Source organism: Bubalus kerabau, chromosome 1 (assembly GCF_029407905.1).
Source record: "Bubalus kerabau isolate K-KA32 ecotype Philippines breed swamp buffalo chromosome 1, PCC_UOA_SB_1v2, whole genome shotgun sequence".
NCBI lineage: Eukaryota > Metazoa > Chordata > Mammalia > Artiodactyla > Bovidae > Bubalus > Bubalus kerabau.
Window position 1 is genome coordinate 238098933 of NC_073624.1, and position 108157 is coordinate 238207089.

The following is a 108157-nucleotide window of genomic DNA, read 5'->3' on the forward strand; positions in this document are numbered from 1 at the left end:
TTCATGGAAGCTTGGAAGAAATGACAACCATTCGAAGTTGAGAAGTGAATATGAAAGTAAGTTATTTGAAGATGTTGTCTTCAAACGAGAAATAGAAAGGGAGATGATGATGATCAAGAGAATGGGTCATTTCAGGGATGGGAAAAAAGTCAGTTTTGTAACACTGGGAATGAAATTAATCAAAAGGGGAAATGTGTTTTGCAGAAAAGTTTAATTTTTGTTAGCCAAAGATACAAAAGTAGGAGAAGGAGGAAGAGAAAACAGTACAGGTGTACACAAAGCCAAAAATAGCTACTTCTGTGTAGAAGGTTTGGGTGATATTTTTTTGTCTTCAAGCAAGTGCTCAATAAGTATTTGTTGGATGAACAAATTATCTCTGTGTGAATAAATGAGTGTATTTTTTCACATGTCCATAGTTAAGTTCATCGTCAAGTTGTAAACTTCTGGCGTCTGACTCTTAGCAACCCCATGGACAGCAACCCACGAGGCTCCTCCATCCATGGGATTTTCCAGGCAAGAGTACTGGAGTGGGATGCCATTGCCTTCTCCACAATCCAGCTAAAGCTACACCAATTCTCCACATCCCCATGCCCTCCAGGCATCCTCTATCACAGCAGTTTTTAACCAAGGGTGACATTTCCTCTAAGGGAGACTTTGGTAATGTCTACAGACTTTTGCAGCTGTCACTACCTAGGGCTGGGGGTGGGGTAGGGGGAAACAAGTGCGTTCTATCGAATAGAGGCCAGGTATGCTGATAAACAATCCTATGATGCATAGTACAGTCCCCTCCTACAATGCATTATCTGGACCCAAATGCCATGTTTGAGAAGTTTAGCTCTATCAGTGTGTTATGTTTTTTGCTTCTCATCATCAGCACCAGAACTGATGGTCTCGGGGTTTCTTTCCTACTGAATAGAGTTCCTCGGGAACTGGAGTTCACGGTTGTTCTCCGCTTCACCTCAGCACCTAGAGGAGTGCCAGGCACCTTGACTCTCAAATCTGGTCCCATTTATCCTTGTCCTGAGATCCCACAGCAAGTTGAGGATGACTGACCTCAAGTAAATGATGAGGATAAGGAAATATGTCACTTTGGAAAATGAAAACAAAAATGTGTTCAATTAATGAGTGTGCATACAAATGAAACTCATGATTGGGAGTTCTTCATGCTTTCATGTACTCACAAAATTATCTTTATAGCCATCAGTGAAAGATTGGTTCCTCTACTTTTAAAAATGTGCAAAATTTCTAAGTCCAAATATATGGTTTTAATTATGTTGTTGTTGTTACTTACTCACTAGGTTGTGTCCGACTCTTTTGTGACCCCAGGAACTGTAACCCCTTAGGCTCCTGTCCATGGGATTTCTCAGGCAAGAATACTAAAGTGGGTGCCATTTCCTTCTCCAGAGGATCTTCCCAACTCAGGGATCGAACACACATTTCTTCCACTGGCAGATGGATTCTTTTACTACTGAGCCACCAGGATAGCCCTGGTTTTAATTATACCAGGATCCTAATGTCATAAGCAGATTGTAGAAATGTAATCTCGATGATCTCAAAAGACAAAAACGAAGGTCAATACATTCTATATTATTGGCATATCCACAGAAAATAATTTAATATTAACTAAACACCTTGCCTTCCTTCCTTCTAACCCATTCTTCCCCTTGCGTGTGTGTGCTCAGTCAGTGACCTGTGTTCAACTCTTTGCAACCCCATGGACTGTAGCCCGCCAGGCTCCTCTGTCCATGGGATTTCCCAGGCAAGAATACTGGAGCAGGTTGCCATTTCCTACTACAGGGGATCTTCACAACCCAGGGACGGAACCTGTGTCTCTTGAGTCTCATGCATTGGCAGGCAGATTCTTTACCACTAACACCACCTGAAAAGCCCATTCTTCCCCTCAGTTATCAAAAAAAATTTTCTACACTATGATAGCCAAATTACCCATTATCAACTTTTCTAAAACAGATACATTTTTTCAGAAAAATAATAAGGGACCATAGAGCAAGAGGCCTCTGAATGCAATACCACAGAAATTATATACTGACCCCTGATGATAGATCTCCTATCACTACAAACTACACACACACAGACACAATCTGAATTTCTGTAGTGTTTTTCTTTTTTCTTTTTTTTTACTTCTATTTTTCTCCCAAATAACATGTCACTGGAATTACTACTACACCAATGTATGTGTGGAAATATTTCTAATAGGTGTAAAAAAAAATCAGGACAACATTGTAAATCAACTATACTTCATTTAAAAATATATTCAAAAATTAGGCATAAAGAATGACCTACTCTAATGTCCATGGGGTCGCAAAGAGTCGGACACAACTGAGCGACCTCACTTTCACTTGTCACTTTCATGTATTGGAGAAGGAAATGGCAACCCACTCCAGTGTTCTTGCTTGGAGAATCCCAGGGATAGGGGAGCCTGGTGGGCTGCCATCTCTGGGGTCGCACAGAGTCAGACACAATTGAAGCGACTTAGCAGCAGCAGCAGAACTCTAATGTCATCCAACGTTCCTGGTAAGACTTAGAATTAGAGCTCAGGGACAGTCTCTAATTCTGTGTACCACCTGCTTTCTACTAAGCTGCATGTCTTGTTTCACAGAATGCTACTGGGTATGCCAGTAGTCATTGTGCTCAGGGGTTTCCAAACATTTTGAAAATGCTCAATTAAACAAAGTTAAGCAGGTTCCCAGAACCTGTAATGTTCCATCACAAAACTTCTGGAAAGAAAGGGAAAATAGAGCATAAATCATAAATTCAAAGGCCCACAAGACACAAAGCAGGGAACAACATGAGGTTGCAGGCAAGGCAAGGGCTGAGGGATGTGGTGCCATTTAGTGGAGCCCTGACTGCAGAGGGATGCCGCCCAACATTGTCGGGGCTTTCCTGACAAGTTACAAATCTGGGCTTTAATTTGAAATCTGCATGTTTATACATGTTGTCTTGGATTTAAAAAAAAAAAATGCATTGTAGTTGGAACATAATTTTTTTAAGTCCGATTAATCTGGCCCCATCGGTGAAAACTAGTAAACAATGTTTAGCAATCTTCTTTGACCATATAACCTTTATTCAGAGGTCCTATTTTAATTGCCAAGAATTTAACAAAAGTGTCAAAAAACATTGCCTTCGAAAACAAGCATCCAGCCCTCATGGACCACTTTGGTGTGAATAGCTCTGAATGTCCCCCAAATTACTCAAGCATGAGTTATTTCAGGGTTTACTCAAAGTGAAATTAATCTCCAGTCTTTTAACTGTTCATGTAGAAATGCTTCTAGACGGACGCCGTCCCTCCTTGGCGTGGCCTGAGCGCCCGGCCCGACCCCCGCCATGGGGTGCTGCTATAGCAGCGAGAACGAGGACTCGGACCAGGATCGAGAGGAGCGGAAGCTGCTGCTGGAACCTAGCAGCCCACCCACCAAAGCCCTCAATGGAGCCGAGCCCAACTATCACAGCCTGCCCTCTGCTCGCACTGATGAGCAGGCGCTGCTCTCCTCCATCCTCGCCAAGACAGCCAGCAACATCATTGATGTGTCTGCTGCAGACTCCCAGGGCATGGAGCAGCACGAGTACATGGACCGGGCTCGGCAGTAAAGCACCCGTTTGGCTGTGCTGAGCAGCAGCCTGACCCATTGGAAGAAGCTGCCACCGCTGCCGTCTCTCACCAGCCAGCCCCATCAAGTGCTGGCCAGCGAGCCCGTCCCCTTCTGCGACTTGCAGCAGGTCTCCAGGATAGCTGCTTACGCCTATAGTGCACTTTCTTAGATCCATGTGGACGCAAAAAAAGGAGCTGGTTGTACAGTTCGGGATCCCGTGAAGAGAGGGGGGTCCCTGGACAGCTCTTCTTCTCCTCTCTTCGCTCCGTCTCCACCCTGCCTCCCCTGGCCCCCAGCCACACTGCGGCTTATACAGTATCCTAACCTGCTACTAATCACAGAAGAAAGTGGAGGAGGAGGAGAAGAGTGAGGCAAGAAGCCTGAGCAAGTGAGGATGCAGCAAGGGAGGGTAGAACCATTTGGGACTGGCCTTCGAAGCTCTGGCCAGGGGTGGGGTAGGGGTCACAGGAGCAAGGCCCGGTAGATCTCCCCCGTCATTGGGAAGGTGGAGGTGCCAGTGTGGGGGTGGTCACTAGGGGGCCTGTTAGGGCCCCCTGCCCACCCTTCCTTGGCTCACTCCTGTCCCCCGTCCCTGATTTGGTGCTCACGTGCACCTCAGGAGGGCTTGTGACCAGGCTCTGGATGAGCTTGAATTTGAACGAGTTGAGTTTGTATTTCTAGCACCCTGGGTTTTTACATGTTTGGGGTTTTTTGGTTTTGTTTTGGTTTGTCATCCTCGATAAAGGACATGTATCAAAAAAAAAAAAAAAGAAATGCTTCTAAATGATTAAAATTATCCTTACATTTAGCCTTTGTCTAATTCTTCTGGGAAAACCAAAATTTAATTGATTTGTGAAAAACAAATATAACACAGGTATTGATTCAATATGAAAAAGATCTTTTATCCTTCCAAAACAATTCTAAAAATCAAAGTGGTTTGAGGACAATTTAGCATTTTGTAGAAACTGGTAACACTCTCAAACAATACTATTATATTTGCAAACTCTATTTTCTAAAACAGAAAGCCTCTTTTGCTACTCCCGTCTTCTCTTTTTTCCTTGTATTTATTTCTGCCCTGACTCACCCTAAAAATCAGAGCCTCCCAGTTGTCAATATAAGTACCTAGAACTGTGGCACTGAGGTAGCAAAAATATCATAAATTATATGGCTATTGATTTTCTTCTGGTGCCTTCATAGTCTACTCAATACCATTGCTTCTTCTAACTGCTAAAATACCATCCTCCTCCCAAAGAAAGCATTTAATGCCTTGTATTTCCAGAACCCTGAGAAACCAAATTTGTCTATAATGGAAAAATCACACTCACCTCCATTTTTCTATTGGATAAATAAAAGCCAGTACACACCATGATTTGAAACCTTGAGGACCCTATGCAATATCACATTTGGAGTCACTTTATTTAAAAAAAAATGGGGGGGACAATCATGAAATGCTTCCATGTTAAGTCCAAGTCCCAGACTAGATGTCCTAATTCTAAGTTGTTTTCAGGTATTCTCGACAACCTTGGTAACTAGGTAGAAGTGTTTTTTTCTATCTCGTCAATGAGAATTCTTGATGGAAAACAGGATTCATGAGGTCTAAAGAGAATGTACAATTCTAAGAAGTATGTTTCATGTTTTGAAGAGACCTCTGCAATGTTCCAGCAATGGCACCCCACTCCACTACTCTTGCCTGGAAAATCCCATAGACAGAGGAGCCTGGTGGGCTGCAGTCCATGGGGTCGCTAAGACTCGGACATACTGAGCAACTTCAGTTTCACTTTTCACTTTCATGCATTGAGAAGGAAATGGAAACCCACTCCAGTGTTCTTGCCTGGTGAATCCGAGGGACGGGGGAGCCTGGTGGGCTGTCGTCTATGGGGTCGCACAGAGTCGGACACGACTGAAGGGACTTAGCAGCAGCAGCTGCAATGATCAGAAAGTTTGAGCCAATTTAGTATAAAAAATTAGGACTCTGTGACAGAGGTTGACTTTACACAGTTGAGCTATAGGAATGCCATGGGAAACTGACTGAAAAATTGTGCAGCTGATTGAAAGCACTCTGACACAGTATCTGGTCACGTCTTCTACAGTCAAGGGCATAACACTTTAGAATCTGGATCCAGGACTTAGTCTTCAGTAATGTAGACATTGTCTTCTTCTTGGATAGGCTTCGGAGCTGCATTTTTCAAAGCTCCAATGCGAGACTCTTTCAATGGAATCACACTGTAGAATAACATGAGTAAGAGAAAAGGAGATCACTTCTCAAATATGAGCAGCATATTTGTTTATGTTCATTCAAGCCTGGGTATTTGCATTTCTCAGAGTCCCATTCAAACATCCTATGAAATGAATAGAAGCTTCTAGAATTGTGAATATGAAGTTACAGGAAATTATTTTTAATAAGGAGGTAAAAAGTCACACATTTTAGTTTCAAAAAACTCACACCGGTCTCTTTCAAGACACTCATGCAATAGAACACAAAAATTTATAATCTGAGAAGACAAATACCACACACCAAATTGAAGTACTAAACCAGGAGGCACGGTCTCAAAGATGGCCAGGAAATGGTTTGGCTGGTGTTTGGTAGCTGAGGACTGTGACCCTTTCAGTTTTCATTCCAATCCCAAAGAAAGGCAATGCCAAACAATCCTCAAACTACCACACAATTGCACTCATCTCACACGCTAGTAAAGTATGTTCAAAATTCTCCAAGCCAGGCTTCAGCAATATGTGAACCGTGAACTTCCTGATGTTCAAGCTGGTTTTATAAAAGGCAGAGGAATCAGAGATCAAATTGCCAACATCCACTGGATCATGGAAAAAGCAAGAGAGTTGCAGAAAAACATCTATTTCTGCTTTATTGACTATGCCAAAGCCTTTGACTGTGTGGATCACAATAACTGTGGAAAATTCTGAAAGAGATGGGAATACCAGACCACCTGATCTGCCTCTTGAGAAATCTGTATGCAGGTCAGGAAGCAATAGTTAGAACTGGACATGGAACAACAGACTGGTTCCAAATAGGAAAAGGAGTCTGTCAACGCTGTATATTGTCACCCTGCTTATTTAACTTATATGCAGAGTATATCATGAGAAACACTGGACTGGAAGAAACACAAGCTGGAATCAAGATTGCTTGGAGAAATATCAATAATCTCAGATATGCAGATGACACCACCCTTATGGCAGAAAGTGAAGAGGAACTAAAAAGCCTCTTGATGAAAGTGGAGAGTGAAAAAGTTGGCTTAAAGCTCAACATTCAGAAAACGAAGATCTGGGATCCAGTCCCATCACTTCATAGGAAATAGATGGGAAAACAGTGGAAACAGTGTCAGATTTTATTTTTGGGGGCTCCAAAATCACTCCAGATGGTTATTGTAGCCATGATATTAAAAGACACTTACTCCTTGGAAGGAAAGTTATGACAAACCTAGATAGCATATTCAAAAGCAGAGACATTACTTTGCCAACAAAGGTCCGTCTACTCAAGGCTATGGTTTTTCCGGTGCTCATGTATGAATGTAAGAGTTGGACTGTGAAGAAGGCTGAGCACTGAAGAATTGATGCATTTGAACTGTGGTGTAGGAGAAGACTCTTGAGAGTCCCTTGAACTGCAAGGAGATCCAAACAGTCCATCCTAAAGGAGATCAGTCCTGGGATTTCTTTGGAAGGAATGATGCTAAAGCTGAAACTCCAGTACTCTGGCCACCTCATGTGAAGAGTTGACTCATTGGAAAAGACTCTGATGCTGGGAGGGATTGGGGGCAGGAGGAGAAGGGGACGACAGAGGATGAGATGCCTGGATGGCATCACTGACTCGATGGCCATGAGTCTGGGTGAACTCCAGGAGTTGGTGATGGACAGGGAGGCCTGGCATGCTGCGATACATGGGGTCATGAAGAGTCAGACATGACTGAGCAACTGAACTGAACTGATCCTATATTTTGAAAGAGGAGAGTGAAAAAGCTGGCTTAAAGCTCAACATAGAGAAAACGAAGATCTGGGATCCAGTCCCATCACTTCATAGGAAATAGATGGGAAAACAGTGGAAACAGTGTCAGACTTTATTTTTGGGGCTCCAAAGTCACTGCAGAAAGTGATTGCAGCCATGAAATTAAAAGACGCTTACTCCTTGGAAGGAAAGTTATGACAAACCTAGATAGCATATTCAAAAGCAGAGACACTACTTTGCCAACAAAGGTCCGTCTAGTCAAGGCTATGGTTTTTCCAGTGGTCATGTATGGATGTGAGAGTTGGACTGTGAAGAAAACCGAGCACCGAAGAATTGATGCATTTGAACTGTGGTGTAGGAGAAGACTCTTGAGAGTCCCTTGGACTGCAAGGAGATCCAACCAGTCCATCCTAAAGAAGATCAGTCCTGGGTGTTCTTTGGAAGGAATGATGCTAAAGCTGAAACCCCAGTACTTTGGCCACCTCATGTGAAGAGTTGACTCCTTGAAAAAGACTGACACTGGGAGGGATTGGGGGCAGGAGGAGAAGGGGACGACAGAGGATGAGATGGCTGGATGGCATCACCAACTCAAGGGACATGAATTTGGGTGAACTCCGGGGTTGGTGATAGACAGGGAGGCCTGGCGAGCTGCAATTCATGGAGTCACAAAGAGTCGGACACAACTGAGCAACTGGACTGAACTGAACTGATCCTGTATTTAAGATAAATATATATATAAGTATTCCAAAAAAAAAATGGCTGTCTGAGGAGGCCTTATAAATAGCTGTGAAAAGACGGGAAGTGAAAAGCAAAGGAGAAAAGGAAAGATACACCCAGTTGAATGCAGAGTTCCAAAGAATAGCAAGGAGAGATAAGAACGCGTCCCTCAGTGATCAATGCAAAGAAATAGGGGGAAACAATAGAATGAGAAAGACTAGAGATCTCTTCAAGAAAATCAGAGATACCAAGAGAACACTTCAGGCAAAGATGGGCTCTATAAAGGACAGAAATGGTAGGGACCTAACAGAAGCAAAAGATATTAAGAAGAGGTGGCAAGAATACACAGAAGAACTGTACAAAAAAGATCTTCATGACCCAGATAATCACAATGGTGTGATCACTCACCTACAGCCAGACAGCCTGGAAAGTGAAGTCAAGTGGGCCTTAGGAAGCATCACTATGAACAAAGCTAGTGGAGGTGATGGAATTACAAAGCTAGTGGAGGTGAGCTATTTCAAATCCTGAAAGATGATGCTGTCAAAGTGCTGTACTCAATATGCCAGCAAATATGGAAAACTCAGCAGCGGACACAGGACTGGAAAAGGTCAGTTTTCATGCCAATCCCAAAGAAAGGCAATGCCAAAGAATGCTCAAACTACCACACAATTGCACTCATTTCACACACCAGTAAAGTAATGCTTAAAATTCTCTAAGCCAGGCTTCAGCAACACATGAACCGTGGACTTCCAGATGTTCAAGCTGGTTTTAGAAAAGGCAAAGGAACAAGAGATCATATGCCAACATCCAATGGATCATAGAAAAAATGAGAGTTCCAGAAAAACATCTATTTCTGCTGTATTGACTGTGCCAAAGCCTTTGACTGTGTAGATCACAATAAACTGTGGGAAATTCGGAAAGAGATGGGCATACCAGACCACCTGACCTGCCTCTTGAGAAACCTGTATTCAGGTCAGGAGGCAACAGTAGAACTGGACATGAAACAACAAACTGGTTCCAAATAGGAAAAGGAGTACATCAAGGCTGTATATTGTCACCCTGCTTATTTAACTTATATGCAGAGTACATCATGAGAAATGCTGGGCTGGAGGAAGCACAGCTGAAATCAAGATTGTTGGGAGAAATATCAATAACCTCAGATATGCAGATGACTCCACCTTTCTGGCAGAAAGTGAAGAAGAACCAAAGAGCCTCTTGATGAAAGTGAAAGAAGAGAGTGAAAAAGTAGGCTGCTCAACATTCAGAAAACTAAGATCATGGCGTCTGGTCCCATCACTTCATGGCAAATAGATGGGGAAACAGTGGAAACAGTGTCAGACTTTATTTTTGGAGCCTCCAAAATCACTGCAGATGGTAATTGCAGCCATGAAATTAAAAGACACTTACTCCTTGGAAGGAAAGTTATGACCAACCTAGATAGCATATTCAAAAGCAGAGACTTCACTTTGTCAAGAAAGGTCCGTCTAGTCAAGGCTATGCTTTTTCCAGTGGTTATGTATGGATGTGAGAGCTGGACTGTGAAGAAAGCTGAGTGCTGAAGAATTGATGCTTTTGAACTATGGTGTTGGAGAAGACTCTTGAGAGTCTCTTGGACTGCAAGGAGATCCAAACAGTCCATCCTAACGGAGATCAGTCCTGGGTGTTCATTGGAAGGACTGACGCTGAAGCTAAAACTCCAATACTTTGGCCACCTCATGGGAAGAGCTGATTCATTGGAAAAGACCGTGATGCTGGGAAAGATTGAGGGCAGGAGGAGAAGAGGACAACAGAGGATGTTATGGTTGGATGGCATCATCGACTCAATGGACATGGGTTTGGGTGGACTCCGGGAGTTGGTGTTGGGCTGGGAGGCCTGGCGTGCTGTGGTTCACGGGTTGCAAATAGTTGCACAGGACTCAGCAACTGAACTGAACTGATAAAAAATATCAGAGCATATCAGAGGCAGTAAAATAGTATTGCTTCACCTAAGCATGTTCTAGATCACAGAGTCAAAAATCACACCCTGCCTTAACAATCAAAATTAGAAAGCCATGGGTTAGATAAGTTTTATAACATGAATGCTCACAAATCAAGTTTACACAAAGGTCATTTGTGGAGTTTTGATATCAATGCTTTTTTAGAAGTTGTCTGTAGGCACTATTTTTATTACCTAAGCCTGCCCAGAAATGATATGAAATGCACTGAGTCTTCATCAGCTCTGATCTTTAAACAGATTAGTCATATTGCATGGAAACAGGTTAGTTGTCAGCAGCTCAAAATGAGTCAATGTGATATAGCTGCCCCCAAAATAACATCATGAGAAAATACACCTTTTTGTTTTTGTTTTGTTTGCTTTTCTATATTATACAACATCTTCTACAATAAATATTTTCTTTCTAATTAGGTGATTGAAAACAAACTTTAAAGAAGTGAACATTGGAAGAACAAAAGTGAACTAAAAGGATGTTATCATTCATGTTTTTCTGTCTGTAGGGAGCACATTTTTTTTTTCCACTCTTGGAAGCTGACAGTCAAAAACTCCTAAAGGCCTGAGTTTTGGACTCTAAGAGACCTGCTGTGTGGTGTGACCATGGATTGGCACTTAACATCTCTAAACCTGTTTTATAATTTGTAAACTGAGAATACTACTACTGCCTGTCTCACAGGTTTACTGCATGTCTGCAATAATAAAATCCAGCATCTATGGAACACTTGCAATATGCTGGAGATTACTCAAGGTGTATTTTGTGGACTGGCTCATGTGATTAACTCAGATGTAGGAAAGACTGGGTACAAACATCCAATGAAAGAGAACTAAGAATAATGGATGGCAGTTAAAGAGGGACGAATTCAGAACAAAGAAAGACTTTGCTTAAAACCCAAGCTGGACCAGATAAAGAAGTTTATTTTGTTGGAAGTAGGCACTGGTTTCCTACCTTTACAGATGCTTGAGAAAATGACTGCAGGGATGCATACAAAGAAGATTTAATTTTTTATTGGGTGAAGGGGAAAATTTGCAAAAACTGTAAATTGAAATGCCTGTGAGGCCAGACAACTAATGCAAATGAACAGAGCAGGCTGGGTATGGAATAATAGGGGCGGGTGGGAACCATGGGGAGCTGGAGGCATGTCCCTACCCCCTGCCTTTGCGGGTCTTCAGCCTGGAGGTGTCTTCCTGCAGATTTTTGCAGAGCTGCCTTCTGCTTCTTTGGGGCTCACTCACATAGCCTACTGCCCTGCTCCAGTATTCCCCATGGTATTTCTCTGGAAGTTCTATAAGGCCCTGCTTATTCATTTATATGTTTCCTGTCTGTTCTGCTCATCTTTTCAGAATATAATAGCAATTCAATAGACATGCAATAAACAAAGCACTGAATGAAATCAAATAAACTAAACAACCCATTCAAATGACCCCTGAAACAATATCTGCAATTTAGTTCTCTTGCTCTAAGAGATAAGGTTTGAGGTGTTGTTTCTGTAGCAGTTATGACACAATTCCTGAGAAATATAGAGATGTTTGGAGAAGGAAATGGCAACCCACTCCAGTATTCTTGCCTGGAGAATCCCAGGGAAGGAGGAGCCTGGTGGGCTGCCTTCTATGGGGTCCAACAGGGTCGGACACGATTGAAGCAACTTAGCAGCAGCAGCAGCAGCATAGAAATGCTAATATCATCACTGGAAGGTTGAACAGCAATGGAGGTGCCATATATACTAGATTTTTCATGATCCAGAGTATAAAATGGAGAACTCGGAAGGAAAAGAGGAGAGGGACAGAGAAATTTTCCTTATGTTTACTAGAGTAAGAACATCAAAAGGCATTAATTACACAAACCATTTCAAACATACTGTAGTAGCTCCGCCTTGCTACCCTGGCAAAAATATCCTAAATTGAGGGAAAAATGAAGAAAAAATAAAACATATAAGCCAAAGAGTTTTTGAGATTTTTTTCCAAAGTATATTATTACGATTATTACTTTAATATAAGCAAAATCAGTACAGCTCTCAGAGTCTTAAAAAAAATCAATTTAGAAGAAAGAATATTTTTTTAAAAGGAGAAAAAAATCAATCTGGACCCTAATCTGATAACTCCAGGTAACTTCTCTTGAATCTCTAGGAGCCAAGTGAGCCCCTTGGTATAGAGTATCTTCTGATTCATAGGTTTAGTGTATTGACCTACATGCCCTAGCTTACTTTAATGCCATTATATTTCACTGAAAAAATACCCTGAATATTGGACTTCTCCCATAGAAGACAGGTTTTACACACACATAAACACACAACTGGTGGAAGGAGACCACAAGGTGCTGGATGACTGTCGTGTGAATCCCTTTGTTCTTCTCCTAGCTCTGAAATCATGTACCCTCCTAATGTCTCTTGTGCTTCTTCTATTAAGTGGGTGTTATAAAACCATCAACAGTTTTACTCCCAATAGGGATAAAATATTGTTATTGAGGGAATGCGAAAAGAACAAAATGGGAGGGAACAAATCTTGTATATAACCTTGGCTTTTGACTTCCAAATCTCAACTTTACACAACCAGTGCTTATTTCTCCATATTTAATTTCTCCTATGGAGAATTTAAATATCATGTTTGTGGAACAATAAATTTAAGATAAATTAAAAAAAAAAAAAAGAACAAGGTAAGAAGCAAGAAAGTTATATGAAACTGAAAACATGTGGCTCAAGAATACTCCTGTGGGCTCAAGAATATTTCTGAATATTTCAGTCCTGAGGTGACTTACTTCTCCTAATCCAGAATACCACAAACATGACCAACAATGCCAAAACAGTAACTGAGATTCCAATGTAGACTCCCTTGTTGGTGCTCATCCATGTTTCTTGTGCCAGCACCGCAATCTACAGAAACATCAGCAGATCAAACACAAAACAGAAAAATAAAACAATCTTGTTAGAGTTACAGGCAGAAAACATTTCAGAAAATAATATACCCAGTCACATTATTGTTTATTGGCCCCTGGCTAGTTCTGGATCATGAAAGGTAAGACCAAATGATGTAAAGTTATAGCCTTATGATGAAATTCTAAGACAACTCAAAATTCAAAATGTGTTTGGGAGTGGTGGAAATGTTTACATCTTACTTGCAGTGATATTTAGAGAAGGGTACAGACTTGTTAAAACTCAAACTGTATGCTTCAAATGACTGTGCTTTATTAATTTATACATTTTATAAAAAATAATCTATTTTCATAAATAATCCTCTTATGATACTAATAAAAAACAATTCTGGTTCCTATGTAAGTTGCCATGGTGGTGCTATTTGAATGTGTTCAGTTACTGAAACTAGCCATTAATTTAAACACTTTTTTGAACTAGAATTCAAGATTCTATGTCTTTATAAGTGGGCATAAAGTAGCTGCTCAGACTCATGGCTCTGCTTAACAATTAAAATGCTGTGCAATTGGGAAAAAAATTCCTAGTGTGAGAGATCATCACTTCCTAGAGTAAACTCAAAATATACCAGGTCATCATGCTTGCCTCCATTACATAGCTTAATTCTAATTCTAAAAATGTCCCACCACCTAGGTATTTTAACAGAAAGGAAGTGGAAAATCAGAGAAAATGATTAAGTCTCAAGTCTCCTCCTGCATAAGAGTTTAATCTCTGGAGTCAGAATCCCAGATTAACTTTTATTTAGTTGCTCTGTGACCCTAGCAAGTTATTTAGCCTCTCCAAACTTCTTTTTCTGTCAAATGCAGATTAAATAGGGTTCTTGGGAAAGGTACTTCAGGTACCCCCTGATAAATACTATGAGGAATACAGAGGAGGGTGACTTAGCCTCTGAGGTGTCCTTGCCTAAATGGAAAACAGTCAGTGCCTTGGGAGGGAAAAGCTGTGTTATCACCTTACTTGTGGGAGGGAAAGCAGTTAGATGGAACACAGGGTTACAGGAACTAGTCTTTGCTGGCTTTTTAAAAAATATTATGTTACATAAAAACTGGAAGTTCATTTTAGAGTGTGCAGCTCAGGATAAAGAAAGGAAAACAAAAATCAACCATAATTTCAACATCCAGAAATAGTTACTATTACCATTTTTCATTACATACTCTTAGAATTTTATCTTTCTAGTACTTTTCTTAACAGACACAGTTACCATATCCAATGTATACTACAGTATATACATCATTTTATTTTGTATCTATAACCTATATATAATAATTTTTTTTTCATTTTTGGCAATGCTACATGGCTTGTGGGATCTTAGTTCCCTAATCAGCCATCGAACCTCTACTTACTTCATTGGAGGCATGAAGTCTTAACCACTGGACTGTCAGGGAAGTCCAAATGCTACCTGAAAAGTTAGTTTTTTCATTTAACAAATGACACTGTCTTCTCATGGCAGTAAGTACACTGAAGTGACAACATTTTCAGTGGCAATAAATGGGCATGCTTAATTGATAAGTTATTAATCTCTTATTATTGAACTTTTAGGTTGTTTATAACATTTTCATGATTATAAACAGCAGCAATGTATATCTTGTTTTATACATCTTTATGTATATGTTCATTCTCCTCTTAAGATGCAGCTCAAGAAGTTGACCTACTGGGTGGAAATACATGCTGCTTGGTTTCAAGATACTTAGGATACACTTGATATCTTCACAGTCAAGACACAAAAAGCCCACGATTGTGCTACCACCTACTGTGAACTTGCTTCTGTATTGCTTACATTATATAGAAGAGATTAATTGCTACTGAATATACCTGTCCTGCAGGTAACTGAGGTCAAAAACAATCTTCTCATTCACAGTGTTTGTTTCTTTTTTTTTAAACTAGCATAAGTCTGATTGACATGACATTTACATGGTGGCAGTTCTGCTATCCAGCAGATCAATCAGTACCCATATCATCAGAGTGACTAAATCTTTCATATCATTCCTACGTGGTAGTGTTCTCACTGTCACTAAGTTATGCAACATAAGGCCATTTGACGTCACATTAACCCCACTTTGCTTAAACTTGAATTTCTCTTATAATGTCCATGCTGCAATTTCTCACCACTTGCAATCAAGATTACTCTCATACCTGAATCTGTTCATGTTTTTTTCTTCTAAGAGTTATTTGCACATAGTGAAAGGAAAGTTGTTTCACCCAAAGGAGCCAAAAGTGAAAAATCTCACTGATAAATTCTTCTAACTTACACACAAAGATGAGGCTTTGATGAACATCATGAGACTATAGTCCCTTGGATTTTTCCCAAGCTAATTGTGGGGAAAATGCAAGAACAAATTACAGAATCAAAGAGTTTGAAGACCTTAGGACCTTAATGTGTCATCATATGGGGAGGATTATATATAGAAAGACTCAGCAGTGGCCTCAAAATTTCTCTATAGGAGGAAAATTGGATTGGAAAAGGATATTAGGGGGCCTATGTTTAAGGAATCACACTTTCACTGACATAATATTTTTGGTGGGGATGGCCCCCATTCCACTACATCAATTCAAGGCATGTTATTTCTCTAACAATGATCTAAGTCTTTCTTGGTACGTAATGTTAAGTCACTATGCCTGAATTAATTCACTCTCTTTTTCTTATTTTCTGGTCAGGAGAAATTCTGTCCTGGGTGTATATGTGTGTCTAAAGTAAAATATGACTTCCCTGTTGGCTCAGACAGTAAAGCGTCCATCTACAATACAAAAGTAAAATATAACTTTTCAGCTATTTCTAACAAGGTAGTGTATTTATATAGACTTTTAAAATTAATTAAACTATCCCTATTTAAGAGTCAAAGTGTTTCTTCCTTTATTTTTTTAAATTAGAAAGAATCAATCTGTGGACTAGTCTGACAATAATAATCTCTAAATGTAACTTGATTCCAGAAGAGACATATAAGTGAATCAGGCTAATAAAATAGGAAGGAATATGCTTCCAGTTTGATTGTTATGCCAATGAGGATCTGGAGACTGGGTCACGGTGCCATTTCCATCTGCTCAACAAGAAAGAAAATTAATGAGAATTACAAAGATATTGAGCTTTCCTGTGAACACCAAATATATTCACACTGCCTTCTGGTAATGAAGGGAAAGTTGAATAATCATATGGCCTAATGCTATAGGCATCCCCAAAATAATACCAAGTTACTGCTGCTGCTGCTGCTGCTGCTAAGTCGCTTCAGTCATGTCCGACTCTGTGCGACCCCATAGACGGCAGCCCGCCAGGCTCCCCCGTCCCTGGGGTTCTCCAGGCAAGAACACTGGAGTGGGTTGCCATTTCCTTCTCCAATGCCTGAAAGTGAAAAGTGAAAGGGAAATCGCTGTCGTCTCCGACTCTTCGCGACCCCATGGACTGCAGCCTACCAGGCTCCTCCGTCCTAACATTTATTAATTTAACTAGTAAGGTTGTGCTTTTTAACCATTTTGTCATGGACCCTTTGAAAATGAACCCTTTTTTTTTTTTTTTTCTCTCTATGCGGGGGAAAAATGCATGCTCACAGAAAATTTACTGACAACTTTAGACAAGTCAGAGTGGCCCATTGTCAGAACTAGGTTAAAAATTACCACTTACAGATAAATAATCAGTATTTTCATGGCAGCTCAGAAACTTCCAGTGAGTGCTCAGAGGTCATTACACATCCAAAGAGCAGAACCACTCTGTTCAAAATGAACATTACATTGGTTTTACATTCAAAATGTGAGTGAAATGCACTAAGATACCTCAAACAGGTGGCATCCAACTCCTACATTATATGCCAGTGTGCCCAGACACTGATCCAAATGTGCTTTAGAAAATATATTACGTCACTCCCAAGACCAGTATACCTTATACTACCTAAACTCCCAATATAAAAGGATACTATGCCTTAAAGTTTTGAATGCCCAAATTTTAATAGTGTTTTGAAATATCTCTTTTGTTCCACAGAACATATACTGTTGGCCCTTCTAAGCAACTATAGGTCAAATACAGGATTTTCTCTTTACTGAGTATCTATTATATACAAGCACTTTACATCCTTATACCCATTTTCTGAATCCGAAATTTTAGATGAGGTGCTGAAATGGTTGAAGTTTCCAACTCTACTAAAGGACAACAGCCTCAGCTTATAACCACCGCACACACTATGTTCCCATCCATTGTAAATTCTGCAGGTCTCAGAGATTCCCATACTACTGACAGAGCTATAAAACCATCATGTTCTAATGGTAGTGAAAATGAACTAACCATATCCCCCTAAATTTTAACAGTTTACATAACTGTATCTACAATTTAAACATTCCAACACTACTTCTTCCAGAGACAGTGTCTACAGTCTAGTCTCTGTGTATGACTTACGTTATAACCTTAAATGCTTATGCTATAGAATGAGTGATGTTTTTAAAAAAATAAAAAGGACTTGAGTCAGATGAAACTTGACTTTAGTGCTGACATGTCACTTACCAATGTGACCTCGATCAATGTCCTTTACATACACATTACATACATATGCATGTAAATGTATGTATTTATATTTCTAGCTGGGGTAACCTTGAACTACAAGCTGTTGATAGTACCCGTCTCATAAAGTTATCACATTAGATGATGCATGTAAGGTGCTTAACACCATATTAAACAAATATCAGGTATCACAATTATGTTGCTATATAACAATAGGAGCAATGGGGAAGGAACACCATGCAATGGATTTTCTAAATATCCTATCCTTCATTCCTTACAAACATGTAGTGAGGAATGAAACAACTTGCCCATGGGCGTGCAGCTGGAAACTGCCATTGGCAGGCAGTTGAATTGGAAGCTATTTGTCTAAAGTAGAACTAAATGTCCTCCTCAGTCTGGCAATGGCAAGAAATAAACCTGCCCTGAAAGAATTAAATCAAATAATGCACAACAATTTGCTGGCACATGCATCTGAAAAGGTAGGTGCAGGCCCTATGAAAACCAAAATTCCTCCTGGACTAACATTCTTGGCTTTGTGAGGCTTTAACCCACTGAAGTGTGACTCGGGCACTGTGAGGATTTGGCTAAAGGGCCTCAGAAATGCTGCCAAGATGGCAGCAGTCACAGAAGTCGTGGGGACACAGCTGCTGCAATGCCTGTTCCATGCTGCCAAGTCTACTTGACCAGGTTTTAGTGACATATTTCAGAGAATAATTTCCCATTTTCTACTTTGTTCTTCCTCTTAGCCTAAAAGTGTGGAGTGCAGTTGCCCCAACTGCTCTTACCTGTATTTTTATCTGCTATCTCCTTGTTTCTGTGCCAAGAAACACTTCACACCAAGGATTCCACTTTCAAAACCAAATGTCACTATTAGCTAATTTCAATTAAACTGGTCCGTCTCTGAGTCCTGCTGCATGTCCATTTTCAATTAAGAGCTTCCTTGAATGATTGGCAAAGTAGGCTACCCTGGGGGTCTCCTATAGCAACTCCTGAGCATGATGAATCATATGCACAAGTCTCACAAAATCTTACAAAATCTGACCCTGTTGGATGCTTCACAGGCACATGGACAAATAAGCCAGTTCTGCATTACAAAGGGGTTCACATGTGGCACTCTCCAAATTTATCACCATGGGTAAGAGAATTAGTTGGGAAAGATGACAATTCAATATCATCTTTCTCCATTATAGGAAAAACAGACTAATCTTACATCTCAAAAGAATATGGACTTTCCAAAACTAGGGAGAACTGGAGTCTTTGGGAGTGGAATAGCACAATCCTAGTGGGCCCTGCCTCTTTGGCTCTGGTGCCCATGTCCTCAACCCAACTCAAAGTGTCTGTGTGAAATGAAAGCTTGACAAGGCAGCAGGGGAGCCTCCTGACTCTGTGTAGTTTCTGGGGCTTAGAGGAAGCATAAACAGACAACCAGTTTGGTCTGGACCAGTTTGGATTTAATTGTTTTAAGGCTCTGTCCAGGGAAGTATGCCTAGAAATAAGTTTAAAAACAAGGCTAATTCATTTTATTCAGAAAAATGTGGATATGTATGTGGATGATCCCAAATCATACAAGCTGCCTGTGTCATTCAAATGTACGTATTTCTGGATATTCTAAGTAACAGTCATAGTTGCCATTCTATCACTTACCTTGTAACTGTGTCCCCAGATCTTTATCTCATATAACACTTGTAAGAATAAGTAATATTTCCTCCATTTTCCAAAGGATAAAAACAGATTCAAAGACGGTAATAAGACATTTGTTCAAGTTGCATAGCTGAGTGGAATAGCCATTGTTGGCATTCAAGTCACGCTTGCCTTATTTCAGAATATGTGCTCTGAACAATGTGCTAATATTTATCAAAATTTGAATGCTATCAGGTGTTCAGGAAAGAAACTGAAGTTTCCTGTTGAACAAGAGTGCCATGGTGAGCTGGTTATGTTTGTTTCATACAGGGTAGTAGGCTGGCTTTCTGCTGTCTGAGTTGGAGAAGATAAAGAAGCTATAGGAATGACAAGAACGGAAAAATAGTGTTCAATTAGTGGAAGAGAATTTACAGAAAGAACAAACAAAACTAAATCAGAAATTACCCTTTGACTCTTTCTTAGAAATGTATTAATAGATGTCCTTGAGGTATTACCCTGCTATGTAAGCATTTCATTATCATGAATAAATCTGATCTAGATAATGATCTGAGAGCCTAACAACAGAATTATTTTACTTTTTATACTTCTTTTGTTGTTCAGCTGCTAAGTCGTGTCCAACTCTTTCCAGCCCCATGACTGCAGCATGCCATGCTTCCCTGTCCTTCTCTGTCTCCTGGAGTTTGCTCAAACTCATGTCCATTGAGTTAGCAATACTGTCTACCCATCTCATTCGCTGCCACCCTCTTCTCCTTTTGCTTTCCATCTTTCTTCCAATGAGTCAGCTGTTTGCATAAGGTGGCCAAAGCATTGGAGCTTCTGCTTTAGCATCAGTCCTGGGGTTGTCATAAGAATTAAGGGGCTTAATACTTATAAAGCAGTTAGCATGTTTCCTGACAGAGGAAACAGAGTAAGCATTAACTTCACCGAAATCGTATCCTCAAGTGTTGGGTTAGGCTTCAAAATGGATTAAATGATCTCTATTCAGAGCTCCTTATAAGACAGAGTCTCATTCACTTGGCCCTGTTCTGGCACTCTTATTTTTTCCTCATAATTCTATGTTAAACAGGGCCGAATGTATCATCCTTCTTAGATGTCCACAAGCAGTGGTCTGGCTATTTTTTTTTTTTTTTGCTATTAATGATTTCTTTGAGAATCTAATAAAAACCCTAGGTCCCTCTCACTCTGAAAATGCTTAAAGATACAAAAGATGAATATAAGAGGGTACAAGTGGTTCACAGATTCTGTGAAGCCAGGTTTGGAAACCTGTTAAGAATCCCTACCCTAGATTGTACATCTGCCTTAACACCGTGTCTGGATGGTGCGTATCCTTACCTTAAAAACTTCTGCACTTAAAAGTACTTTTGCTTACCTGGCTGGAGGTCCTCTGTGGGTACTGGCATTGGAAGAGCAGAAGTAGAGGACCTCACTGTCACTGGAGCAGTGGTGACTGTCATGGTTGAAGTAGTGGTGTTGATTGTTGTTGGCACAGCAGTGGTGGTGGTTGTTGGAGCAGTGGTGACCATTGTGGTTGGAGTAGTGATGGTGGTGGTGGTGGTTGGACTTGTGGTGGGTGTTGTTTTTCGGGTAGTAGCAGTGGTTCTTGAAATAGTGGTAGTCATTGTTGAAGTAGTAATAATGGTTGTCTTTCTTGTAGTTTTGGTTGTTCTTGGAGTAGTGGTGGTGGTGGTTATGGTTGTTGGAGTCGTGGTGGTTGTTTTTGGGGTAGTAGTGGTGGTTGTTGGAATAGTGGTAGTCATTGCTGGAGTAGTGGTAATGGTTGTCCTTATAGTGGTGGTTGTTCTTGGAGTAGTGATGGTGGGGGGTGATGGAGTCATGGTGGTTGTTGTTTTGGGGGTAGTAGTGCTGCTTGTTGGAATAGTGGTAGTCATTCTTGAGGTAGTAGTAATGGTTGTCTTTCTTGTAGTGGTGGTTGTTCTTGGAGTCGTGGAGGTGGTTGCAGTGGTTGTTGGAGTCATGGTGGTTGTCCTTTTGGGGGTAGTAGAGGTGGTTGTTGGAGTAGTGGTAGTCGTTCTTGGAATAGCAGTAATGGTTATCTTTCTTGTAGTGGTGGTTGTTCTTGGAGTAGTGGAGGTGGTGGTGGTGGTTGTTGGAGTCATGGTTGTTGTTTTGAGGGTAGTAGTGGCAGTTGTTGGAGTAGAGGTAGTCGTTCTTGGGGTAGTAGTAATGCTTGTCTTTCTTTTAGTGGTGGTTGTTCTTGGAGTAGTGGAGGTGGTGGTGGTGGTTGTTGGAGTCATGGTTGTTGTTTTGAGGGTAGTAGTGGCGGTTGTTGGAGTAGAGGTAGTCGTTCTTGGGGTAGTAGTAATGCTTGTCTTTCTTTTAGTGGTGGTTGTTCTTGGAGTAGTGGAGGTGGTGGTGGTGGTTGTTGGAGTCATGGTGGTTGTTGGAGTAGTGGTAGTGGTTCTTGGAGTAGTAGTATTGGTTGTCTTTCTCATAGTGGTGGTTGTTCTTGGAGTAGTGGAAATGGTGGTGGTGGTGGTTGGAGTCATGGTGGTTGTTGTTTTGGGGGTAGTAGTGGTGGTTGTTGGAAGAGTGGTAGTCATTCTCGGAGTAGTAGTAATAGTTGTCTTTCTTGTAGTGGTGGTTGTTCTTGGAGTAGTGGTGGTGGTGGTAGTGGTTGTTGGAGTAGTAGTAATGGTTGTCTTTCTCATAGTGGTGGTTGTTCTTGGAGTAGTGGAGGTGGTGGTGGTGGTGGTTGGAGTCGTGGTTGTTGTTGGAGTCATGGTGGTTATTGTTCTGGGAGTAGTAGTGGTGGTTGTTGGAGTGGTGGTAGTCATTCTTGGAGTAGTAGTAACAGTTGTCTTTCTTTTAGAGGTGGTTGTTCTTGGAGTAGTTGAGATGGTGGTGGTGGTTGTTGGAGTCATGGTGGTTATTGTTTTGGGGGTAGTAGTGGTGGTTGTTGGAATAGTGGTAGTGGTTCTTGGAGTAGTAGTAATGGTTGTCTTTCTTATAGTGGTGGTTGTTCTTGGAGTAGTGCTGGTGGCGGTAGTGGTTCTTTGAGTAGTAGTAATGGCTGTCTTTCTTGAGGTGGTGGTTGTTCTTGGAGTAGTGGAGGTGGTGGTTGTGGTTCTTGGAGTAGTAGTAATGGTTGTCTTTCTCATAGTGGTGGTTGTTCTTGGAGTAGTGGAGGTGGTGGTGGTGGTTGCTGGAGTCATGGTGGTTGTTGGAGTCATGGTGGTTATTGTTTTGGGAGTAGTAGTGGTGGTTGTTGGAGTAGTGGTAGTCATTCTTGGAGTAGTAGTAATGGTTGTCTTTCTTGTAGTGGTGGTAGTTCTTGGAGTAGTGCTGGTGGTGGTAGTGGTTCTTGGAGTAGTAGTAATGGTTGTCTTTCTCGTAGTGGTGGTTGTTCTTGGAGTAGTGGTGGTGGTGATAGTGGTTCTTGGAGTAGTAGTAGTTGTTGTCTTGCTTGTAGTGGTTCTTCTTGGGGTAGTGGTGGGAGGTATCTTTCTTGTAATGATTCTTCTTGGAGTAGTGGTAGTAGTTGTCTTTCTAGTAGCGGTGGTTGTTCTTGGAGTAGTGGTGGTGGTGGTAGTGGTTCTTGGAGTAGTGGTGGTAGTTGTCTTTCTTGTAGTGGTTGTCCTTGGAGTAGTGGTGGTACTTGTCTTTCTTGTAGTGGTTGTTCTTGGAGTAGTGGTGGTAGTTGTCTTTCTTGTAGTGGTGGTTCTTCTTGGAGTAGTGGTGTCAAGTGTCTTTCTAGTGGTGGCAGGTGTCTTTCTTGTAGTGTTTCTTCTTGGAGTAGTGGTGGGAGTTGTCTTTCTTGTAGTGGTTCTTCTTGGAGTAGTGGTGGGAGTTGTCTTTCTTGTAGTGGTTGTTCTCTGAGTAGTGGTGGGAGTTGTCATTCTTGTAGTGGTTGTTCTTGGAGTAGTGGTGGTAGTGGTCTTTCTTGTAGTGGTTGTTCTTGGAATAGTGGTGGTAGTTGTCCTTCTTGTAGTGGTGGTGGTTCTTGGAATAGTGTTGGGAGTTGTCCTTGTAGTGGTGGTTGTTCTTGGAGTAGTGGTAGTGGTTGTTGGAGTAGTGGTGGTAGTTGTTGTAGTAGTAGTGGTGGTGGTTGTTGTCGTTGTAGGTGGAGCTATAAATCAACATGAAAGCAGGGATTCATCAAGCAGCAGGAAACAAGAGACTCGTGCTGGGCCTGTGCACCAACACAACCAAGCACACTGTCCCCAGGCAGAACTCAGCACTTATCTCCCATGAACTCCAAGTTCTTGTCATGGGTCAACTAGAATCTGTGACTGAGGAGGGAGTGAAGACATGGTCACAACAAGGCAACAGCAGCATTTAAAGGATGATATTTCGGGAGGTGTTGCCATTAAAAAATGACACATGGGATTTGTGTTGAAGCAGTTTGTAAAGACTAGTCATAAATATCAGATTTACATATCTTCATAAGCATCCATGAAGGAGGGGAAAGTGTCTAGAGCCTGAAGCTGTCTTTGTCCTCTCAGCAGTACATGACTAGAACCCAAATAGTAGTTCCCAAGAACCAGACTATTGACCAAACAAATAGCATTTGCTTCTGTCAGTTCTAAGGGTACCCTCCAAACATATCTGCATCCTAAATGTGGATTAATTCACATCATTAACATATGCTGGATAACACAGATGCCATATGCCACCAGGGAAGCCCTGAAAACAGTCATAGAGAGTATATACATGAATGGATGGGGCTGTGTTCTAATAAACATTTATTCATTAAAAAAAAAAAAAACTGTTGGTGAGCTTATTTTAGAATCTGATCTGGTCCTATGGCTACAGTTTGCTGACCTGGGTCTAACAGTGTAGTTAAAGATTTTGAAGAACAGTGCAGTCTCAATCCCCTCCCTTCAGTTTGAAACAAAACCTAAGAAAAAGAGGAAGCAAGAAAAACATCTTATCAAAGGAGTATAACAAAGAGGAAATTTAATCATCTTGTTTCACTAATGTGTCTTGCTCAGGAGTAAATCAGAGAAGGCAATGGCACCCCACTCCAGGACTCCTGCCTGGAAAATCCTATGGATGGAGGAGCCTGGTAGGCTGCAGTCCATGGCGTCACTGAGGGTCAGACACGACTGAGCGACTTCACTTTCACTTTTCACTTTCATGCATTGGAGAAGGAAATGGCAACCCACTCCAGTGTTCTTGCCTGGAGAATCCCAGGGATGGGGGAGCCTGGTGGGCTGCCCTCTATGAGGTCGCACAGAGTTGGACACGACTGAAGTGACTTAGCAGTAGCAGGAGTAAATATTTCCTAAGGAAGAAGCTAGGACACTAAGGCTAGGAAAAGCTGCCAAGAAAGAGCCCTAAGAGACGTTGAAAGTAAGCTCAATCTCGGAAAAGTGCAAGAAAACTTAAGTAAAGTATTGGGTTGGAGATAGAGAGTCACTTTGGCTCAGTTATGAACTCATTTCCCACTGGACAGAGCAGTGACTTTGCAAATATTCATCTATTAAAGAATTTATAAGCACTATAAATGTCCCCTATTAATTTCTTTCTTCCTCCGGACCAATCATATAATTTCACAACTCCAAAAATAATCTCTTCTCCACACACAGCCTCCTGCCACATGTGTATAGCACCAGCATCTTTTGGCTTTCTTAAATTGCCTCCTAGATGTTTTCCCAGAGTCAGCTATTTTCTGCATCACAATTGACCTGATTTTACTTGCCTTCATCAAATAAACTCAGTGTCTTTGATGAAGTTAGGAAAAGTTATGAAATGGAAATATCAAGTTCATTTAAACTAAAAAAGAGATCTAGCTTATAAAGGCTCTGATTGGGGTTCTGTTTTCATTAGAAACTTTAGTGGGAGAGTATTTACTATGAAAGAGCATTAGAAACCAAAAAATCCTTTAGAACCTGCTCCTTTCACCAAATGGTAAGAAAAATTAAAGTGTCTATATCAAGATAGGAAAACATAAACTTCCCAGAATTTTGGATTTCACAAAATTCTTAAAAGCCAAAAGTGAAAAGTTACGGAGATTAAAATGTTCTCATATTGCAATAGGGCGATTTTAATTTTTAAACAAGCAATTTAGTGATATGATGTGAGTGAAAGTGAAAGCCACTCAGTTGTATGCTACTCTTTGTGACTCCATGGACTATAGAGTTCATGGGATTCTCCAGGCCATAATACTGGACTGGGTAGCCATTCTCTTCTCTAGGGGATCTTCCCAACTCAGGGATCAAAGCCAGGTCTCCCGCATTGCAGGCTGATTCTTTACCAGCTGAGCCATGATATGCTGTGAATTCTGCTTCAAAAAATCCAAGGGTAGAGGGAGGGGATGAAACTATCTAGACTCTTTCAATGTATATGTAACAAAATTGAGTTGACAATTGTCAAAACCAAATAATACATCTATTTGACAGGACCTTCGGAGAAGGCAATGGCACCCCACTCCAGTACTCTTTCCTGGAAAATCCCATGGATGGAGGAGCCTGGTAGGCTGCAGTCCATGGGGTTGCTGAGGGTCGGACACGACTGAGCTACTTCACTTTCACTTTTCACTTTCATGCATTGGAGAAGGAAATGGCAACCCACTCCAGTGTTCTTGCCTGGAAAATCCCAGGGACAGTGGAGCCTGATGGGCTGCCGTCATGGGGTCACACAGAGTCGGACACGACTGAAGTGACTTAGCAGTAGCAGCAGTAGACAGGACCTTATATTACCTGTTTTATACGTGTGAAACTCTCTATGAGTTTAAAATGTTACGAAAGAACATTTGAAAATTCTCCAAAGAACTGACCTCAGAGAAAAGGTCAGATTTTCAAGAAGAAGAAATTCAGCTCCATAAAAATACTCACTATATCTCAGTGTGGAACAGTGAATGCTTTTTCATGAACCAACTAGTGTTCCTGAAGCACTGCTTCAGGAGACAGTTTGCTGACTGGGAAGATCCTCTAGCCTATGGTCTTGAATCAAGGTTAGTCTTAGCACTTAACTCTACACAAAAACATGGAGAAGGCAATGGCACCCCACTCCAGTACTCTTGCCTGGAAAATCCCATGGACAGAGGAACCTGGTGGGCTACAGTGCATGGGGTCGCTAAGAGTCGGACACGACTGAGCGACTTCACTTTCACTTTTCACTTTCATGCATTGGAGAAGGCAATGGCAATCACTCCAGTGTCCTTTGCTGGAGAATCCCAGGGACAGGGGAGCCTGGTGGGCTGCCGTCAGTGGGGTCGCACAGAATCGGACACAACTGAAGCGACTTAGAGCAACAGCAGCAGCAGCTACACAAATACAAGATATTCAGTTGAAGAGTTATTAGAAAACAAGATCATAGGAAACTTTTATTTCCTTACTAAAGGAAAAGAAAGTTAATATCAAAAAGAAAACTCTTATCTCTGGGAACCCACAGGAAGTGATCAAAGAAGTAGGAAGATAAGCTCACCTGGATTGATCCTCAACTCTAGGGTGGTTTTTATGTCATTGAACCACCCTCTCACCTCAATTCGGCAACAATACAAGCCACTGTCAGACACGGCAGCATTGTTTATGGTCAAAGACACATCCCTTCCACGAATGTTGCCATTTAGTTGATAACGTCCATCCCTCCGATAGGTGACTCTGTATCCATCAGTCCAGATGATGTTAGTTCCACAGTTCAACCAAGGACATGCCCCTCGGCCCCAACACATGCTTGTGACTTCTCCATTATAGTAGCAGGGTAGAGTGACACTCTGACCCACCACTCCAGTCACTCGATGGTAAGAGGTTACACCATCTGTAAATAAAGAGAAACCAGAGCATAAGGTCTCAAAATTTTAACTTTAATTTTATTTTCATTTTGTTCTTTATATAGCTTATGCTGTTTGAAATTATCTAACTATATCTTGAGTTTGTAAATTTAATATATGCATTTTTCTGGTAAACATATCCTTTAGCAGTATTATTATTAACCAGATATATTTGAGGATGAAACATCAGATAAACGTCTTTCTGTATTCAGGATTACTTCCTAATAGGACAGATTTATGAGAGAAAGTATCAGGATAAAGGGCAGAAATATGTTCAGTCTTTTGATGAATATGATTCAAATCCCTCTCCAAAAGGTTTGAAACAAACGACACTCCAGTAATGCATCAGTGTGTGTGCATTTTATCCTGTGTTTGACAGGTATCTGCTTACTAAATGTTAATACATACAGGTGGCTTTTCCTCTCCCCTAGATTCAGTCACTGTCTCAGTTGAAATCTGATTTTAAAACTGTTGCATTTAAAATTTTGATTTTCAAAATTTTATTGCAATTTTTTAAATGGCTATGCAAAAAATTTCACCTCACAAATCTTCTCTAGGTTAAAGAAAAAACAGCTAATAGCCTACTTTCAGCATCATTGGCTAGAAGGCAGAAGCCTAGTAAACTCTTTACAAATCAGTTTTCAGAAAAAAGGGTTTATAATACTCTCATGGAGAAGCCTGGTAGGCTGCAGTCCATGGGGTCGCTAAGAGTCGGGCACGACTGAGCAACTTCACTTTCACTTTTCACTTGCATGCATTGGAGAAGAACATGGCAACCGACTCCAATGTTCTGGCCTGGAGAATCCCAGGGATGGGGGAGCCTGGTGGGCTGCCGTCTATGGGGTTGCACAGAGTTGGACATGACTGAAGTGACTTAGCAGCAGCAGCAGAAGGAACTGAGGCTTATAATGGGCTTTGTTGTTTTTGTTTAGTTGCTTAGTTGTATTGGACTCTTTGCCACCCCATGGACTGTAGCCCGCCAGACTCCTCTGTTCATGGAATTTCCCAGGCAAGAATATTGGAGTGGGTTGCCATTTCCTTCTCCAGGGGATCTTCCCAACTCTGGGATCAAACCCATGTCTCCTGCATTGGTAGGTGGATTCTTTACCACTGAGCCACCTGGGAAGCCCATCATGGGATTTAGGATCGATTAAAAAAAATTCAAGCAGGGATCCCTTCTTGTGAGTTGATGACTGTCCTGCAATGGAGCACTGTCCAGTTGGCCAGGTGAAACCAAAAAATTGGACAATGTTCAATCAAATATTAAACTTTACCTCTTAAAAACAAACAGGCAGGAAAACTGTCTCCTGCAGCAGTGGTTTAAGAAACTGTATTGCCAAATGAAGTCTGCTATGCTATGCTAAGTCACTTCAGTCGTGTCTGACTCTGTGCGACCCCATAGACGGCAGCCCACCAGGCTCCCCCATCCCTGGGATTCTCCAGGCAAGAACACTGGAGTGGGTTGCCATTTCCTTCTCCAATGCATGAAAGTGAAAAGTGAAAGTGAAGTCGCTAAGTCGTGTCCAACTCTTCGCAACCCCATGGACTGGAGCCTACCAAGCTCCTCCGTCCATGGGATTTTCCAGGCAAGAGTACTGGAGTAGGGTGCCATTGCCTTCTCCAATGAAATCTGAGTGGTCCTTAAAAAAAAATCTGAGATTCAACAACAAGTCATAGTTAGAACTGGGCTGTAAATCTGGGAAATGCTCTGGGAATATAACACTCATTGTTATATAAAATAAATCTAGTTTTTATTACCGAAATTCTGATTATATTTAATTTTGCTTAATATTAGTTTTGAATTATAAAGGTAATTTATGCTGATTATATAAATTTGTTAGAATATAATTTAAAAAATGTACTTTTCCTCGTATTCCTACTTTTAGAGATTTTTTTTTAAATTTAGGATCATGTTTATTCCTAAAAATTTCCCCTATCTCATAAAATGTTAAAATATGAGAGAAGTTGAATAATTTTGTTTATTAAAAATTAAAATTTTTGTTTATTGATTAAAAAAAAAATTATGGCCACATGGCACCACATGTGGGATCTTATTTCCCCAACCAGGGATAGAATTTGTGCTTCCTGCATTGGAAACACAAAGTTTAACCACTGGAAAACCAGGGAAGTTAAAATATTTTCTTCTTAAAAGAAACAGTTACACATGGTTAAAAAAATCAAACAGTACAAAATGGTACAATAAAGGATTTGTCTCCTTCCCACCCATCCCCATTTCTTCTTCCCACCCTTGTCCATGGTTACTCTCTTACATACACTTGAGTAGTTCATGCATACACATCCATATACCTACTATTTTTTTTTAATTTAAACACAACTGGCAGCTTAAGATGTACTGTACTACAGCATGCCTTATTCACCTACCCATAGATTTTTTAATTCTTAGAACTTGAGCTTGATCCCATTACCTTTGACAAAGCCCCCCTCTACCACGCCCACACACCCCCTACACATCCCCTACATCCTTGGGGTTCCAAAGCACAATCCACCTATTCACTTACCTGGCAGGAGTAGGAGGCCCAGGATGGCTACCCAAGGATGCATGATGCTATTGGCCTGAAGGAAAGAGAAAGCAGACTGCTTGGTGCGGCCCTCAATCAGATGGCATCAGAACAAGTCTTAATTCTCAGATTGCAACTTCTCCTTTCACCCTTACAGGGTGAATCACATAAGCCTGCCTGCAGGAAGCAGGAGCACACTTGCAAATGCTTCCACTGTCTGTCTGCTCCAGGTGACTGAGAGCTCTGCCCCTTACAACAGACAGGCAAAGCTGTCCTCTGAAACAGTGCCTACTTACCCAGCTCCTTTCCTACACCTAGAGTCAAATCGGAGTCTAGGTGCTGACAGAGGAGATAAGGGAGCAAACACGAAGGAAATGAGAGGAAGTCTTAGCAGGGAAAGCCAGAGCAAAGACCAGATTTCCCATGGCAAATATACACTTACCCTTAGCCTTGAAGATGAGTCACCTGGCTTTCTGGTGAGAAGAGGGTACTTCTTCCTTTGTGGTCAGAATGGCTAGTCCCCAGCCTTAGTCAAATTATTAAATGTCCACTGAACTAAGAACTGAGAGTTGTGAGTTTTACTTATGGCTCAGGAGACTGCCTCTCAGATAGCTCTGATGAACCACGCCCAAGAGGGTTGGAGAGATAAGCTTAAATGTGATTTTGGAGAAGTACAATCAAATATCTCAGAAGAAGGTTGCCACTAGGTACAAGAAACAAATAGCTCAATTAATGCCTTTAGCGTTTTTCTAAGTACAAGAAGATGAAACTTGGATTCATAAAATTTTCTCCTGTAAACATCTACCTGAAGGCTTGTTTTATCAGTTTTCCCAGAGCACAGAGTACTTCATTTGGATCACTGCACTGAATTCCTTTCAGGGTATATTGAGTAGAAGTGACTATAGTGGCTAGCGACTGAATTCTTACAGAACAAATAGCAAGGGACACTCCTTAGCTGGCAGTGCCCCCTCATAGTTACAAATTCAATCACGATTAAGGAGGCAGTTTATGGCCACTTTATTCCATAGTGAAAAGAATACCTTTTTCTCAGTCAGGCCAGTATTTTGATGATCTTCAGTGTGCTCTTACTGGACTCAGTTCAGTTCAGTTGCTCAGTCGTGTCCGACTCTTTGCAACCCCATGAATCGCAGCACACCAGGCCTCCCTGTCCATCACTAACTCCCAGAGTTCACTCAAACTCATGTCCATCGACTCGGTGATGCCATCCAGCCATCTCATCCTCTGTCTCCTCTTCTCCTCCTGCCCCCAATCCCTCCCAGCATCAGAGTCTTTTCCAAGGAGTCAACTCTTCACGTAAGGTGGCCAATGTACTGGAGTTTCAGCTTTAGCATCATTCCTTCCAAAGAAATCCCAGGGCTGATCTCCTTTAGGATGGACTGGTTGGATCTCCTTGCAGGCCAAGGGACTCTCAAGAGTCTTCAACACCACAGTTCAAAAGCATCAGTTCTTCGGCGCTCATCTTTCTTCATGGTCCAACTCTCACATCCATACATGACCACTGGAAAAACCATAGCCTTGACTAGATGGACTTTTGTTGGCAAAGTAATATCTCTGCTTTTCAATACATTATCTAGGTTGGTCATAACTTTCCTTCCAAGGAGTAAGCGTCTTTTAATTTCATGCCTGCAGTCACCATCTGCAGTGATTTTGGAGCCAAAAAAAGCCTGACACTGTTTCCACTGTTTCCCCATCTATTTCCCATGAAGTGATGGGACCAGATGCCACAATCTTCGTTTTCTGAATGTTGAGCTTTAAGCCAACTTTTTCACTCTCCTCTTTCACTTTCATCAAGAGGCTTTTTAGTTCCTCTTCACTTTCTGCTATAAGGGTGGTGTCATCTGCATATCTGAGGTTATTGAAATTTCTCCCTGCAATCTTGATTCCAGCTTGTGCTTCTTCCAGTCCAGCGTTTCTCATGATGTACTCTGCATATAAGTTAAATAAGCAGGGTGACAATATACAGCCTTGACGTACTCCTTTTCCTATTTGGAACCAGTCTGTTGTTCCATGTCCTAGGCACTGCTAATAGTAGCCAAAAGTCTTTGGCCCACATGTCTTTCAAATCTGTTTTAGTCCAAGTAAAATACCCTATGTTGCTTCTTCTCATATGTAGAGCTACACTATTACAATCTTGAGTTCATAAATAAATATATACATGTACAGCTCTTAAATAAATATATATGTTCAAGTTGCCTAGTCATCATTTTTATCAGAGGCTTATTCACACATTTAGTAATGCAAGAAATCACAATCTTGTAAAATAGGGCAAGTGCAAGTGACATAGCATGTAGCATTAATAGGGTCATAAGTAAATATTTAGGCCAAGAGTTTCAATTAGGTGTGATCCAGTATATTACCAGCTTATCTAACTCAAACTTACCTGTACAAATCACTATCTTAAAGGTAATGAAATACTTGTATTGTTCACAAGGCATCCAGCCTAATTCCCTAGTTTTATTAGGCTGACAATCCTTAGTTTAACTGTTCCCAATGTAAGGGAGCTTTTAAACTTAAATGATTTAAATAATCTGGTGGGAGTCATATAAATCCACCCTGTGACTGAAGGAGGGTCCCTCCTAATAATCAGCAAGTTATATTTGCTGACTGAAATTTTGTTTGTTATTATTGAGCTTGAGTAACTTTAAAAGAATATTCATACTATAGCCATGGGCAGAGAAAGCACCATTAATTGGTCAAGTGAGGGAGTCCAATCTAATAATATCAATAGTTGCTCAAACAGAACTATAGCTTTCTTCTGGAATAAATTTCCTAAGGGTCATCCAATTAGACCTGTGGAGAGGAGAAATCCACCAGGGTAACCCAGAAGTACTAGATGTAGGTAACTGATCATATGCCTAACAATTGGATTAATTTTTAAACTCTGTGTAAGATTTACCCCATGATAGAAAAACATGGATTTATGAAAAAGTCCAAGAAATTATCAAAATAATTATAATATATAATTATATCCATATTTCTATAATTATAATTATATAATATGACATTATTATCTAATGTAACTATTATGCTGAAAGTACTATAACTAATCATACAGGTCACATGGGGAATCTAGGGATAGCTGTCCACTTCTGATGTTGTCTTCTCTTTGTCTTGGTGGGAGTGTAGTTTCTCCTCTGTTTGAACTTTGTTTTAAGGTGAAGCTAAGGGCTCCAGTGCAAGAACTCTAAGTGGAAAATACAAATCCAAAAGTCAATTTCTTTTGTTTGTTCTGTGCACGAGCTAATCAAGATTATCTGACAAGTGTCCTTTGATGTAGGTTGGAGACAATTCTTTAAATTATGCCTTTCCAAAATGCATAATCTTCTGGTTATAGATCATGGGGCATCAAATATACAGAAATAAGCTTCAGAAATAAACATAGTGTCCTTTTAATAATTCAATTAAACTTTACAATAATATAACTTAACAACAGGGGTCTATCTCAGAAGTGAGTCTTGAGCAGTAAATACAGACCTAAATTAACAATACTAGAATTTAGTATCCATATATGTAATTTTTCTCTCTAAAATTATGCTGACTTCTATCAAATATAGTCAAATTAAGAGTAATTTGTTTGCAAAAATAAGTCTGCTTTCAGTAAACTTGGCCTGATTACTTATATAAGTGTAACTGAACATACAATCCTTTTAAAAATTGGTTTAGGTAGAACTTTTTATAAAGAATCTCAGATTGAATTTTTAAAAGGCTTCTTTCTCAAAGCGAGAAAAGTCATCCCAAGGGCATGCCATCAGATCCCACCTGTGATGCCTAAAGATCTGGATTAATGTCTCTCTTCTCAGTGTTTCGAGGTGTCTTCAGATTCCTGCAACTGTCAGGAAATGGACTTTCTTATTTACTTGATAAGTCTGCTAGCAACCTAAGGGTTTACAATTTTGGAGGGATCAGGTAGAAACAAAAGATACATGTTTCAGTTTTGCTTACAAAGGTATCACTAACCAAATTGCTGTAAGTCATAATTAGTTTAAGGGGAAAGGTTTCCTTATATCTGGAAAACAGATTAAAAAGCAGTAATATTTCAGACCAGAAAAACCATAAAATCTATAACCATGTTTATCAGTTCACTCATTCCTATGTAGCTAATCCTTGATCTTTTGTTAAGAGTTTTATAAAGTTTTTAAAAGCCTGCACTTGTCAAAAATCCTTTCTGTGAAACTTCTTGAAAATGAAGCATTTTTGCAAAGGCATCAATATCAAACAATAACTGTCTATGAACAACAAAGATTTTTAAAGACATGGTTAAAGATCCGATTCTGATGCAATTGACAAAGAAACTTCTTTACTGCTGTGACAGAACATTTTAAGATAATCAGAATTAAGACTGATAACATTTTACTATGACATACCAGATTCTTAGGAATTCCAATAATTTCTAGAGTATCTAAAACGATATAGCCTAAGGATGTTTATCACCATCCCTTTGAAATGCTTCCCATGCAGTTTAACATATGATATAAGCCTAGTTAGTTTAACATTTTTATCTTTGATAAAGAGAGAAAATGATTCCCTTAGGTGTTTCAGGACCTTTTGGAAAATCTCAAAGTAAGCTAAAGGTCAAATAAACTTCAAGTAGAATTTGATCTCTGGCAAGTTTGCCAAAAATATCAAAAGACTTTAAAAAAACACTTGGTCAGGTGGCATCACAGGTCACTGAAACAATACTTATTCATTTAACCAAGAAACAATAAAATATTTCAAAGGCAAATACAGAAAGTTATAAAAAATTACTTAAAATACAAAAAAAATCAACAATCTGTTACAAAAAGTAGATCAATATTCTTAAGAAAACTCTCCCCTCTTAATAGAGAGAAACCAAATTCAGGTTTTGTACCATTTTACCTTTAATATTGAAATTCATTTGCCCAATTAAATTAATTCTAACCTTAGTTCTGCCCAAACATAAAATCCTTTCTAAAGATATTTTTTCCTCTCAAACCTACAGTTTTCTATACTTACATAATCTATCTCTTCTTTCATATTTAGGGTTTCCCTGGTGGCTCAGAGGTTAAAGTGTCTGCCCGCAATGCGGGAGACCCAGGTTCGATCCCTGGGTTGGGAAGCTCCCATGGAGAAGGAAATGGCAACCCACTCCAGTATTCTTGCCTGAAGAATCCCTTGGAGAGAGGAGCCTAGTAGGCTACAGTCCATGGGGTCACAAAGAGTTGGACACGACTGAGCTACTTCACTTTCATACTTTCACTTTTCTTTCATATGTAGAAATAACTTGCATCAGAACAAAATTATTTTCTTTTTCCATTTAGGAAAAATACATTTTTATTTCTTATATCTTATTTTTATTTCTTATATCTTATTTTTATTTCTTATATCTTCTTCTTACTTGCATACAAATATGTTTTCCATAGTAACTTTATAGTCTAACTACTTAGAATTATCAAATTTTTTTAAATTTTATTTTATTTTTAACTTTACAATATTGCATTGGTTTTGCCATATATCAACATGAATCCACCACAGGTATACACGTGTTCCTCATCCTGAACCCTCCTCCCTCTTCCCTCCCCATACCATCCCTCTGGGTCATCCCAGTGCAAAAGCCCCAAGCATCCAGTATCGTGCATCGAACCTGGACTGGTGACTCATTTCATATATGATATTATACATGTTTCAATGCCATTCTCCCAAATCATCCCACCCTCTCCCTCTCCCACAGAGTCCAAAAGACTGTTCTACACATCAGTGTCTCTTTTGCTGTCTCATATACAGGGTTATTGTTACCATCTTTCTAAATTCCATATATATGTGTTAGTATACTGTATTGGAACTATCAAATTTTTAAAAATATTTATTTATTTGACTGCACTGGGTCTTCATTGGGGCATGCAGGATCTTTAGTTCCAGCAGGCAAACTCTTAGTTGGGGCACATGGGGTCTAGTTCCCTGACCAGGGATCAAACCCAGGTCCCTGCATTGAAACCACAGAGTCTTAATCACTGAACCACCAGAGAAGTCCTGAATTATCAACTTTCAAAAACCTTAATCTCTAGTGAAAACTGAGAAGCAAGCAATTACATACTGTCTTTTACATTAGCATCCCATAGATTGGCAAACTTAAAATACTATTTATAAAAACTGAAAGTACATCAAGGCTGTATATTGTCACCCTGCTTATTTAACTTATATGCAGAGTACATCATGTGAAATCCTGGGCCAGATGAAACACAAGCTGGAATCAAGATTGCTGGGAGAAATATCAATAACCTCAGATATGCAGATGACACCACCCTTATGGCAGAAAGCAAAGAGAAACTAAAGAACCTCTTGATGAAAGTGAAAGAGGAGAGTGAAAAAGCTGGCTTAAAACTGAATGTTCAAAAAATGAAGATCATGGCATCCAGTCCAATCACTTCATGGCAAATAGTTGGGGAAACAATGGAAACAGTGACAGACTTTATTTTCTTAGGCTCCAAAATCACTGCAGATGGTGACTGCAGCCATGAAATTATAAGACACTGGTTCCTTGGAAGAAAAGCTATAACCAACCTAGACAACATATTAAAAAACAGAGACATTACTTTGCCAACAAAGGACCATCTAGTCAAAGCTATGGTTTTTCCAGTAGTCATGTATGGATGTGAGACTTGGGCCATAAAGAAAGTTGAGTGATGAAGAATTGATGCTTCTGAACTGTAGTGTTGGAGAAGACACTTGAGAGTCCCTTGAACTTCAAGGAGATCCAACCAGTCCATTCTAAAGGAATGAATATTCAGTCCTGAATATTCAATCAAGGGACTCATGCTGAAGCTGAAGCTCCAATACTTTGGCCACCTGATGTAAAGAACTGACTCAATAGAAAAGACTGATGATGGGAAAGATTGAGGACTGGAGGAGAAGGGGACAAAAGAGGATGAGATGGTTGGATGGAATCACAGACTCGATGGACATGCATTTGAGCAAGCTTTGGGAATTGGTAATGGACAGGGAAGACTGTTGTGATGCAGTCCATGGGGTTGCAAGGATTCAAATACAACTAAGAGACTGAACCGAAGATCATGGCATCCAGTCCCATCATTTTATGGCAAATAGAAGGGGGCAAAGTGGAAGCAGTAATAGATTTTCTTTTCTTGAGTACCAAAATCATTGTGGACAGTGACTGCAGCCATGAAATTAAAAGACACTTGCTCTTTGGAAGAAAAGCTATGAGCAACCTAGACAATGTATTAAAAAGCAGAAACATCCCTTTGCTGCCAAAGGTCCATAGAGTCAAAGCTGTGGTTTTTCCAGTAGTCATGTGAGAGTTGGACCATAAAGAAGGCTGAACACTGAAGAACTGATGCTTTCAAATTGCAGTGCTGGAGAAGACTCTGGAGAGTCCCCTGGACTGCAGGAAGATCAAACCAGTCAAACCTAAAGGAAATTGACCCTGAATATTCACTGAAGGACTGATGCTGAAGCTGAATCTCCAGTACTTTGGCCACCTCATGCAAAGAGTTGACTCATTGGAAAAGACTGATGCTGGGAGGGATTGGGGGCAGGAGGAGAAGGGGACGACAGAGGATGAGATGGCTGGATGGCATCACTGACTCGATGGACATGAGTTTGAGTGAACTCCGGGAGTTGGTGATGGACAGGGAGGCCTGGCGTGCTGCGATTCATGGGGTCACAAAGAGTCGGACACGACTGAGTGACTAAACTGAACTGAACTGACTGATATATAAGTTTAAATAGCCAAACATGGCTACTGTGTTGGATGGCGCTTGACATAGACTATAAATAAACACCTTCAAGGTAGGCCTCCCCCTTTCATTCTCTATCCCTGAAAACTTGTTAGGGATTCGATGGGTATTGACTGAATAAAGTATGAAAGCACAAAGGCACAGAGAGAGACTGTTCATTGACTGAGGGACTGGGATTTTGGATGGGGGGAAGTCTCTTCAAAATGTGCATATGAGCTTCACAACTGGAGAATGGGAAATAGGCAAAGAGTGTTTTAAGTGAAAGAAATGATGAGTAAGAGCCAAGACAGGGACATAGAACCAAGGCTCTGTGATGTGCAGTAAGTGTACAATTCCATAGCACTGAATTTTCGGACAAGCTGTCTCCCACGGGAGCCCTCACTATGTCCTCAAGGCTCCCAAACAGCACAATGGATTTTTTCAATTTGAGCTATTCGACAGTTGCTACTCTAGAATCAACTTTGAGACCCCTTGAAGATACATCCCAGGTGAGGGATAATGCTCAGGCAGCAAACATGACTTTCCAGCTGCTTACTCCACAGGAAATGAAGCCCCAGTGCAGGCACAGAGAATGAGAGGATCAGACTCACCTTTGAGAAGGAATGCAGGGGCCACTATGGTGAGAAGCATGAGGACCTGTCAGGAAGCTACTGCAATATTTCTATCTGGAGGTGCTTCAGTCTGAAGAAGGCCTTGGTTGGAAGAGGCCCAAGTCTTAGAGCTTCCTCGACCTACTTGAACACAAGCTCCCTCTTGTTGCTGGGCCTTCACACATGCTGTGCCCTAAACTATTTGCTAAAAATCAACCCATCCATAAAACCAAGAGGTATGATTATATGTCTTTAACAGAAGAGAGGATGGAGAGCAGCTCAGGCCCTGGTTGTTTCAACACAGGACCAGCAGGACTTCTTGCAGAGTGTGGAGTAACAGCCTAAAGATGACTCCAAGAAATGTGGCCTGAGGAACTGGAAAGACTGGAGGTGCCACCAACTGAGACAGCAGTAGCTGTGTGTAACAATTTGGGAGGAAATATTGTGGACTTCAGACACGTTGAGTTTCAGATTTCTCAGACACCCAAGTAAAAACTGTTCAGGAGAGGGGATTTGGACTGAAAATACTTATCTGAGAGACATCAGCCTAGAAATGGGATTTTAAAGCCACAAAGTTGATGCTCAGGGGATGTCCTTGGCTTAGAGACTAGGTCCTGGGGCCTTGTGCAAGAGTAGGAGGTGGAAGACGCATCATCACACATAGAAACAAGCCAATGAAGCAGGAGGAAAGGTAAAAAGTAAATGGGATCCTACTGCAGCCAAGTGAAACAAATGCATTAACAAAGAGGCAATGATCATGAATCAAATGCCACAAAGGCAAGGAATGAGATTTGCCTATAGGACAGAGCAACCTGGAGATCATTAATGACCTTAATAAAAGCAGTTTCAGTAAAGAATAGTTGAATGACTGTTCACTTTCCTAATCTATGTTACATCTCAAGAAAAGGGTTTACAAGGAAAGGGAAAATCAAAAGAGAATTAAAAATTGAAGTCAGGGAACTCTTTTAAGGAATTTTGTGACAAAAAATAAAAGGAAGGGGGAGTTTGGAGGTAGGGTTAAGAGACAGATGATAAAAATAACAGCATGTTTGTATGATCTGGAGATGCCTCAGTGGAAGAATTGATTTGGGCAAGTCAAAAATGCATGGAGCAATAGAGGGACAGAATTCACTGTCCGATTAGGGGATTCTACTGAGACATGACTGGGGATAGCACATCTTCAAGAGCAAATGGATGAGGGACTCAAACATGATCATTTGGAAATGCTGAGGTGCCACTGGAAACCAAGGGGTCATGAAAGCAAGATCAGCCCAGGAGGTGCCTCTGGAAAGCAAGGGGTCATGAAAGCAAAGCCCAGGAGGCCAATGCTCTCCAGCTATCTGCGATTGCCAACTATGAGGAAGAACCCACATCAGATAGATCAGATCAGATCAGTCGCTCAGTCGTGTCCGACTACTTGCGACCCCATGAATCGCAGCACGCCAGGCCTCCCTGTCCATCACCATCTCCCGGAGTTCACTCAGACTCATGTCCATTGAGTCAGTGATGCCATCCAGCCATCTCATCCTCTGTCGTCCCCTTCTCCTCTTGCCCCCAATCCCTCCCAGCATCAGAGTCTTTTCCAATGAGTCAACTCTTCACATGAGGTGGCCAAAGTACTGGAGTTTCAGCTTTAGCATCATTCCTTCCAAAGAAATCCCAGGGCTGATCTCCTTCAGAATGGACTGGTTGGATCTCCTTGCAGTCCAAGGGACTCTCAGGAGTCTTCTCTAACACCACAGTTCAAAAGCATCAATTCTTCAGCGATCAGCCTTCTTCACAGTCCAAATCTCACATCCATACATGATCACAGGAAAAACCATAGCCTTTACTAGACAAACCGTTGATGGCAAAGTAATGTCTCTACTTTTGAATATGCTATCTAGGTTGGTCATAACTTTCCTTCCAAGGAGTAAGTGTCTTTTAATTCCATGGCTGCAGTCACCATCTGCAGTGATTTTGGAGCCCCCAAAAATAAAGTCTGACACTGTTTCCACAGTTTCCCCATCTATTTCCCATGAAGTAATTGGACCGGATGCCATGATCTTCGTTTTCTGAATGTTGAGCTTTAAGCCAACTTTTTCACTCTCCACTTTCACTTTCATCAAGAAGCTTTTCAGTTCCTCTTCACTTTCTGCCATAAGGGTCGTGTCATCTGCATATCTGAAGTTATTGATATTTCTCCCAGCAATCTTGATTCCAGCTTGTGTTTCTTCCAGTCCAGCGTTTCTCATGATGTACTCTGCATATAAGTTAAATAAACAGGGTGACAATATACAGCCTTGATGTACTCCTTTTCCTATTTGGAACCAGTGTTTTGTTCCATGTTCAGTTCTAATTGTTGCTTCCTGACCTGCATACAAATTTCTCAAGAGGCAGATCAGGTGGTCAGAGGATAGCTATTTCTTAAATTTTCTCCAGTATTTAAATTTTCTCCAGTATTTAAATAATCCCATCAATTATATTCCCCATCTTAAAGCATTCAGGCGTTTCCTAAGACCAAAGCTGAAACTATAAAAGCTGCCCAGAAGAGACTTCCCAAGCTAGCCACACCCTTCCTTCTATCCCAAGCCTAACAAAAGTCCAAGCCAAAAGTTGTACTTGCTAATCTTTGCAAGATCAACTTTCTAACACATACAAGAATACTATCAAACCTGCAAAAGTCAGAAGCAAATATCAGGCTCCTCCTTTACATTTTACAAATATTTTAACTTTACAAACCACAGACATTGATGAACAAAATTGTTCACAGAGATACACATACTCCTATCCCCATTTCCTTGATACTATATAACACCCATCTGACAGATAAGGAGAGACTCAGCAAAGGGATGTATTGACTCTAAGTCACACAGCTTTTGTTTGTTTGTTCCCCTTGCATGCCTTGTGGGATTTTCATTTCCCAATCACAGATTGAATCCATGCCCTCTGCAGTGGAAGCTCTGAGTCCTACCACTGAATTTCCCACACAGCTTTCAAGTGAGCCTCAATGAGTATTCCTTCCTACAAAAGTGAAAGTGAAGTCTCTCAGTCCTGTCTGACTCTTTGCAACCCCATGAACTGTAGCCTACCAGGCTCCTCTGTCCATGGGATTTCCCAGAATAGTACTGGAGTAGATTGCCGTTTCCTTCTCCGGGGGATCTTCCAACCCAGGGATTGAACCCAGGTCTCCCGCAGTATAGACAGATGCTTTACCATCTGAGCCACCAGGGAAGTAGGTACCACACAATTCTGCTCAGGTTTCTTTTCCCCTCTCTTTCCCTCACTGAGGTTACCCAGGAAAAGCTTAAACAATTCCAATGTGTAAGTCCATGATTCTATTTAAATGAGGATTCGTCTCTCAAGAGATACAAATCCATTTTATATGAATGACCCAATTTCTATTGGTTCATTCATCATTGTATTAAGATTCCATATTTTACTGAGAAAGTTCAAGCAGCAAAGTTCCAGTTTTCTCTTCAGCATAAGACAAGATTGTACTTACAGGTGGATGCAAGTACATCCATCAATGTACTTGGATTCAATCAGTGATTGGGAAATCCCACAAGCCATGCAGGGGGACCAAAAAAACAAACAAAAGCTGTGTGACTAGAATCAGTACATCCCTTTGCTGAGCTGAAGAGAAGTACAGTGCTTTCCAGAGGATTGTACTTACAGGTGAGTTAGGAGGTAGTTTTCCAGCTTCTCTGGTGGTCTGTCACTGATTCTGTCTCTTTTCTCTTTATGGATAAAGATGGAATTCTAGTCATTATCTCTTTGCCACACTTTTCCAGAGAATGTTGGGAAGTATTTTTATTTTTTTTTAATTTAAATATATTTATTTTAATTGGAGGCTAATTACTTTACAATATTGGTTTTGCCACACATCAACATGAATCTGCCACAGGTGTAAACATGTTCCCCATCCTGAACCCCTCTCCTACCTCCCTCCCTGTACCATCCCTCTGGGTCATGCCAGTGCACCAGCCCCAAGCATCTTGTATCCTGCATCAAACCTGGACTGGTGATTCATTTCTTATATGATATTATACATGTTTCAATTCCATTCTCCCAAATCATCCCACCCTCTCCCTCTCCCACAGAGTCCAAAAGACTGTTCTATACATCTGTGTCTCTTTAAACTTCTCTAGTCTGCCAGTCTTTTTGCTGGATTTGATCCAGTCACTAAATAGATTACCTGGAGATTTTAGTGAGCTGGAATAGAATTTGCTCTCTGCTAGGCTGCTTTTATTTTTTTAATTGAAGTAGAGTGGATGTACAATATTATATAAGTTACAGGTGTATAATGTAGTGATTCACAATTTTTAAAGGTTATGCTCCATTTACAGCTATTATAAAGTTTGGCTGTTGTACAATATGTGTTGTACAGTATATCCTTGTAGCTTATTTTATACCTAGTGGTTAATATGTTTTAACCCCCTACTGTTGTTTCGTTTCCCCAATTCCCTCTCCCACTGGTAATCACTAGCTTGTTCTCTATATTTGTGAGTCTATTTCTTCATCAATTATATTGACTAGTCTGTTTTATCTTTTAGATTCCACATATAAGTGATTTCAGTAATACAGTATTTGTCTTTCTCTGACTTATTTCACTAAGCATGCTGCTGCTGCTGCTGCTGCTAAGTCACTTCAGTCGTGTCCAACTCTGTGCGACCCCATAGATGGCAGCCCACCAGGCTCCCCGTCCCTGGGATTCTCCAGGCAAGAACACTGGAGTAGGTTGCCATTTCCTTCTCCAATGCATGAAAGTGAAAAGTGAAAGTGAAGTCGCTCAGTCGTGTCTGACTCTTAGCGATCCCATGGACTGCAGCCCACCAGGCTCCTTCATCCATGGGATTTTCCAGGCAAGAGTACTGGAGTGGGGTGCCATTGCCTTCTCCGTTGTGTGTGTGTAGTGTAGTGTAATTAGGAATGGAGACTAATTCTTCAATATGACAGACAAGCAGTTTTCAACTCTGTTTGTACATTACAATTACCTAGAAAGTTTTTAGAACAATAAGGGCTTCCCTGGTGGCTCAGATAGTGAAGAACCTGCCTGCAATGCAAGAGACCCGAGTTTGATCCCTGAGTCAGGAAGATCCCCTAGAGAAGGGAATGGCCACCAACTCCAGTATTCCTTCCTGGAGAATTCCATGGACAGAGGAGCCTGGCGGGCTACAGTTCATGGGGTCACAAAGAGTCAGACACAACTGAGCAACTAACTCTTTCACTTTTTCACTATGATGAGACCTCATCCCCAACGATTCTGATGTATTTTCTCTGGGATAGACAAATATGTTTAAATGCCCTAGGTGATTCTAATAGGCAATCAGAGTTCAGAAGAACCAGGCTGAGTTATGAATAGCTCTGAGAGTAGACGCTGAGCTTATCATTCACTTCTGTAACCAATGGCCACCTAGAACCTGGGTGGAGTAGGTGCTCAATCAGCTGAAGTGTCACCGAAGATTCCCACCTTCTCCTACCCTACACATGATTCTTACCTTGAATTTTTTATCTTCTCTTTTCTATTAGAATACCCTAAGTAGAAATGCAAAGAAAAGTCCATTTAAAGTGCTTTAATAAAATAAATGAGATAAAAAACAAAACGGGCTAACAGGAGGCAAAGATTGTTTAGGGAAATCTGGTCTACTGGTTAAGATTGAATTACATCAAACCACTGATGTGTGTCTTGGTTTATTACATAAACTGTGGTAGAAAGTAATAAAGATGTATTTTCATATTTAGCAAATATAGGGAGTGCCTACTACATATCTGGTAGTATGCTAAGCACCAGGGACACAAAAAATAAATTATGAGCCCTGACATCATTAAGCTTGTCTTCCAATGTAGAGGCATTTAAGAAAGAAAAGTAAATAGAAAAAGTAAAATAATTTCAAACTGTGATGTGACAGAAAGAAAAGTACTGCAGCAAAAGATTATCATACTGAGTGAAATAAGACAGAGAAGGACAAACATCATATCATTTACATGTGAAAGCTAAAAACATTAAATAGCTTTATTTACAAAACAGAAACAGACTCACAGACACAGAAAACAAACTTGTGGTTGCCAAAGGGGAGAGGGGAGCAGAGATTAATTAGGAGTATGGAATAAACAGATACATACCGCTAAGATTATCTTAAGCTCAGTTCTGAAAGAAGAGAATGAGTCAGCCAAATGAAGAATCAGGATGAGCATTCTGGGTTGAGTAAAGCCCTGGTAAAGATGGTGATAAGTGGCTGAAACTGAAAGCACGACTGGAATAAAAGAGTGGCACAAGATAAGGTCTGAAATGGAGGCTGGGCTAGATATTATAGGACCCTTGAAGTCATAATCAGGAGCTTGGGTTTTATCCTAAGACATAAGAAATAATTGAAGGCCAGAAATATGATATAACTGGGTTTCAAGAAAATCACTTTGGTTGCTATGTGGGGGATGAACTAAAAGGAGGTATGAAAAAAAGAGCAGGTAAGGCATGAACTGCCTCAGAGTAAGGTAGTGACAGAGAGGCACAGAATCATGAATGAATTTTAGATATGTTTTGGGGAAAGTGCAGGAAGTGAAGCTGGATTGTGTGTAGTTGGGATTGTGTGTTAGGAGTGAAGAAGGAGAGAATTCAAGGAGGGCTTCTAGCTCAGGCAACCAGTTGGATGGTAGGGAAATACTCTGATGCAGACCCAGCAAGGTGGGGTAGGGTTTTAAAAAGGTGGAATATAGACTCCAGAGCTCCTTTTTGGACATGGTAAGGTGGGAGACAAATAAGTAGAGATAACACCTGAACAGCTGGACAGTCAGTACCAACACCCTTGAGTGCTGAAGACAGAAACTAAGGATGACATTTAAGTTTGTGGAAATATAGGTTATCATCATCCAGAGGGTATGGAGAGAGGAAAAACACCAGCTCTGGAGAATCTCAACACCTAAAGATCATGCTGAAGAAGAGAGAATTATAAAAATGACTGAAAAGGAGTGGCCAAAGTGAGAGTGGTGCTTCAGAAGTCAAGAGAAGGAAGACTTTTTTGGAACATGTGAGGGTCAACTTAGTTGACTATTAGTGAAAGATGGATGTACTGCAATGAAGACAGAGGTATCTCCTGGGTTTATCAAAATGGAGATCATTGAGCTTGAACTAAAACTACTTCCATGACAATTCAGGTGTAGAAGTTAAATGGGGCTGGAGGTGTTTGAAGAGCACAGAGGAATGAAATGTAGGAATAACTCATCTGAAATATGTCTGTGAAGGAGAGGAGAGAAACAGGAATAGCTGGAGAGAAATGTGTAAACTAGATCTTATTTTTATACTAATTAAAAAAGCATCAATAGGAATGGAGAAAGAGATGATTCTGGAGAAAGCAATCAAAGGAAGCAGGAAGTCATGGCTATGCCAAAGTAGTTGAAACAGGCTTTTAATACTTCATCAGTGCAGTGAGAAGGGAGGGAGGTTTGAGCAGCAGTGAAATATGTGATGCTCATCTCAGATACTGCACTAGGAAGATACAAGATTGCTGCACATTTCTGAGTGCCAATTTATGGCTTTGATGTCATGATTAAAAACCTGTCACCCTCGTTGTGTGATTTTCTCTAGCAGCTTCTAGGAAAAAGACCAATTTGTACACAACTTTCCCATCTATTCTTCTAAGTAGTCATGTTTTGAGTTTTGGCAGTAATCATATGTGTGTACAAAACATGACTTCTCCCACTCCTCATCAACCTCTTTCCACACCCTTTTACCCAAATCATAATGGTCCCTAATATCCAGGCCTTGGCAGAACTCAAAAAGTGGGTGTTATCATTGCTCCTTATCAACCTGTAGACTCCATATTCATGTGGTCAATTTCCAAACTCCACTGCTACCTCTCCATAAACTTGGGTAAGTGGGAGTGAGTAGCTTCTTCCTCTGAACAATTCATTTACCATTAATGGCAGAATAACAAAAAGGTAAGCAGGATAGCTCTGGTTTCAAATCCTCTATCAATTAACAGTGTCACGTTGGACTAAAAGTTACTTAACCTTTCAACACAATGGCTCTCCAAATGGTAAATGAGAACAATATTAGTACTTTTCTCAACAGGGTAATTATGAGGATTTAATGCACATAAAGCACTTGGAAGCATAATGCACATAAGCCACACAGGATGAGCAGCTCATCCCAGTTTTCCCTGGACTGTCCCAGTTTTAGCACTGAAAACCCACATATTCAGACTACCACTGCCCCCCTCTTCAGTTCTGGGAAGTTTTGGAATGGTTTGCAATCCTACACACAGTTGATGTTTATGGATGAGTAAGAAAGGCTACTAAAATAATAGAGGTATAAGGCCTTCACCTCTACCCCAAAGAGAAAAGAATATATCACAATTATTAAAGTACGTGAGGCTTTAGTAGTGATGGAAGTGTTTGGTCATTGATTTTGGTGATGGTTTCCTGAGTGAAATCATCTTCAAAAATTCATTAAGTTGGACACATTTTAAATATACTGTTTATTGCATATAAATTATACTTTAAAAAAAAATAAACATAAGTAAATTAGAAGTAAAACATTTGATGAGTGCTACAATGGAGGAAAATAGCAAATGCTGCAACCTTGACCATGACCCAGTGTTAAAGGAACCTGCTACCCCTCTTTAAAGAATCACACTTAAGAAATAAATAAGATAGAAAATGTATAGATGGAAGTGATTGTTGATTTATGAATTTAAAAGACTTATGTTCTTTACAAAATAAGAAAACAGGTACTAGAATCAACTTGCCTGAATCTGAATTCCAGCTTTGCCACTTACTGATTCTGAAACCTTCAGAAAATCTTGAACGTTTACCATCTCTAAATGTTACTCTCCTCTGCTGTAAAAAATGAGGATAACAGTACTACCTATGTTATAATATGGAGACAATGATAAATATAAAAATATGCTTGTTTCATGGTAAGCACTGAATAAAAATGAGCTATTATTAATCCTGTGGTTTGAAAGGACTAAAGAGTATTCATTCTAATCGATATAATCTAATAATCATAATATCTAGTTTGGGGTTGGTTCCTATATTAACAATTCCTTATCATAGGGAGAGAGAAGCACCATCAAATAACTTACATTTGAGAATTAAACCACCAGAGTTAAGAATCAGAGCCAGGAAAAAACATTTGGGGGGTGGTCCTAAGATGGCAGAGGAATAGGATGGGGAGACAACTTTCTCCCCCACAAATTCATCAAAAGAACATTTGAACACTGAGCAAATTCCACAAAACTTCTGAATGCTGGCAGAGGATATCAGACACCCAGAAAGGCAGCCCATTTTCTTCAAAAGGAGATTACACTCCTAAAGGCAACTCCCAGCAGAGAAGCAACCCAGATGCTCGCATCAGCCACTACCAAGCAGGGGCTGGACAGGGAGGCACAGGTGCATTGTTTAGGGTAAGGACTGGGCCTGAATGCCCCAAGGGCAATCTGAGGGAACTAACTTGAGATAGCTTCCCAGACTGTGGGATAGCTATATACGAAAAGCCCTAACCTAAGACATCACTCATGAACAGTATGAAAGGACAAAATGATTGGATACTGAAAGAGGAACTTCCCAGGTCAGTAGATGCCCAATATGCTACTGGAGATCAGTGGAGAAATAACTCCAGAAAGAATGAAGGGATGGAGCCAAAGCAAAAACAATACCCAGCTGTGGATGTGACTGGTGATAGAAGCAAGGTCTGATGCTATAAAGAGCAATATTGCATAGGAACCTGGAATGTCAGGTCCATGAATCAAGGCAAATTGGAAGTGGTCAAACAAGAGATGGCAAGAGTAAATGTCGACATTCTAGGAATTAGCGAACTGAAATGGACTGGAATGGGTGAATTTAACTCAGATGACCATTATATCTACTACTTCGGGCAGGAATCCCTCAGAAGAAATGGAGTGGCCATCATGGTCAACAAAAGAGTCCGAAATGCAGTACTTGACAGAATGATCTCTGTTCGTTTCCAAGGCAAACCATTCAATATCACAGTAATCCAAGTCTATGCCCCAACCAGTAACGCTGAAGAAGCTGAGGTTGAACGGTTCTATAAAGACCTACAAGACCTTTTAGAACTAACACCCAAAAAAAGATGTCCTTTTCATTATAGGGGACTGGAATGCAAAAGTAGGAAGTCAAGAAACACCTGGAGTAACAGACAACTTTGGCCTTGGAATACGGAATGAAGCAGGGCAAAGACTGATAGAGTTTTGCCCAGAAAATGCACTGGTCATAACAAACACCCTCTTCCAACAACACAAGAGAAGACTATACATGGACATCACCATGTGGTCAACACCGAAATCAGATTGATTATATTCTTTGCAGCCAAAGATGGAGAAGCTCTATACAGTCAGCAAAAACAAGACCGGGAGCTGACTGTGGCTCAGATCATGAACTCCTTATTGCCAAGTTCAGACTTAAATTGAAGAAAGTAGGGAAAACCACTAAACCATTCAGGTATGACCTAAATCAAATCCCTTATGATTATACAGTGGAAGTGAGAAATAGATTTAAGAGCCTAGATCTGATAGATAGAGTGCCTGATGAACTATGGAATGAAGTTCGTGACATTGTACAGGAGACAGAGATCAAGACCGTCCCCATGGAAAAGAAATGCAAAAAAAGCAAAATGGCTGTCTAGGGAGACCTTACAAATAGCTGTGAAAAGAAGAGAAGCGATAAGCAAAGGAGAAAAGGAAAGATATAAGCATATGAATGCAGAGTTCCAAAGAATAGCAAGAAGAGATAAGAAAGGCTTCCTCAGCGATCAATGCAAAGAAATACAGGAAAACAACAGAATGGAAAGACTAGAGATCTCTTCAAGAAAATTAGAGATACCAAGGGAACATTTCATGCAAAGATGGGCTCCATAAAGGACAGAAATAGTATGGACCTAACAGAAGCAGAAGATATTAAGAAGAGATGGCAAGAATACACAGAAGAACTGTACAAAAAAGATCTTCACAACCCAGATAATCACGATGGCGTGATCACTGACCTAGAGCCAAACATCCTGGAATGTGAAGTCAAGTGGGCCTTAGAAAGCATCACAACAAACAAAGCTAGTGGATGTGATGGAATTCCAGTTGAGCGATTTAAAATCCTGAAAGATGACGCTGTGAAAGTGCTGCACTCAATATGCCAGCAAATTTGGAAAACTCAGCAGTGGCCACAGGACTGGAAAAGGTCAGTTTTCATTCCAATCCCAAAGAAAGGCAATGCCAAACAATGCTCAAACTACTGCACAATTACACTCATCCCACACGCTAGTAAAGTAATGCTCAAAATTCTCCAAGCCAGGCTTCAGCCATATGTGAACCGTGAACTTCCTGATGTTCAAGCTGGTTTTAGAAAAGGCAGAGGAACCAGAGATCAAATTGCCAACATCCACTGGATCATGGAAAAAGCAAGAGAGTTCCAGAAAAACATCTTTCTGCTTTATTGACTATGCCAAAGCCTTTGACTGTGTGGATCACAATAAACTGTGGAAAATTCTGAAAGAGATGGGAATACCAGACCACCTGACCTGCCTCTTGAGAAACCTGTATGCAGGTCAGGAAGCAACAGTTAGAACTGGACATAGAACAACAGACTGGTTCCAAATAGGAAAAGAAGTATGTCAAGGTTGTGTATTGTCACCCTGTTTATTTAACTTATATTCAGAGTACATCATGAGAAATGCTGGACTGGAAGAAACACAAGCTGGAATCAAACTTACCGGGAGAAATATCAATAACCTCAGATATGCAGATGACACCACCCTTATGGCGGAAAGTGAAGAGGAACTCAAAAGCCTCTTGATGAAAGTGAAAGTGGAGAGTGAAAAAGTTGGCTTAAAGCTCAACATTCAGAAAATGAAGATCATGGCATCCGGTTCCATCACTTCATGGGAAATAGATGGGGAAACTGTGGAAACAGTGTCAGACTTTATTTTTCTGGGCTCCAAAATCACTGCAGATGGTGACTGCAGCCATGAAATTAAAAGACGCTTACTCCTTGGAAGGAAAGTTATGACCAACCTAGACAGCATATTCAAAAGCACAGACATTACTTTGCCAACAAAGGTCCGTTTAGTCAAGGCTATGGTTTTTCCTGTGGTCATGTATGGATGTGAGAGTTGGACTGTGAAGAAGGCTGAGAGCCGAAAAATTGATGCTTTTGAACTGTGGTGTTGGAAAAGACTCTTGAGAGTCCCTTGGACTGCAAGGAGATCCAACCAGTCCATTTTGAAGGAGATCAGCCCTGGGATTTCTTTGGAAGGAATGATGCTAGAGATCCAACCAGTCCATTTTGAAGGACATCAGCCCTGGGATTTCTTTGGAAGGAATGATGCTAAAGCTGAAACTCCAGTACTTTGGCCACCTCATCCAAAGAGTTGACTCATTGGAAAAGACTCTGATGCTGGGAAGGATTGAGGGCAGGAGGAGAAGGGGACGACAGAGGATGAGATGCCTGGATGGCATCACTGACTCGATGGATGTGAGTCTGGGTGTACTCCGGGAGTTGGTGATCGACAGGGAGGCCTGGCGTGCTGTGATTCATGGGGTCGCAAAGAGTCAGACACACTGAGCGACTGAACTGAACTGAACTGAAGACATCACCAGACCCACTCACAGAACAAAGGACTGAGTAGAACTAGCCAGCTGCGGACTGGCCCATCCCCCACCAGAGACAAGCAGGGGAGGGCAGCCAGAGCCAGAAGGGGGCAATCACGACCCCAGAGAGGCATCCTCTACCAAACTGCAAGCAGGCTTCACTGCTAACCAAGACTTCTTGGGATTTTGGATGGTCAATCCACTGGGAGGATCACAACCAGAGATCAGCTTCCCAGAAGAGATATACGGCTCACCTGAGAAGGCGCGGCCGCTGTACACCCAGAGCACCGAGCGACGGATGGGGAGGCGATAAAATGCCACCTCCAAAGGGGGATGGGGGACTGAGCTCACCAAACACCTGGTCACCTGAGCTGCTCGGACCTGGGAAGTGCACAAAATGCAGCCCCAACCAAGTCTGAGCTTTTGTGGACTACCTGAGAACCTGAACCTGAGCGGCTTAGACCTGGGCAGTGCATGCAACCCAGGGCCTGCTACAGACAGTTCCCCACAGAGCAACCTAGAGCCTGAGCAGTGTAGACTGGGAAAGCACACACGCCGTGAGCAGGGGCAAACCTAGTGTGGCTGAGACACTGCGAGCACTCCCCACACATGCCAGTGATATTTGTTTGCAGTGTTCCTCCCTCCCCACAGCACGACTGAACAAGTGAGCCTAAAAAAACTGACCACCACCACCCCCTTGTGTCAGCGTAGAAATTAGACACTGAAGAGACCAGCAAACAGAAGAAGCTAAAATAAACAGAAAGAACCGCTTTGGAAGTGAGAGGTGCAATAGATTAAAACACTGTAGTTAGCACCAACTACATAGGAAGGGGCCTATAGATCTTGAAGAAGTATAAGCCGGAGCAAGGAACTATCTGAAAATGAACTGCCCCAAACTGTCTGCAACAGCTCCAGAGAAAGTCCTAGATATATTTTTTACTATTATCATTTTATAAATTTTCATAAAATTTTTTATATTTTTAAGTCCTATATTACTCCTTTAATTTTTATTTTTATAACCTACTACTACTACTAAGTCGCTTCAGTCATGTCCGATTCTGTGTGACCCCAGAGAGGGCAACCCACCAAGCTCCCCCGTCCCTGGGATTCTCAAGGCAAGAACACTGGAGTGGGTTGTCATTTCCTTCTCCAATGCATGAAAGTGAAAAGGGAAAGTGAAGTCACTCAGTCGTGTCTGACTCTTTGCAACCCCATGGACTGCAGCCTACTAGGCTCCTCCATCCATGGGATTTTCCAGGCAAGAGTACTGGAGTGGGGTGCCATTGCCTTCTCCGTTATAACCTAATATTACCTTGCAAAAAAAAAAAAAAAAAAAACCTTATTTTCAAAGCAAACTTCATATATATCTATATATTTTTTTATAATTTTGTGACTTTGTTTTGTTTTTTTAATATTGTATTTTTGAGAATCTAGCCTCTACTCCAGATTTTTAATCTTTGCTTTTTGGTATTTGTTATCCATTTTGTACATTTAAGAACCCAATCTTCAGTACCCATTTTTACTTGGGAATGAGATTACTGGCCTGATTGCTCTCTCCCCCTTTTGACTCTCCTTTATGTCTACCAGGTCGCCTCTATCTCCTCCTTTCCCCTTCTCTTCTCTACCCAACTCTGTGAATCTCTTTGTGTGTTCCAGGCTGTGGAGAACACTTAGAGAACTGATTACTGGCTGGATCTGTCTCTCTCCTTTTGATTCCGCCTATTATCCTCCTGGCCACCTCTGTCTCCTTCCTTCCTCTTCTCTTCTCTGTGTAACTCCATGAACATCTGTAAGGGATCCAGACTGTGGAGAGCACATAGGAAGTGATTACTGGCTAGCTTGCTCTCTCCCCTTTTGATTCCCACTCTTCTCCAAACCCACTGACATCTCAAAACCCACTACTGGACACTTCATTGCACTCCAGAGAGAAGAAATCCAGCTCCACCCACCAGAACACTGACACAAGTTTCCCTAACCAGGAAACCTTGACAAGCCACCCATCCAACCCCACCCACAGCGAGGAACCTCCAAAATAAAGAGGAACCACAAACTGCCAGAATATGGAAAGGCCACCCCAAACACAGCATTATAAACAAGATGAAATGGCAGAAAAATACTCATCAGGTAAAGGAACAGGATAAATGCCCATCAAACTAAAAAAAGAGGAAGAGATAGGGAATCTACCTGATAAAGATTTCCAAATAATGATAGTGAAAATGATCCAAAATCTTGAAAACAAAACGGAGTCACAGATAAATAGCCTGGAGACAAGGATTGGGAATATGCAAGAAATGTTGAACAAGGACCTGGAAGAAATAAAAGAGACAATATATAATGAATAATGAAATAAATGAGATCAAAAACCCTCTAGAGGGGACCAGCAGTAGAATAATGGAGGCAGAAGATAGGATAAGTGAGGTAGAAGGCGTGTTAGAAATAAATGAAACAGAGAGGAAAAAAGAAAAAAGAATTAAAAGAAATGAGGACAAACTCAGAGACCTCTGGGACAATGTTAAACACCCCAACATTCGAATCATAGGAGTCCCAGAAGAAGAAGACAAACAGAAAGACCATGAGAAAATACTTGAGGAGATAATAGTTGAAAACTTCCCTAAAATGGGGAAGGAAATAGTCACCCAAGTCCAAGAAACCCAGAGAGTCCCAAACAGGATAAACCCAAAGCGAAACACCCCAAGACACATATTAATCAAATTAACAAAGATCAAACACAAAGAAAAAATATTAAAAGCAGCAAGGGAAAAACAACAAATAACACACAAGGGGATTCCCATAAGGATAACAGCTGATCTTTCAATAGAAACTCTTCAGGCCAGAAGGGAATGGCAGGACATACTTAAAGTGATGAAAGAGGAAAAACCTACAGCCCAGATTACTGTACCCAGCAAGGATCTAATTCAAATATGAAGGAGAAATCAAAAGCTTTACAGACAAGCAAAAGCTCAGAGAATTCAGCACCACCAAACCAGCTCTCCAACAAATGCTAAAGGATCTTCTCTAGACAGGAAACACAGAAAGGGTGTATAAACTCGAACCCAAAACAACAAAGTAAATGGCATTGGGATCATACTTATCAATAATTACCTTAAATGAAAATGGGTTGAATGCCCCAACCAAAAGACAAAGAGTGGCTGAATGGATACAAAAACAAGACCCCTATATATTTTGTCTACAAAAAAAACCCACCTCAAAACAAGGGACACATACAGACTGAAAGTGAAGGGATGGAAAAAGATATTCCATGCAAATAGAGACCAAAAGAAAGCAGGAGTAGCAATACTCATATCAGATAAAATAGGCTTTAAAACAAAGGCTGTGAAAGGAAACAAAGAAGGACACTACATAATGATAAAAGGATCAATCCAAGAAGAAGATATAACAATTATAAATATATATGCATCCAACATAGGACCACCACACTATGTAAGACAAATGCTAACAAATATGAAAGGGAAATCAACAGTAACACAATAACAGTGGGAGACTTTAATACCCCACTCTCACCTATGGATAGATCAAATAAACAGAAAATTAACAAGGAAACACAAACTTTAAATGATACAATAGACCAGTTAGATATCTATAGGACATTTCACCCCAAAACAATGAATTTCACCCTTTTCTCAAGTGCACATGGAACCTTCTCCAGGATAGATCACATCCTGGGCCATAAGTCTAGCCTTGGTAAATTCAAAAAAATTTAAACCATTTAAAGCATCTTTTCTGACCACAATGCACTAAGATTAGATGTCAACTACAGGAGAAAAACTATTAAAAATTCCAACATATGGAGGCTGAACAACACGCTGCTGAATAACCAACAAATCACAGGAGAAATCAAAAAAGAAATCAAAATATGCATAGAAACTAATGAAAATGAAAACACGACAACCCAAAACCTGTGGGACACTGTAAAAGCAGTGCTAAGGGGAAGGTTCATAGCAATACAGGCACACCTCAGGAAACAAGAAGATGTCAAATAAATAACCTAACTCTACACCTAAAGTAACTAGAAAAGAAAGAAATGTAGAACCCCAGGGTTAGTAGAAGGAAAGAAACCTTAAATATTAGGGCAGAAATAAATGCAAAAGAAACAAAAGAGACCATAGCAAAAATCAAAAAGCCAAAAGCTGGTTCTTTAAGAGGATAAATAAAGTCGACAAACCATTAGCCAGACTCATCAAGAAACAAAGGGAGAAGAATCAAATCAATAAACTTAGAAATAGAAATGGAGAGATCACAACAGACAACACAGAAATACAAAGGATCATAAGAGACTACTATCAGCAACTATATGCCAATAAAATGAACAGCTTGGAAGAAATGGACAAATTCTTAGAAAAGTACAACTTTCCAAAACTGAACCAGGAAGAAATAGAAAATCTTAACAGACTCATCACAAGCACGGAAATTGAAACTGTAATCAGAAATCTTCCAGCAAACAAAAGCCCAGGGCCAGTCGGCTTCACAGCTGAATTCTACCAAAAATTTAGAGAAGAGCTAACACCTATCCTACTCAAACTCTTCCAGAAAATTGCAGAGGAAGGTAAACTTCCAAACTCATTCTATGAGGCCACCATCACCCTAATACCAAAACCTGACAAAGATCCCACAAAAAAAGAAAACTACAGGCCAATATCACTGATGAACATAGATGCAAAAATCCTTAACAAAATTCTAGCAATCAGAATCCAACAATACATTAAAAAGGTCATACACCATGACCAAGTGGGCTTTATCCCAGGGATGCAAGGATTCTTCAATATCCACAAATCAATCAATGTAATACACCACATTAACAAATTGAAAAATAAAACCATATGATTATCTCAATAGATGCAGAGAAAGCCTTTGACAAAATTCAACATCCATTTATGATAAAAAAAAAAACTCTCCAGAAAGCAGGAATAGAAGGAACATACCAAAACATAATAAAAGGTATATATGACAAACCCACAGCAAACATTATCCTCAATGGTGAAAAATTGAAAGCATTTCCCCTAAAGTCAGGAACAAGACAAGGGTGCCCACTTTCACCATTACTATTCAACATAGTTTTGGAAGTTTTGGCCACAGCAATCAGAGCAGAAAAAGAAATAAAAGGAATCCAAATTGGAAAAGAATGGAGTATTACTCAGCCATTAAAAAGAATGCATTTGAATCAGTTCTAATGGGTTGGATGAAACTGGAGCCTATTATACAGAGTGAAATAAGCCAGAAAGAAAAACACCAATATCTATACTAATGCATATATATGGAATTTAGAAAGATGGTAATAATAACCCTATATGTGAGACAGCAAAAGAGACACAGATGTATAGAACAGTCTTTTGGACTCTGTGGGAGAGGGCGAGGGTGGAATGATTTGGGAGAAGGGCATTGAACCATGTATATTATCATATGTGAAATGAATCACCAGTACAAGTTCAATGCATGAGACAGTGTTCTTGGGGCTGGTGCACTGGGATGACCTAGAGGGATGGGATAGGGAGGAAGGTGGGAGGGGGGTTCAAGATGGGAACACATGTACACCCATGATGGATTCATGTCAATGTATGGCAAAACCACTACAATATTGTGAAGTAATTAGCCTCCAACTAAATATAAATGTATATTAAAAAAAAAAAAAAAAACAAGCATCCAGCCCTCATGGACCACTTTGGTGTGAATAGCTCTGAATGTCCCCCAAATTACTCAAGCATGAGTTATTTCAGGGTTTACTCAAAGTGAAATTAATCTCCAGTCTTATAGCTGTTCATGTAGAAATGATTCTAAATGATTAAAATTATCCTTACATTTAGCCTTTGTCTAATTCTTCTGGGAAAACCAAAATTTAATTGAGTTGTGAAAAAGAAATATAACACAGGTATTGATTCAATATGAAAAATACCTTTTATCCTTCCAAAACAATTTAAAAAATCAAAGTGGTTTGAGGACAATTTAGCGTTTTGTAGAAACTAGTAACACTGTCAAACAATACTATTATATTTGCAAACTCTATTTTCTAAAACAGAAAGCCTCTTTGCTACTCCTTCCCTCTCTTTTTTCCTTGTATTTATTTCTGCCTTGACTCATTCTAAAAGTCAGAGCCTGCCAGTTGTCAACATAAGCACCTAGAACTGTGGCCCTGAGGTAGCAAAAATATCATAAATTACATGGCTATTGATTTTCTTCTCCTGGTGTCTTCATGGCCTACTCAATACCATTGCTTCTGCTAACTGCTAAAATACCATCCTCCTCCCAAAGAAAGCATTTAATGCCTTGTATTTCCAGAACCCTGAGAAACCAAATTTGTCTATAATGGCAAAATTACACTCACTGCCATTTTTCTGTTGGGTAAATAAAAACCTGTACACACAATTTGAAACCTTGGGGACCCTAAGCAATATCACATTTGGAGTCAGTTGATTTAAAAAAAAAAAAAAGGACAATCATGAAGCACTTGCATGTTAAGTCTTTTAAGTCCTGGACTAGATGTCCTGATTCTAAGTTGTATTCAGGTATTCTTGACAGCCTTGGTAACTGAGGTAGAAGTGTTTTTTTCTAAAATCTTCCCAGTGAGAATTCTTCAAGGAAAAGAGGATTCACGAGGTCTAAAGAGAATGTACAATTCTAAGAAGTATGTACAATTCTAAGAAGTATGTCAAGGCTGTCTATTGTCACCCTGCTTATTCAACTTATATGCAGAGTACATCATGAGAAACACTAGGCTTGAAGAAGCACAAGCTGGAATCAAGATTGCTGGGAGAAATATCAATAACCTCAGATATGCAGATGACACCACCCTTATGGCAGAAAGTGAAGAGGAACTAAAAAGCCTCTTGATAAAAGTCAAAGAGGAGAGTGAAAAAGTTGGCTTAAAACTCAACATTCAGAAAATAAAGATCATGACATCTGGTCCCATCACTTCATGGGAGATAGATGGGGAAACAGTGACAGACTTTATTTTTTTGAGCTCAAAAATCACTGCAGATGGTGACTGCAGCCATGAAATTAAAAGACGCTTACTCCTTGGAAGGAAAGTTATGACCAACCTAGATAGCATATTCAAAAGCAGAGACATTACTTTGCCAACAAAGGTCCGTCTAGTCAAGGCTATGGTTTTTCCAGTGGTCATGTATGGATGTGAGAGCTGGACTATGAAGAAAGCTAAGCACCGAAGAATTGATGCTTTTGAACTGTGGTGTTGGAGAAGACTCTTGAGAGTCCCTTGGACTGCAAGGAGATCCAACCAGTCCATTCTGAAGGAGATCAGCCCTGGGATTTCTTTGGAAGGAACGATGTTAAAAGCTGAAACTCCAGTACTTTGGCCACCTCATGCGAAGAGCTGACTCATTGGAAAAGACTCTGATGCTGGGAGGGATTGGGGGCAGGAGGAGAAGGGGACAACAGAGGATGAGATGGCTGGATGGCATCACTGACTCAATGGACGTGAGTCTGAGTGAACTCCAGGAGTTGGTGATGGACAGGGAGGCCTGGCGTGCTGCGATTCATGGGGTTGCAAAGAGTCGGGCCCGACTGAGTAACTGAACTGAACTGGACTGAACTGCAATGATCAGAAAGTTTGAGCCAATTTGGTATAAAAAATTAGGACTCTGTGACAGAGGTTGACTTTACGCAGTCGAGCTAGCATCACTCTATCCAGTGTCCCTGACTCAGAGGAATGCCATGGGAAACTGACTGAAAAATTCTGCAGCTGATTCAGAGGACTCTGACATGGTATCTTGTCACTTTGTTCTACAGTCAAGGGCATAACACTTTAGAATCTGGATCCAGGACTTAGTGACAGTCATCAATAATGTAGACATTGTCTTCTGCTTGAATAGGCTTCAGAGCTGCATTTTTCAAAGCTCCAATGCGAGAATCTTTCAATGGAATCACACTGTAGAAACAATAACATGAGTAAGAGAAAAGAAGATCACTTCTCAAGTATAAGCAGCATATTTGTTTATGTTCATTCAAGCCTGGGTATTTGCATTTCTCAGAGCCCCATTCAAACATCCTATGAAATGAATAGAGGCTTCCAGAATTGTGAATATGAAGTTACAGGAAATTATTTTTAATAAGGAGGTAGAAAGTCACACCTTTTGGTTTCAAAAAACTCACACTGGTCTCTTTCAAGACACTCATGTAATAGAACACAAAAATTTATAATCTAAGAAGACAAATACCACACATCAAATTGAAGTACTAAACCAGGATGCACAGTCTCAAAGATGGCCAGGAAATGGTTTGGCTGGTGTTTTTCTAGCTGAGGACTGTGACCCTTTAGTGATGTTATTTAGTGCTATGTATCCTGTATTTAAGATAAATATATATAAGTATACAAAATATCAGAGCATATCAGATGTAGTAAAATACTATTGCTTCACCTAAGCATGTTCTAGATCCCAGAGTCAAAAATCACACCCTGCCTTAACAGTCACAATTAGAAAGCCATGGGATAGATGAGTTTTATAACATGAATGCTCACACATCAAGTGTACAGAAAGGTCATTTGTGGGGTTTTGATATCAATGCTTTTTTAGAAGTTGTCTGTGGGTACTACTTTTATTACCCAAGCTTGCCCAGAAACGATATGAAACTCAAGGAATCATCACTCAGCTCTGATCTTTAAACAGATTAGTCATACATGTGTGGAAACAGGTTAGGTGTCAGTAGCTCAAAATGAGTCAACGGGATATAGCTGCCTCCAAAAATAACATCATGAGGAAATATACCTTTTTGTTTTTCTTTGTTTGCTTTTCTATATTATACAGCATCTTTTACAATAAATATTTTCTTTTCTATTTAGGTGATTAAAAACTGAAACTTTAAAAAAGTAAACATTGAAAGAACAAAAATGAACTAAAAGAATGTTATTCACGGTTTTCTGTCTGTAGGGAGTACTTATTTTTTTTCCACTCTTGGAAGCTGACAGTCAAAAACTCCTAAAAGTCTGGTTTTGGACTGAAAGAGACCTGCTGTGTGATGTGACCTTGGATATCACTTAATATCTCTAAAGCTATTTTCTAATTAGTAAACTGAGAATACTACTACTGCCTGTCTCACAGGTTTATTGCTGTGAAGGGCATGTCTGCAATAATAAAATCCAGCATCTATGGAACACTTGCAATATGCTGGAGATTATTCAAGGCATATTTTGTGGACTGGCTCATGTGATTAACTCAGATGTAGGAAAGACTGGGTACAAACATCCAATGAAAGAGAACTAAGAATAATGGATGGCAGTTAAAGAGGGACAAATTTGGAATCAAAGAAAGACTTGGCTTAAAGCCCAAGCTGGACCAGATGAAGCAGTTTGTTTTGCTGGAAGTAGGTAGTGGTTTCCAACCTTTACAGATGCTTGAAAAAATGACTGCAGGGATGCATACAAAGAAGATTTAATTTTTTATTGGGTGAAGGGGTACATTTGCAAAAACTGTAAATTGAAATGCCTGTGAGGCCAGACAACTAATGTAAATGAACACAGCAGTCTGGGTATGGAATAATAGGGGATGGTGGGAACCGTGGGGAGCTGGAGGCATGGCCCTACCCCCTGCCTTTGCGGGTCTTCAGCCTGGAGGGGTCTTCCTGCAGTTTTTGCAGAGCTCCCTTCTGCTTCTTTGGGGCTCACTCACATAGCCTACTGCCCTGCTCCAGTATTCCCCATGGTATTTCTCTGGAAGTTCTATAAGGCCCTGCTTATTCATTTATACGTTTTTTGTCTGTTCTGCTCATCTTTTCAGAATATAATAGAGATTCAATACACATGCAATAAACAAAGCACTGAATGAAATCAAATAACAAATTAAACAACCCATTCAAATGATCCCTGAAACAATATCTGCAATTTAGTTCTCTTGCTCTAAGAGATAAAGTTTGAGGTGTTGTTTCTATAGCAGTTATGACACAATTCCAGGGAAATATGGAGGTGCTTGAAGATGGAAATGGCAACCCACTCCAGTATTCTTGCCTGGAGAATCCCAGGGAAGGAGGAGCCTGGTGGGCTGCCTTCTATGGGGTCGCACAGAGTCAGACACGACTGAAGCAACTTAGCAGCAGCAAAAACAGCATAGAAATGCTAAAATCATCACTAGAAGGTTGAACAGCAATGGAGGTGCTCTATATACTAGATTTTTCAGGATCCAGAGTATAAAATGGAGAACTTGGAAGGAAGAGAGGAGAGGGACAGAGAAATTTTCCTTATGTTTACTAGATTAAGAACATCAAAAAGCATTATTAACACAAACCATTTCAAACTTACCGTAGTAGCTCCACCTTGCTCCCCAGGCAAAAATATCCTAAATTGAGGGGGAAATGAAGAGAAAATTAAACATGCAAGCCAAAGAGTTCATGAGATTCTTTTTCCAAACCAGTGTATTATTACGATTATTACTTTAATATGAGCAAAATCAGTACAGCTCTCAGAGTCTAAAAAAAAAAGATTAATTTAGAAGAAAGAATATTTTTAAAAAGGAGAAAAAAAAATCAATCTGAACCCTAACCTGATAACTCCAGGTAACTTCTCTTGAATCTCTAGGAGCCAAGTGAGCCCCTTGGTATAGAGTATCTTGTGATTCATAGGTTTAGTGTATTGACCTACATGCCCTAGCTTACTTTAATGCCATTATATTTCACTGAAATAAACACTGACTATTGCAGTTCTCCCATAGAAGACAGGTTTTACACACACATACACACAAAACTGGTGGAAGGAGACCACGAGGTGCTGGATGACCGTCATGTGAAACCCTCTGTTCTTCTCCTAGCTCTGAAATCATGTACCCTCCTAATGTCTCTTGTGCTTCTTCTATTAAGTGGGTATTATAAAACCATCAACAGTTTTACCCCCGATAGGGATAAAGATTTGTTTTTGAGGGAATGGGAAAAGAACAAATGGGAGGGAAAAAAATCTTGTATATTACAGTGGCTTTTGACTTCCAAATCTCAACTTTACACAACCAGTGCTTATTTCTCCATATTTAATTTCTCCTATGGAGAATTTAAATATCATGTTTATGGAACAATAAATTTAAGATAAATAAAAAATAAAAAAATAACAAGGTAAGAACCAAGGAAGTTACATGAAACTGATACCTAATGGAATGTACAGGTACATGCATTTGGTTCAAGAATACTCCTGTGGGCTCAAGAATATTTCTGAATATTTCAGTCCTGAGGTGACTTACTTCTCCTAATCCAGAAAACCACAAACGTGACCAACAATGCCAAAACAGTAACCGAGATTCCAATGTAGACTCCCTTGTTGGTGCTCATCCATGTTCCTTGTGCCAGTGCCGCAGGCTACAGAAACATCAGCAGATCAAACACAAAACAGAAAAATAAAACAATCTTGTTAGAGTTATAGGCAGAAAACATTTCAGAAAATAATACACCCAAATTATTGTTTATTGTTCCCTGGCTAGTTCTGGATCATGAGGGGTAAGACCAAATGATGTAAAGTTATAGCCTTATGATGAAATTCTAAGACAACTCAAAATTCAAAATTTATTTGGGGGTGGTGGAAATGTTTACATCTTACATGCGGTGGTATTTAGAGAAGGGTACAGATTTGTTAAAACTCAAACTGTATGCTTCAAATGAGTGTGCCTGATTATTATAATTTATACCTATTTTTAAAATAATAAGCTCTTTTCATAAATAATCCTCTTATGATACTAATCAAAAACAATTTTGGTTCCTATATAAGTTGCCATGGTGGTGCTATTTGAATGTGTTCAGTTACTGAAACTGTCCATTAATTAAAACACTTTTTTGAAGTAGAATTCAAGATTCTATATCTTTATAAATGGGCATGAAAGTAGCTGCTCAGGTTCATGGCTCTGCTTAACAATTAAAATGCTGTGCAATTGGGAAAAAAATAAACCCCAAATATACCAGGCCATCATGCTTGCCTCCTTTACATAGCTTAATTCTAATTCTAAAGATGTCCCACCAGGTAGGTATTTTAACAGAAAGGAAGTGAAAATCAGAGAAAAAGATTAAGTCTCAAGTCTCCTCCTGCATAAGAGTTTAATCTCTGGAGTCAGAATCCCAGATTAACTTTTATTTAGTTGCTCTGTGACCCTAGCAAGTTATTTAGCCTCTCCAAACCTCTTTTTCTGCCAAATGCAGATTAAATAGGGTTCTTGGGAAAGGTACTTCAGGTACCTCCTGATAAATACTATGAGGAATACAGAGGAGGGTGACTTAGCCTCTGAGGTGTCCTTGCCTAAATGGAAAACAGTCAGTGCCTTGGGAGGGAAAAGCTGTATTATCACCTTACTTGTGGGAGGGAAAGCAGTTAGATGGAACACAGGGTTACAGGAAGCAGTCTTTGCTTGCTTTTTAAAAAATATTATGTTACATAAAAACTGGAAGTTCATTTTAGAGTGTGCAGCTCAGGATAAAAAAAAAGGAAAACAAAAATCAACCATAATTTCAACATCCAGAAATAGTTACTATTATCATTTTTCATTACGTACTGTTTTAGAATTTTATCTTTCTAAAGATAAAATTGTCTGTTAAGTACTTTTCTTAACAGACACAGTTTCCGTATCCAATGTATACTACAGTATATACATCATTTTATTTTGTATCTATAATCTATATATAATAAATTTTTTTTTTTATTTTGGGCAATGCTACATGGCATGTGGGATCTTAGTTCCCTAATCAGCCATCGATCCTCTACTTACTTCATTGGAGGCTGCTGCTGCATCACTTCAGTCATGTCCGACTCTTAGTGACCCCATGGACTGCAGCCTACCAGGCTCCTCCATCCATGGGATTTTCCAGGCTGGAAAATTTTCCAGTACTGGAGTGGAGTGCCATTGCCTTCTCCCTCATTGGAGGCATGAAGTCTTAATCATTAGACTGTCAGGGAGGTCCCAATGCTATCTGAAGTAAGTACACTGAAGTGACAACATTTTTAATGGCAATATGGGTATGCTTAATTGATAAGTTATTAATCTCTTATTATTGAACATTTAGGTTGTTTATAACATTTTCATGATTATAAACAGCAGCAATGTATATCTTGTTTTATACATCTTTATGTATGTGTTCATTCTCTCCTCAAGATGCAGCTCAAGAAGTTGACCTACTGGGTGGATATATATGCTGCTTGGTTTCAAGATACTTGGGAGACACCTTGATATCTTCACGGTCAAGACACAAAAAGCCCACAATTATGCTACCACCTATTGTGAACTTGCTTCTGTATTGCTTACATTATATAGAAGAGATTAATTGCTACTGAATATACCTGTCCTGCAGGTAACTGAGGTCAAAAACAATCTTCTCATTCACAGTGTTTGTTTCTTTTTTTAAAACTAGCATAAGTCTGACTGACATGACATTTACATGGTGGCAGTTCTGCTATTTAACAAGCACAACAAATTCAGCCCATATCCAGCAGATCAATCAGTACCCATATCATCAGAGTGATTAAAATCTTTCATATCATTCCTACGTGGTAGTGTTCTCATTGTCACTTAAGTTATGCAACATAGGGCCATTTGACGTCACATTAACCCCACTTGGCTTGAACTTGAATTTCTCTTACAATGTCCGTGCTGCAATTTCTCACCACTTGCAATCAAGATTACTCTCATACCTGAATCTGTTCATGTTTTTTGCTTCTAAGAGTTATTTGCACATAGTGAACGGAAAGTTGTTTCACCCAAGGGAGCCAAAAGTAAAAATCTCATTGATAAATTCTTCTAACTTACACACAAAGATGAGGCTTTGATGAACATCATAAGACTATAGTCCCTTGGATTTTTCCCAAGCTAATTGTGGGAAAGTGCAAGAACAAATTACAGAATGACAAAGTTGTTGAAGATCTTAGGACCTTAATATGTCATCATATGGGGAGGAATATATATAGAAAGACTCAGAAGTGGCCTCAAAATTTCTCTATAGGAGGAAAATTGGATTGGAAAAGGATATTAGGGGGCCTATGTTTAAGGAACCACACTTTCACTGACATAATATTTTTGGCGGTGATGGCCCCATTCCACTACATCAATTCAAGGCTTGTTATTTCTCTAACGATGATCTAGTTCTTTTTTGGTATGTAATGTTAAGTCACTATGCCTGAATTAATTCACTCTTTTTTTCTTATTTTCTGGTCAGGAGAAATTCTGTCTTGGAGGTATATGTGTGTCTAGAGAAAAATATCATTTTTCAGGTATTTCTAACAAGTAGTGCATCTATATAGACTTTTAAAATTAATTAAACTATCCATGAAATTAAAAGACGCTTACTCCTTGGAAGAAAAGTTATGACCAACCTAGATAGCATATTGAAAAACAGAGACATTACTTTGCCAACTAAGGTCCGTCTAGTCAAGGTTATGGTTTTTCCAGCGGTCATGTATGGATGCGAGAGTTGGACTGTGAAGAAAGCTGAGTAGCAAAGATTGATGCTTTTGAACTGTGGTGTTGGAGAAGACTCTTGAGAGCCCCTTGGACTGCAAGGAGATCCAACCAGTCCATTCTGAAGGAGATTAGCCCTGGGTGTTCTTTGGAAGGAATGACGCTAAGGCTGAAACTCCAGTACTTTGGCCACCTCATGCGAAGAGCTGACTCATTGGAAAGACTCTGATGCTGGGAGGGATTGGGTGCAGGAGGAGAAGGGGACGACAGAGGATGAGATGGCTGGATGACATCACCAACTCAATGGACGTGAGTTTGAGTGAACTCCGGGAGTTCGTGATGGACAAGAAGGCCTGGCGTGCTGCAATTCATGGGGTCGCAAACAGTCAGACATGACTGAGCGACTGATCTGATCTGATCTGATCCCTACTTAAGAGTTAAATTTTTTCTTCCTTTATTTCTTAAATTAGAAAGAATCAATCTGTGGATTAGTCTGACAATAATAATCTCTAAATGTAACTTGATTCCAGAAGAGACATATAAGTGAATCAGGCTAATAAAATAGGAAGGAATATTCTTACAGTTTGATTGTTATGCCAGTGGGGATCTGGAGACTGTGTCACAGTGCCATTTCCATCTGCTCAACAAGAAAGAAAATTAATAAGAATTATAAAAAGATATTGAACTTTCCTGCAAGCACCAAATATATTCACACTGCCTTCTGATAATGAAGGGAAAGTTGAATAATCATATGGCCTAATGCTGTAGGCATCCCAAGAGTAATACCAAGTTACTAACATTTATTTATTTAAGTAGCAAGGTTGTGATTCTTAACCATTTTTCATGGACCCTTTGAAAATGAACCCTTTTTTTTTTTCCTCTCTATGCGGGGGAAAAATGCATGCTCACAGAAAATTTACTGACAATTTTAGACAAGTCAGAGTGACCCATTCTCAGAACTAGGTTAAAAATTACCACTTACAGATAAATAATCAATATTTTCTTGGCAGCTCAGAAACTTCCAGTGAGTGCTCAGAGGTCATTACACATCCAAAGAGCAGAACCACTCTGTTCAAAATGAACATTACATTGGTTTTACATTCAAAATGTGAGTGAAATGCACTAAAATACCTCAAACTGGTGGCATCTAATTCCTACATTATATGCCAGTGTGCCCAGACACTGATCCAAATGTGCTTTAGAAAATGTTACAACACTCCCAAGGCCAGTATACCTTATACTACCTAAATTCCCACTATAAAAGGATACTATGCCTTAAAGTTTTCAATGTCCAAATTTTAATAGTGTTTTGAAATATCTCTTTTGTCCCACTGAACATATACTGTTGGCCCTTCTAAGCAACTGTAGGTCAAATACAGGATTCTCTCTTTACTGAGTATCTATTACACACAAGCACTTTACATCCTTATACCCATTTTCTGAATCCGAAATTTTAGATGAGGTGCTGAAATGGTTGAAGTTTCCAACTCTACTAAAGGACAAGAGCCTCAGCTCATAACCACCGCACACACTATGTTCCCATCCAATGAAAATACTGCAGGTCTCAGAGATTCACATACTACTGACAGAGCTATAAAACCATCATGTTCTAATGGTAGTGAAAATGAAGTAACCATATTCCCCCCAAGTTTTCACACATTACACTACTGTATCTACAATTTAAACATTCCAACACTACGTCTTCAAGAGACAAAGACAGTGTCTACAGTCTAGTCTCTGTGAATGATTTATGTTATAACCTTAAATCCTTAAGCTATAGAATGAGTGATGTTGTAAAAAAAAAATAGCAAGGACTTGAGTTAGATGAAACTTGACTTCAGTGCTGACATGTCACTTACCAATGTGACCTCGATCAATGTCCTTTACATACACATTACATATATACGCATGTAAATGTATATATTTATATTTCTAGCTGGGGTAACCTTGAACTACAAGCTCTTGATAGCACCCGTCTCATAAGTTATCACATTAGATGATGCACGTAAGGTGCTTAACACCATGTTAAACAAATATCAGGTATCACAATTATGTTGCTATATAACAATAGGAGCAATGGGGAAGGAACACCATGCAATGGATTTTCTAAATATCATGTCCTTCATTCCTTACAAACATGTAGTGAGGAATGAAACAACTTGTCCATGGGCGTGCAGCTGGAAACTGCCGTTGGCGGGCAGTTGAATTGGAAGCTCTTTGTCTCCAAAGTAGAACTAAATGTCCTCCTCAGTCTGGCAATGGCAAGAAATAAACCTGCCCTGAAAGAATTAAATGAAATAATGCACAACAATTTGCTGGCACATGCATCTGAAAAGGTAAGTGCAGGCCCTATGAAAACCAAAATTCCTCCTGGACTAACATTCTTGGCTTTGTGAGGCTTTAACCCACTGAAGTGTGACTCGGGCACTGTGAGGATTTGGCTGAAGGGCCTCAGAGATGCTGCCAAGATGGCAGCAGTCACAGAAGTCATGGGGACACAGCTGCTGCAACATCTGTTCCATGCTGCCAAGTCTACTTGACCAGGTTTTAGTGACATATTTTAGAGAACAATTTCCCATTTTCTACTTTGTTTTTCCTCTTAGCCTAAAAGTGTGGAGTGCAGTTGCCCCAACTGCTCTTACCTGTATTTTTAACTGCTTTCTCTTTGTTTCTGTGCCAAGAAACACTTCACACCAAGGATTCCACTTTCAAAACCAAATGTCACTATTAGCTAATTTCAAGTAAACTGGTTCCTTTCTGAGTCCTGCTGCATGTCCATTTTCAATTAAGAGCTTCCTTGAATGATTGGCAAAGTAGGCCACCCTGGGGATCTCCTATAGCAACTCCTGAGCATGATGAATCATAGGCACAAGTCTTACAAAACATTACAAAATCTGACCTTGTTGGATGCTTCACAGGCACATGGACAAATAAGCCAGTTCTGCATTACAAAGGGGTTCACATGTGGCACTCTCCAAATTTACCTACATGGTTATCAGAGGTAGCTAGGAAAGATGACAATTCAATATCATCTTTCTCTATTACAGGAAAAACAGACTAATCTTACATCTCAAAAGAATATGGACTTTCCAAAACTACGGAGAACTGGGAGACTTTTGGAGTGGAATAGCACAATCCTAGTGGGACCTGCCTCTTTGGCTCTGGTGTCCATGTCCTCAACCCAACTCAAAGTGTCCATGTGAAATGAAAGCTCAACAAGGCAGCAGGGGAGCCTCCTGGCTCTGTGTAGTGTCTGGGGCTTAGAGGAAGCATAAACAGGTGACCAGTTCAGTCTGGACCAGTTTGGATTTAATTGTTTTAAGGCTCTGTCCAGGGAAGTATGCCTAGAAATAAGCTTAAAGACAAGGCTAATTCATTTTATTTAGAAAAATGTGGATATGTATGTGGATGGTCCCAAATCATTCAAGCTGCCTGTGTCACTCAAATGTACGTATTTCTGGACATTCCAAGTAACATTCATTATTGCCACTCTATCACTTACCTCGTAGCTATGTCCCCAGATCTTTATCTCAAATAATGCTTGTAAGAATAAGTAATATTTCCTCCATTTTCCAAAGGATAAAAACAGATTCAAAGACGGTAGTAAGACATTTGTTCAAGTTGCATAGCTGAGTGGAATAGCCATTGTTGGCATTCAACTTATGCTTGTCTTATTTCAGAATATGTGCTCTGAACAATGTGCTAATATTTATCAAAATTTGAATGCTCCCAGATGTTCAGGAAAGAAACTGAAGTTACCTGTTGAACAAGAGTTCAATGGTGAGCTGGTTATGTTTCTTTCATACAGGGTAGTAGGCTGGCTTTCTGCTGTCTGAGTTGGAGAAGATAAAGAAGCTATAGGAATGACAAGAACGGAAAAGTAGTGTTCAATTAGTGGAGGAAAATTTACACCCCTAGCAGAAAGAACAAACAAAACTAAATCAGAAATTACCCTTTGACTCTATCTTAGAAATGTATTAATATATGTTCTGAGATATTACCCTGCTAGAAGGTATTACCCTGCTAGGTATTACCTGCTAGAAGAAGAGATAAGAAAGCCTTCTTCAATGATCAATGCAAAGAAATAGAGGAAAACAACAAAATGGGAAAGACTAGAGATCTCTTCAAGAAAATAAGAGATACAAAAGGAACATTTCATGCAAAGATGGGCTCAATAAAGGACAGAAATGGTATGGACCAAACAGAAGCAGAAGATATTAAGAAGAGGTGGCAAGAAGACACAGAAGAACTGTACAAAAAAGATCTTCACAACCCAGATAATCACGATGGTGTGATCACTGACCTAGAACCAGACATCCTAGAATGTGAAGTCAAGTGGGCCTTAGAAAGCATCACTACAAACAAAGCTAGTGGAGGTGATGACACTCCAGTTGAGCTATTCCAAATCCTGAAAGATGATGCTGTGAAAGTGCTACACTCAATATGCCAGCAAATTTGGAAAACTCAGCAGTGGCCACAGGACTGGAAAAGGTCAGTTTTCATTCCAATCCCAAAGAAAGGCAATGCCAAAGAATGCACAAACTACCGCACAATTGCACTCATCTCACACGCTAGTAAAGTAATGCTCAAAATTCTCCAAGCCAGGCTTCAGCCATATGTGAACCGTGAACTTCCTGATGTTCAAGCTGGTTTTAGAAAAGGCAGAGGAACCAGAGATCAAATTGCCAACATCTGCTGGATCATGGAAAAAGCAAGAGAGTTCAGGAAAAACATCTATTTCTGCTTTATTGACTATGCCAAAGCATTTGACTGTGTGGATCACAATAAACTGTGGAAAATTCTGAAAGAGATGGGAATACCAGACCACCTGACCTGCCTCTTGAGAAACCTGTATGCAGGTCAGGAAGCAACAGTTAGAACTGGACATAGAACAACAGAGTGGTTCCAAATAGGAAAAGGAGTACGTCAAGGCTGTATATTGTCATCCTGTTTATTTAACTTATATGCAGAGTACATCATGAGAAATGCTGGACTGGAAGAAGCACAAGCTGGAATCAAACTTACCGGGAGAAATATCAATAACTTCAGATATGCAGATGACACCACCCTTATGGCAGAAAGTGAAGAGGAACTCAAAAGCCTCTTGATGAAAGTGAAAGTGGAGAGTGAAAAAGTTGGCTTAAAGCTCAACATTCAGAAAATGAAGATCATGGCATCCGGTCCCATCACTTCATGGGAATAGATGGGGAAACAGTGGAAACGGTGTCAGACTTTATTTGGGGGAGCCCCAAAATCACTGCAGATGGTGACTGCAGCCATGAAATTAAAAGACACTTATTCCTTGGAAGGAAAGTTATGACCAACCTAGATAGCATATTCAAAAGCAGAGACATTACTTTGCCAACAAAGGTCCGTCTAGTCAAGGCTATGGTTTTTCCTGTGGTCATGTATGGATGTGAGAGTTGGACTGTGGAGAAGGCTGAGCGCCGAAGAATTGATGCTTTTGAACTGTGGTGTTGGAGAAGACTCTTGAGAGTCCCTTGGACTGCAAGGAGATCCAACCAGTCCATTCTGAAGGAGAACAGCCCTGGGATTTCTTTGGAAGGAATGATGCTAAAGCTGAAACTCCAGTACTTTGGCCACCTCATGCGAAGAGTGACTCATTGTAAAAGACTCTGATGCTGGGAAGGATTGCAGGCAAGAGGAGAAGGAGACGACAGAGGATGAGATGGCTGGATGGCATCACTGACTCGATGGACGTGAGTCTGAGTTAACTCCAGGAGTTGGTGATGGACAGGGAGGCCTGGTGTGCTGCGATTCATGGGGTTGCAAAGAGTCAGACACAATTGAGCGACTGATCTGATTACTCTGCTATGTAGGCATTTCATTATCATGAATAAATCTGAATTAGATAATGAGCTGAGAGCCTAACAACAGAATTATTTCACTTTTTATACTTCTTTTGTTGTTCAGCTGCTAAGTCGTATCCGACTCTTTGCAACCCCATGACTGCAGCATGCCATGCTTCCCTGTCCTTCTATGTCTCCTGGAGTTTGCTCAAACTCATGTCCATTGAGTCAGCAATACTGTCTACCCATCTCATTCGCTGCCACCCTCTTGTCCTTTTGCCTTCCATCTTTCCCAGCAGCAGGGTCTTTTCCAATGAGTCAGCTGTTTGCATAAGGTGGCCAAAGCATTGGAGCTTCAGCTTTAGCATCAGTCCTGGGGTTGTCTTAAGAATTAAGGGGCTTAATACTTATAAAGCAGTTAGCATGTTTCCTGACACAGGACACAGAGTAAGCATTAACTTCACTGAAACCTTATCCTCAAGTGTTGGGTTAGGCTTCAAAATGGATTAAATGATCTCTATTCAGATTTTCATCATAATTCTATGTTAAACTGGGCCGAATGCACCATCCTTCTAAGCTGTCCACGACCAGTGGTCTGGATTTTTTTTTTTTTTTTTTTTTTTTTTTTGCTATTAATGATTCCTTTGAGAATCTAATAAAAACCATAGGTCCCTCTCACTCTGAAAATTCTTAAAGATACAAAAGATGAATATAAGAGGGTACAAGTGGTTCACAGATTCTGTGAAGCCAGGTTTGGAAACCTGTTAAGAATCCCTACCCTAGATTGTACATCTGCCTTAACACAGTGCCCTGGATGGTGCGTATCCTTACTTTAAAAACTTCTGCACTTAGAAGTACTTTTGCTTACCTGGCTGGAGGTCCTCTGTGGGTGCTGGGATTGGAGGAGCAGAAGTAGAGGACCTCACTGTCACTGAAGCAGTGGTGACTGTCATGGTTGGAGTAGTGGTGTTGATTGTTGTTGGCACAGCAGTGGTGGTGGTTGTTGGAGCAGTGGTGACCATTGTGGTTGGAGTAGTGGTGGTGGTGGTTGTTGGAGTTGTGGTGGGTGTTTGGGGGGTAGTAGTGGTGGTGGTTGTAATAGTGGTAGTCGTTGTTGGAGTAGTAGTAATGGTTGTCTTTCTTGTAGTGGTGGTTGTTCTTGGAGTAGTGGTGGTGGTGGTAGCGGTTCTTGGAGTAGTGGTGGTAGTTGTCTTTCTTGTAGTGGCTGTTCTTGGAGTAGTGGTAGTAATTGTCCTTCTTGTAGTGGTGGTTGTTCTTGGAGTAGCGGTGGTAGTTGTCCTTCTTGTAGTGGTGGTTGTTCTTGGAGTAGTGGTGGTAGTTGTCCTTCTTGTAGTGGTAGTTGTTCTTGGAGTAGTGGTGGTAGTTGTCCTTCTTGTAGTGGGGGTTGTTCTTGGAGTAGTGGTGGGAGTTGTCATTCTTGTAGTGGTTCTTCTTGGAGTAGTGGTGGGAGTTGTCCTTCTTGTAGTGGTAGTTTTACTTGGAGTAGTGGTAGTGGTTGTAGGAGTAGTGCTGGTAGTTGTTGTAGTAGTAGTGGTGGTGGTCGTTGTCGTTGTAGGTGGAGCTAGAAATCAACATGAAAGCAGGGATTCATCAAGCAGCAGGAAACAAGAGACTCGTGCTGGGCCTGTGCACCAACACAACCAAGCAGACGGTCCCCAGGCAGAACTCAGCACTTATCTCCCATGAACTCCAAGTTCTTGTCATGGGTCAACTAGAATCTGTGACTGAGGAGGGAGTGAAGACATGGTCACAACAAGGCAACAGCGGCATTTAAAGGATGATATTTCAGGAGGTGTTGCTATTCAAAAATGACACATGGGATTTGTGTTGAAGCAGTTTGTAAAGACTAGTCATACATATCAGATTTACATATCTTCATAAGCATCTGTGAAGGAGGGGAAAGTGTCTAGAAGCTGTCCTGAAGCTGTCTTTGTCCTCTCAGCAGTACATGACTAGAACCCAAATAGTAGTTCCCAAGAACCAGACTATTGACCAAATAAATAGCATTCACTTCTGTCAGTTCTAAGGGTACCCTCCAAACATATCTGCATCTTAAATGTGGATTAATTCACATCATTAACATATGCTGGATAACACAGATGCCATATGCCACCAGGGAAGCCCTGAAAACAGTCAGAGAGAGTATATACATGAATGGATGGGGCTGTGTTCTAATAAACCTTTATTCATTAAAAAAAAAAAAAATGTTGGTGAGCTTATTTATAATCTGATCTGGTCCTATGGCTACAGTTTGCTGACCTGGGTCTAACAGTGTAGTTAAAGATTTTGAAGAACAGTGCAGTCTCAATCCCCTCCCTTCAGCTTGAAATGAAACCTAAAAAAAGAGGAAACAAGAAAAAAAGCTGATCAAAAGAGTATAACACGGAGGAAATTTAATCAGCTTGTTCCACTAATGTGTCTTGCTCAGGAGTAAATATTTCCTAAGAAAGAAGCTAGGACACTAAGGCTAGGAAAAGCTGCTGAGGAAGAGCCCTAAGAGAGGTTGAAAGTAAGCTCATTCTGTGAAAAGTGCAAGAAAACTTAAGTAAATTATTGGGTTGGAGGCAGAGAGTCACTTTGGCTGAGTTATGAACCCGTCCAAGGAGCAGCGGCTGCACAGGCGCAGGAGGGCCTAGAGGAGCTATTCCACGTTCAAGGTCAGGAGGGCGGAGGTAAGGAGATACCCCTCGTCCAAGGTAAAGAGCAGCGGCTGCACTTTGCTGGAGCAACCGTGAAGAGAGATCCCACATCCAAGGTAAGAGAAACCCAAGTAAGATGGTAGGTGTTGCAAGAGGGCATCAGAGGGCAGACACACTGAAACCATATCACAGAAACTAGTCAATCTAATCACACTAGGACCACAACCTTGTCTACTCAATGAAACTAAGCCATGCTGTGTGGGGCAACCCAAGACCGGCGGGTCATGGTGGAAAGATCTGACAGAATGTGGTCCACTGGAGAAGGGAATGGCAAACCACTTCAGTATTCTTGCTTTGAGAACCCCATGAACAGTATGAAAAGGCAAAATGATAGGATACTGAAAAAGGAACTCCCTAGGTCGGTAGGTGCCTAATATGCTACTGGAGATCAGTGGATAAATAACTCCAGAAAGAATGAAGGGATGGAGCCATAGCAAAAACAATACCCAGCTGTGGATATGACTGGTAATAGAAGCATGGTCCGATGCTGTAAAGAGCAATATTGCATCAGTTCAGTTCAGTTCAGTCTCTCAGTCGTGTCTGACTCTTTGTGACCCCATGAATCGCAGCTCACCAGGCCTCCCTGTCCATCACCAACTCCTGGAGGAACCTGGAATGTCAGATCCATGAATCAAGGCAAATTGGAAGTGCTCAAACAAGAGATGGCAAGAGTGAATGTCGACATTCTAGGAATCAGCATACTATAACTGACTGGAATGGGTGAATTTAACTCAAATGACCATTATATCTACTCCTGCGGGCAGGAATCCCTCAGAAGAAATGGAGTAGCCATCATGGTCAACAAGAGTCTGAAATGCAGTACTTGGATGCAATCTCAAAAACGACAGAATGATCTCTGTTCGTTTCCAAGGCAAACCATTCAATATCACAGTAATCTAAGTCTATGCCCCAACCAGTAACACTGAAGAAGCTGAGGTTGAACAGTTCTATGAAGACCTACAAGACCTTTTAGAACTAACACCCAAAAAAGATGTCCTTTTCATTATAGGGGACTGGAATGCAAAAGTAGGAAGCCAAGAAACACCTGGAGTAACAGACAAATTTGGCCTTGGAATACAGAATGAAGCAAGGCAAAGACTAATAGAATTTTGCCAAGAAAATGCACTGGTCATAGCAAACACACTCTTCCAACAACACAAGAGAAGACGCTACACATGGGCATCACCAGATGGTCAACACTGAAATCAGATTGATTATATTCTTTGCAGCCAAAGATGGAGAAGCTCTATACAGTCAACAAAAACAAGACCAGGAGCTGACTGTGGCTCAGATCATGAACTTCTTATTGCCAAATTCAGACTTAAATTGAAGAAAGTAGGGAAAACCACTAGACCATTCAGGTATGACCTAAATCGAATCCCTTATGATTATACAGTGGAAGTGAGAAATAGATTTAAGGGACTAGATCTGATAGATAGAGTGCTTGATGAACTATGGAATGAGGTTCGTGATATTGTACAGGAGACAGGGATCAAGACCTTCCCCATGGAAAAGAAATGCAAAAAAGCAAAATGGCTGTCTGGGGAGGTCTTACAAATAGCTGCAAAAAGAAACGAAGCGAAAAGCAAAGGAGAAAAGGAAAGATATAAGCATCTGAATGCAGAGTTCCAAAGAATAGCAAGAAGAGATAAGAAAGCCTTCCTCAGTGATCACTTCAAAAAAATAGAGGAAAACAATAGAATGAGAAAGACTATAGATCTCTTCAAGAAAATCAGAGATACCAAGGGAACATTTCAGGCAAAGATGGGCTCGATAAAAGACAGAAATGGTAGGGACCTAACAGAAGCAGAAGATATTACAAAGAGGTGGCAAGAACACACAGAAGAACTGTACAAAAAAGATCTTCATGTCTAAGATAATAACGATGGAGTGATCACTCATCTAGAGCCAGACATCCTGGAATGTGAAGTCAAGTGGGCCTTAGAAAGCTTCACTACAAACAAAGCTAGTGGAGGTGATGGAATTCCTGTTGAGCTATTTCAAATCCTGAAAGATGATGCTGTGAAAGTGCTGCACTCAATATGCCAGCAAATTTGGAAAACTCAGCAATGGCCACGGGACTGGAAAAGTTCTATTTTCATTCCAATCCCAAAGAAAGGCAATGCCATAGAATGCTCAAACCACCGCACAATTGCACTCACATCACACACTAGTAAAGTAATGCTCAAAATTCTCCAAGCCAGGCTTCAGCAATACGTGAACCATGAACTTCCAGATGTTCAAGCTGGTTTTTGAAAAGGCAGAGGAACCAGAGATCAAATTGCCAACATCTGCTGGATCATGGAAAAAGCAAGAGAGTTCAGGAAAAACATCTATTTCTGCTTTATTGACTATGCCAAAGCATTTGACTGTGTGGATCACAATAAACTGTGGAAAATTCTGAAAGAGATGGGAATACCAGACCACCTGACCTGCCTCTTGAGAAATTTATGTGCAAGTCAGGAAACAACAGTTAGAACTAGACATGGAACAACAGAGTGGTTCCAAATAGGAAAAGGAGTACATCAAGGCTGTATATTGTCATCCTGTTTATTTAACTTATATGCAGAGTACATCATGAGAAATGCTGGACTGGAAGAAGCACAAGCTGGAATCGAACTTACCGGGAGAAATATCAATAACCTCAGATATGCAGATGACACCACCCTTATGGCAGAAAGTGAAGAGGAAATCAAAAGCCTCTTGATGAAAGTGAAAGTGGAGAGTGAAAAAGTTGGCTTAAAGCTCAACATTCAGAAAATGAAGATCATGGCATCTGGTCCCATAACTTCATGGGAAATAGATGGGGAAACAGTGGAAACAGTGTCAGACTTTAATTTTTGGGCTCCAAAATGACTGCAGATGTTGATTGCAGCCATGAAATTAAAAGACATTTACTCCTTGGAAGGAAAGTTATGACCAACCTAGATAGCATATTCAAAAGCAGAGACATTACTTTGCCAACAAAGGTTCGTCTAGTCAAGGCTATGGTTTTTCCAGTGGTCATGAATGGATGTGAGAGTTGGACTGTGAAGAAAGCTAAGCACCGAAGAATTGATGCTTTTGAACTGTGGTGTTGGAGAAGACTCTTGAGAGTCCCTTGGACTGCAAGGAGATCCAACCAGTCCATTCTGAAGGAGAACAGCCCTGGGATTTCTTTGGAAGGAACGATGTTAAAAGCTGAAACTCCAGTACTTTGACCACCACATACAAAGAGTTGACTCATTGGAAAAGACTCTGATGCTGGGAGGGATTGGGGGCAGGAGGAGAAGGGGACGACAGAGGATGAGATGGCTGGATGGCATCACTGACTTGATGGACGTGAGTCTGAGTGAACTCCGGGAGTTGGTGATGGACAGGGAGGCCTGGTGTGCTGCAATTCATGGGGTCGCAAAGAGTCAGAAACGACTGAGCAACTGAACTGAACTGACTGAACTGATGAACCCGTTTCCCACTGGACAGAGCAGTGACTTTGAAAATATTCATCTATTAAAGAATTTATAAGCACTATAAATGTCCCCTATTAATTTCTTTCTTCCTCCAGACCAATCATATAATTTCTAAAAATAATCTCTTCTCCACACACAGCCTCCTGCTACATGTGTATAGCACCAGCTTCTTTTGGTTTTCTTAAATTGCCTCCTAGATGATTTCCCAGATCAGCTACTTTCTCCATCACAATTGACCTGATTTTACTTGCCTTCATCAAATAAGCCAAGTGTCTTTGATGAAGTTAGGAAAAATTATGAAATTGAAAGATCAAGTTCATTTAAACTAAAAAAGAGACCTAGCTTATAAAGGCTCTGAATATTGGGCTCTATTTTCATTAGAAACTTTAGTGGGAGAATACTTACTATGAAAGAGCACCAGAAACCAGGAAATCCTTTACAGCCTGCTCCTTTCACCAAGTGGTAAGAAAAATTAAAATGTCTACATTATGTTTATGGAAAAACATAAACTTCCCAGACTTTTGGATTTCACAAAATTCTTAAAAGCCAAAAGTGAACCGTTATTGAGATGAAAATGTTCTTATATTGCAATAAGGTGATTTTAATTATTTTTTCTCTTTTTTTGTTATAATTGTTCTATTTTATTATTAGTTATTCTTAATTTCTTACTGTGCCTAACTTCTAAGTTAAAATTTATCATTGGTGTATAAGCAAAGAGTTGTACATGACTGAGTGACTGAACTGACAAGCACAGGAAAAAACATGCACAGGATTTGGTACTCTGTGCAGTTTCAGCTATCCACTGGAGGAGACATTCTTGGAATCAACCCCTGTGGAAATAAAAGCAAAAATAAACAAATGGGACCTAATTAAAATTAAAAGCTTCTGCACTACAAAGGAAACTATAAGCAAGGTGAAAAGACAGCCTTCAGGATGGGAGAAAATAATAGCAAATGAAGCAACTGACAAAGAATTAATCTCAAAAATATACAAGCAACTCCTGCAGCTCAATTCCAGGAAAATAAACGACCCAATCAAAAAATGGGCCAAAGAACTAAACAGACATTTCTCCAAAGAAGACATACAGATGGCTAACAAACACATGAAAAGATGCTCAACATCACTCATTATCAATGAGTGATGCAAATCAAAACCACAATGAGGTACCATTTCATGCCAGTCAGAATGGCTGCTATCCAAAAGTCTACAAGCAATAAATGCTGGAGAGGGTGTGGAGAAAAGGGAACCCTCTTACACTGTTGGTGGGAATGCAAACTAGTACAGTCACTATGGAGGACAGTGTGGAGATTCCTTAAAAAACTGAACTTAAAAAAATTCCTTAAAAAATAGAACTGCCATACAACCCAGCAATCCCACTGCAGGGCATACACACCGAGGAATCCAGAATTGAAAGAGACACATGTACCCCAATATTCATTGCAGCACTGTTTATAATAGCCAGGACATGGAAGCAACCTAGATGTCCACCAGCAGTCGAATGGATAAGAAAGCCATTTTAACTTTTAAACAAGCAATTTAGTGATATGATGTGAGTGAAAGTGAAAGTCACTCAGTTGTGTGCAACTCTTTGAGACGCCATGGACTATAGAGTTCATGGGATTCTCCAGGCCATAATACTGGACGGGGTAGCCATTTCCTTCTCTAGGGGATCTTCCCAACTCAGGGATCGAACCCAGGTCTCCCACATTGCAGGCTGATTCTTTACCAGCTGAGCCATGATATGGTGTGAATTGTGCTTCAAAAAATCCAAGGGTAGAGGGAGGGGATGAAACTATCTAGACTCTTTCAATGTATATGCTACAAAATTGAGTTGACAGTTGTCTAAACCAAATGATACATCTATTTGACAGGACCTTATATTACCTGTTTTATACATGTGAAACTCTCTATGAGTCTTAAAATGTTAAGAAAGAACATTTGAAAATTCTCCAAAGAAATTACCTCAGAGAAAAGGTCAGATTTTCAAGAAGAAGAAATTCAGCTCCAAAAAAATACTCACTATATCTCAGTGTGGAACAGTGAATGCTTTTTCATGAACCAACTAGTATTCCTGAAGCACTGCTTCAGAAGACAGTTTGCTGACTGGAAAGATGCTCTAGCCTATGGTCTTGAATCAAGGTTAGTCTTAACACTTCACTCTACACAAATACAAGATATTCAGTTGAAGAGTTATTAGAAAACAAGATCATAGGAAACTTTTATTTCCCTACTAAAGGAAAAGAAAGTTAATATCAAAAAGAAAACTCTTATCTCTGGGAACCCACAGGAAGTGATCAAAGAAGTAGGAAGATAAGCTCACCTGGATTGATCCTCAACTCTAGGGTGGTTTTTATGTCATTGAACCACCCTCTCACCTCAATTCGGCAACAATACAAGCCACTGTCAGACACGGCAGCATTGTTTATGGTCAAAGACACATCCCTTCCACGAATATTGCCATTTAGCTGATAACGTCCATCCCTCCGATAGGTGACTCTGTATCCATCAGTCCAGATGATGTTAGTTCCACAGTTCACCCAAGGACATGCCCCTCGGCCCCAACACATGCTTGTGACTTCTCCATTATAGTAGCAGGGTAGAGTGACACTCTGACCCGACACTCCAGTCACTCGATGGTAAGAGGTTACACCATCTGTAAATAAAGAGAAACCAGAGCATGAGGTCTCAAAATTTTAACTGTATTTTCATTTTGTTCTTTATATAGCTTATGCTGTTTGAAATTATCTAACTATATCTTGAGTTTGTAAATTTAATATATGCATTTTTCTGATAAACATATCCTTTAGCAGTATTATTATTAACCAGATATATTTGAGGATGAAACATCAGATAAACGTCTTTCTGTATTCAGGATTACTTCCTAATAGGACAGATTTATGAGAGAAAGTATCAGGATAAAGGGCAGAAATATGTTCAGTCTTTTGGTGAATATGATTCAAATTCCTCTCCAAAAGGTTTGAAACAAACATCACTCCAGTAATGCATCAGTGTGTGTGCATTTTATCCTGTGTTTGACAGGTATCTGCTTACTAAATGTTAATACACACAGGTGGCTTTTCCTCTCCCCTAGATTCAGTCACTGTCTCAGTTGAAATCTGATTTTAAAACTGTTGCATTTAAAATTTTGATTTTCAATTTTATTGCAATTTTTTAAATGACTATGCAAAAAATTTCACCTCACAAATCTCCTCTAAGTTAAAGAAAAAACAGCTAATATCCTACTTACAGCATCATTGGCTAGAAGGCAGAAGCCTAGTAAACTCTTTACAAATTAGTTTTCAGAAAAAAGGGTTTATAATACTCTCATGGAGAAGCCTGGTAGGCTGCAGTCCATGGGGTCGCTAAGAGTCGGGCACGACTGAGCAACTTCACTCTCACTTTTCACTTTCATGCATTGGAGAAGGAAATGGCAACCGACTCCAATGTTCTGGCCTGGAGAATCCCAGGGATGGGGGAGCCTGGTGGGCTGCTGTCTATGGGGTCGCACAGAGTTGGACACGACTGAAGTGACTTAGCAGAAGCAGCAGCAGCAGAAGGAACTGAGGCTTATAATGGGCTTTGTTGTTTTTGTTTAGTTGCTTAGTTGTATTGGACTCTTTGCCACCCCCATGGACTGTAGCCCGCCAGACTCCTCTGTTCATGGAATTTCCCAGGCAAGAATTCTGGAGTGGGTTGCCATTTCCTTCTCCAGGAGATCTTCCTGACTCTGGAATCAAACCCATGTCTCCTGCGTTGGTAGGTGGATTCTTTACCACTGAGCCACCTGGGAAGCCCATCATGGGATTTAGGATCAATTAAAAAAAATTCAAGCAGGGATCCCTTCTTGTGAGTTGATGACTGTCCTGCAATGGAGCACTGTCCAGTTGGCCAGGTGAAACCAAAAAATTGGACAATGTTCAATCAAATATTAAACTTTACCTCTTAAAAACAAACAGGCAGGAAAACTGTCTCCTGCAGCAGTGGTTTAAAAAACTGTATTGCCAAATGAAGTCTGAGTGGTCCTTAAAAAAAAATCTGAGATTCAACAACCAGTAATAGTTAGAACTGGGCTGTAAGTCTGGGAAATGCTCTGGGAATAAAACACTCATTGTTATATAAAATAAGTCTAGTTTTTATTACCGAAATTCTGATTATATTTAATTTTGCTTAATATCATTTTTGAATTATAAAGGTAATTTATGCTGATTATAGAAATTTGTTACAGAATATAATTTAAAAATCTACTTTTCCTCATTTTCCTACCTCTATAGACTTTTTTTTAATTTAGCATCATGTCTATTCCTAAAAATTCCCCTATCTCATAGAATGTTAAAATATGAGATAAATTAAATTATTTTGTTTATTAAAAATTAAAATTTTTGATTATTGATAAAAAAAAAATTTTTGGCCACTTGGCACCGCATGTGGGATCTTAGTTTCCCAACCAGGGATAGAACTCGTGCTTCCTGCATTGGAAACACAAAGTTTTAACCACTGGAAAACCAGGAAAGCTAAAATACTTTCTTCTTAAAAGAAACAGTTACACATGGTTAAAAAAAGTCAAAAAGTACAAAATGGTACAATAAAGAACTCATCTCCTTCCCACCCATCCCCATTTCTTCTTCCCACCCTCGTCCACGGTTACTCTCTTACATACACTTGAGTAGTTCATGCATACACAACCATCTACCTACTATTTTTTTTTTTAATTTAAATACAAAAGGCAGCATAAGCTGCAGCATGCCTTATTCACCTACCTATAGATTTTTTAATTCTTAGAACTTGAGCTTGATCCCATTACTTCAACAAAGCCCCCTTCCACCATGCCCCCACACCCCCTACATCCTTGGGGTTCCAAAGCACAATCCACCTATTCACTTACCTGGCAGGAGTAGGAGGCCCAGGATGGCTACCCAAGGATGCATGATGCTATTGGCCTGAAGGAAAGAGAAAGCAGACTGCTTGGTGTGGCCCTCAATCAGATGGTATCAGAACAAGTCTTAATTCTCAGATTGCAACTTCTCCTTTCACCCTTACAGGGTGAATCACATAAGCCTGCCTGCAGGAAGCAGGAGCACACTTGCAAATGCTTCCACTGTCTGTCTGCTCCAGGTGACTGAGAGCTCTGCCCCTTCCAACAGACAGCAAAGCTGTCCTCTGAAACAGTGCCTACTTACCCAGCTCCTTTCCTACACCTAGAGTCCAAACTGACTCTAGGTGCTGACAGAGGAGATGAGGGAGCAAACATGAAGGAAATGAGAGAAAGGCTTAGCAGGGAAAGCCAGAGCAAAGGCCAGACTTCCCATGGCAAAGGTACACTTATCCTTAGCCTTGAAGATGAGTCACCTGGCTTTCTGGTGAGAGGAGGGTACTTCTTCCTTTGCGGTCACAATAGCTAGTCCCCAGCCTTAGTCAAATTATCAAATGTCCACTGAGCTAAGAACTGAGAGTTGTGTTTCACTTATGGCTCAGGAAACTGCCTCTCAAATAGCTCTGAGGAACCACGCCCAAGAGGGGTGGAGAGATAAGCTTATATGTGATTTTGGAGAAGTACAATCAAACATCTCAGTAGAAGGTCCCCACTGGGTACAAGAAATAAATACCTCATTTAATGCCTTTAGCGTTTTTCTAAGTACAAGAAGATGAAACTTGGATTCATAAAATTTTCTCCTGTAAACATCTATCTGAAGGCCTGTTTTACCAGTTTTCCCAGAGCACAGAGTACTTCAATTTGGATCACTGCACTGAATTCCTTTCAGGGTATATTGAGTATCGGTGACTACAATGGCTAGTGACTTAATTCTTACAGAACCAGATGGCTAGGGACACTCCTTAGCTGGCAGTGCCCCCTCATGTTTATAAATTAAATCATGATTTAGGAGGCAGTTGATGACCACTTTATCTCATAGTGCAGAGAATACCTTTTTCTCAGTCAGGCCAGTATTTTGATGATCTTCAGTGTGCACTTACTGGACTATGCTAATAGTAGCCAAAAGTCTTTGGACCACATATTTTTCAAATCTGTTTTGGTCCAAGTAAAATACCCTGTGTTGCTTCTTCCCATATGTAGAGCTACACTATTACAATCTTGAGTTCATAAATAGATATATACATGTATAGCTCTTAAATAAATTATATGTTCAAGTTGCCTAGTCATCATTTTTATCAGAGGCTTATTCACACATTTAGTAATGCAAGAAATCACAATTTTGTAAAATAGGCCAAATGCAAGTAGCATAGCATGTAGCATTAATAGGGTCATAAGTAAATATTTAGGCCAAGAGTTTCAATTAGGTGTGATCCAGTATATTACCAGCTCATCTGACTCAATCTGTCCTGTACAAATCACTATCTTAAAGGTAATGAAATACTTGTATTGTTCACAAGGCATCCAGCCTAATTCCCTAGTGTTATTAGGCTGATAATCCTTAGTTTAACTGCTCCCAATGTAAGGCAACTTTTAAACTTAAATGATTTAAATAATCGGGTGGGAGTCATATAAATCCACCCTGTAACTGAAGGAGGGTCCCTCCTAATGATCAGGAAGTTATATTTGCTGACTGAAATTTAGTTTGTCATATTTGAGCTTGAGTAAAATTAAAAGAAAATTCATATTATAGCCATGGTCAGAGAAAGCACCATTGATTGGCCAAGTGAGGGAGTCCAATCTAGTAATATCAGTATCTGCTCAAACAGAACTATAGCTTTCTTCTGGAATAAATTTCCTAAGTGTCATCCAATTAGACCCATGGAGAGGAGAAATCCACCAAGGTAACTCAGAAGTACTAGATGTAGGTAACTGATCATAAGCCTAACAATTAGATTAATTTTTAAACTCTGTGTAAGACTTACACCATGATAAAAAAAAAAATGGATTTATGAAAAAGTCCAAGAAATTATCAAAAAATAATAATATATAATTATATCCATATTTATATAATTACATAATATGACATTATTATCTAATGTAACTATTATGCTGAAAACACTATAAATAATCATACAGGTCAGGTCGGTAATCCAGGGATAGCTGTCCACTTCTGATGTTGTCTTCTCTTTGTCTTTGTAGGAGTGAAGTTTCTCCTCTGTTTGAACTTTGTTTTAGGGTGAGTCTAAGGGCTCCAGTCGGAGAAGACATTGGCACCCCACTCCAGTACTCTTGCCTGGAAAATCCCATGGATGGAGGAGCCTGGTGGTCTGCAGGCCATGGGGTTGCTAGGAATTGGACACGACTGAGCGACTTCACTTTCCCTTTTCACTTTCATGCATTGGAGAAGGAAATGGCAACCCACTCCAGTGTTCTTGCCTGCAGAATCCCAGGGATGGGGGAGCCTGGTGGGCTGCCATCTCTGGGGTCGCACAAAGTCGGACACAACTGAAACAACTTAGCAGCAGCAGCAGCAGCAAGGGCTCCCGTGCAAGAACTCTTTCTAAGTGGAAAATACAAAACCAAAAGTCAATTTCTTTCATTTGTTCTGTGCATAAGCTAATCAAGAATGTCCGACAAGTGTCCTTTCATGTAGGTTGGAGGCAGTCCTTTAAATGATGCCTTTCCAAAATGCATAATCTTCTGGTTATAGGTCATGGGGCATCTGATATTCATCCAAAGATAGATTACAGTGATAATCTTCAGAGACAAACTTAGAGTGTCCTTTTAATAATTCAATTAAACTCTACAATAATGTAACCTAACAACAGGGGTCTATCTCAGAAGTGAGTCTTGGGCAGTAAACACAGACCTAAATTAACAATACTAGAATTTAATATCCATATATGTAATTTTTCTCTCTAAAATTATGCTGACTTCTATCAAATATAGTCAAATTAAGAGAAATTTGTTTGCAAAAATAAGTCTGCTTTCAGTAAACTTGGCCTGATTACTTATATAAGTGTAATTGATCATACAATCCTTTTAAAAATTGGTTTAGGTGGAACTTTTTATAAAGAATCTCAGATTGAATTTTTAAAAGGCTTCTTTCTCAAGGTGAGAAAAATCATCCCAAGGGCATGCCATCAGATCCCACCTGTGATACCTAAAGATCTGAATTAATTTCTCTCTTCTCAGTGTTCCAAAGTGTCTTCAGATTCCTGCAACTGTCAGGAGGTGGACTTTCTCATTTACTTCATAAGTCTGCTAGCAACCTAAGGGTTTACAATTTTAGAGAGATCAGGTAGAAAGAAAAGATACATGTTTCAGTTTTGCTTACAAAGGTATCACTAACCAAATTGCTGTAAGTCATAATTAGTTTAAGGGGAAAGGTTTCCTTATATCTGGAAAACAGATTAAAAAGCAGTAATATTTCAGACCAGAAAAACTATAAAATCTATAACCATGTTCATCAGTTCACTCAGTCCTTGACCTTTTGTTAACAGTTTTATAAAGCTTTTAAAAGCCTGCACTTGTCAAAAATCCTTTCTGTGAATTTTCTTGAAAATGAAGTATTTTTGCAAAGGCGTCAGGATCAAACAATAACTGTCTATGAACAACAAAGATTTTTAAAAACATGGTTAAAGATCCGATTCTGATGCAATTGACAAGAAACTTCTTTACTGCTGTGACACACATTTTTAGATAATAATCAGAAATAAGACTAATAACATTTTACTATGACATACCAGATTCTTAGGAATTCCAATAATTTCTAGAGTATCTAAAACATTCCCCCCCCCCCCCGCCCCGTACAATATAGCCTAAGGATGTTTACCACCATCCGTTTGAAATGCTTCCCATGCAGTTTGAAGTGAAAGTGAAGTCGCTCAGTCCTATCCGACTCTTTGCGAAACCCCCGGACTGTAGCCCACCAGGCATCTCCGTCTTTGGGATTCTCCAGGCAAGAATACTGGAGTGGGTTGCCATTTCCTTCTCCAGGGGATATTCCTGACCCAGGAATGGAACCCAGGTCTCCCGCATTGCAGGCAAACGTTTTAACCTCTGAGCCACCAGGGAAGCCCTTCCCATGCAATTTAACATAGGATATAAGCCTAGTTAGTTCAACATTTTTATCTTTGATAAAGAGAGAAACCACATCCCTTAGGTGTTTCAGGACCTTTTGGAAAATCTCAAAGTAAGCTAAAGGTCAAATAAACTTCAAGTAGAATTTGATCTCTGGCAAGTTTGCCAAAAATATCAAAAGGCTTTAAAAAAACACTTGGTCAGGTGGCATCACAGGTCACTGTGAAACAATACTTATTGACTTAACTAAGAAACGATAAAATATTTCAAAGGCAAATACAGAAAGTTATAAAAAATTATTTAAAATACAAAGAACATTCACAATCTGTTACAAAAAGCAGATCAATATTCTTAAGAAAACTCTCCCCTCTTAATAGAGAGAAACCAAATTCAGGTTTTGTACCATTTTACATTTAATATTGAAATTCATTTGCCCAATTAAATTAATTTTAACCTTTCAGGTCAGTTCAGTTCAGTCGCTCAGTCGTGTCCGACTCTTCGAGATCCCATGAATCGCAGCACGCCAGGCCTCCCTGCCCATCACCAACTCCCGGAGTTGACTCAGACTCATGTCCATCGAGTCAGTGATGCCATCCAGCCATCTCATCCTCTGTTGTCCCCTTCTCCTCCTGCCCCCAATCCCTCCCAGCATCAGAGTCTGCCCAAACATAAAATCCTTTCTAAAGTTTCTTTTTTCCTCTCAAACCTAGTTTTCTATACTTACAATAATCTGTCTCTTCTTTCCTATTTAGAAATAACTAGCATCAGAACAAAATTATTTTCTTTTTCCTTAATAAAATGCATTTTTATTTCTTATATCTTCTTCTTGTGAAGTCGCTCAGTCGTGTCCGACTCTTTGCAACCTCAGGGATGTAGCCTACCAGGCTCCTCTGTTCATGGAATTTTCCAGGCAAGAGTACTGGAGCGGGTTGCCATTTCCTTCTCCGGGGATCTTCCCAACCCAGGGACTGAACCCAGGTCTTCCATATTGCAGGCAGATGCTTTACCATCTGAGCCACCAGGGAAGCCCCTCTTCTTCTTACTTGCATACAAAGACGTTTTTCATATTAACTTTATAGGCTGCTGCTGCTGCTAAGTCGCTTCAGTTGTGTCCGACTCTGTGCGACCCCATAGACGGCAGCCCATCAGGCTCCCCAGTCCCTGGTATTCTCCAGGCAAGAACACTGGAGTGGGTTGCCATTTCCTTCTCCAATGCATGAAAGTGAAAAGGGAAAGTGAAGTCGCTCAGTCCTGTCCCACTCCTAGCGACCCCATGGACTGCAGCCTACCAGGCTACTCCGCCCATGGGATTTTTCAGGCAAGAGTACTGGAGTGGGTTGCCATTGCCTTCTCCGAACTTTATAGGCTAATTACTTAGAATTATCAAATTTTTTAAAATATTTATTTGACTGCATTGGGTCTTCATTGGGGCATGCAGGATCTTTAGCTACAGCAGGCAAACTCTTAGTTGGGGCACATGTGGTCTAGTTTCCTGACCAGGGATCAAACTCAGGCCCCTGCATTGAAAGCAAAGGGTCTTAATCATTGAACCACCAGAGAAGTCCTGAATTATCAACTTTCAAAAACCTTAATCTCTAGTGAAAACTGAGAAGCAAGCAATTACATACTGTCTTTTACATTAGCATCCCATAGATTGGCAAACTTGAAATACTATTTATAAAAACTCAACATGCAAAAACTAAGATCGTTCAAAATTGAGAAAGGAGTACATCAAGGCTGTATATTGTCACCCTGCTTATTTAACTTACATGCAGAGTACATCATGTGAAATGCTGGGCTGGATGAAGCACAAGCTGGAATCAGGATTGCAGGGAAAAATATTAATAACCTCAGATATGCAGATGACACTACCCTTATGGCAGAAACCAAAGAGAAAATAAAGAGCCCCTTGATGAAAGTGAAAGAGAAGAGTGGAAAAGCTGGCTTAAAACTGAATGTTCAAAAAAAGAAGATCGTGGCATCCGGTCCAACCACTTCATGGCAAACAGATGGGGAAACAATGGAAACAGTGACAGACTTTATTTTCTTAGGCTCCAAAATCACTGCAGATGGTGACTTCAGCCATGAAATTATAAGACACTTGTTCCTTGGAAGAAAAGCTATAACCAACCTAGACACCATATTAGAAAACAGAAACATTACTTTACCAACAAAGGTCCATCTAGTCAAAGCTATGGTTTTTCCAGTAGTCATGTATGGATGTGAGAGTTGGGCCATAAAGTAAGTTGAGCACCGAAGAATTGATGCTTTTGAACTGTAGTGTTGGAGAAGACACTTGAGAGTCCCTTGAACTTCACGGAGATCCAACCAGTCCATCCTAAAGGAAATCAGTCCTAAATATTCATTGGAAGGACTCATGCTGAAGCTGAAGCTCCAATACTTTGGCCACCTGATGTGAAGAACTGACTCATTAGAAAAGACTCTGATGCTGGGAAAGATTGCGGACTGGAGGAGAAGGGGACAACAGAGGATGAGATGGTTGGATGGCATCACAGACTCGATGGACATGCATTTGACCAAGCCTTGAGAGTTGGTGATGGACAGGGAAGCCTGGTGTGATGCAGTCCATGGGGTTGCAAAGAGTCGGACACAACTGAGAGACTGAACCGAAGATCGTGGCATCCAGTCCCATCACTTTATGGCAAATAGAAGGGGGCAAAGAGGAAGCAGTGTTAGATTTTCTTGAGTACCAAAATCATTGTGGACGGTGACTGCAGCCATGAAATTAAAAGACACTTGCTCTTTGGAAGAAAAGCTATGACCAACCTCGACAGTGTATTAAAAAGCAGAGACATGCCTTTGCTGCCAAAGGTCAGCATAGTCAAAGCTGTGGTTTTCCTAGTAGTCATGTGACAGTTAGACCATAAAGAAGGCTGAACACTGAAGAACTGATGCTTTCAAATTGTGGTGCTGGAGAAGACTCTGGAGAGTCCCCTGGACTGCAGGAAGATCAAACCAGTCAAACCTAAAGGAAATCGACCCTGAATATTCATTGAAGGACTGATGCTGAAGCTGAATCTCCAATACTTTGGCCACCTGTTGCAAAGAGCTAACTCATTGGAAAGATCCTGATGCTGGGTAAGATTGAAGACAAAAGGAGAAGAAGGCAGCAAAGGATGAGATGGTTAGATAGCATCACCAAGTCAATGAATTTAGCGGACATGAATTTTAGCAAACTCCGGGAGATAGTGAAGGACAGGGAAGCATAGTGTCCTGAAGTCATGGGGTCGCAAAGAGTTGGACTAGACTTAGTGATTAAACAACATAATGTCTAAAATGCGTGTGTTTTCTTAAAGAAAACGTGACAATGTGGCATCAAATGTATGTATTAATAGTCCTGAATCTTTAGTTTCTCTGCAAAATGATGTCAACATTCAGTAATTAATGTGGACAAGGCTCTGTGATGTGCAGTAAGTGTACAATTCCATAGGACTGAATTTTCAGACAAGCTGTCTCCCACAGGAGCCCTCACTATGTTCTCAAGGCTCCCAAACAGCAAAATGGATTTTTTTAATTTAAGTTTTTTGACAGTTGCTACTCTAGGATCAACTTTGTGACCCCTTGAAGATACATCCCAGTTGAGGGATAAGGCTCAGGCAGCAAACATGAATGTCCACAGGAAATGAAGCCCCAGTGCAGGCACAGAGAATGAGAGGATCAGACTCACCTTTGAGAAGGAATGCAGGGGCCACTATGGTGAGAAGCATGAGGACCTGTCAGGAAGTACTGCAATATTTCTGTCTGGGGGTGCTTCAGTCTGAAGAAGGCCTTGGTTGGAGGAGGCCCAAGTCTTAGAGCTTCCTCGACCTACTTGAACACAAGCTCCCTCCTGTTGCTGGGCCTTCACACATGCTGCCCGAAACTACTTGCTAAAAATCAACCCTTCCATAAAACCAAGAGGTATGATCATGTCTTTAGCCACCTCATGCGAAGAGTGGACTCATTGGAAAAGACTCTGATTCTGGGAGGGATTGGGGCAGGAGGAGAAGGGGATGACAGAGGATTAGATGGCTGGATGGCATCACTGACTCGACGGACATGAGTCTGAGTGAACTCCGGGAGTTGGTGATGGACAGGGAGGCCTGTCGTGCTGTGATTCATGGGGTTGCAAAGAGTCGGACACGACTGAGAGACTGAACTGAACTGAGCTGAACAGAAGTGAGGATGGAGAGCAGTTCAGGCCCTGGTTGTTTCAACACAGGACCAGCAGGACTTCTTACAGAGTGTGGAGTAACAGCCTAAAGATGACTCCAAGCGATGTGGCCTGACAACTGGAAAGACTGGAGGTGCCATCAACCGAGACAGGGGTAGCTGTGTGTAAAAGTTTGGGAGGAAATATTGTGGACTTCAGACATGTTGAGTTTCAGATTTCTCAGACACCCAAGTAAATCTGAAATACTGAAAATACTTATTTGACAGACGTCAGTCTAGAAATGGGATTTTAAAGCCATGAACCAGAGTTGATGCTCAGGGGATCTTCTTGGCTTAGAGACTAGGCCCTGGGGCCTTGTGCAAAAGTAGGAGGTGGAAGAGGCACATCACACTCATAGAAACAAGCCAATGAAGCAGGAGGAAAGGTAAAAAGTAAATGGGATCCTACTGCAGCCAAGTGAAACAAATGCATTAACAAAGAGGCGATAATCATGAATCAAATGCTGCAAAGGCAATGAATGAGATTTGCCTATACGACAGAGCAACCTGGAGATCATTAATGACCTTAATAAAAGCAGTTTCAGTAAAGAATAGTTGAATGACTGTTCACTTTCCTAATCTATGTTACATCTCAAGAAAAGGCTGGTGCACTGGGACGACCCAGAGGGATAGAATGGGGAGGGAGGAGGGAGGAGGGTTCAGGATGGGGAACACATGTATACCTGTGGCAGATTCATTTTGATATTTGGCAAATCTAATACAGTTATGTTAAGTTTAAAAATAAAATAAAATTTAAAAAAAAAAAAGAAAAGGGTTTACAAGGAAAGGGAAACTCAAAAGAGAATTAAAAATTGAGGTCAGGGAACTCTTTCAAGGAATTTTGTGACAAAAAATAAAAGGAAGGAGGAGTTTGGAGGTAGGGTTAAGAGACAGATGATAAAAATAACAGCATGTTTGTATGATCTGGAGATGACTGAGTGGAAGAATTGATTTGGGCAAGGGAAAAATGCATGGAGCAATAGAGGGACAGAATTCACTGTCCGATTAGGGGATTCTACTGAGACATGACTGGGGATAGCACATCTTCAAGAGCAAATGGACGAGGGACTCACTCATGATCATTTGGAAATGCTGAGGTGCCACTGGAAACCAAGGGGTCATGAAAGGAAGACCAGCCCAGGAGGTGCCTCTGGAAAGCAAGGGGTCATGAAAGCAAAGCCCAGGAGGCCAATGCTCTCCAAGTATCTGCAATTGCCAACTATGAGGAAGAACTCTCATCAGAGGATAGCTATTTTTCAAACCTTCTCCAGTATTTAAATAATCCCATCATCTTCCCCCTCTTAAAGCATTCAGGCGTTTCCTAAGACCAAAGTTGAAACTCTAAAAGCTGCCCAGAAGAGACTTCCCAAGCTAGCCACACCCTTCCTTCTATCCCAAGTGGCACCCCACTCCAGTACTCTTGCCTGGAAAATCCCATGGGCGGAGGAGCCTGGTAGGCTGCAGTCCATGGGGTCGTTAAGAGTCAAACACGACTGAGCGACTTCGCTTTCACTTTTCACTTTCATGCATTGGAGAAGGAAATGGCGGCCCACTCTACTGTTCTTGCCTGGAGAGTCCCAGGGATGGCGGACCCTGGTGGGCTGCCATCTATGGGGTCACACAAAGTCAGACATGACTGAAGTGACTTAGAAGAAGAAGAACAAAACTCCAAGCCAAAACTTGTACTTGCTAATCTTTGCAAGATCAACTTTCTAACACATATAAGAATACTATCAAACCTGCAAAAGTCAGAAGCAAATATCAGGCTCCTCCTTTATATTTTACAAATGTTTTAACTTTACACACCACAGACATTGATGAACAAAATTGTTCACAGAAATACACATACTACACCCATCTAACAAATAAGGAAAGACTCACCAAAGGGATGTATTGACTCTAAGTCACACAGCTTTTGTTTGTTTGTTTGTTCCCCTTGCTTGCCTTGTGGGTTTTTAGTTTCCCAATCACAGATAGAATCCACGCCCCCTGCAGTGGAAGCTCTGAGTCCTACCACTGAACTGTCATGGAATTTCCCACACAACTTTAAAGGGGCCTCAGTGAGCATTCTTTCCTCCAAAGGTCCCACACAATTCTGCTCAGGTTTCTTTTCCTCTCTCTTTCCCTCACTGATGTTGCCCAGGAAAAGCTTAAACAATTCCAATGTGTAAGTCCATTACTCTAGTTAATGAGGATTTCTCGCTCAAGAGATATAAATCCATTTTACATGAATTACTCAATTTCTATTGGTTCATTCATCATTGTATTAAGATTCCATATTTTACTGAGAAAGTTCAAGCGGCAAAGTTCCAATTTTCTCTTCAGCATAAGACAGGATTGTACTTAACAGGTGGATGTAAGTACATCCGTCGATGTACTTGGATTCGATCTGTGATTGGGAAATCCCACAAGCCATGCAAAGGCACCAAAAAAAACAAACAAAAGCTGTGTGACTTAGAGACAATACATCCCTTTACTGAGCTAAAGAGAAGTACAGTGCTTTCCAGAGAATTGTACTTACAGGTGAGTTAGGAGGTAGTTTTCCAGCTTCTCTGGTGGTCTGTCACTGATTCTCTTTTCTCTTTATGGATAAAGATGGAATTCTAGTCGTTATCTCTTTGCCACACTTTTCCAGAGAATGTTGGGAGGTATCTTTAGAAGTTAAACTTCTCTAGTCTGCCAGTCTTTTTGCTGGATTTGATCCAGTCACTAAATAGATTACCAGGAGATTTTAGTGAGCTGGAATAGAATTTGCTCTTTGCTGCTGCTACTGCTGCTAAGTCGCTTCAGTCGTATCCGACTCTGTGCGACCCCATAGATGGCAGCCCACCAGGCTTCCCCATCCCTGGGATTCTCCAGGCAAGAACACTGGAGTGGGTTGCCATTTCCTTCTCCAATGCATGAAAGTGAAAAGTGAAAGTAAAGTTGCTCAGTCGTGTCCGATTCTTAGCAACCCCATGAACTGCAGCCTACCAGGCTCCTCCGTCCATGGATTTTCCAGGCAAGAGTACAGCTGCTTTTATTTTTTAATTGAAGTAGAGTGGATGTACAATATTTTATGTTACAGGTGTATAATGTAGAGATTCACAATTTTTAAAGGTTATGTTCCATTTACAGCTATTATAAAGTATTGGCTGTTGTATAATATGTGTTATGCAGTATATCCTTGTAGCTTATTTCATACATAGTGGTTAATACCTTTTAACCCCCTACCGGTGTTTCCTCTCCCACATTCCCTCTTCCACTGGTAATCACTAGCTTGTTCTTTATATTTGTGAGTCTGCTTCCTCTTCAATTAAATTGACTAGTCTGTTTTATCTTTTAGATTCCACATATAAGTGATTTCAATAATATAGTATTTGTCTTTCTCTGACTTATTTCACTAAGCATCAGTTCACTTCAGTTCAGTTCTGTCACTCAGTCATGTCCGACTCTTTACGACCCCATGAATCACAGCAAGCCAGGCTTCCCTGTCCATCACCAACTCCCAGAGTTCACGCAAACTCACGTTCATTGAGTCAGTGATGCCATCCAGCCATATCATCCTTTGTCATCCCCTTCTCCTCCTGCCCCCAATCCGTCCCAGCATCAGAGTCTTTTCCAGTTAGTCAACTCTTCACATGAGGTGGCCAAAGTACTGGAGTTTCAGCTTTAGCATCATTCCTTCCAAAGAACACCCAGGACTGATCTCCTTTAGGATTGACTGGTTGGATCTCCTTGCAGTCCAAGGGACTCTCAAGACTCTTCTCCAATACCACAGTTCAAAAGCATCCATTCTTCGGTGCTCATCTTTCTTCACAGTCCAACTCTCACATCCATACATGACCAATGGAAAAACCATAGCCTAGACTAGACGGACCTTAGTTGGAAAAGTAATGTCTCTGCTTTTGAATACGCTATCAAGGTTGGTCATAACTTTTCTTCCAAGGAGTAAGCGTCTTTTAATTTCATGGCTGCAGTCACCATCTGCAGTGATTTTGGAGCCCCCAAAAATAAAATCTGACACTGTTTCCACTGTTTCCCCATCTATCTCCCATTAAGTGATGGGACCAGATGCCATGATCTTCGTTTTCTGAATGTTGAGCATTAAGCCAACTTTTTCACTTTCCACTTTCACTTTCATCAAGAGGCTTTTTAGTTCCTCTTCACTTTCTGCCATAAAGGTGGTGTCATCTGCATATCTGAGGTTATTGATATTTCTCCTGGTAAGCTTGATTCCAGCTTGTGCTTCTTCCAGCCCAGTGTTTCTCATTATGTACTCTGCATAGAATTTCAATAAGCAGGTTGACAATATATAGCCTTGACAGACTCCTTTTCCTATTTGGAACCAGTCTGTTGCTCCATGTCCAGTTCTAACTGTTGCTTCCTGACCTGCATATAGGTTTCACAAAAGGCAGGTCAGGTGGTCTGGTATTCCCATCTTTTTCAGAATTCCACAGTTTATTGTGATCCACACAGTCAAAAGCTTTGGCATAGTCAATAAAGCAGAAATAGATGTTTTTCCGGAACTCTCTTGCTTTTTCCATGATCCAGCGGATGTTGGCAATTTGATCTCTGGTTCCTCTGCCTTTCTAAAACCAGCTTGAACATCTGGAAGTTCACAGTTCACTTATTGCTGAAGCCTGGCTTGGAGAATTTTGAGCATTACTTTACTAGCGTGTGAGATGAGTGCAATTGTGTGGTAGTTTGAGCATTCTTTGGCATTGCCTTTCTTTGGGATTATACCCTCCAAATTCACCCGAGCTGTTGCAAATGGCAACATTATGCTTGTATTTATATACACTGTGACTTTTTTTTCCATTCATGTTTATGGACAATTAAGTTGCTTCCATATCTTAGCAATTGTAAATAAGGCTGCTATGAATATTGGGGTGCATGTATCTTTTTGAATTATTGCTTTTTTTCGGGGGGTATATATAACCAGGAGGTGAATTGCTGAGTCATACCATAGTCTCATTTTTAGTTTTCTTATAAACCTCCATACTGTTTTCCACTAAGGCTGCACTAAATCAAATTCCCACCAACAGTGTACAAGGGTTCTCTTTTCCCCATATCCTTGCCAACATTTGGTTTTGTGTTCTTTTTTATGAAAGCCATCCTGACAGGTGTGAGGTGATACCTCATTGTGGTTTTGACGTTTTGATTTGCATTTCCCTGAAGAGAAGCAGTGTCAAATATGTGCCTGTTGGCCATCTACATGACCCCTTTGGAAAAATGTCTACTCAGGTCTTCTGTCCATCTTGTAACATGGTTGTTTTTTTGACGTTGAGTTGTATGAACTGTTTATATATTTTGGATATTAGCCCTTTATTACTCATATCATTTGCAAATAATTTCTACCTCTCATTGTCGCCTTTTGGTTTTGTGATGGTTTCCTTTGTTGTGCAAAAGCTTTTAAGTTTAATTAGTTCCCATTTATTTTTGTTTTTATTTCTCTTGCTTTAAAAGGAGCAGATGCGGGAGAAGGCAATGGCACCCCACTCCAGTACTCTCGCCTGGAAAATCCCATGGATGGAGGAGGCTTGTGGGCTTGTGGTGCATGGGGTCGCTGGGACTCGGACACGACTGAGCGACTTCACTTTCACTTTTCACTTTCACGCACTGGAGAAGGAAATGGCAACCCACTCCAGTGTTCTTGCCTGGAGAATCCTAGGGACGGGGTCGCACAGAGTCGGACACGACTGAAGTGACTTAGCAGTAGCAGTGTGTACCTGAATCTTAATTAGATAATGGTTGAAATACAAACCATCCTTGATACTGTCAAAAAATAAATAAATAAATAAATAAAAGGAGCAGATGCAAGAAAGCATAGCTACTTTTTTTTTTTTTTTTAATGTACAGGTTTTGTAATTCAACATGTATTCTCTTGCTTGCTGACTGCAACATGGGAAGACCCAACCTCCAGACCCTCTGGTCACTGCATCCTGCTGCCAAGCAGGCCATTGGGTGTGATCTGAGACCTCAAGACTCCCAGCTGCCTGAACAAAGTAAGCAGGGTCCATTGTTCCCCTAAAAATTGAACAATGGCCCCCAGATGTCCCCTTGCTGCAAGGAGCCAGCATGCTGTTGGGGAGCCAGACTGAAACCTCTGAAATGTTGGTGGCGGGTCAGGGAGTGGGAAGGAGTGTGGTCATGACTACTCCTGGACCTCTACAGCTCAGAGCTCAGCCTGAGGCAGGGTGTGGGGGATGGTGGGCATGGTGAGGGGGAATAAATGAGATAAACTTACACTCATGACCAGGAGCCCCAGGCCCAAATAGCTCCCAGAAGCACAGCCCTGAGGACAGAAGAGGAAGTCACTTGGGCCCTGGGTGGAGCCATCCTGCAACCCCTCCATAGGATGGACCCAGGGTCTCTCTGTGGGTGAGACTGATGTGTCACTCCAACCTCAGCCATGGACAGCATGTGGTGAATCAAGAGGATGGTGGTTATAGGTGTGTAGTGGTGAGCATAGGGGTGCTGAAACATAGCAGGTGGAGGGTGATGGCCCAGACAGACTTTAGCTCATCATGACCAAGCCCTGGGCATTCACTCTCCCCACCTGGGCCACCAGCCAGGCCCCTGTCCTCAGACTCTGCCCAGGAAGCCAGGCACAGCTGAAAGCTGAACCCTCCCAGCCGCTGGGCCTAGTCCTGGCCTTGGCAACCTGGTCTCTCCCTCCCAGAAGGTCCAGCCTCACCTCCAGGGCCTTAAGTGAAGTGAAGTCACTCAGTCGTGTCTGATCTTTGTAACCCCATAGAATGTAGCCTACCAGGCTCCTCTGTCCATGGGATTTTTCAGACAATAGTACTGGAGTGGATGGCCATTTCCTCCTCCAGGGGATCTTTCCAACCCAGGGATCGAACCCGGGTCTCCCGCATTTTAGACAGACACTTTATCGTCTGAGCCACCAGTGAAGTCACCTTATTGTACCAAGAAGGACCCTGGTCACACCTGGGTTCCCCAACCCCATGGCAAGCAATTCTGGGCATGGAGGGTGCTTCAGGCATCGTCTCATCCACACCAATTAAGAACTAGGACCCTGGCAGGCTCCAAGGGGAAGGTTAGTGCCAAGGGGACCAGGACTGGACACATGGTCCCCAGCACAGGGCACCTGGCACAGTTGGGACCAGGCCTCTTCTACAGATCTCTCAGCTCTGGCTGCTAGATAAGGGCCAGCCCCAAATTTACTCAAGTCCCCCTGGTCAGATGGTCATAGGCCAATGACTCAGCTACTCAGGGGTACGGTGTGTACTACTCGCTCCAGCTTGCTCCAAAGCAGCTGCCACCAGGTCTGCTTATCCTTCTCCAGGGCTGTGTTGGGGTCTTGCCCTTGTACTTGGTGATGTAAGAGTAGATCTCATGCAGGATACTCATGCTATTGAATTGACTCAGGTCCAACGTGAAATATGCACTTGTGTCCTGGTAGCTGATGGCAGGTCATCTTGGTGATGTAGGCATAGTAAATCTCCACCTAGCTCTTGTAGCTAAGGATGTCCTTGGTGTAGAGCAGCTTCTGGGAGGAAAAGTCCTTGCCCAGCTTGTGCTCAGATGTGGAGCAGGAGTCCATGAAGGCCTAGGCCCACTGACAGCCAGGCGTGAGCACTGCTGCTCTTGTAGATGTTGAATAGGACCTGTCGGTTCTTGATCGTGTTCAACCAGGAGCACAGGAGCAGGCAGTTTTTCTTCCAGGTGTGATTCATATCTGCATCATGTGCCTGGTGCCGATCAGCCTGCTTGTCCAGGAAATCAAACATGTACTCGATGGCCAGCAGCAGGGCTGAGCCCCAGTGCATGCTGAAGATGGTTTGGAAGAGGGCATCCACGAACTTCTGTAGCATGCCCTTGATGGCCAGAAGCCACATCAGGAAGTTCTCGAAGACCGTCTTGCTGCCTCAGTTGCCACTGAGATGTTCCAGGTGGTCATGGTTCTTAAAAAGGAACACTGCTACTTTTTATATCAAAGAGTGCTCTGCCCATGTTTTCCTCTGGCAGTTCTGTGGTTTCTGGTCTATTTATGTCTTTAACCCATTTTTGTATGTGATATTGAGTGAGTGAGTGATTCAAAGTCACTCAGTCATATCAGACTCTTTGCAACCCCATAGACTATACAGTCCATGGAATTCTCCAAGCCAGAATACTGGAGTGGGTAGAATCTCCCTTCTCTAGGGGATCTTCCCAACCCAGGGATCGAACCCAGGTCTCCCGCATTGCAGGCGGATTCTTTACCAGCTGAGCTATCATTCTTCTACCTGTAGCTGTCCAGTTTTCCCAGCACCGCTTTTTGAAGACTGTCTTTTCTCCATTGTCTATTCTTGCCTCTTTTTTCATTGATTAATTGACCAAAAGTATATGATTCTGAATTCTCCATCCTCTTCCATTGATCTGTGTGTCTATTGAACAAGTACCATAATGTTTTGATTACTGTAGCTTTTGTAATATAGTCTGAAGTTGGGGAGTGGGATTTCTCCACTTCGGTTCTCTTTCTCAATATTGTTTTGGCCTTTTGGGTCTTTTGTATTTCCACATAAATTTTAAAATTGTTCCTAGTTTTTGAAAGATACTATTGGTATTTTGGTAGGGATTGTATTGAATCAATAAATTGCCTTGGGTAATTTTAACAATATTATTTTAACAATATTATTTATTGTTAAACATTAATAAAATGTTTTCATTAATAATTAATATAAATTTGATATATATTGTACATTATATATAATTATATGTATATTATATATAATATATAAAATATGAGTTTATATATTTATATAAATTTTAAAACATAAATGTTATATAAATATTAATAAATATTATACTTAATATTTACCAATATTAATTATTTTAATAATCATTTTAACAATATTAATTCTTCCAATGCAAGAACATGGTATAATTTTCCATCCATATTATCTTCAGTAGTTTTCCAAGCACAGGTCTTTCACCCCCTTAGGCAGTTTTATTCTAGGAATTTTATTCTTTCTGAGGTAGGCTGTTTTTAAAAGATTCAGCACAGGTCTTGATTTAGGGTCAGACTTTAGGCCTGAAAAGTCATATGAACTTTGAGACTGTTTATACAAGAAGGGACTTTAATTACCTGGGGCCAATCCTCTTGATATGTATGTGAATAAACTGAGGACCAGAGAGAAATAGACAAGAGGACCCACAGAAGTCACTCGGGACCAATACAGAAGTGAAAGCCAGGTTCACCTACCCCTATTCCACTGTTCCTCTTCATCAACAAACATTATTTCACCAATGTTTTTTGTTGTTGTTCTTTGCAGCACTCAGCTTGTGGGATCTTAGTTCCCCAACTAGGGATATAAACCCACAGCCTCTGCAATCAAAGCTCAGAGTCCTAACCAGTGGACTGCCAGGGAATTCCCATTTATTTCACCAAATATTCATCAAGCACCCAATACTAAGCAATGCAACATTTTAAGTAGATAAAGCAAACCCAAAATCTCCACCTTTGAAAGTTTAGGAAAACAAGCCACCACTTTCAGTATGAATGAAGTCATCATAGGAAACAAGCTTATGGTTACCAAAGGGGAAGGTGGCAGATAAAGTAGGAGTATACAGTTAACAGATACACACTCAATCACTTTAGTAGCTCAGTCATGCCCAACTCTTTGTGACCCCATGAATCACAGCATGCCAGGCCTCCCTGTCCATCACCAACTCCCAGAGTTGACTCAAACTCATGTCCATCGAGTCGGTGATGCCATCCAGTCATCTCATCCTTTGTCGTCCCCTTCTCCTCCTGCCCCCATTCCCTCCCAGCACCAGAGTCTTTTCCAATGAGTCAACTCTTTGCATGAGGTAGCCAAAGTACTGGAGTTTCAGCCTTAGCATCATTCCTTCCAAAGAACACCCAGGACTGATCTCCTTTAGGATGGACTGGTTGGATCCCCTTGCAGTCCAAGGGACTCTCAAGAGTCTTCTCCAACACCACAGTTCAAAAGCATCAATTCTTTGGCACTCAGCTTTCTTCACAGTCCAACTCTCACATCCATACATGACTACTGGAAAAACCATAGCCTTGACTAGATGGACCTTTGTTGGCAAAGCAATGTCTCTGCTTTGAATATGCTATCTAGGTTGGTCATAACTTTCCTTCCAAGGAGTAAGTGTCTTTTAATTTCATGGCTGCAATCACCATCTACAGTGATTTTGGAGCCCCCAAAAAATAAAGTCTGACACTGTTTCCACTGTTTCCCCATCTATTTCCCATAAAGTGATGGGACCGGATGCCATGATCTTCATTTTCTGAATGTTGAGCGTTAAGCCAACTTTTCCACTTTCCACTTTCACTTTCATCAAGAGGCTTTGAGTTCCTCTTCACTTTCTGCCATAAGCGTGGTGTCATCTGCATATCTGAGGTTATTGATATTTCTTCCGGCAAGCTTCATTCCAGCTTGTGTTTCTTCCAGCCCAGCATTTCTCATGATGTACTCTGCACAGAAGTTCAATAAGCAGGGTGACAATATACAGCCTTGACGTACTCCTTTTCCTATTTGGAATCACTCTGTTGTTCCATGTCCAGTTCTAACTGTTGCTTCCTGACCTGCATATAGGTTTCGCAAGAGGCAGCTCAGGTGGTCTGGTATTCCCATCTCTTTCAGAATTTTCTACAGTTTATTGTGATCTACACAGGCAAAGGCTTTGGCATAATCAATAAAGCAGAAATAGATGTTTTTCTGGAACGCTCTTGCTTTTTCCATGATCCAGCGGATGTTGGCAATTTGATCTCTGGTTCCTCTGCCTTTTTTAAAACGGGCTTGAACATCTGGAATTTCACAGTTCATGTATTGCTGAAGCCTGACTTGGAGAATTTTGAGCATTACTTTACTAGCGTGTGAGATGAGTGCAATTGTGTGGTAGTTTGAGCATTCTTTGGCATTGTCTTTCTTTGGGATTGGAATGAAAACTGACCTTTTCCAGTCCTGTGGCCACTGCTGCATTTTCTAAATTTGCTGGCATATTGAGTGCAGCACTTTCACAGCATCATCTTTCAGGATTTGGAATAGCTCAACTGGAATTACATCACCTCCACTAGCTTTGTTTGCAGTGATGCTTTCTAAGGCCCACTTGACTTCACATTCCAGGATGTTTGGCTCTAGGTCAGTGATCACTCCATCGTGATTATCTGGGTTGTGAAGCTCTTTTTTGTACAGTTTCTGTGTTTTCTTGCCACCTCTTCTTAATATCTTCGGCTTCTGTTAGGTCCATACTATTTCTGTCCTTTATGGAGCCCATCTTTGCCTAAAATGTTCCCTTGGCATCTCTAATTTTCTTGAAGAGATCTCTAGTCTTTCCCATTCTGTTGTTTTCCTCTATTTCTTTGCATTAATCGCTGAGGAAGGCTTTCTTCTCTCTCCTTGCTATTCTTTGGAACTCTGCATTCAGATGTTTATATCTTTCCTTTTCTCCTTTGCTTTTTGCTTCTCTTCTTTTCACAGCTATTTGTAAGGCCTCCTCAGCCAGCCATTTTGCTTTTTTTCATTACTTTTTCTTGGGGATGTCTTGATCCCTGTCTCCTGTACAATGTCACAAAACTCCGTCCATAGTTCATCAGGCACTCTGTCTATCAGATCTAGTCCCTTAAATCTATTTCTCACTTCACTGTATAATCATAAGGGATTTGATTTAGGTCATACTTAAATGGTCTAATGGTTTTCTTCACTTTCTTCAATTTAAGTCTGAATTTGGCAATGAGAAGTTCATGATCTGAGCCACAGTCAGGTCCCAGTCTTGTTTTTGCTGACTCTATATAGTTTCTCCATCTTTGGCTGCAAAGAATATAATCAATCTGATTTCGTTGTTGACCATCTGGTGATGTCTGTGGGTAGAGTCTCCTCTTGTGTTGTGGGAAGAGGGTGTTTGCTATGACCAGTGTGTTTTCTTGGCAAAACTCTGTTAGCCTTTGCCCTGCTTCATTCCATATGCCAAGGCCAAATTTGCCTGTCACTCCAGGTGTTTCTTGACTTCCTACTTTTGCATTCCAGTCCCCTATAATGAAAAGGAAATCTTTTGGGGGTATTAGTTCTAAAAGGTCTTGTAGGTCTTCATAGAACCATTCAACTTCAGCTTCTTCAGCATTACTGGTTGGGGCATAGGCTTTGATTACCGTGATATTGAATGGTTTGCCTTGGAAATGAACAGAGATCATTCTATCATTTTTCAGATTGCATCCAAGTACTGCATTTCAGACTCTTTTTTTTTATAGGTGTGTGTGTGTGTGTGTGTGTGTGTCAGATACACACTACTATACATAAAATAGACAAGCAACAAAGATTTACTGTACAGCATAGGAAACTGGTGACTCAGATGGTAAAGAAATCACCTGCAAGCAAGAGAGCCAGGGCAGATCCCTGCATTAAGAAGATTCCCTGGAGAAGGGCATGGCTACCCACTCTCAGCATTCTTCCCATGGACAGAAGAGCCTGTCAGACCATAGTCCATGGAGCTTCAAAGAGGCAGACAAGACTCAGTGACTTACATTTCACACTATAGGGAACTATATTCATTATCTTGCAATAAACTATAATGGAAAATAATCTGAAATACACACACACACACACACACACGTGTGAATCACTTTGCTATAATCCTGAAACTAACATAATACTGTAAATCAACTGCACTTCAATTTAAAATAGTCGAGTTATACAGTTCCCCAATATAATTTATATACCTCTCTCACATATTAATACCACGTCCATTGATGTTCCAGGTTTTGAGGCTGTGAGTGAGAGGATGTCAGAAAATGCAATGTGAGCTAAGTGAGCTCCTGTTCACACAGCTAGAGGGCACTGCCTAGTGTAAAACAGAACATCTCCCCAAATTATGAGATAATGCATCCTTTTTCTTCATCCCCAAAACCAAAATAGTGTTTTCTACTTAAAAACACTGACATAAGAGATTTGTTTGGGGATGAAAACTTTCACTTCTAGCTATGTGCCTTGCTGCATTATCACATGATTATAAGTCATTCCCTCTGCATCCATTTTAGGGAAGATGGGTGGATGAGAAAAAAAAAAAAAAAAAGGATAGCTCTTGGCTTTCATCAGATAAGGTTAAGGGAATCTTCTGAAGGACTCAGTACTCTTCCAAACCAAGCGCACTGCAAGACTTGGGCACCAGTTGAACTCCTGTGCTAGTAGAAGTTATTCAAAATGTATGCTGAGCTTTGTCAAAAGTTTTGTCAAGGCACTGCATTTCTAGTGAGCATTGGGACTTACCACACTGACAACACAACCCTCTGTTAACTAGCTATGTTGCTAAAGAATGTTAACATTTTAAAATTTCAAAGCTTCAAACGTCAAAAATAAAAAATGAATTATTTCGAGTGAAAGGAACACTACTGAAATAAATTGCTGTCAAAAATGACTGCCTTGAGAAAAAAACATACATCTAGTAATACACTGAATGGTATATTTCTTTAAAAATATACTATTGTTCTATTGTCATGATAGTTCAAATACAATCACATCCTTTGACACAACAATTCCATGTCCACAATCATAATATTGGAAGTATACAGATGAACATGAGATCAGATTAGATCAGATCAGTCACTCATTCGTGTCCGACTCATTGCAAACCCATGAATCACAGCATGCCAGGCCTCCCTGTCCATCACCAACTCCCGGAGTTCACTCAGACTCACGTCCATCGAGTCAGTGATGCCATTCAGCCATCTCATCCTCTGTCGTCCCCTTCTCCTCCTGCCCCCAATCGCTCCCAGCATCAGAGTCTTTTCCAATGAGTCAACTCTTCGCATGAGGTGGCCAAAGTACTGGAGTTTCAGCTATAGCATCATTCCTTACAAAGCAATCCCAGGGCTGATCTCCTTCAGAATGGACTGGTTGGATCTCCTTGCAGTCCAAGGGACTCTCAAGAGTCTTCTCCAACACCACAGTTCAAAAGCATCAATTCTTCAGCGCTCAGCCTTCTTCACAGTCCAACTCTCACATCCATACATGACCACAGGAAAAACCATAGCCTTGACTACAGAACCTTTGTTGGCAAAGTAACGTCTCTGCTTCTGAATATGCTATCTAGGTTGGTCATACCTTTCCTTCCAAGGAGTAAGCGTCTTTTAATTTCATGGCTGCAGTCACCATCTGCAGTGATTTTGGAGCCCAGAAAAATAAAGTCTGACACTGTTTCCACTGTTTCCCCATATATTTCCCATGAAGTGGTGGGACCGGATGCCATGATCTTCGTTTTCCGAATGTTGAGCTTTAAGCCAACTTTTTCACTCTCCACTTTCACTTTCATCAAGAGGCTTTTGAGTTCCTCTTCACTTTCTGCCATAAGGGAGGTGTCATCTGCATATCTGAGGTTATTGATATTTCTCCTGGTAAGCTTGATTCCAGCTTGTGCTTCTTCCAGCCCAGCATTTCTCATGATGTACTCTGCATAGAAGTTAAATAAACAGGGTGACAATATATAGCCCTGACGAACTCCTTTTCCTATTTGGAACCAGTATGTTGTTCCATGTCCAGTTCTAACTGTTGCTTCCTGACCTGCATACAAATTTCTCAAGAGGCAGATCAGGTGGTCTGGTATTCCCATCTCTTTCAGAATTTTCCACAGTTTATTGTGATCCACACAGTCAAAGGCTTTGGCATAGTCAATAAAGCAGAAATAGATGCTTTTCTAGAACTCTCTTGCTTTTTCCATGATCCAGCAGATGTTGGCAATTTGATCTCTGGTTCCTCTGCCTTTTCTAAAACCAGCTTGAACATCAGGAAGTTCACGGTTCACATATTGCTGAAGCCTGGCTTGGAGAATTTTGAGCATTACTTTACTAGCGTGTGAGATGAGTGTAATTGTGTGGTAGTTTGAGCATTCTTTGGCATTGTCTTTCTTTGGGATTGGAATGAAAACTGACCTTTTCCAGTCCTGTGGCCACTGCTGAGTTTGCCAAATTTGCTGGCATATTGAGTGCAGCACTTTCACAGCATCATCTTTCAGGATTTGGAATAGCTCAACTGGAATTCCATCACCTCCACTAGCTTTGTTCGTAGTGATGCTTTCTAAGGCCCACTTGACTTCACATTCCAGGATGTTTGGCTCTAGGTCAGTGATCACACCATCGTGATTATCTGGGTCGTGAAGATCTTTTTGTACAGTTCTTCTGAGTATTCTTGCCATCTCTTCTTAATATCTTCTGCTTCTGTTAGGTCCATACCATTTCTGTCCTTTATCAAGCTCATCTTTGCATGAAATGTTCCTTTGGTATCTCTGATTTTCTTGAAGAGATCCCTAGTTTTCCCATTCTGTTGTTTTCCTCTATGTCTTTGCATTGATTGCTGAGGAAGGCTTTCTTATCTCTTCTTGCTATTCTTTGGAACTCTGCATTCAGATGTTTATGTCTTTCCTTTTCTCCTTTGCTTTCCGCTTCTCTTCTTTTCACAGCTATTTGTAAGGCCTCCCCAGACAGCCATTTTGCTTTTTTGCATTTCTTTTCCATGGGAATGGTCTTGATCCCTGTCTCCTGTACAATGTCATGAACTTCATTCCATAGTTCATCAGGCACTCTATCTATCAGATCTAGTCCCTTAAATCTATTTCTCACTCCCACTGTATAATCATAAGGGATTTGATTTAGGTCATACCTGAATGGTCTAGTGGTTTTCCCTACTTTCTTCAATTTAAGTCTTAATTTGGCAATAAGAAGTTCATGGTCTGAGCCACAGTCAGCTCCCGGTCTTGTTTTTGCTGACTGTATAGAGCTTCTCCATCTTTGGCTGCAAAGAATATAATCAATCTGATTTCGGTGTTGACCACATGGTGATGTCCATGTATAGAGTCTTCTCTTGTGTTGTTGGAAGAGGGTGTTTGTTATGACCAGTGCATTTTCTGGGCAAAACTCTATCAGTCTTTGCCCTGCTTCATTCCGTATTCCAAGGCCAAATTTGCCTGTTACTCCAGGTGTTTCTTGACTTCCTACTTTTGCATTCCAGTCCCCTATAATGAAAAGGCCATCTTTTTTTGGGTGTTAGTTCTAAAAGGTCTTGTAGGTCTTCATAGAACCGTTCAACTTCAGCTTCTTCAGCGTTACTGGTTGGGGCATAGACTTGGATTACTGTGATATTGAATGGTTTGCCTTGGAAACGAACAGAGATCATTCTGTCAAGTACTGCATTTCGGACTCTTTTGTTGACTATGATGGCCACTCCATTTCTTCTGAGGGATTCCTGCCCGCAGTAGTAGATATAATGGTCATCTGAGTTAAATTCACCCATTCCAGTCCATTTCAGTTCGCTGATTCCTAGAATGTTGACATTCACTCTTGCCATCTCTTGTTTGACCACTTCCAATTTGCCTTGATTCATGGACCTGACATTCCAGGTTCCTATGCAATATTGCTCTTTATAGCATCGGACCTTGCTTCTATCACCAGTCACATCCACAGCTGGGTATTCTTTTTGCTTTGGCTCCATCCCTTCATTCTTTCTGGAGTTATTTCTTCACTGATCTCCAGTAGCATATTGGGCACCTACTGACCTGGGGAGTTTCTCTTTCAGTATCCTATCATTTTGCCTTTTCATACTGTTCATTGGGTTCTCAAGGCAAGAATACTGAAGTTGTTTGCCATTCCCTTCTCCAGTGGACCACATTGTGTCAAATCTCTCCACCATGACCCGCCCGTCTCGGGTTGCCCCATGGGCATGGCTTAGTTTCATGAGTTAGACAGGCTGTGGTCCTAGTGTGATTAGATTGACTAGTTTTCTGTGAGTATGGTTTCAGTGTGTTTGCCCTCTGATGCCCTCTTGCAACACCTACAGTCTTACTTGGGTTTCTCTTACCTTGGGCGTGGGGTATCTCTTCACCGCCGCCCTTCCTGACCTTCAACGTGGGATAGCTCCTAGGTTTTGTATATTTGAAATGGGGGGAAAAAACTAAACATCTATGTGTGAGGAAGTGATTTAATAGATTAAGTACATTTGTTCTACTTAATACTACATAGCTGTCTAAGTAAAGACTGTTGTCCCATTCTCACAGGGAATGATGAGCTTCTGTATGTAGTGGAAAAAATTAGGTTACTGTGTGTGTGTATGAGTGAAAGAGAGAGAAAAAAAATAAGAGAATAAGCCCAGAACTTTGCTAACTCTAGAGCCACTAGCCACATGTGGCTATTGAGCACTTAAAAAGTGACTAGTCAGAATGGAGATGTCCTCAAATGGAAAATACTCACTGAACTGTGAAGGCTTATAATGAAGGGAAAAAAAAAAAAAAAAGAACAAGAATAAGAAAAAAAACAAAAACACTGCATTTCTACTGGACAGGGCTGACCTAGGACTGTCCCTGGGGAGTGGGACTGGGGAAAATTTTTGATGGAGAGGACAGGGAATAAGCATTTCCAGTTTTAATTGTTTTTCAGAAAGCACTCAATTTAAAATTTTAAAAATCAGAGTAGGAATCCAAGCAAAATTTATCGTTTAGTTACTATTATGTGTCAGTCTTAAATCCTTAGTTTTCACAAATGGTACCATGGTTATGTAAGCTGTTAACCAAAACAAAAACAAAAATCTGCTGAATACAGGAACTCTACACTATCATTGCAACTTTTCTGCAAATCTCAAATTATTTCAAAATAAAAACCTAAAACAAAACAACGATGAAGGAAACAAAGCACTCTAACAAGATGTATCTTCTGCTTAGAGTTTCTTACTTGGAGTTTCAAAGTACTTACTGTAAAGTAACTCACCTACCCACAGTTCCTTGTAAACACGGTTGCTTGAAACAAGGCAGCTAGGATTACTAAATATCATATTCCTTAGCTCCCACCTGAAATTCCATCAATTCAGAAAACTCCCTTCTACCTTGGTGATTAGAAGCTGCCTCGCTGCTGCTTAGGTACCAGGAATTTTTGCTGGAGTAGGAGGCTTGCTCCGAGAAGAGGAAAGCTGCCACCTCTCCCAGTACTTCACTGAGGCCTGGGCAGCTAGAAGTTTACAAAGCCCCTTCACTTGCTCCTTGCTCCCTCATGGGCTCCTTGCTTCAGCCCTCAGACTAAACCAACACTAAGGTCAAGAGATTTTTGCTAAGATCTCATCGTGAACTTTGAGATTAAAAAAATGAATCAAAAATCAATATTACTAGTATAACAACCTTCACCTAACACCTTGTACAGGTGTTACTACTTACTTAAAGGTTTCCAGAACAAGAACTAAA

General features: G+C 40.7%; 3 protein-coding genes and 1 pseudogene across 13 annotated transcripts; 1 reads left to right on the forward strand and 3 right to left on the reverse strand.

Moving 5' to 3' along the window:
• The first annotated feature begins 3303 nt into the window (after positions 1-3303).
• On the forward strand, positions 3304-4350 carry LOC129636806 (ragulator complex protein LAMTOR1-like; annotated as a pseudogene).
• A 141-nt stretch (positions 4351-4491) lies between these two features.
• Positions 4492-30185, reverse strand: LOC129636768 (mucin-2-like). Of its 5 annotated transcripts, XM_055560421.1 has the most exons (9): positions 30006-30185; positions 29564-29618; positions 26699-27031; positions 20679-23396; positions 19570-19665; positions 16168-16223; positions 13020-13134; positions 5638-5831; positions 4492-5531 (listed from the first exon to the last, which is right to left on the reverse strand). In XM_055560421.1, exons 2-8 carry the CDS (start codon positions 29604-29606, stop codon positions 5827-5829), a joined length of 3366 nt encoding a protein of 1121 aa, XP_055416396.1. In that variant the 5' UTR covers positions 29607-29618; positions 30006-30185; the 3' UTR covers positions 4492-5531; positions 5638-5826. The 5 variants fall into 5 exon arrangements, with proteins under 5 accessions (XP_055416396.1, XP_055416418.1, XP_055416405.1 ...); XM_055560430.1 differs by lacking the exons at positions 4492-5531; positions 5638-5831; positions 13020-13134 and adding an exon at positions 16802-16887 and having other exon boundaries at positions 15826-16223; positions 19313-19665; positions 30006-30184; XM_055560437.1 differs by lacking the exons at positions 4492-5531; positions 5638-5831; positions 13020-13134 and having other exon boundaries at positions 15826-16223; positions 19313-19665; positions 30006-30184.
• A 2457-nt stretch (positions 30186-32642) lies between these two features.
• LOC129636786 (hepatitis A virus cellular receptor 1-like) lies at positions 32643-84966 on the reverse strand. Of its 7 annotated transcripts, none has more exons than XR_008707126.1 (11): positions 82171-82322; positions 81707-81761; positions 79145-79477; positions 71524-72237; positions 68605-68700; positions 65427-65482; positions 61654-61768; positions 60729-60765; positions 52649-52770; positions 33344-33461; positions 32643-32768 (listed from the first exon to the last, which is right to left on the reverse strand). XR_008707126.1 is itself a non-coding variant. In XM_055560482.1 (11 exons), exons 3-11 carry the CDS (start codon positions 81747-81749, stop codon positions 52086-52088), a joined length of 1698 nt encoding a protein of 565 aa, XP_055416457.1. In that variant the 5' UTR covers positions 81750-81761; positions 83829-84254; positions 84858-84966; the 3' UTR covers positions 51869-52085. The 7 variants fall into 7 exon arrangements, 6 of the variants coding, with proteins under 6 accessions (XP_055416457.1, XP_055416463.1, XP_055416446.1 ...); XM_055560482.1 differs by lacking the exons at positions 32643-32768; positions 33344-33461; positions 82171-82322 and adding exons at positions 51869-52267; positions 83829-84254; positions 84858-84966; XM_055560488.1 differs by lacking the exons at positions 32643-32768; positions 33344-33461; positions 82171-82322 and adding exons at positions 51869-52267; positions 84858-84954.
• A 12538-nt stretch (positions 84967-97504) lies between these two features.
• On the reverse strand, positions 97505-98004 carry LOC129642267 (plexin-A1-like). The gene has a single exon (XM_055566814.1). It carries the CDS (start codon positions 97831-97833, stop codon positions 97516-97518), a length of 318 nt encoding a protein of 105 aa, XP_055422789.1. The 5' UTR covers positions 97834-98004; the 3' UTR covers positions 97505-97515.
• Between the last annotated feature and the right edge of the window lie 10153 nt (positions 98005-108157).

Coding starts and splice junctions, on each gene's coding strand:
- LOC129636768 (XM_055560421.1), bottom strand. CDS start 29,606: ATGCATCCTTGGGTAGCCATCCTGGGCCTCCTACTCCTGCCAG. Junction 23,397..26,698: donor AGAGTTGAGGATCAATCCAG/GTGAGCTTATCT, acceptor GTTGATTTATAG/CTCCACCTACAACGACAACA. Junction 19,666..20,678: donor CACAGAGGACCTCCAGCCAG/GTAAGCAAAAGT, acceptor TCATTCCTATAG/CTTCTTTATCTTCTCCAACT.
- LOC129636786 (XM_055560482.1), bottom strand. CDS start 81,749: ATGCATCCTTGGGTAGCCATCCTGGGCCTCCTACTCCTGCCAG. Junction 72,238..79,144: donor AGAGTTGAGGATCAATCCAG/GTGAGCTTATCT, acceptor GTTGATTTCTAG/CTCCACCTACAACGACAACG. Junction 52,771..60,728: donor AGCAAGGTGGAGCTACTACG/GTAAGTTTGAAA, acceptor TATTTCTTCCAG/GTCCTTGTTCAACATTTCTT.
- LOC129642267 (XM_055566814.1), bottom strand. CDS start 97,833: ATGTGGCTTCTGGCCATCAAGGGCATGCTACAGAAGTTCGTGGATGCC.